Genomic DNA, 140999 nt, shown 5'->3' with positions numbered 1-140999 from the left:
TCTTTATCTTTATCTTTATCTTTATCTTTATCTTTATCTTTATTCTCAAGTAAAATTGCTAATGTTATGTGCACAAACACCGCGAGTCTCAAGCTCATTGAGTTTACATATGAGATTTGTGCGTATGGATACTCTGATTTCGACTATGACCCCGAACTATTACCCCGAATATTTTTTTTTTCATTTTTTCTACAGTCGAACTTCCATGAGTCGATGTTCCTTGACTCGATATCGACTCATGGAGGTAAATTTTTCCATACTGAAAAATAATTTCTGGGTTACTATGATGGTCCCCCCAAATAGCTTCTCAAAGGATTTTTGCTCCACTGCTCGATATTTCCTTGAGTCGATGGTCCCTTCAATATCGACTCATGGAGGTTTTACTGTATTTGCTTAAATGGAGAAAACCAATACCGCGTTAGTCTTGGAATGAACTAGCTTGGTTAATAAAATTTTATTCTGCCTTTTAGAGAACCGTAAGGGTCCCATTAGACATGACAAATATTTGGTCAAACAAGTCCAACAAATGACCAACACAACGTGAATCATGGCAACCTCGGATGAATGTCGGGCTACACACTAAACGCTTTCAGCAATATTTTGCTGAATTTTTCCGAGCTGAAGGGTCCAGCAAACTTTTTTGCTGAACTTTCAGCAAAGTTTGCTGAATTTCAGCAAAACGTTACTGGTGATCAGCAGAGTTTACTGAACAAATCAGCAAAATTTTGCTGAATTTCAGTAAAATTTTTGCTGAAGCCTTCAGCTCGGCAAAATTCAGCAAAATTTTGCTGAAACCCTCAATCGGTTTTTGGTGTGTACAACGGCAAATATTTGTCATAATGACAAACAGTCGAATGGTCCCTTAACACTAGAAAATAAAAGCTATTTTATGTGAGAATGTCTTAGTATATCAAGCTCCTGGGATGCTTTGTAAAATTCTCTGACTTGTACCTATAATCAAAATTCAAAATAACAATCAATAGCAAAAAAAAAAGAAAAAAAAATCTATAGCCGAAAAAAAAATAATGAACCAAAGTTGTTCTTTGTAGATTTAAGAAATAAATATATCTGTCATTAGTTCTCTAAGTGTTCTAAGCGACTTTTGGAGAGCGTACGAGAAGCGAATGGTAGCATCTACACGGTGAACAAGGGCATGATGAGAATCGTTGCGGAAGGATTTACCAAACTGCAGCCCACCTGCAAACCCGATGCGGTCGAAGTGTGGAATGCCGAGCTGATTCCGGAATTGGCAGTAAAACTACTAACAGTAGGTAATATTGTTGATCAAGGCCACACTGCTACTTTTAGGAAGACTGAATGCGAAGTGGTCAATCCTAGCGGCAAAGCCATCGCTACTGGATGGATGTTGTTCGAATGACCAGATCAAGCTCAAAAAACGGACTTGTAATGGGTGTCAGACAACGCGGACGGTGGAGGCTGCAAAGTTTGTGCCGTCGGGGAGCAAGCGAGATTACCATTCGACCACGCGGATACGCGGGCCAAGGATGAACTCGAGCTGGTCCTCTTGGATATATGCGGGTCGATGGAACAACCGTCATTGGGTGGAACCCGTTACTGTGTGGTATTATCAGACAATGATCATATCTCAGTGTATTTAGGGTCTTGTCCCTCAATAAAGCCTGTATCCATAATAATCGGGACACAGAAATACAGCTGTAACTCTGCAATAGATACATTAAAATTGCTCAAATTTGGCCTAAAATATCTTAAGATGTGTTAATTTCACCTACAAAATTTCATGTGGATCGGTGCAGTACTTTTTTTGTAGCAATAAAAGAATAGAATCTGCGCCATTGAATTTTGTACAGCCCCTAGTTTTGCTTGTCAATGCTGTAACTTTTGAATTTGGCAAAGAAAATGGTTGAAATTTTAAACACAAACCTCTCAATCTACATTCGTTACACAGGCAAAATTTCAAAAAAATCGACGCACTATCAACAATTTCATAATCAAAACATGTATTTGGACTGAACGCGATTTTAGCTCCTCAGACAGCAATTAGTCAGCACCCTCTATTGTTTCAATTGTATTGTTGAAGGTACTATACCAATAAATCATCAAATTTTACAGGCATAATATACACATAATCAACTACCATCTGTGAAAATTTCATGAAAGTTGGCAGAGAAATTTAAAAGGCAAACATCGCACATGAAAAACACAAAAAAATTTCAACCAAGCGTCTCTATAAGTATCATAACTGCTAACGAAATTTCATAATTATCATCGCAGCTTTGAACTGTAGCGTAAAAGAACCAAAAGCTGGACATGCTCAGGACGGAAAACGACTGGGAATTGTTACAAGTGTCAGTGTAACGTCCAGTATTGATGTGATTTGTCGCGTGTAGTATTCGTTGAATTTTGTTTAAAAAAAAAAGAAAACGTTTGTAGTTAGGTTAAGTGTAACTTCCCAAAAATCCCACGAACGCAGCCATCACTGCACTGCCCTATACAAGGACGACGGTAGTTCTGCTAGCCACCACCATTCTGCACAGGACTGCACGAATGGGCGGCCATGGGGGTGGCGAAACAGGCGGCCATGAGAGGCGAACTGGGTGGCCATCATGAGGATACACGACGGGTCAATGGCCAAAGGTTCGGGGTCAACGAGCTTGAATCCAATAGATGATTACTGATTAGCCTGGTGATCTTTAGAGCGAATAGTCGAAGTTTTCAAAAGTTAATAGAAGGAAATAGTTATTTGGAGTTGAGTAAAAGTTGAAGGTAGTTATCCAAAGTTAAGGAGCAGAAAAGAAGGAGCGTGAAGGAATACTGGATTTCCAGGTAAACTACTGCCATAAACCCCGAACCTAGCCCATCCGTACAGTGCCTAACCCGCCATTGCGATTCTCCTATTGTGCCCACAGGACCTCGCGGTTTTTATTTTAAACCCGAACTTTTTTTAGGGGCTTTTTAGGGGCAGCTTTTTAGGGGCAGCAGGGACGGATGTCCTGGGGCCTGACGCACCCCCCCGCTTGCGAGTCAGCCGCGTAGTTGCCGGCTAAGAATAGGACTACTAACCCCAATTCAAGGTGTCAAGCGACCCGTGCCGAGGAATGAGTGATCGAGGGGGTGAAAAAGATGCTCGATCTTTAACGGAGCCTGTGGGGCACCTGGGCACCCCCCTCAGTAAGCTGTCCCTTACCGCGTTAATGCAGAGCTCTGGCGTGGTGGACATTATTTCTCGTGCGACTCGTGGGAATCAAATATGAGTAAACAAATTTCTAAAACAAGTGCAACAGGTAGTAGTGGTGCGATCAACCCCTTCGCAAGAAGCGGGTTGATGCGGTCTCCAACAAGGAGAAGCGAGGAGTCAGGTGCTGGAAGCTGCTTACGTAGCTCAAGCGTGGGAGCTCCTGTCCACTCCACGGCAAGCCAGCCGGCGGAGGTTATGGACGGAGCATGGTTGCTGAGGGCCATCAGCCAAGTAGCAGGAAAAGGACGGCCCGCATTGGAGGTAGCTGAGCAGCAGCTTGGCAAAATTATTGACTTCGCGACAACTAAGTCGAATATAAGTAAGGACCTGAAAACGGCCTTGCTTCGGCTTAGAGCGTCAGTCGATGAGGCCAAGCAGGAGCACGCGGTCGCGTTGCTGGCTGCGGCAGCGGCGGAACCCGCAAAGGAGAAAGCGTCTAAGCTTACGCAAACGGAGGCCTTCTCTTTCGCGGGTAGTCCGAAGAGTGTGGATGCGAATGCTCGTGACAAACGTGTCAAGCATTCGCAGAAGCGGGCGAGGCAGCCGTCAGGTGAGGAGCTGTCTGGCGGCGCCCGCAAGGCCAGGCGTATAATAACCCCGAAAGCCGGTGGTTATGCCGGAAAGTCGGACCCCAGCCAGGGTTCCCGGAAAACTGGGAAGGGTGGGCCTGAAAAGGCCGGCCCGTCCCGGATTGATGGGAACAAGGGGTTGCGACCAATGGTGGGCCCTCAGCAGCCACAGAGCAGGGCGGTCCAAGGAGAAGACCCTCCTTGGACAAAGGTAGAGCGGAAGAAGAAGAAGAAGGTGAATCCGCAGGTAGAAGTGAAGGACGCCAAGCCAAGGCGTAGGAAGGCAGGTGCCAGGCGTGAGAAAGGCGACGCTATCGTCATCAAGACGGAACAGTCCAAGTACTCGGACGTCTTGAAGACGATGCGAAGCGACGCCAAGCTTGAGGGTCTTGGAGCCGACGTACGCAGTATTAGACGTACTCGTACGGGCGAAATGATCCTGGAGCTGAAGCGCCAGAAGGAGCACAAGGGCGCCGCCTACAAAAGGCTGGCAGAAGAGGTCCTTGGCGAAGGTGTGCAGGTGAGGGCTCTGACACATGAGGCGACTCTGAAGGTCAAAGACATTGACGAGATCACCGAAGTGGAGGAGCTCGTCACGGCACTGCGGCAACAGTGCGATGTGCAGGTGGCCGCCGCAGCCGTCAAGCTACGGAGAGGGCCAGCAGGGACACAGATAGCTTTGGTTCAGCTACCTGTGGCGGATGTTAAAAAGTCCGTTAAAGTAGGGAGTATTAAGGTGGGCTGGTGTGTATGTCACCTGACATTCCCAAGAAACAATTTTTGCTTTAAGAAATGTTTCTCAAAGCAACGTTATTAAGCTGCAAGTCGTATTATATTTGAATAATTTTGAAATAAAACTGTTCTTCAACTCTTGTTCGCCCAAAAATGAGAATCTATTCAACATCAACTGTTATATAAGCACGATTGAATGAATGTTTATCCAATGATCGTTCATAGGTTGTGAAACTCTTGTTCAACGTTAGAACCATCAGCAATTTACACAAACATCATAAACTTTTCTTCAACGTTTATTAAACAATGTTGTATGACGCCATTTGTTTAATCATTTAAGAATGGTTTTAGAAACCATTATTGTGCATTAGCGGCATAGTGCATAATAACAAGCTTTCTTCGATATTTATTCCACCATAATACAATCAAAACATGCTGGGGCCGTGACACAACTCACGAAATTTATTTCTATTAATAGATATGGTTTAACAATTGCTACAAAAACGATTCTTAAACGTTTCTTCAATATTATTGTAACAATAAAATAGCAAAAATGATTTAACTTTCTACATTTCTGCATTTGTATTGAATCTGGAATATTTCTCTCTGATTATGTACCCCCAACATCTTTATTTTATTACATTTTATGAGACAAATCACATCAATGGAAAGACTCGAACTCTGGACCTTTGGGTTCACACTCGCCTGCATCCGCTCTGCTTCAATCCGAATTACATGAATCGGCAAATTTCAGCAGTATATAAATATTCAATCCCTGAGTCGAATACATATGCTGCTTAAACATTGCTTAACTATTTTATTCAACTAATTATAAACATAAACATTGAAGCTGATCAATGATGGAATAATTGTAACCGCAACGTTTAATCATAAGGCATGCATGCTAATTATTTTGCTAGTCCGTCAGTAATTCACGGTGTTGTGTTGTGAGATTGGTATCTCTTCGAACTTTTGATTAATTTGAACGCCTAAACAAGTGAACTATGTTTCATTTTCACCGCTTCTGTTCTGTGTCGGGAGAAGAATGTGTAACGCTAGTGTATATCTCCAAGCAGCTATAAAATATGAACATAAGGAAGCTGAGCCCGGTTTGACCGGTGCCACCAAAGTGGGTACCAATACCAAACAGAGGAGCCGCCCAGGATCCACCTCAGCCGCATTTTCTGGTGTTTTTGTTGCTGATTTTGCAGTTGTTGGAGCGGGTAGTGTAAAAGGTGAGTTAGAATATTAAATATTTTGTGAAAAGTGAATATTTTGAGCTGCTGCAAGAAGTTTGTTTGATCTTCAAGTTTGTAGCCGCGGATGCTTTTCTTAGGCTCCTAATCAGCAATCGTGTTTATAAAAAGGGGCAGGGCGAACAACGATAATTAAGTGATACAGTACCAATGCTTATCAACGTTACTTGAATAAAAGTGTAACATTTGTATTGAAGAAACATGGTAGCAACTTGTTGTTAAGCTATATCAGTGTGCTTGAATAAAATGATCAAGCAAAAGTTGTTAAACTTTAAATAAGCTACTTGTTCGATTGATGATCATATGTGGAATAACGGCATCTAATACGTCAGAAGCAGCTTGTATTCTATCTTTATTAGAGCACTATTAGACAGATGATGTGAACACCTAAGCAACTGTGTTTCAACTTTTGTACCATTGGTTATTCAATGACCAGAAATATGTTTAATAAACGTGCAGTTTTCACTGCATGAAACATTTAGTTGCCATTTTGTTCAACATTTACTCTTGTACAACTGTCGGCGCCTTTGTAGCACATTTAATGAACTGGCATGTTTATTAATGATTTTGAATTGTTACTTGGGATTCCACGAGCCACCTGAGGTTTGCTTCAGGTGTCTGGAACCAGGACACAAGTCGTGGGACTGCAAAGGCCCCGACAGGCGCAAACTGTGTAGGCGATGCGGCGCTGAAGGTCATAAGGCCCAAAGCTGCACGAGTCCGCCCATCTGCATGATCTGTACCGGGAAAACCTCGAAAAACAGACATGCGATGGGTGGTCCAGGGTGCCCGGCCTTTAAGAAAGCCGCAGTGAGCAACAAATCACAGTGCAGGTAACGCAGCTGAATCTGAACCACTGTGATGCGGCTCAGCAACTGCTTTGTCAGGCGGTTTCTGAGTGGGAGACGGATATCGCCATCATTTCGGACCCATACCGAGTACCCGCCGGCAACGGCAACTGGGCCTCGGATGGGACCAGGAAAATGGCGGCGATATGGACGACGGGTAAATACCCCGTGCAGGAGTTGGTGTCTACTACCTATGAGGGCTTCGTGGTCGCCAAAGTAAACGGGGTCTTCTTCTGTAGCTGTTATGCGCCTCCGCGGTGGCTGATCGAGCGGTTCACGCAAATGCTGGACCGCTTAACGACCGTGCTAACAGGGCGAAGGCCGGTGGTAATAGCGGGTGACTTTAATGCCTGGGCTGTGGAATGGGGAAGCCGTTTCACGAACCAGCGGGGTCAGATCCTGCTAGAAACACTGGCCTTCTTAGATGTCGACTTGGCTAACGTCGGTACCAAGAGTACCTATAGTCGAAACGGAGCGGAGTCAATTATTGACGTGACCTTTTGTAGTCCTGGCCTAACAAGTAGTTCGAACTGGAGAGTAGATGATGGCTACACTCACAGCGACCACCTGGCGGTTCGCTACAGTATCGACTACAACAACAGCAGACAGCGGATAGAAGAAGAGGCGGCTAGGCCAAGGCCAAGCCCTCGTAGGTGGAAGACATCATACTTCGACGAAGAGGTATTTAGGGAAGCGCTCCGCCGTGAGCGAAACTTACTCGGTTTAGACGGCGACGAGCTGGTAGCGGTGCTCTCACGTGCGTGTGATGCGACCATGCCTAGGAGAGTCCACCCTAGAAATGGGAGGCCACCGGCTTACTGGTGGACCGACGCGATTGCGGACCTGCGCCGCGCCTGCCTACGGGCTAGGCGGCGGATGCAGCGAGCACGATCAGAGGAAGAGCGAAACGAACGGCGGGTGGTGTTCGCCGCTGCAAAAGCCGCGCTCAAGACCGAGATAAGAGCAAGCAAAAAGGCCTGCTTTGAGGGTCTCTGTCAGAGTGCCAATACGAACCCGTGGGGTGATGCCTACAGGATCGTTATGGCCAAGATGAGAGGTGTGATGGCTCCTACAGAGCAATCTCCAGAGATGTTGGAGGGGATCATTGGAGGACTTTTTCCGCGTCATGATCCTAGTCCTTGGCCTCCTTTCGTAGGACAGCCGGGGACTGGGGCTGGCGATGAGGAAAGGGTCACCGATGTGGAACTTGCGGGGATAGCTAAGTCCCTTAGCGTAGGTAAGGCCCCAGGTCCGGACGGAGTTCCGAACCTGGCCTTAAAAGTAGCTATTGCAGAAGCTCCCGAGATGTTCAGGTCTGCTATGCAGAAATGCCTGGACGAGGGAGTTTTCCCAGAAGCTTGGAAGAGGCAGAGCCTGGTACTATTGCCAAAGGCGGGGAAACCACCCGGAGACCCGTCGGCATATAGACCAATATGCTTGATTGACACGGCGGGGAAGGTGCTCGAAAAGATCATCCTCAATAGAATGTTGAAGTTCACTGAGGGCGTAAATGGTCTCTCGAGCAACCAGTATGGCTTCCGGAAGGGGAGGTCCACCGTAGACGCTATCTTGTCGGTTACAAAAACCGCCGAGAAAGCACTCGAGCCTAAGAGGAGGGGAATTCGCTTCTGCGGGGTAGTGACTCTGGATGTAAGGAATGCATTTAATAGCGCCAGTTGGGCTGCTATTGCCGATGCGCTCTTGCGTCTGGGGATACCGGAGTACTTGTACAAGATTCTCGGAAGCTACTTCCAGAATCGCGTACTAGTATACGACACGGAGGTGGGTCGGAAGTGCTTTCACATAACCTCAGGAGTCCCGCAAGGTTCCATCCTGGGTCCGGTGTTATGGAATGTCATGTACGACGAGGTGTTGAGGTTAGAGTACCCAGTGGGAGTGGTGATTGTCGGATTTGCCGACGATATTACGCTCGAAGTCTACGGTGAAACGATCGAGGAGGTGAAGTTGACTACCGACCACTCGATCAAGGTTGTGGAGGCGTGGATGCGGTCCAGAAAACTGGAGCTGGCTCACCACAAGACAGAGGTGACGGTTGTTAACAACATGCAGTCGGCGCAGCAGACGGAGATCAGTGTAGGAGAATACACTATCCTGTCGAAGCGCTCTGTCAAGCACTTGGGCGTGATGATCGACGATAAGCTTACCTTCGGTAGCCACGTCGATTATGCCTGTAAAAGAGCCTCCACAGCTATTGCGGCACTGTCCCGGATGATGTCCAATAGCTCAGCGGTGTACGCCAGTAAGCGCAAGCTTCTGGCTAGTGTTGCTACGTCCATACTTAGGTATGGCGGCCCGGCGTGGGGTACCGCGCTAAGTACTGAATGCTACCGACGGAAGCTGGAAAGTACTTACAGGCTTATGTGTCTGAGGGTTGCAAGCGCGTACCGTACCGTGTCACACGACGCTCTCTGTGTCATTACTGGTATGGTGCCTATCAGCATTCTTATCAGTGAGGACATGGAGTGCTTCGAAATGCGCGGCACAAGAGGCATACGCAAAACTGTCAGGATGGCCTCTATGGTCAAATGGCAGCGCGCGTGGGACAGTTCCACCAAAAGGAAGGTGGACCCATAGGTTGATACCGAGGGTAGATAGTTGGATTAATAGGCGCCATGGGGAAGTTTCATTCCACCTGACACAGGTCCTTACAGGTTTAGAGGAAACGGCGGAACACGTGTTATTCGTGTGCCCGCGTTTTCGCACAATGCGTGACCGCATGCTTGCCACATGCGGGGAGGACACAACTCCGGACAACTTGGTCCAGAGAATGTGTAGGGATGAGATTAGCTGGAATGCCGTTTCAACGGCAATCACCCATATCGTCTGGGAGCTACAGAGGAGGTGGCGCGTGGACTCGGAGAATGGCTAGTCCAGATGCAGTACAAGAGGTGGTCCAGGGGTTCGAAGTCGGCTTCGTAGGTCATACCGGTGCCCTGCGGTCGAGATCGACCCTTACAGCGATTAAGTGGCCACGGAGAGGAAGTCCCGGTAGCGGTGCTGTCGTGGCGTCGGTCTACTAGGTTGGATCTGAGCCCGCGGTTGGAAAGGGGTCCCCGGCAAGGGTCGGGGTAGGTGAGACCCTGCTGTCTGCAACCTACGGGTGCATCTGATAGGGCCTGAAGGGTAGTGATACCCTTCCTTTGCGGGCAGGTCAGATCGGGTTGCACGTGGGCATCAGTTCTTGATGTCCGCTCAGCAGTAGGGCGCGGGCGGGGTTGACCCTGCCCGCCTTCCGAGGACAAAGGGAGTGGCGAGGACCACTCGGGAAACTGGCTAAGCGCCAGCATGCTATCGTGATGGACTCTCCAGAGCGAGTCATCGATGTTCGTTGCTGCTAGGCTACGGCAGCTAACCTTGAGGGTGCGATATGCACTAGCCTCTCTCTGAAGCAATACCTTCTTGGTGGTTCCGGAGAGACGTAGGGTTTGGCGACCATAGGAATGTGTTTTAGTGGGTCGAGGAGAGAGTAGTCCTGGCTTCTACCGGCATTGTAGAAGACGGCCTCATCCCCACACTACCCTAACCTTCCTGTTAGGGTGTCTGATGAGCAGATTTATCCCCCTATGGGTTAGAAAAAAAAAAAAAAAAAACCCGAACTTTGCGGTATCGTTAGGAGCCACACCGCAGCGTAGACCCTACCTGCTGATTAGAAGTGTGTCCGCATCAACCCTGTACCCGATACGACAATCAAGTGCGTCAACGAAACCCAGGCTTTTTCCCGTGGATCTACGGAACACTGAAGCCTCGAGTCCGTTACCACACTCGAGGGGCGCACGGGATAGGAGGAAGGTTCGCGAGAGGCTGCAGCCAAAGGAGAAGAAAGATGAAGGAGAAGAAATGCCCGTCCCCTGGCCCGGAAGGAGGAGTGAAGCCAGTGGACAGGCGAAAGGAGCGGAGCGAAGGCGTTGCAGTGCGCGGGATCAGGGAAATTGGAGGGGGGGATCGTCAGAGGATCCAGTGAGCAACCGTCCCATTCGCTGAAGTCATCCGTGTCGGTTAGGGACCGATAACTGCGACCGATCGAGTTTACCAACCATTTCTCTCGTTTGGCGTTGTTTTTTTCTTCCCCGGAACGTTATGTGTAAATAAACAACATATTTTCTCGTTGTCATGGTCACTAGATTGGCGGACTCAATCTTGCTTCGATGAAAATGGGCGGATCAAACTGACATTGAAAGCGTGGCGTCAGAATCGCCAGTATTGGGCGAACTTACTGGGGGAACGACTGGTGTCACAACAAATTCGCCAGTTTCGTATTGATTGTTGCCTGAACGGCGTGGAGAACGTAGGCACGGGAGCCCACGGCAACGGAAGAAACGACGACGCCAGTGCAGCGGAGGACGGAAATGAACCAACTCCCACGCTGAGGGAAGTTAAGGATGCCATTCACCAGCTCAAAACCAACAAAGCAGCTGGTAAGGATGGTATCGCAGCTGAACTCATCAAGATGGACCCAGAAAAGTTGGCCACCTGTCTGCATCGGCTGATAGTCAGGATCTGGGAAACCGAACAGCTACCGGAGGAGTGGAAGGAAGGGGTAATCTGCCCCATTCACAAGAAAGGCGACCATTTGGAATGTGAGAACTTCAGGGCGATCACTATTTTAAATGCTGCCTACAAAGTGCTATCCCAGATCATCTTCTGTCGTCTGTCACCTAAAACGAATGAGTTCGTGGGAAGTTATCTGGCTGGCTTCATCGACGGTCGGTCGACAACGGACCAGATCTTTACCGTACGTCAAATCCTCCAGAAATGCCGCGAATACCAGGTCCCATATAAAGTGTAGAATTAGCTCCTAAGTTAAAATACACATTAATACAAAAAAAAAAACAGGTCCCAACGCATCACCTGTTCATCGACTTCAAAGCGGCATACGACAGTATCGACCGCGCAGAGCTGTGGAGAATCATGGACGAAAACGGCTTTCCTGGGAAGCTGACTAGACTGATTAAAGCAACGATGGACGGTGTGCAAAACTGCGTAAGGGTTTCGAGTGAACTATCCAGTTCATACGAATCTCGCCGGGGACTGCGACAAGGTGACGGACTCTCATGCCTACTATTCAACGTCGCTCTGGAAGGTGTAATGCGACGAGCCGGGCTCAGCAACGATTTTCACAAAATCCGGTCAATTTGTGTGCTTTGCGGACGACATGGACATTATCGCTAGATCATTTGGAACCGTGGCAGATCTGTACACCCTCCTGAAACGCGAAGCAGCAAAGGTTGGACTGGTGGTGAATGCCTCAAAAACAAAGTACATGCTGGTAGGCGGAACCGAACACGACCGGATCAGTCTGGGTAGTAATGTTACGATAGACGGGGATACTTTCGAGGTGGTGGAGGAATTTGTCTACCTCGGATCCTTACTGACGGCTGATAACAACGTGAGCCATGAAATTCGGAGACGCATCATCAGCGGAAGTCGGGCCTACTACGGGCTCCAGAAGAAACTGCGGTCGAAAAAGATTCACCCACGCACCAAATGCACCATGTACAAAACGCTAATAAGACCGGTGATCCTCTACGGGCACGAAACATGGACCATGCTCGAGGAGGACCTACAAGCACTCGGAGTTTTCGAGCGACGCGTGCTAAGAACGATCTTCGGCGGTGTGCAGGAGAACGGTGTGTGGCGGAGAAGAATGAACCACGAGCTCGCTGCACTTTACGGCGAACCCAGCATCCAGAAAATGGCCAAAGCCGGAAGGATACGGTGGGCAGTGCAACTGATCCGGTTGGCACAAGAAGTCGTGGAGCGCAGAGAGCACGATGGGCGGATCAGGTGGAGCGTGACTTGGCGAGCATTGGACGCGACCGAGGATGGAGAGCGGCAGCCACAAACCGAGTATTGTGGCGTACTATTGTTGATTATGTCTTGTCTTAATGGTGTGGAACAAATAAATGTATGTATGTATGTATGTAGATTATAGCCGAACTTCTAACATTCTATGAAGAAAAATCCGAGGTACATGAAAGTTCGATAATAATCAAAATTTTGACACCGTGTGTCGTCCATTGTTGAGGGCGGACGCCAGAAAGCTAGAGGAAAGTGGTAGAAAAGTAGGACGTCAAGAGGCAGTAGGAATAAAAGTGCACGAGATCAAGAATACAGAAGGAGTTTATTTAGCCGATCTAAAAGTGTTTTTTTTTCGCGGATTGTCACGAGCGTCTTGCCGACCCTGAGGCTTGAAGACGGGGGTTTCATCCTTGCCGAGAGTAACACGGCTCTTGCTCAGTTACAGAATTCAAGAGCAGAAGCTTTCAAAACGTTTTAAAGCAGTTGGGAATTCATCACTGAACATCAGCTGAATACACTCCCAAACAAAACGGTCTTGCCGAACGTGTCAACCGGATGGCGCAGCGATGGGATGCGAGGAGGTTGATGCTCTGCGATAGGGGGTTCTGTCCCAAGGCAAGTATTCCAATGGTGTTGTTCCGTGTTCAGATATTGGAGCCGATTTTCAACAGCTTGAGCTGGACTATCTAACCACGCACCAGGAAGCACTATCTCGTGATGATGTGGAATGTTGGCAACAAGCGATGCAGGAGGAATACGACGCCCTCATCTCCAACGGTACCTCCAATGGTACCTCTACGGCATGAAGCAATCCAGCCACGTCTAGAATACGAAGCTAAACGCCGCGCTCCGAAAAATGGGACGGGAGAGTACCGTGTATGGGGCTGTCCATAAACCACGTGGTCATTTTATTGGGACTTTTTAACCCCCCCCCCCACGTGGTCGTTAGTCCATACAAAAATTTTTATTTGTCCATACAAAATGGTCATTGGCCGAACCCCCCCCCCCCTTATGACCACGTGGTTTATGGACAGCCCCTATGACCCCTGCGTACATTTACTAAAGTATTAGCGACGTCAAGGTGCTTTGTAAGCGCTGGAAGAAATAAATAAAGGCAAAGCTAAATCGAGAGTTTAAGAAGAAGGACATTGGATCCGCTAAGCATGCTTTAGAAATCAGGATCACGAAGACATATCTGATCATATCTGATGATCACATTAGCAGCTAGAATGCCAAAAAGTTCCTTAATATAAAGGCAAGAATGCTCAAAGGAGAACAATCATTGTTGAAAATATTTCCATCCACTTAGCGCACCGTTAATTACCCAGGTTGAGTCTTCAGATGGGCTTGTGGATACATCATTCGGGGTAATGAAAATCGGGCTAATATCCTAAAGCTGCATTTTTTCTAGCTGAAATTTTGCAGCCGTTGTACCGCGCTGTTATCCGCCCATCTACTAATCGTGTGCTTGCCAATCGTTTAAAGAAAAACACGTCGTCGGCATATACAAATAGGCCCAATGTGTGTGTCGTCAAACTTATGAAACGATCAATGAAAAAAAAAAATCCAAATAATCCATTGATAATTTTGAAATGGCTGGAACGATCCCTAGAGTGATATATAAAAAAATTGGAAACGATCAATAAAAAATTGAAAATGATCCAAATAAAATAAGAAAACGATCGATATAAAATAAGAAAACGATACATAAAATATGAAAAATGATTTTTTGTAAATTAGAGAACGATCCATAAAATATAGGAAATGGTCCACAAAATTTTTGAAACGATTCATGATTTTTTTTGAAATGATCCCATAAACCTACAGCGTAAATTTCACGGAAAAGTCGTCCATGGTTTAAAAGGATCCATATCATTATGGATCTCTTTTCTAATTTTATGAATCATTTAAAAGAATCATGGATCATTTCAAAACATTTATGTATTATTTCCTATATTTTATGGATCGTTCTCTAATTTACTAAGGCTCATTTTTCATATTTTATATATTGTTTACATATTTTGTATCGATCGTTTTCTTATTTTCAATGGATCATTTTCTATTTTTTTCATTAATCGTTTCCTATTTTTATGGACCATTCTAAGGATTGGTTCAACCATTTTATGGAGCAGTAAATGAAATTATGAAGAATTCCATAATCCATGCTAAATTTTACGAAAAGAAAGGACAATTCGACAATTTTTCATGGATCCAAAATTAAAAAAAAAAACACAGAACGTCAATTTCGTGGCTGTTTGTGTGACTAACATTTTGTTTGCCACGTCCTAACAGCGTTAGTAAGGGTACTAGAAGTGTCAAATCATTTTTTTCGGCCAAAACAAAACATTTCCTACAACATGTGTATGTCAGAACAATGGGTAAATACATCTAAAGTATGAAATAAATTCAATTAATTTGTTGGCTTCAGCGCCATTAGCGATCAAATTTCTCATTCATCTATTGATCCAAATGACTACTTTATGGTTTTCTGATATGCTTCTATGAAATATTAGGGGGATTCACTAAACAGCGTGAGCCGCAGATTAAATATTAACCTGATTAACGTCGCGTCGGTCTAATAAAATCCTAACCGCTTAACGGAGCCTGTGGAGTACTAGGGCGCCCTCCACAGTATTCTGCTCTTACTGCACTAACCGGAGCAATGGTGCAGTTGACCTTGTGTTTCTCCTAGATAAGTAAAGTATGTTTATTAGCTTTAATTATAACCTATATGGCTCTTCGCATTATGCGTTCTTCACAGTGTCCTCTGTGTATCTTCGTCTCTGGCGTTCTTCATCTTCTTTTTCTTCTTCTTCTTTATGGCTCGAAGTCTCTACTGGGACTTGGCCTGCCTTGCTTCAACTTAGTGTTCTTTGAGCACTTCCATAGTTGAAGGACTTTCTTTGCCTGCCATTTCATGAATTTGTATATTGTGAGGCAAGTACAATGATACACTATGCCCAAGGGGTCGAGAAAATTTTCCCGACTGGAACGGGAATCGAACCCGCCGTCTCTGGATTGGCGATCCATAGCCTTAACTACTAGGCTAACTGGAGACCCTTATTCAAGGCTGGAGGCGTTCTTCAATCGATAACGAATTGGTTTTTATCGCTGCTCTTTTTTCCTGTGTTATGATTGTAAGAGTTTGATCGTGCCTAGTTTGGGTAGTGGCTATGGTTATGACAGCTCAGATCAATCTTGACCTTGAGCATAAAAGAACAGCTTTTGTCCAAGAACCTTTACTTTCATAGAAGGGATTTCTATGTAGATGTAATGCTTTAATTAACACCTATGTGGTTCCGCATTTTGCGTTTGACCCGATGTTTGCTACTTTCAGTAAAATTGAAATGGCAATCTCGCGTGTCATGCCTCGAGCCCCAAAATGTTTTGATAAAACTGCTTGTTTGCAGCCTTGCTATTCTCAATTCTTGGTGAGATTATATTGTCATCGTATGAAGATCATACCTATCAATTTGACCTCTTTTTTCTGAAATGATTAGAACACTTTGTCGAGCATCACACCCGCGATGTTTTTATGGCAAACATGCATCGCCTCTCCATGGGAACCAACATGCTTACCAAAATGGAAAGTCCACTATGATTTGTTTACACAATGTTGTTTACGATATCGGAAAAGTATTCATTCAAAAACAATTTTGTTTGGGTGTTTTCTTGGATTTCCAGGATACTTTTGTACACTTACCTTTCGATTCCATATTGGAAGCCGCATTGATTGTCCTATTTATCTTTCAATCATTTCCAATTGGATTTACCAAATGCTCAAAAACCAACATCTCTTCTCGGCATAATGTCAAGCAGCGATTAGGAAATTGAGTATTTTCCGGGAGTCTTGCCATCACTTTTGAGGAATCTCGTGGCAGATTAAGATAAATCAATGTGGTTTTCCTACTTATGATTTTGTCCATCACAAGCCTCAACGGGCTACTCCATTTGTATATCTTAGATGAGAATCCAGCTGTGGAACTTTGAATCATTGATATGTAACTACCCAGTTTTTACGCAACTGCGTTTCCAAGTACTCGATAAACACTTGATCAAGTGAAACTGACCTAAGAAACCTGAATCTTCAGGATGTTCTGTTGTTCTGATCCCGTTGTGGCAAGTAGCTATAGGCTTACTTTACGCTTTATGCGTTTTTACAGTGCCCTTTCAGGGCGCTGTTTGAACCCGTTGTGGTACGCTTATACGATTATGTCGACCTTATTCCCTTACCTTCCCTTTCCCTATCCCATCCCATCATTATTTCTCCCTTCCCTCTCCCTCAGGTAAATCATGAATAGGCTCGTATTTATGGCGATGGCACAAATTTCCCAAATAGAGGAGAACGTGCCTCTGGAGCCGACCTACTGATACTCCTACATGATGTTTGATATTCCATTACAGGTACAATGCTTCATCCCAATCAAGCGCTTGAATGTGGTCAACTTGGAAACGCAAAGCATTTTCCCTGTCAAAAGATGCAGCTACGTGTTCAGTCACCGTATGGTGGAAGATATTCGGGATGGTTATGTAGAGCTTGTCCCCGGTAAGGACAAATTCGATAACATCCACAGGAAGCTGGTCGACTCCGCCATTCAAACTGGCCCACCGAAAATTCACCAATACCAACAAACGGATCCCACATTTCCGACTAATGCATGGTCTCAGTACTTGTACGAAATCAGTCAGGAAGAAACGGAAGCCGCCAATAAATCTGCCATAGCAGGAGTAGATAATGATCAGACTCCCAAACCCAATAGCTACGCACAGGAGCTGCTGAACACCCTGGAGTTCAATCAGGTCGACATGTACAAAAATGATTATCCCTTTATATCGAAGCGGAAGGTTCACAAATATCAGACTCCTGTCGTTGATGAATGCCTTAGCTTCGTCGATAGGGCCAAGTGTGAGAATCGCTACGTTTCTGCCATGGATTGGCATCCAAAGTACTCAGGGATTTTCGTTGCAGCGTACAATTTCAACACATCATGCACGGTAGTGGATGTTGACGATCGAGAAGCGAATTCGGTAGATCCCGTCAACCGCATTGTCTTTGACAAATGTCCAGTTCTGATGTGGAGCTTCGACGAGACCTTAACCCAGAAGCTGGAACTGAGATCCAGTCGAGAGGTGACCTCACTATCCTTCTGCCCTTACGACGGGAACTTACTTTTAGCTGGTTTGGCATCTGGTCAAATACTTATTTGGGACTTGAAGGGAGAATTGGAAAGAGTGGAACGGGTCGAGAATATATCTCCAAAACAGCAAATGTATCGTCAGGAAATCAGGAAACTCATGGGCTGGTCCAAAGTGGATGAGGTTGATCAAACCGTTGAGCCTGTTGCTATCAGCGCTATGGATAAATCGCCAAGGAAACCGATAACGGTTATCAAATGGTTGCCTCGTAATTACTATTGTGCTACAACAGGACAGATCCGGGTTCATGCTGACAGGCTGCATCGTTTCATTTTGACCACCTCTATTGATGGTTCGGTATGTTTCTGGGATCTCGATTTTACCGTTCCTGCTTTAAAGAAGGCACCTCCTACTTCCAAAACGGTTGCAGATGGAGAAGCGTCTCCCTATCAGTCACTGGACAACGTGTTCTATCCGATATTTAGGATCAAGTGTGACACACCTATTACATCCATCTCTATCGACGAAGCTTTGTACGAGTTCCGACCGATAGATAATGATTACAAGAAAGCCGATATTACCACCAGGATTGAACATAAGGCTCATCCGATATCGATGGAGTATCGTATGAAAATGGTGATTGGGAGCCTGTTGGGAGATGTCATCAAAGGCCAATGGGAAGGGCATGACTTCGACCAGGGAGCGGCCACAAATGAGGAAACTATGAAACAGAAGGACAAATTTGCAGCAATTCACGACGGACCTGTACTAGTGGTGGAGAGGAACCCGTTTTGTTCGGATATATTTTTGTCTATCGGCGGAAATATACTGGCTCTGTGGAGTGAGGGTTGTCTCAGCTCGCCAATATTTTGGAGGCGACGTAATACCAGGCTAACTACCGGTCGATGGAGTTTGGATCGAGCATGTGTGTTCTTCATTGCCAACGCTAATGGCGATCTGGAAGTTTGGGACACGAATGGTGAGTTGATCGTAATATTTGGCGTTGGAAAACCAATTGAAAAGGTTTTTATTGCACATTTCAGTGAGAATCGATACTCCTAGCCTAGTTGTGAGCCTGGGTGGAAATATATTAACGTATCTCTCGCAACACAAGCTATCAGCAGCCAAGAAGTTCCTGGCCGTGGCAGACTACAATAGCAATATTCGAATAATGACCATTCCGAGTAGCTTTTCCGAGCCCATTCCATTCGAAGTGGAGGTAAGTTGACCTTATTTCTGTTTCAAGTTAGATCCATTCTATCTTAAGTATCTAAAGGGTGACTTTCATAAGACAATCCAATAATTGGATTGTTTGAAATGTGATCAGTTCTGACAAGAAAATCTTAATTGTCATTGCAGAAATTTGAAAAATTCATCCAGTACGAACTAACTCGCAAGAAATCACAAGATGACTGGATACAGTCGTACTATGAAGCACACAGAGAAATCATCGAAGCGCAGGTCAAGGCAAAGCGTGAAGCGAAGGAGCTAGCCGAACGTATGGAAGTGGAACAGAAAGAGCACAATGAATACATGAAGCGGCAAGCGGTCGAGGAAGCCAAGAAGAAAGCCATGAGGGACGCCGAGAAACGGGTTGATTTGGCTAAGCGGCTGGACGTGAAGTGGAGACAGAAGAGCTATAAGCGATTGTTGCACAGTATGATGGAGAGAAGAAATATAAGCCCTGATCAATTGGCCAAACAGATGAAACCGGAAAAGGAGAGGCGGAGGTATAATGAAGAGAAGCGCACAGCAATTGCAGAGGATCTGGCTAGAGTTGAAGAAGATTACAAGGAAGTTAAGGCACAACTGATACCAGTAGAAAAGGTCGTTGTGACCCGAGCAGAGCAGTTGAAAGGTCGTATGGTCAAATTTCGGGAAGAAATGCTCGACTATCATCGCGTTGAGGAGGAAGCAAGGGAGGTCCTTGAACATTTTCAGCTGCCACCGATTGCAGACTTTTCTGAAGTGCTCATCAAAGGCCGCCAGCGGAGGGAAGTGATTAATCGCGAATTGGGAGCAAACATCGAACACTTGGAGAGCTACGAACGGAAAAAGATACAGCGCCGTTTGGTTGCTAATGAGGCACGTGGTGACACAGATAGCAATGCCAGCGCGACCAGTCCAGACGCTTTGCTGCGCGCACGGTCAGTCACCTTCATCGACGATATTCCGGAGGAACTGCGCCGGCAAATGTCGCAAGAGCAAGAACTAGAATCGGCTCGAAAAAACACACCGGTTAACGACGAATAGAAAAACGGTTTGCAACACGCAGACCGAATATCCAATTGCTTACCTTTTGTCATTTGTAGTACAATGTGAACTCTGCAAAATGTGACTGGTCCGTTGGTTGTCGGCCGGTCGTTTCTTTTCCTGATGACCGACAAAACCAAATTGGGAATTCGGAACACGCTGCAAGTCCAGTTTTTTTTTGTTAATGCTAAGCAAACGAGTGGGTTGGATTGATTGGACCTTTTTTGATCGTTTATCGCGTGGCACAATTTCACGATACCTTTTGACTTTGATTTGGCGTTATATAAATAGATACATACGTGTGTAAGCAGCACTGCTCTATGATACTACCTTGAAGATAAAAATATGTAATAAATGATATCATATGCGTAATTCTTAGTGTGTGGTTTTCTTCTATGAGTATCCCCTTGGCAATATATGTCAACTGGATTGTTTGAGGATACCCAGGTTATTGCATAATCTGAATCATCAATAACGATGAATCGAAATCTAAAATTTCATCATTTTTGATGCTTTGAAACTTGTTTTTCAAGGCATTTAAATTCTTTTTTTTTCTCCCCTATTGGGGAAATTTAGCCACTGCGTCCAATAAGCTGAACTTTTGAGGCATAAATTGAAATTTTAGCATGTATGAGTATGAGATGTTTTTCTTATTAGGGGTGTGTATGGCAAGCACAAAGATACTCCATGCCCAAAGAAGCCAAAAAAAAAACTTTACGAAAAGTGTCTGTAACCGAGCGAGAATCTAACCCGTCGCCTTCGACAAGGTCTTGCTGAATACCCGTGTGCTTACCGCGGCACGATGAAAGCACATTTGTCATACACAGCGTAAGTGTGGTGTTGCTGAGGGTGTCCGTAGACGCGACTACTGGAGGGTCAAATTCCGCTTTGAAAAGCTTAGTCTTGCAGACATTTTCCAGTTCAGAAATAGTAGTTTACGCAACAAGGTGCAGAATGAAGATCTTTACAGCACGAGTCGTACATTTATCCAACGAGGCTTGCCGAGTTGGATAATTACGACGAGTGCTGTACAAATCGAGTTCTGAACCGAGTTGCGTACAACGTTTTTTGCACCTTCATAAATTACCACTTGAGGATAGTTTTTAACTAAACTTTTTCATCAGACTGCACACTGATGTTCATAGCCATGATTAAGGAAGTCTGATCATAGTATAACCTGCTATGCAGTTGTCACAATTTTTCAAACCTGCGTCCAGAAAGCATCAATAAGTTGATCAAAACTGAAAACAGTGCTGTAATGGTTCATTACGCAACGCAAATCAGTGCTGTAATGAGCCATTACAGCACTGTTAATTTGGTGTGGGAAAGTAGGCCTTTTCCTGAGAGAGAAGTTGCAAAAAAGTCTATACGCGAACCTGTTTGAGCTCTAATAAATGAAATCAGAACTTTGAGTAAAATTCATTAGTGCTTAACAACGCATACATGGAACGGTGATAAGGCGTTCCATCGATCGTTGTGTTTGAGCTGAACAGCGTCCCTCACAGCGGCACAAGTGTACTTTTGGTGAACTCAAGTTCGGTTACTTACATTAAAAGTGAGTCGTACAGAATGCCTTTTATCCCTTCATCCTTCTTCAAATAGGTGATTAAGCTTGAACATGCTGTTTTATCCATACTTTTGGTAGCTTGGGTCCCTAAGATATGCGTCTGAAAACCCTGCAAAGCCCGCTGAGCTTTCCTGGCACGACTCTGAAACTTCTTGAACGCTTCTGAAATACCCCAAGATCCCAAAAAATGTCCATGGATCAGCAAAACCTCAAAACCCCCGTAAAATTCCCTGTGATCCCCTGAAACTCCATTGAAGAGTATATTAAACCCCCTAAAACCTTTCTTTTATTTCTCTTGCATGCTGAAAAAAAACCCTGAAATTTCACAACCCCTGTAGTCTCTTTGAAATACCCCTGGACCCCACCCCTAAGCCCCCCGAAACGTCCATGCATGTTCTATGAAACTTACAGTAAACCTTTTGAAACTCTCATGGGGATTCACATGAGATCCCGGGAACCCATTTTCAAACCTCCCTGAGATTCCTTATTTTCCCCTTCTGAGATCCCCTAGTTCACCCATTTACCCCATTTAGATCTTCCCCTAAAACTCCAGAAGCTCCTTGAAGTCATTTTAAAATCTCCCTGTAACCATTCTGAGCTCCTTGTAACACCTCTGATACCTCCTGAAACGTCCATGATTGTTAAGCGTACTAGCCCGGCTCTCCCCCACAAAACCCTTTGAAACCCCTTACTCTCGCTTTGCTCTCATTACCGTCATAAAAAAGTTGCCTTAATTAAATCTGCATAAAGCAAACACGCATAGAAAGAGGTTTTAGTGTATAGCAGATTTCCATAAATTCTTGAAAGAATAGCATCGTTCCGAAGATGTGATCGCCTCTGTTACTTTTACTTAATCGCAACCGGTTTATCTACCTGTCATCAGGATGGATGAGAACGAGACTATTAGTCTCATGGCTACTACCGATCGAAGATAGTGGACGGATGCCAATGACTGGTTGCTATGTAGTAAAAATTTTCCTGCATCCGTGCGCTGTTTTAGTGTGTCGTTGCTGCAGGTCGGGAATGCAGAAAGAGTTCTGTCGTCTGATCCAATTTATTTTGCGATCACTAGAGAGAATGAGAGCATCGCGGTGGCAACCGAGTTGTTGCTCACAACTGATATGCACCACCGCGTGCGTTCCGTGGATATATGACGGGCGTGATCAGTGCTTCATAAATGTCAAGGACAAGTGCTGCATATAACGAGATGCAATTTTTTGGATTTCCGGTAGACATTCTTGTCAGTCTGTAGAGAAGGTGGGGCGATCAAAGCTATAGGGTAATTATTGCGCGCTCTCTTTCGAGTTCTTCTCGAAGGAGTCAGAAATGTGTGAATAGAGTCTTGCATCCTGTCTAGCTGTATCTTCGGTTGATAATGTGAGCTGATTTTTGCTGGCTTATCGTTCATAGCTTTCAGGATATTGAATCAACGGTTAAACTTAATGCTGGTATCTCTCTGTTGAGTGAAAGAACGTGGCAATACGAGGAAGTGATCGTATCTTCATATGTGTAGTTAGTTAACACTAGGAGCACCGAGATCAAAAAAGTTACGCGGAGCACCGGGATCGAAAATTTGTTGTAACTAAATTTTTAATTGGCTATATCTCAGCAATGGCTCAACCGATTTTCAAATTTTTTTTATCAATCTCATGTCCGAATCTTAAAATTTCAGATGTTTGAACAGAAATTGTTCTAGGGATGTTCAAATTCCCTCTAGAACAGTGCAACCGATACAAATTTTGTTTCGTCATGCTTATCTGGCTGTAAACGTTCCAAATATTTCAGAAAACATCATAAATCTGAGGTGTTCAAATGAAAATAGTAGAAGATAACTGGATGCATATCGTTAATCTAACAGAAACATATTTTGAACATCCCTAGCGCTCCCGGCACAGTGGCTAGTTGCAATTAAATTTTCAATTGACTATATCTCAGCAACGGCTCAACCGATTTTCAAAATTCTTTTACCAATCTCTTCTCCGAATCCTAAAGTTTCAGATAATTGAACAGAAATTATTCTAGGGGTGTTCAAATTTACTCTAGAACAGTGCAACCGATATATTTTTTAAAATGTTTACCTAATTGGAAGCGGTCTGAAAATTACTGTACGCATAATGGAGGGCCCATATAGCCGAGGCGGTAAACGCACGGGTATTCAGCATGACCATGCTGAGGGTGACGGGTTCGATTCCCGGTCGGTCCAGGATCTTTTCGTAAAGGAAATTTCCTTGACTTCCTTGGGCATAGAGTATCTTCGTGCCTGCCACACGATATACACATGCAAAATGGTCATTGGCAGAGGAAGCTCTCAGTTAAAAACTGTGGAAGTGCTCATTGAACACTAAGCTGAGAAGCAGGCTTTGTCCCAGTGAGGACGTTACGCCAAGAAGAAGAAGAAGATAATGGATGTGCGTGGTATAGTATAAGATAAAATATTTTGAACATCCCTAGCGCTCCCGGCACGATAATCGAAAATTTGTTGAAACTAAATTTTAAATCAGTTATATCTCAGCGATGGCTTAACCGATTTTCAAAATTATTTTCCTTACATGTTGTCCTAAACTTCTAGTTTCAGATAATTGAATAAAAAATATTCTAGGGGTGGTCCAATTTTCTCTATATCAGTGCAGAAGATACGATATTTTTCAGCCATTTTTTCTTCATTGAGGACGTTCAAAATATTTCCTTGAACTTCATAAACCTACATTATTCAAACGAGAATAGTATAAGATCTATCTGGATGCATGCAGTAAACCTCAATTAAAAAGATGTTGAACATCCCTAGTGCTCCTTGAATTGTGACCGAAGCTTGACTGTAACTAAATTTTCAATCGCTTATATCTCAGCGATGGCTCAACCGATTTTCAAAATTATTTTACCAATCTCTTGTACGAATCTTCAAATTACAAAAGTTTGAATAAAAAAACCCTTCTAGGGGTGTTCAAATTGCCTCTTGAACAGTTCAACTTTTTTCAAAATATCTATATCATTGTAAAAGTTCTAAATATTTCGGTAAACATCATAAATCTTTGTGATTCTAATGAGAATAGCATAAGATCACTTGATACATATTGTGAACTACATAGTAAATTGAACATCCCTAGCACTACTGGCATTGTGATCGAAATTCGGCTGTAATTATATTTCCAAAGGGGTAAATGTCAGCGATGACTTGACCGATTTGCGGTGTTCAAATGAAAATAGTAGAAGTAACTGGATGCATATCGTTAATCTAACAGAAACATATTTTGAACATCCCTAGCGCTCCCGGCACAGTGGCTAGTTGCTATTAAATTTTCAATTGACTATATCTCAGCAATGGCTCAACCGATTTTCAAAATTCTTTTACCAATCTCTTGTCCGAATCCTAAAGTTTCCGAAATTATTATAGGGGTGTTCAAATTTTCTCTAGATCAGTGCAACTGATACACTTTTTTTTCGACATGTTTATCTGGTTGTAAACGTTCCAAATATTTTAGTAAACATCATAAATCTGAGGTGTTCAAATGAAAATAGTATAAGATAACGATACATATCGTTAATCTAACAGAAAAATATTTTGAACATCCCTAGCGCTCCCGGCACAGTGATTAGTTGCAATTGAATTTTCAATTGGTTATATCTCAGCGATGGCTCAACCGATTTTCAAAATTATTTTACCAATCTCTTGTTCGAATATTCAAGCTTCAAACAAATGAACAATAATCATTCTAGGGATGATCAAATTTCTCTAGAATAGTGCAATCGATATAATTTGTTCGACATGTTTACCTAATTGTAAACGATACAAGCGCTTCCGTAGACATGATTAATTTGTATGGTTCAAATGGGAATCGTATTCAATAAAATATTTTGAACATCCCTAGCGCTCCAGGCACGATGGCCGAAAATTAGTTGAAGCTTCATTTTAAATCAGATACATTTCTGCGATTGCTTAACCGATTTTCAATTATTTTTTTACTAATATGTTGTCATAATCTTCTAGTTTCAGATAAATGAATGAAAAATAATCTAGGGCTGGTCAAATTTTCTCCATACCAGTGCAGCAGATACGATTTTTTGCGACCAGTTTTTCTTCATTGTGAACCTTCCAAATATTTCCGTAAATATCAAACATCTATGTGATTCAAATGAGAATAGTATTAGATAACCGAATGCTTATAGTGAATCTCACAGAAAAATATATTGAACATCTCTTGAGCTCCCGAAATTGAGATCAAATTTTAGCTGCAACCAAAATTTGAATCTTACATATCTCAGCGATGGCTCAACCGATTTTCAAAATGCTTTTAGAACTCTCTTATCATAATCTTCAAGGTTCAAACAATTCAACATTATAGGGGTGTTCAAATTTCCTCTGTGCAACCGATATATTTTTTTTCGATATGTTTACCAATTTAAACGTTCTATAAATATCCGTAGGCATAATCTATGTGTGTGGTTTATATTAGAATAGCATAAGAATAAATCTTTTGAACATCCCTAGCGCTCCAGGCACGGTGATCGAATTAGTTTAAACAAAATTTTTAATCAGCTGTATCTCTGTGATGGCTTAACCGATTTTCAAAATTCTTCTAGTAACATGTTCTGCAGTTATTCAAGATTCAAACAATTGAAAAAAATCATTATGAGGGCGTTCAAATTTCCTTCAAACCATTACTACCATTACATTTTTTCAATTTGCTCATTCATTGCAAAAGTTCAAAATTTTACCCCAAAAATCATACATAAATCTACGTGGTTCAAATGAAAATTGTATAAGATTACTGCATGCATATCTCAGCCGGTTTTCAGGGTTTGTTTTAAAAATATGTTGCGCAAACCTTCAATTTTCAGACAGCAAATTGATGATGTTTGAGGATTTTTTTCATAACGCTTACAATGAAGTGAAAATGACTGAAAAAATGTGTGTCGGTTGCACTGTTCTGAAGGAAGTTTGAACACCACTAGAACGTATTTTGTTCATTTGTTTGAAGTTCGAAGACTTGAACAACATATTAGCAAAATAACTTTGAAAATCAGTTGTGCTATTGCTGCGATATTGCAGATTGAAAATTTAGTCATCGTTATAGGAGCGCTAGGGATGTCCCAATATTTTTTTCTGTGACAGTTTCAGAACGTTTACAATTAGGTAAACATGTCGGAAAAAAAATTGTATCGGTTATCTGGTTCAGGGGAAATTTTAACATCTCTAGAATGATTTTTGTTCAATTTTCTGAAACTTGAAGATTCGATAAGTAAAAGAATATAAAAAACCAGTTGAGTTATTTTGCGAAATATAGCCAATTGAAAATTTATTTATAGTTTAATTTCAATCACCGAGTGTGTTTTTATGTGATTCACAATATGTATCCTTTTATGTTATACTGTTCTAATAAGAATCTCGCAGATTTCTCATGCTTGTGAAAATATTTAGAACGTTCACAATGAAGTAAACAAGTCGAAAAAAATACACCGGAGAGCTCTTGAGGAAATTTGAACACAAAACAAAATTCTGACAAGAGATTAGTCAAATAATATGGCAAATCGGTCAAGTCATCGCTGACATATAGCCCATTGAAAATATAGTTACAGCCGCATTTCGATCACAATGCCGGTAGTGCTAGGGATGTTCAATTTACTATGTAGTTCACAATATGTATCAAGTGATCTTATGCTATTCTCATTAGAATCACGAAGATTTATGATGTTTACCGAAATATTTAGAACTTTTACAATGATATAAATATTTTTAAACAAGTTGAACTGTTCAAAAGGCAATTTGAACACCCCTAGAAGGGTTTTTTTCAAACTTCTGTAATTTGAAGATTCGTACAAGAGATTGGTATAATAATTTTGAAAATCGGTTGAGCAATCGCTGAGATATATGCGATTGAAAATTTAATTACAGTCAAGCTTCGGTCATAATTCAAGGAGCACTAGGGATGTTCAACATCTTTTTAATTGAGGTTTACTGCATGTATCCAGATTAATTTTATACTATTCCCGTTTGAATAATGTAGGTTTATGATGTTCAAGGAAATATTTTGAACGTCCTCAATGAAGAAAAAATGGCTGAAAAATATCGTATCTTCTGCACTGATATGGAAAAAAATGGACCACCCCTAGAATATTTTTTATTCAATTATCTGAAACTAGAAGATTAGGACAACATGTAAGGAAAATAATTTTGAAAATCGGTTAAGCCATCGCTGAGATATAGCTGATTTAAAATTTAGTTTCAACAAATTTTCGATCATCGTGCTGGGAGCACTAGGAATGTTCAAAATATTTTATCTTATACTGTCTCCCACACATCCATTATGCGTACAGTAATTTTCAGACCCCTTCCTATTAGGTAAACATTTTGAAAAAAAAAATTATATCGGTTGCACTGTTCTAGAGTAAATTTGAACACCCCTAGAAAAATTTCTGTTCAATTACACTAGTTTGCAAAATAAAACGAAAATCGTGAACTTATGTCAACGACCAAATTTTTTGAAGTACAATTTAGCACTAATTTCGAAACCGTGCTTAAAAAATTTTTAAGTAGAGCAGTTTTTGAGTTATAGCTCAATATCGAAATTTACAACTTTTTAAAATATAAAATTTACTAAGATTTAAATATCTTGCGTTTTGTTCAACCAATTTCAAATCTTTTTCCATAAATTAAAAGCTGAATACAATACCTTTCGATCATCTGAATGCAGGATTTGCGTCAGATTGATGAAATTCAAGACATTGGCGAGTTTTAGGGACGATCTTCTTAAATTTTAGCCAAATTTCCAAAAATATATGAAGAAATGTATTTTTTTCAATAAGAAAAAAACTTTCTAAAAATTCTTTCTCAACGTTTATTTGACCAATCATATGTAGGCGAGTTACAGTAAAAAAATCAGCTCAATCGGAGGATTCATTACGGAGAATGAGATGTGTGGAGTGAGCGACGTTGCTTAAAAATAGAACAAAAAATCGATTTCAAATCATCAACCTTGTATGGGAAGTCGAAAAAATTTCCGCTCTACTGTAATTTGTTTCCCTCGCGTTTTCGAACTCAGGGTATGATTCTACACCAAAAATGATTATCAGTTTACCGAGTTCAAAAATGCTGTAAACTAGTGTTATCTGAAACTTTAGGATTCGGAGAAGAGATTGGTAAAATAATTTTGAAAATCGGTTGAGACGTTGCTGAGATATAGTCAATTGAAAATTTAATTGCAACTAGCCACTGTGCCGGGAGCACTAGGGATGTTCAAAATATTTCATCTTATACTATACCACACACATCCATTATGCGTACAGTAATTTTCAGACCGCTTCCAATTAGGTAAACATTTAAAAATATATATGTCGGTTGCACGGTTCTAGAGGAAATTTGAACACCCCTAAAATAATTTCTGTTCAATTATCTGAAACTTTAGGATTCGGAGAAGAGATTGGTAAAAGAATTTTGAAAATCGGTTGAGACGTTGCTGAGATATAGTCAATTGAAAATTTAATACAACTAGCCACTGCCGAGAGCGCTAGGGATGTTCAAAATATTTTTCGATTGTATTTACGATATGCATCCAGCTATTTTATACTATATTCATTAGACCTGTTCACTTTTTTTGACCTACCCGTGTCACATCAAATTATCAATCCACATGCAAAAACAAGGCTTCAGTCCAAAATTGAGCCAAATTGATAAAGGTTTAGAGGTGTATCAAATCGATTTTGTGTTTTTTCGAGCATTTTCACGAAAATGTACTTCAATATCCAGAAAATTGCACCAAAAAGCTACTGAAAATACCGTTAAAATATAGTTAGAACAATACTCTACAACTTTGCCGAAGACACTACGGTGTTTAAATTGCGTATTTCAAAGTTATTCAACAATTTTCGTTAAAAAATCACCAAAAAATACAATATTTTTACGATTTTTCATGTAAAAGTCATGTAATTTTACATTGTTTTAGGTGACTAATTTTATGAGCTATTGCTCCTATGTGTTACGAACATTTCGTCCATACATCATTTTAGTGTAGAAATTCGTTTTCATTGACTAATTATCAAAAGTTCGTCACGTTGATACTAAAAATTGTACAGAGTTGCCAGCATAAAATAAAACAAAGTTACCCATGATTTGAACGTCATTACACTTCTTTGTCTCATCTGCATCAGTTTAAATTTGGTGCAGTTGGTTGAGCATGAGATTGTGGATTCGAAGATTCAAGATTCGAGTCCTGGAATAGCATTTTTTTTGCGTCTCGATCCTGCTATAAGTTGATGAAACTACGCACTGCATCTCATTGCAATTTGGCATCATAGCACCGTAGAAGCAGTTCCATCATCGTATTGAATTGTTTTATTGCTGTGTGCGTTCAAGATGCAAACGGTGCCCAAATGCGCTTCAAACGCGGTAACACATGTTACCAAAGGCAACGTAGCAACCGTAGCCAATATCACCGCCAACCTAGGATTCGAAAGCTCCCACTGACATCGGGTTACTTGTTAGAAAATCTTACCGCATTTGGTGCTCCCGCATTTGATATTTGCATTTTTAATGCACACAGCAATAGATAAATTGATCATTATCAAACAGATGCTAAATATTTCGCCGAGCTGATATCGTCGAGACGATTTATTGTCAACAAGTATAAACTAAATATCTAGCAAGTCCTAAAATGGGCTTAATTGGCAGCTCCCGATCATTATTCTTTGGGAGATTGCGTGTAAGTCATGGCAGATTCATCATCCTAACTGCTACAAAGAAAGAAAAAAAAAGTTTATCATGTATTTGAGCTTGAACCTGGGACCTTCTGATCCGCAAGCTTGAGCCTTACCATCCGCACCATTTCTGATACTTGAATCAAAAGACATTAGAATACGATGGCATGACGTCTTAATCATGGGTAACTTTGTTTTAATTCGTGCTGGTAACTCTGTGCGATTTTTAGTATCAACGTGACATACTTTTGATAATTAGTCAATGAAAACGAATTCCTACACAAAAACGATGTATGGACGAAATGTTCGTTACACAAAGGAGTAATCGCAAATTAATTTAGTCACCTAAAACAATGTAAAATTACATGACTTTTATATGTAAAATCGTAAAAATATCGTGTTTTGTCGTGATTTTTTAACGAAAATTGTTGAATAACTTCGAAATACGCAATTTAAACACCGTAGTGTCTTCGGCAAAGTTGTAGAGTATTGTTCTAACTATATCTTAACGGTATCTCCGGCATCTTTTCGGAGCAATTTTGTGAATTTCTGAGTAAATTTCTGTGAAAACGGCTAAAAAAACACAAAATCGATTTGATACACCTTTAAATCTTCATCAATTTGGCTCAATTTTGGACTGAAGACTTGGTTTTACATGTGGATTGATAATTTGATGTGTCACGGAGAATCGGAGAAAAAAAGTTTCAAAGTGAACAGGTCTAATATTCATGTGAACCACGCAGATTTATGATGTTTACGGAAATATTTTGCACGTTTACAATTAAATAAGCATGTCGAAAAAAATTTGTATCGGTTGCACTGTTCTAGAGGAAATTTGAGCACCCCTAGAATAATTTCTGTTCAATCATCTGAAATTTTAGGATTCGGACATGAGATTGATAAAAAAAAAATTGAAAATCGGTTGAGCCATTGCTGAGATATAGCCAATTAAAAATTTAGTTACAACAAATTTTTGATCTTGGGGCCGGGAGTGTTAATATGCATTCGCTAGCGCTTAATCAACTTATGAGTCATACATTTAAAGCTAGGACAGAATCAACGAATACGTTATCTACAAATCTAACGAGTCCGACGAAACGTGTATAAAAAAATAAAATATTCAGTCATTAAACTTTTCGTTTGGGTGACTACACAGATTCGATGTTCCAGTTTCAGGTGTCTTTGCTACTGATGGTTGACCACTGAAGCGCACAAGAAATCGGTATATGTGTGCTGAATATTACCGGCATTTGTACGTACAGATACGAACCACGACAATTGCGCTATTGGATTTCAAATTAGGGGCTGTCCATTTATTACGTAAGGGAATTTTGACGATTTTTCGACACTCCCTCCCCCCCTTGTAAGATTTTTTGTATGGGAACCCATATATTTTTGTATGGCGCGTAAGATTTATCAAGCCCCCCCTCCCCCGATAAACCCTTACGTAATTAATGGACAGCCCCTTATAGATCGTTAACGAATTGGGAGTAAGTGATGATGAATTGTGCTGGTGCTGTGCCGTTGTCGTTGGACGATCGTCTTGGGAAAACTTCGCGTTGGGTGTTATCTGCATCGTCGCATCACACATACCGGCCTATGAATGGAACAACGAGCTGCGTAAGAGGAATCAAGATGCACCACACCATTGAATTGCATAGCGCGATGGCACACGGAGTTATTTAAACAATTAACCAGCTTAACGTCCCGTAAATTGATCTTTACGTGTCTATCGTTCGCTTGCTGTCATTGCACCGTGCGCTGCAACCATTTTCGGCGGTGTTCGTTAGCATAAGGTGTATTTTTACATAGTGCATCGTAAAGAAACAACATATATGCAAACCACCTCGTTTAGCTAGGGTTGATGCCTAGTTTTTGTACAACATGGGAATAGTTTTGCAAGTCTGTTTTTTTCGATTGGTGGGTAAAATAAAATGAATCAAGGAATGATTTACGAATGAATGATAATGACCTGTAGTTGTTGTAAACTTCCGATAGAAATCATTCCTTGGTTTATTATCAGGGGTCGAAGGATGACCGTGAAATAGTAGTTTATGCAACAAGGTGCAGAATGAAGATTTTTACAGCACGAGTCGTAAATTAACGACTAACGTAATTAATAATTACGACGAGTGCTGTAAAAATCGAATTTTGCACTGAGTTGCGTACAAAGTTTTTTTTGCAGTTTCATAAATTAACACTTGAGGATCAGAACATTGGCTCAGACGGCAAGTTCCCCTTCAATTTGGGGGATTTGTGCCTCACTTGAGGATAGTTTTCACAAAACTTTCTCATCGAACTGCACACTGATGTTCATAGCCATGTTTAAAAAAGTCTGATCATAGTAGGTTATACTGTGCAGTTGTCACAACCTGTGTGCAGAAAACATCAAGAAGTTGATCAACACTGAAAACAGCGCTGTAATGGTTCATTCGTAACGCAAATCAGTGCTGGAATGAACCATTACAGCACTGCTAATTTGGTGTGGGAAAGTAGGCCTTTTCCTGGCAGATTTGCGTGAGGTAAAACAGCCTATTACGATGAGAAATTGCAAAAACTACTATTTCAATGTAGAGCCTAGGCTGCACTATCAGCAAGGTGCTTCAGAAGAGCCACAGCTGCCAAGTCACAGTAAAGGTAACGCAGCTGAACCTGGACCACTGTCACGCAGTCCAGCAACTACTGTGCCGCTGGGCAGTCATTGGCTCAAATGAGAATCGCATATTATTCAAAAGTTTTTTTCATAATGACGAAAAAGCGAACAAAACTAGCGTGTCCGATTATCATAAGCCTAAATCCAAAAAATTGATAACAATGAAACTGTGATATCATTGCGGTAACATAAAGTACAATACTTTAATAACTAGGGCCAATCATTATTACTTTTATCGAATGTATGCTGGAACTTTTCCGTAGAGCTCATGAAAGTAGAGGTTCTTAAGTAGACAATTTTATAATTTCAGTATTATGCATTTATCACTCTATTAAAAAGTCTTAACCATTCGACATGTATTTGGTTGATTGTGTTCGATTCTGACATAGTTTAAATCAATGTTTATCATAAATTTAGATATCATGCTTTATAATTTGATTTGAATAAGTGTCATTGCATTTGATGTCTTTTTCCACAAAGTATAAAAAGCTGAAAATTTTCAATTAGCCGGAATAATGTTTCTCCTTCCGATCCCTTTGGACGATCTTCTAGTAACCATCCCTATAATATTAATTTAGCTGCGACCGTTTGCGAGCAGATTGGTGGTAGTCATTTAAGTGCCGTAGCTCCAATATACTCAATACTGAAAAAGAATATCGGGTTAAGTACTGTTCGTTTTATTTCCACTAAGAATTTGCATCCTTTGACGAATATGTATTTCGACCTCAACTGTAAGATCGTCTTCAGAGTCTCGTACTTACAGGTATTCCACTAACCATTCCATGTTTTGATATAAAATACACGGCTTCTCCACTTGTGTCTGTACTACTCGGTAATTTTATATTCGTGAACAATATGTGGGTTTTGGTGTTATTCTGGGCACTATCAAAGTTACATCAAAAAGATAATGTGTCTTTCGGTTTCATGAAAAATGATAAACCACCCAAAAATTCAATTTATTCAATCTGACAATTGCAATAGCAACTCACAAAAGGCTGAAATTACAAAAGGCTGAAATAATAATTCGCATATTTTTCAAACGTCTTCAATTCAAAAGAAGCCGTTCTCAAGATCAACCCAAACTACCAAGTTCATGCTATACTTTATTGTTGAGCCACATTGTTCCGATTAAAACCACTGGACTCAACACAACATCCCTGCTGGATTGTGCAACAATGGATCGAACAAACAATACAGCGAGAAAGTTGACTTCTGACAGATGATATAGAGACGTGCAGATAATTACGTAATACTAGAACCAAAACAAAACCGAAATTAAATACTATTGCATAACGTGGAAATTTATTGTGCAGTATAGGTAATTGAAAATCGATTAAATTTATAGTATAAAGTTTCGGAAGAAAATTGAAATCTTTATTAGAACACATAAGCTGATTCTCAAGTATGTTACAATAAAATATATTCTTTTTTTTACTTCAAACTATCTAAATTCTTAATAACTAGGTGCCGTTTGCCAAACAGGTTAGATTTGAATAGAACATCGAGTATCAGAGAAAATTTACACATTTAATCCACTGTAAGTTCAAAATTAGACATAAGATTTCAACTGAATTGATAATCTACAAACCCAAAAATTTCATAAAGCCTACTATATACAATTTGTATCCTTATGATGAATATTAGGAATTCGATCTGTTACCATCAGAATACGAGTGCCATTTGCAAGAGGGGGATGGATTCGAAACCAAAATGTAAGTAGTAGAAACTTAAGTTAAGCATACCAAAACCTAAATATAAAACTATATTTAGCTTTGATCAGCTGTAACGACATACGGTGATTTCAAGGACTAGTTTCTATATTAAATCCGAACACACATAATTCCGATATTTAACCCGTTAACGCCTAAGGTGTTTTACAATTGCCATTTTTATGAAAAAAAAAAAATATTATCAACAGTAAAGTTCCAATAAAATAAACATGATTTCACAAAAAAAAACATGGAAGTATATGGTGTAGTTCCAAAAAATACCTTCAATGTGGGTCCTCGAAATCAGATATTTTTTTCAAGTTCTATTAATAAACTTTATGCATCTATAATTGGTGAAAGGACAAATCCTGAAGGAAAATAAGAAAATGACATCATGCATTACTAAAGATATATATCTAAGAGCATCAAAAAGCATATCTTTCCCTTTTTCTCTTACTCTCCCACTCTCTATCTGTAATTCACGCTCGGAAGGAATCGATGAAAGTCACAAAAGAAATACCGTACAGAATCCCTGATAGGATCCTTGAAGAAATTACGGAAGGAATCCCGGCTGTAAGCTCGGCAGGACTCCCTGAAAGAATAATTGAAGAAATCCCGGGAGGAATTAAAAAAAAACGGGCGAATCTTTAGAGGAACCCCGGCAGGAATCCTGGAACGAATACCTAAAACAATCTCGCAAGATTCTCAAGATTCACAGAAATCTTTGAAAGAATACAAGTTGGAATCCCTGGAGCAATTCTAACAATAACCTCTAAAGGAATACATTACGAAATCCCAGAAGGGATCTTTGAAGGAACTCCAGCAATATTCCTTAAAGAAATTCTGACTAAAACACTTGATAGAAACCTTTCAAGATTTTCCAAAGCAATTCCGGTAGAAATTCCCAAAGGAATCCCAGGAGGATTTCCTGGAGGAAATCTGAGAGGCATATCTGATTCTTTTTTGTTTTTAATCCTTGCCTGTCATAAGCGGCAAAATAACAAGTACCATAACAAAAAAAAAATCCAGGCAGATCAATTTTAAAACATATTTTGTTCGTTTTAATAACAACTTCATAATAATGGATATGAAAAAAATTTCAACAACAAATTTTGAACTTGAGAAGTTATTTATACTAGTCCAAAAACAAAATTTGTTATGGTGTCAAACTAATAACAAAGTATGTTTTTATACTTTATAGATAGATAGCGTTAATGACATATCTATAACATTGTTAGTAATTTTGTAAAATAATGCTTAATAATAACCTAAAAACAAAATAAGATATGATAATAAACCTACAATAAAAAAAAGGTCTGATGATATGTTAATAGCATAACTAGTGTGAATAATAAGCACCGACGAACCGACGTGACAGTGGTGATTCAAAACTGTCCCCCCCCCCCAAATTTAACGGTCGACCAGTGAAGCGAGCGAACGCTTCTGTCAAATCAGCGCAGACGCGAATCTCTTCCTATATGAATACACGGGGGTTTGGAATCATGCTATCAAAACAACGCGAACCGTTATAGAGGAGGCGGTAGTGTTCGGCTATTTTTCATCATGGCGTCGGGGACAACAAATTTGAATTTATTCGTTCTAGCTGTCACGTCGGTTCGTCGGTGTAATAAGTGCATATCATGATATGTTGCAAAATTATCAACTTGTTTGAGCACCGAAAATGTATGTGTACTGAACCATCATCTAGCATCAATCAATCGACCTTTTCAAGCCCCCTCCTCCCCCATAAGTCACACTTTTGGTATATTACCTCACCATTTCTTGTATGGGTTGTCACGTTCTGCAGAACCCCGTCCTCTTCCTTGAAAGCGTGACGTACGCAATTTGTGCACGGCCCTAATCAAAAACATCTCGTAAGTAAAATGGATCATTGGCGATGTTGGGATAGTGACATGATGTTCTTTCGATGCAGTCCGAATTAATTTCTGTTGTTCTATTTATGAGTATAGTTTACTATTCATACTCGTAAATGAATACAAAAATGGGACAAAGAACAGGTCATACAGTAATGAAGAGAATAAAGTTTGGAGCTCTATATTTTCTAAGAGTTAGCTATGTTTTTCTTGAAATGGGAGATTTGCGATACACCCGATTCTTTTTTTTGCACGGGTCGTTATTTTGCTATAACTCAGTCAATTTTGAACCGACCCTCATGAAATTTTGTACACAGAAAGTTTTAACCGTGCCTACATGTGTACAAAATTTCATGAGAATTGGTTAAAAATTGACTGAGTTATGGCAAAAACCAGACCCGTGCGAAAAAAGAATCTGGTGTATTTAAAAAAGTTTGCCTCAGATATATTTCCTTTTGTCACGGATCAAGTTTCAAATTATTATGAACTAGCAGTCCCGGCAAACGTCGTTCTGCCTGCCTACTCTGTTTTTTGACATCCGGTTCCATGAAGAAATGCCCCTCAAAATGGAATTTCATATTTTCCCGTTTTTCTTGCCTTCTAGGTCACTTTTTTAAATTATTTTTTCGTACGAACACGTCGGAGCCCTGGCGGGATGCAACAGTGAAAGAATCATGTCGATCTGTTGACCCGTTCCCGAGACTATTCGTGACATACAAACACCATTCCATTTTTATTTATATAGATGTCCAGATAAAATTTGAGATCAATCGCTGCACTAGAAGCTGAGACTCAACCATGGATTCAACCCTCAGAATATGAACATTATGTATGAAAAACAGTCATGGCACACTTTATTTTGTCCTGTGATGAGTAAATATGCACAAGCGGAATGCTGCAAACAACGTGATTCTCGCAATATGTAGTTTTGATGTCGAAGCTTGTTATTGTTGGTGATCAAATATTTGAACAATCTAAATATGTACTACAATAATAACTTAACATGTGTTACAACAAAACATATTATTAAAATGTTATTTAATGAATGTATACCAATACCATGCTAATAACAAAATGAGATTTTCTAACAAAAGTTGTTATGGAGAAGCAATGCCTGGATAAGTTAATAATAACAAAACAAGATAAAAAAACAGGTTATGTTATTTCGTAGTTATAATTTTGCTATTCTTCTCTGCTCGGGTGGGAGGCATCTCAGCTGAAGGCTTGGTAAGAATCTCTGAAACAATCACAGAAGAAATCCCGGAAGAAATTACTGTCATGCCTGTCACGAATGCCTGAAAAAACTCCCGAGAAGCCAGCAAGGATCCCGGCACGTATACCTGAAAGAATTCCACTAGGATTCTCTGAATATCTTTCGATAGAACATTCTGAAAGTATACTTGAATGAAACTGTGAAGTATTTTCAGAAGAAATCGATGAAAGAATGCTGGCTAGAGTTTCTGAAAGAATCCTTTCGCTCTATGATAACCCTCAACCCTACCATCTGCCCTACCCTCTACTATATCCTCTACCATAACCACTGCCTTATCCTTTACCGTACCTTCGACCGTACCGTCTACTGTAACCCTTCACCATACTCTCTATGTTGTGCTTAACCTTACCGGCTACCCTCAACCCTGCTCACCATCCTACTCACATCCCTACCGTCTACCCTACCCTCATATATCGTCATTTATCGATTTTTGACTTCTACTCATCAAGCCTGATCGATACTGGCAACAAAACTGGAGCTCATCCATATGGCATTTTTCTTCCGTTTCGTCGGAGATAGTGCTTCCTGAGTAGCAAACGTGTTCTACAAAAGTATATGCAACTCTTGTATGACTGAGTTCGGTCATATAAGAGTTACGCAAGATTTTCTAGAACACATGTGCTACTAAAGTTCTAGGTACATTTATTGAGTTTATTGGCAGTCATACTGCTTTCTGTAGGGTAACGTGGGGTAATACGCACACCCGGGGCAAAACGCCCTCACGCTATTTCATCTATATATATAAAAATGCAATGGCATACGTGGGACCGCGCATAACTTGCGAACGGAAGGTCCGGTTTTGATCGTCTTTCTTTTGTTCCGTTAGTTTTCACCCAAGGAAGGTTTATGAGGCAAAAAAGATGAAAAAATTAAGAGTTTTTGAAAATTGATCTTCCATACACTTTGTGAGTGGGGACTTGGTCTTGGATAGAAACTTGAAACGTCAAAAAACGCAGTAGGCAAGACAAAGTTTGCCGGGTACAGCTAGTTATATATATGAAGTTCTGTTGGATCCAAGCAAACTAGATGTAAAGCTGAGCAGGTCAAACCCAAGAATGCCAAGAAGATTGGAATGAAAAGCGTAGAAAACGATGATTTTCCACATTTGGAAAGATTGTCTAATTTGAAGCGCACGCAACTTAAGCGATTGCGCGCTGATTATATGGAATCTACCTATTAACTTCCATCCGCCTCCGACACCTTCCATTTGCTGCCGTAAATAGTAAATGGAGCCACCTGGTGTTTTAGTATTCAAAGCGGGAAATGTCAGTTGTTGTTTTGCCCCACCTCAAAATGCGTTTTGCCCGTAAATTTTTTTAATTGGTTAATTTGATTCGGTAAAATTGATATTACGTGGACCAAAAGTTGGCGTCTCTTAGTGAAATAAGTAAACTAATTATCAAAACGTAAGACACCCCCCCCCCCGACTAAAGATTGAAGCCAGGCGAATCGGATTAGTCATTAATGTGTCGAAAACAAAGTACATGATGGCAAAGGGCTCCAGGGAGGAATCACCGCGCCCGCCACCCCGAATTCATATCGACGGTGATGAAATCGAGGCGGTTGAAGAATTCGTGTACTTGGGCTCACTGGTGACCGACGACAACGACACCAGCAGAGAAATTCAGAGGCGCATTGTGGCAGGAAATCGTTCTTACTTTGGACTCCGCAGAACTCTACGATCGAATAAAGTTCGCCGTAACACGAAGTTAACCATCTACAAAACGCTGATTAGACCGGTCGTCCTCTATGGGCACGAAACATGGACCCTACGTGCAGAGGACCAACGCGCCCTTGGAGTTTTCGAACGGAAGGTGTTGCGCACCATCTACGGCGGAGTGCAGATGGAAGACGGGACTTGGAGAAGGCGAATGAACCACGAGCTGCATCAGCTGCTGAGAGAACCAACCATCGTCCATACCGCGAAAATCGGGAGGCTACGGTGGGCGGGTCACGTCATCAGGATGTCGGATGGCAACCCGACTAAAATGGTTCTCGAGAGTCATCCGACCGGTACAAGAAGACGTGGAGCGCAGCGAGCTAGGTGGGTCGACCAAGTGGAGGACGATCTGCGGACCCTACGCAGAGTGCGGAACTGGAGACAAACAGCCATGGGCCGAGTGGAATGGAGGCGGCTACTATGTACAGCAGAGGCCACCCCGGCCTTAGCCTGACCGGTAAGGTAAGTAAGACACCCATAAAATCATCTTAATCTTGGTTGAAGGGCCACGTATGCTTAGGGGGTGCATATTACCCCACATTCCCCTATAGGAGAATTGCCCTATTTTTATTAATAGGTTGTTCTTTCTAATTACATCTTGAATGGCGAAACAATTGTTTAATTACCAAACTGTAAATTTCACCCTTAGATATTTTTCTTCTACTACCAACAGGCTGTTCTTTCAAGGCCTCCAGTAAACCCCAGAATATTAGTTTGCTATACTTATACTTATACCATATACTTATCGAGATATTGAAAGCAGAAGGAGACCATTGACAATTTTTAGTAATCTGAATGAGTTGTTCGTCTTCGCAAATCTACTTAAATATAAAATGTTGAACTTTCAAAGTACTTTAACTTACTTTGAGAACTTTAAGAAACAGCTTACTTATAAACCTTTCGAATAACTTGACACCCTATTGCCCATTACATACCTCTGAAGAAACATTTTTTTTAAACATCTAAAAGTATGCAATGCCCTTATAATTTAATGCTGTTGAAATGTTTATTTAAATTTCCAAAACCCCTCAATCAATGAGATCAGTGTTTTCCGGCTCGAAATGGCATATAGGATATTTCAATATTCTTCTATCAGATGAAATGGAAAGATTGCAAATTCATTACGATTTTGATGGTGTAAACCCAAAGAGCAGATTTTTCATGTTCTCAGTACGGACAAGCCTGCTTGTAGATACAAAGGCTTATATTTCGAGGAGTTCTTAGAATGGAAGATCTGTACCATCTATACAGTTCAATGTAATACTTCAGTTACTTGTTAGAGAGGTCATTATTGGTCTGAGTCGTATAGAGTAATAGTTCGTAGAACACTAGTTTCGCTTGTTAATTCTGTACGTACATTTGATGAAGTTTTGGGACAACCTAGATCATCCGTGGAACTCCAAATAGTAAAACTGTTGTGAGTATCTTCAAAACTTATGCCTGAACAAAAATAACATCAATAGATCACAATTACTGTACGTGTATATCGAGACAACTTTTATAGATATGGTAGGATTGAGTTCCAAGGAGTTTGGATACCTTAAAAGACGTGTTTTCATATATTTAAGGCATAATCCCTACGAATAGAGGCAAGACATTTTAAAAAATAATTTCGCACAATACGTAATCACACGTAACTAGCTGAATAGGAATATCCGGTGAGTTCGTCTCTTGTTGTCGCAAACATCCAAATTTTCTACTCAAACGGTAAATCTCTTCTGTACGCCAATGAAACCTGGTGTGTATCAGTGGAGAACAATCAACGGCTGCAGCTCTTCATCAATAGATGGCCTCAAAATTGGATCTTCAACGCGGAACTCAATCGTCAATGTTATCAAAAGCCGATAGAGACATAATGTTGGGAGTGATGCAAAATTTTAAAACATAACATTGCGTATGAAGTATCTTAGAAATTAACTCCTACTTCTACACATAAGGTTATCATACAATCTTCACATAAATTGAAATGTGCGAAATCTTTAATAATCACGAATGTTGTAGAACAAGGAATATAAATTATTCTGAAAAGTTTCATATCAGAAAATCAAGAATTTTAAGAAATATGTACTGAAACAGTAAGATACTTCCAAAAGTAGTAAAATAAAGTGATTAAGCATTAGTTGATTGTCCACAACGTCCCAACTGATTGCTATCCACCCTTTTATGATCGAACTCAACGCAACAACCCTATCCACACATGCGGTGCTTAACCCATCCGAAGGCGCGTCGTCGTCGTCGGCGGCATCCAGCTTGGCGCGACTGGGCCGCAAAATGTGCGACTTCGGCCTCACCTCGGTTGGGATATCAAGATACGGTTGTTTTCCACCTAACAACCGCGCAGCCACAAACGAGACTCCCTGCCCCGCCGCCAACTCCAACCCCATCCGGCACCGAAACGTGGCCCATCGTCGTCGTCGTCGTCGTCGTCATCGTCCCGGCCCGGTTGTTCCCCGCGCGGTTCGGTAGAGGGATTCATCAAAAGTAAGAGTATTATCACTTCAGCTCGCTAGTTCATTCAAGCCTTTTGAAGTGTTTGGTGGTGTGTCGAGAGCATTGTTCAGCAGCAGCAGCAGCAGCGGTTCAGAAGAGATCCATCCGTGCCATAGTGTTACGCGAAGCAGATTCTGCACATCCGTTGGACTCGAGTGAAGTGTGGTGAAGTGTCGTGCGATCTAGATAGAACTTAAGCCAATCAGAATGAATCGGTTCGTCGCCGTTTGTCTATTGCTGTCGGCAAGCGCATGTGAGTATCAGATGAAATCTATGTGCGAAAATATTAGAATTTTATTGATAGTGTTGCCATTAGTGCTGGTTTGGTTATTATTGCATAATTTTGCTGAAAACCTTAAAGGTTTTATCGCTGAACTGTGAGAAGTTCAAGGTTGTTGACCTTCCATTAGTAATTTGTTTCATACTATCTCATTGTTTAGCCGCATATCTAGTTCTTGACCCTAATTGGCTTTCATTGTTCTCATGGCTTGGTAGTACCTTGAGAATATCAATCAGTGATTTAATGTGACTGAATTTGAAGTATTCGAAGAAGTTTGAAGGAGAAGATAGTTACCGCATGAGGGTCATTTCTCTAAGATCTAGGGAACATACATTTGGCCGGCTCTTGCAACGATTACATGATTGCACCGCACATGGTAGAAAGAAAACCATACGAAATGGAGGTTGCATGAATGGGGACGCCAGTGCATCTGGGTTTGGAAATGGTTTTACTTTCCGCCAATCATCATGAATTGCAAGCCTTTTACGCTTCTTCTTTTTATTTTATAAGTAGCGAAACGGTGTCGATGATTTGTGCACGGTTGTTTGTAAGTAAGGCTGCAATCGAGCGCAGACATTACTTTTACTTTCGTTCTCGTATGCTGCACCGACGAGACCGGTGTCTGGACGTTTCTTGCGCCTAGGAAACGTATTGGTCACTGGGTTTAGATGTTAGGTTAACTTGAGCAGCAAATTTACGTTAGTGGTTCAGATGAAGATTAGGACGCTGGATGAAGCAACCAGCGTATGTCTTATTTCAACAAATAGTATAATCGATTCAACAAAATTTAAAGTAAAAAAATGAAATTTCATGTACACTCCCGTTCAAAAGTTTGGGGTCACCCCCTCAAAAACATGTCATTTTTTTAGGCCAATATCTCCGCCAATTTGTGTCCGATTTTAAAACCCTAGGTTTCATTCAAAAGATAATAAGTCAAAGAAACTTTGAACATGATTTAAAAGAAACTTTTTCAAAAAATTGTGTATGTAAACTTAACCCAAAGTTGCCAAATTTTCTTAAAATTGAATATAAACTTACGGCAGTGTCGCTGGAAGTTGGGTCGACCAAATTTTAAGATGAGAGCGGAAATATGACCCATTTTCTATTAGCTTTCAACTGCTTGTTACAGAACTTAGCTAAAAAATCTAGAAAAAAAGTTATTAAGTAAATTAATTCTTGATGTCATCGACCAAAAGTTTGGGGTCACCCCTCAAAATGCTGTATCGGCCAAAAGTTTGGGGTCACTATCGTAAAACATGGAAAAGTGATTTGTTGATATCTTTGTCATCTTTCATTCAATTTTAATTCTTCTTGGCTTATTTGAAACAAAATGAATGATACTTACTGCATAGACATTGAATCACACATATTTGTTGAAATTTACATACTAAAACTTAACGTAAAGTTGCCTCATTTTTTGAAGCGTGGGAAAATGTGCTAACTTTATATAACATTTTTATATACAAAAATCGTTAAATACGTTAAGTTGAAGACATCAAACGTAAATTTAGTTAATTATCTTTGAAATGAGCCAAAAATAATTAAAATTGAACAATAGATGACGAAGATATCACCAAATCACTTTTCTATGTTTTACGAAAGTGACCCCAAACTTTTGGCCGATACATCATATTGAGGGGTGACCCCAAACTTTTGGTCGATGACATCAAGGATTAATTTACTTAATAACTTTTTTTCTAGATTTTTTAGCTAAGTTCTGTAAAAAGCAGTTCAAAGCTAATAGAAAATGGGTCATATTACCGCTCTCATCCTAAAATTTGGTCGACCCAATTTCCAGCGACACTGCCGTAAGTTTATATTAAATTTTAAGAAAATTTGTCAATTTTGGGTTAAGTTTAAATACATAAAAATTTGAAAAAGTTTCTTTTAAATCATGTTCAAAGTTTCTTTGACTTATTTTCTTTTGAATGAAACCTAGGGTTTTGAAATCGGACACAAATTGGCGGAGATATGGGCCTAAAAAAATGACATGTTTTTGAGGGGGTGACCCCAAACTTTTGAACGGGAGTGTATGATCAGGAATTTTTGCAAAAATTGTAGTCAAACATTGCAACTAGTCAGTAAAAATCCAACTATCAACAATTTTCAATACTGGAAATTTTTCAATGTTGGAAAAATTTGGAGAATTTCTTTGACTTTTGCTATGCATTTCTTATTCAAATTCCTTTAAAAAACTACATTCCTAATCTGGATGAGATTATCATTTTTTCTGAAAATATATCCAGGATTGTCTTAAGAATTCCTCTATAATATCCACTTCAAACTTTTACATTAATTCTAGCCAAACATATTTGGTTGAGGTTTACAAAAAAATGCGCCTAGACTTCAAAAGAGAATGGCTCAAGAACAGCTACCGGAAATATCTTTTCGGTATCGCCTAGAAACATTCCAGAGATAACATAATAAATATTTGCACGAGTTCTGCTAGAAATGATGATAATTTTCTTGAATGCTAAGCCTAATGTTTTTGTGAATGTTTCCTAAAATATTTATACTAGAGAGTTTCGGCCAGATCAAATTGTGAAATTTGATAATAATAATTATTTGATAATAATAATTTAACGAAGTCCATTACAACTCCTGTTTTTCATTACTGTAGGTACCGAACTTCATCTCTTTTTACTTTTATTACACCCATAAAAAAGGTATAAATACCGCTTGGAAAACCGACTTTGGATTCAAGGTCCAGAGGGTCAAATCTCATATACTAGCTCGACGAACGGAGTTAATGTCTTTTCTTCTTCTAAGCAAAGGGGGTAATCATCAACAGAAACCTGAACAGGGAGATCCTGATAGCGTTAGGACATGAACCGTCCTCTACAATCAAAGTAGAAGCCAAGAATATCCTTTTCCCGACCCCCTGAAAAAGTTTCCCGAGTGGTCCTTATCACTGCCTTTGTCCTCGTAAGGCCAGGCAGGGTCGACATTACGCCTGCTTCCAACTGCATGGCAAGGACTCTACTTTGGTTCAAGAGGCGTCCTTCCCCTAATCCACCCTATCTTTTGGCTGCTGAGGACCAATCAGTGGTTGCGGCCCCTCCTTCCCTTCGATCTGGGACGGGCTGGCCTTTTCAGGCCCACCCTCCCGTCTTTCAGGGACGTCTGGCTGGGGCCCGACTTGCCAGCTTTACTATCGATCTTCGGGGTTAAACGCCACCTAGCCTTGCGAGCGTCACTTGATAGCTCCTCATCTGACGGCTGCCTCACACGCTTCTGCGATTGCTTGTCGTAATCAATAGCATCCGCCACACTTTTGGGGCAACCCGCGAAGTCTAAAAGGACCAGCTGGAGGTCCTTGCTAATATTAGTCGCGGACGCAAAGTAAATCAATGGAGTCAAGCTACAGCCACCTCCAGCGCAGAGAGTTGATTATCCCGAGGAGTAAGGTCCGCCAAACCCCTGCATTAACGCGGTAAAACACTACGTATTGTGCATGGGGGTGCTCATATACCCTACAGGCTCCGTTAAAGATCCAGCATCTCTTTCACCCTCTCATTCCTCGGCACGAGCCCCTGGACTACCGTCTCTGCTGCCCCATGGAGCAAATGTCTGTATGTGTGTGTGCGTTAAAAAAAGTCACTCGCGTTTCTCAACCGTCTGTCAACTTGTTACCGTTGCGATGATCTGCGTTTGTTTATTTGTATTTTTTAGAATATTGTTATATTTGATGTTAGTAATGTTAGTAATTGTTAGTTAAAAATATAATAAAATCTATGACTATTGGTTAGTTGTTCTTGTTAATTGCTAGTAAAATTGTTATTTATTTGTTAATAATTGTTAAATATTGTTAGTAATGTATAATCACTCCGATAGAGCTAGGGACAAAAATTGTTAAAACACGAAAACACCTTGAACACGCCTAACAATCTAAAAGCACGGAGGGTTCGAAAAAGAGGGGATAAGAGAGTTGCCAGATGAATGCCACGTCAAAAAGAGAATAAATAAAGGTTGATGAGGGAAAAGGAAGGAAAAGGGGGAGCAGGCTACTGGGTCGAATAGCGCTAAAGCTAAAGCCTATTCAAATCTTGAGCTCAAAGCGAACAGACACGGAAATCTTACCACCGTATTAAAGTGACCGTTGCAGTTTAGAAGTTAGTACTTGAAAAAGTTTTAGTAAACCACCTGAGTGGAATTCAAAGTTGGAATCAGGTATGGTAACCGGAAGATAACTGTTATAAGGACATCCAACAGCACCCAGTAGCCCTCTAACGTTAAATGCTTTCCTGACCTCATTATTAGGACCCATTAGCGTTGGCCTGCTAAAGGTCTCCCACGAGCCGCCAAATTCCGTGGTGAACCACTGAGAGCAGCCTAGAAGGTCCGCTTTAGGGCCTCCGTCTACCCAGTGCCCCGCACGTCGATCCGTTCGAGAGTCCGCAACGTTTCGGAACCCTGGTGTAACCCCGGAAGACCCCGGTACACCGCAAACATTGGCCTCGTCCGTCAACGCACCTCCCGGACGACCGTCTGGAGCCCTCCGAAGACCTCCGGAATCCTACTAGGACGTCCTGGACCCGTGGACAGCCCGAAACCTCGCCAGATCATCAAGAACCCCTCCACGTGCTGCACTTCCGCCGGCCGGCCTCATCGAGACGAGATACACGCCACACCTCCCACACTCACACACCTCGTAAGTCCAATAAACCAATTATAGAAAGAAGAGTGCGTTTTCTTGAACCCTTGACGAGCTCACGCCGACCCTAAGAGTCTCTCGTGCTAGGGCAGGTCCATCCGACCCGCCGGGTAACAATTGACGCCCAACTGAAAAAGCTCTGATCAAGGATTCAAGCGACCACTCTCCCGGAGTGAACAGAAAATTAGGTTATCAAACTATAGTGTTCTATAGAATCAGATTTGCAAAAGCAGTGAAATCGAGCCGGTAGCACCAAATAGTTCTTGCCCGTAAAGTGAAAATTTTCTAAATAGCATACTACTAGTGCGCGTACCCTCACAAAAGCTCGCAGTGTGGCTGTGTATGCACCAAATAGCGAAATATTAGGAAATGAATTGAATTGGTTGAAGTTTTTTTTTGTTAATGGGTCTTGATTCGCCTAAAAATCCTTAATAGTGAATTTTTCAATTGAAAGTATTTTTTCGATCGGATATTGTGTATGAATAAAACGAACATCGTCACAATAGCCTGCATTCATTACTTGAATAGCGCCATTCAGCAGAACAATGGACATGCAAACAATGTACGCGTCCATGGATGTCTCTCATCTTTCGGTCGATGAGGTTGAATACGAGTTATTGATTCGGAACATTTTGTTCCACTTCGATGAGCATGAAAGTATCAAGAGAAGAAAACTCAAGGACAAATTGAAAAGTGAGAAAGAAACGAAGTCGTTTGCTTTTTCACAGCCGTGGCGAAATTTGGATGAAGAGTTAGTCACTATAAGTTCAAAGCTTAAGGTCATTGGTGGTTTACTCGAGAATCCTAAAACCGATGCTAGGCAACGTCAGAAGTTAAAAACGCGTTTAGTTCACTACCGTGTTCGAAACTACATTTTATCCAAAGCTAAAGGCGCAGACAAGTTCAGAAACGAAATAGTTAAAGTGGGACGTCAAGCGACGGAACTGTTCGGGCGATTTTTCCCCGAAGTGAATGAAGCGGGCGTCCATTCAGAAGATTCCGAACGGCTAGAAACAGACTTGAATAATGTGCTAGAAGAAGTTAGAAGTGAAATAGAAGTTCTGAACGAAACAACCGCGTCGGGAAAAGAGATAGAGGAAGAGTTAGAACAGGCAGCAGCGACGAGCCAGGTATTAGAGTTGAAGAAGAAGGAAATGAATGACTCCCTTAAGCGGGCAGAAGATATTTTGAAAGTGTTGTCAGAGTATGAGGAAGGAAAGAAAGAAAATCCGATGGAGCTCATCGCGGTTTTCAAAACGTTTGTGCGACAAACCACCGAGCAGCAAAGGCAGATGAGAGAAAAGCAAATCGTAGAAGAGGAAAGAAAAATGAAGGAAGCAAAAGATAGCATGGAACGGAAAAGGAGATTAGAAAAAGTGCTGATCAGTTTGAATGATCGTCTCAAAAAAGAGCCAGATGGTTCTGATGAGAAAAGCCCAATGAAAAGTATAGAGCAGGAGAAACCAAAGGTTCAGTTAGAGGATAGAAAGCAGGGGGAGAAAATGATTAGTTTCAAACACGATTCAGATGATGGCGGACAGGACAGTTCCGATGAGAGTAGAGAGAAGTCGAAACATAGGAAAGAGCGTAAATCAGTCAAGAAGGGAAATAGCTCGTCGAAACGAGGAAAGAAGAAGCGACATCGTAAACCGAGCTATTCGTCGACTTCTAGCACAACGTCCGTAACAGAAAGCTCCGAGTTTTCTAGTTCGGGAAGTAGTTCAGGTTCAGGTACGGATACCGATTCAGAGCACAGGAGAAAGGGAAGAGGAAGGAGGGAAAGTAGGAGAAATAGAGAGCTGAAGAGAATGCCTGTTGCTGAGTGGAGATTGAAGTACGATGGGAAGGATCAGGGTCGAAAGTTGTCCGAATTTTTGAAGGAGATTAAAATGAGATGTATTTCCGAGGACATCTCAGAGAAAGAGTTATTTAGGAGTGCCATTCATCTCTTCTCAGGTCGCGCGAAAGACTGGTTCATTGAGGGAGTTGAAAATAAAGATTTTCGGAACTGGCATGAGCTAAAAAGGGAACTAAAACGGGAATTTTTGCCTCCCGATTTGGATTTCCAGCTTGAGGTACAAGCCACAGAAAGACGTCAGGCCAGGGGTGAGAAATTTACTGATTATCTTCATGATATGATGAAAATTTTCCACTCGATGACCCGGCCAATCTCAGATCGTAGGAAGTTCGACATCATTTGGCGTAATCTCCGCTTCGATTATAAAAACGCCATGACCGGTGCAGGAGTTAGATCGTTATCCAAGCTGAAAAAGTACGGACGCATTATTGATGAGAATTTTTGGTCGATGTTCCATAAATCTCACGACAATATGACCCGGGGTAGAAATGCTCAGGTCAATGAAGTTTCTGCATCGGATCCGTCTAAGTCCAAAGCTTTTCCTCAAAATTCGAGCACTGCAACACGTGTCGTTACTCGCAGCAAGCCTAGAAATGAACCCACAGAGAAAACCAAACCATTATCGGAGACGAAGAATGTAGGAGAGAAGAAGGGAGAAAAGCCTGCGGACCCGATGGAGGGTTCGTCGAAAGGGACTCTGATAGCGATGGCTGAAAATTATCGACGGTCGCCTCTCGGGGTGTGCTATAACTGCAGATTGAGTGGGCATCATTATGCAGATTGCCCCAAACCAAAGGGCAAATTTTGTAGAATTTGTGGGTTTGCGGATGTAATTACTCCCGCTTGTCCAGTGTGCCAAAAAAAACGAGGCGGATTCAGCTTGAGGAGGCAAGCTGAAGTTGGTCGCCAAAACCCTCCACAATATGATCGTGTCACTGAGGAGCTTGCAGTCAATGGATTTGAACCCGTCTCTGAGAACGATTACTCTCCCGTCTCCAGCGTGGAAGAGCTTTTCGTTCGGGTCGATGGAGACACTCGGCCGTTTGTAAAAGTGAGTGTGCTTGGAAGGGAAATTATCGGTCTTTTAGACAGTGGAGCTCATCGCTCAGTCTTAGGAGCAGGGTGCAAAAAGCTCATCAATTTGCTAAAATTGAAAATTTTTCCTTCTGATGTACAGGTACAGACTGCATCAGGCTCCTCAATTGAAGTTGAAGGTTTTGTGTATTTGCCCATCACTTTCAACAATGAAAACCGCATTATTAAGACTCTCGTGGCGCCCAAACTCAAACGTAGATTGATTTTAGGATTTAATGATTTCTGGAGAGCTTTTAAAATACAACCCGTTGTCTTAAGTCGAGAGTCTCGAAGAAGGGAAAAAGAGTTGGTTGAAAACTTGAAAGTGGAGGAGTTGGAGTGGAATGAGAAAGGGGAAAAGGAGGGAGATCTAAGCGAGACGCAAAAAGCCCAGTTAGAGGAGGTCAAGCTCCAATTTAAAATTGCAATAGAGGGGCAAATTTAAGATGTTACTCCTCTCGCGACTCATAAAATAGAGCTCAAGGATGAGTTTAAAAATGCACCCCCTATCAGGATAAATCCATATCCGACATCCCCTGAGATGCAAAAACGCATCAATTTAGAACTCGACAACATGTTAAAACAACAAGTCATAGAGCCCAGCAAAAGTGAGTGGTCTCAGAGCACCGTCCCAGTCATTAAACCGACTGGGGACGTACGGTTGTGTCTAGATGCGAGACGGCTCAATGAAAGAACCAAACGCGACGCTTATCCACTCCCACACCAGGACAGAATATTGAGCCGATTGGGTGCCAGCAAGTATTTAACCACTATTGATTTGACGAAGGCCTTTTTACAAATACCGCTGCACCAAAACTCCCGCAAATATACTGCCTTTTCGGTGTTAGGGAGAGGATTGTTCCAGTTCACCAGGCTTCCATTTGGATTGGTCAATAGTCCAGCCACATTGGCTAGACTGATGGATGACGTCCTGGGCCATGGTGAACTGGAACCAAATGTGTTCGTGTACCTCGACGACATTGTCGTGGTAAACGACACATTTGAAGCCCACATTCAAACCCTAACTGAAGTCGCTCGTCGGTTGAAGACAGCTAATCTGTCCATCAACCTCGACAAATCTCGATTTTGTTTGAGAGAATTGCCCTATCTTGGGTATATACTCTCTCCCGAAGGCCTGAAACCCAACCCCGATCGTATCGAAGCGATCGTTAATTACGAAAGACCGGCGTCTCTCAAATCACTGCGCCGATTTCTGGGGATGGCCAATTATTATAGGCGATTCATCCCAGGATTCAGTGAGCTCTCAGTGCCTCTCACGGATCTCCTGAAGAAAAAGCCCAAAACCCTAATTTGGAACCCGAAAGCAGAACAGGCTTTCTTGAATCTCAAAGAAAGTTTGATTGCTTCACCCGTACTGGCAAACCCCAATTTCGACCTTCCCTTTCAAATTCAGTCAGATGCAAGCGATAGCGCCATCGCAGCAATACTGACCCAACAGCACGATGAGGGCGAGAAAATAATTGCTTATTTTTCTCAGAAGCTCTCACCTGCCCAAAAAGCCTACGCAGCTTCTGAAAAAGAAGGGTTGGCAGTCCTCTGTGCCATTGAAAAATTCCGGCCATACATAGAAGGATCACATTTTACTGTGGTCACAGATGCCTCAGCTCTGACTCATATCATGAAGGGTAAATGGCGCACATCCTCCAGATTGAGCAGTTGGAGCATCGAATTACAAGGATACGACATGGAAATACGACATAGGCGGGGGAAGGACAATGTCATTCCCGATGCCCTGTCCCGTTCCATAGAATTAGCCGAGGTTCTCACCGATCAGAATGCGTGGTATGCCGATCTATTTAAAAAGGTGGAAAGTTCACCAGAAGCTTTTTTAGACTACAAAATCGAGAACCAGCAATTGCTTAAATTAGTTCCGAATAAAACCGAAGTTCTCGATTATCGGCATGAATGGAAGCTGTGTATTCCTGAGAGCGATCGAGAGCGTATTCTCCAGCAGGAGCACGATGAGTCGTTGCATATCGGCTACGACAAGCTGCTCGATAAACTGCGGTCGCGATACTTCTGGCCCAAAATGGCAGAGTGTGCAAAAAAGTATGTAGGTAGATGCCAGGTGTGCAAAGAATGCAAGCCCAGTTCGGTATCCCAGCACCCAGCTATGGGGAATCCGCGGCTAGCATCAAAACCGTTTCAAATATTGGCGGTAGACTTCATTCAATCGTTACCGCGATCAAAATCCGGTAATATGCACTTATTCGTTCTGCTCGATCTGTTTTCTAAATGGACAGTGGTAGTCCCTGTCAAGAAAATTTCAACGGAGCTTATTGTTAAGATCCTCGAGGAACAGTGGTTCAGGCGCTACTCAGTTCCCGAGATCATTATCACAGATAATGCCACAAGTTTCTTGAGTCATGATTTCAAGAACTTTTTGACAAAATATGGGGTGAAACATTGGGCTAATTCGCGTCATCACTCACAGGCGAATCCTGTTGAGCGATTGAATCGGAGCATAAATGCGTGTATACGCACTTATGTGAAAACCGATCAGCGTCAATGGGACACCAAGATTTCTTCGATCGAACATACGATCAACAACACTATGCACTCTTCCACAAGTTTCACTCCATATCGCGTCCTATTCGGCCATGAAATTATCACCACTGGCGACGATCATCGAAGAGATCCAGATACGACCGACATTTCTGAAAAAGAACGAAATGAACAACGGTTAAAAGTCGATAGTACTGTTTATGACCTAGTGCGCAAAAATTTAGAGAAGGCCCACGATCGAAGTGCTAGAGCGTATAACCTTCGTTTCAATAAACCCGCTCCTGTATACCAAATTGGTCAACAGGTTTATAAAAGAAATTTTGCCCAATCGTCTGCTGTAGACAATTATAATGCCAAACTTGGTCCCGCGTATGTGCCATGCACCATTGTCTCAAGGAGAGGTGCTAGCTCATACGAGCTTGCCGACGCAACCGGCAAAAATCTGGGCATTTTCTCAGCTGCCGACATTAAGCCCGGTATTGTAGAATAATGAACAGAGAAATCTCCACTGTTTAGTCCTATTTCAGGTAATTAGGGAACCAGAAATCACTAGTTTCGAGAGCTTATCAACCCGACCGTACTTAACGTGTCCGCGTCCCTCGATAGTAATGTAGAAGATCATGATCGTATTGTTTGTGAAGAGCAAAATTTGTTAGAGTGAGCGAAGTTGATGTAAATGAATGTAGGTACGTTTTTTCTGTAGTCAATCTATCTCTGTCCAACAAAAGTAGAACTTCCAATTTTCAATAGAATGTTGTTTTGAGGAATCGTAGCTTGCGAGTGAAGAATACCACCGACCAATGTAATACGACTTGTAGTGACCAAAATTCTTCATCGTGATAATGTAGATTATTAACCGGTTTAATCTGCACTATGGTTCAAAATAATGACATCCGTTACATCAAATCATACTCGTCCATCCAAATAACTCAAAAGTCCATCTAAAATAGCCAGAATGCAGGAAAAAGTATCCATCCATTCGATCGATTTGCATCAAGTAATTTCGCTAGACTTGTTTTTGTTTTGGTTCATCTTTCGCGAAGCATCGCTGTTTTGGTATTTTGGAAGATGAGAAGGCCAATTAGCAGAATCGGGAATTTGAGGCGGTACAAATAGCATTCCGTGCATGTAAGGAATGAACTATTTGGTGATTACACGCAACAATGTCGGTTTTTGAGAAATTCGAATGCATGAAAGGTGCATCTCAACCCTGGTATGATATTTCGTTAAGTAAACTTTATTAAAATTAATTGATAATAAATTATCCAATTAATTTTGGGGGGAGATAGAAGGTGGTGTTACCGTTGCGATGATCTGCGTTTGTTTATTTGTATTTTTTAGAATATTGTTATATTTGATGTTAGTAATGTTAGTAATTGTTAGTTAAAAATATAATAAAATCTATGACTATTGGTTAGTTGTTCTTGTTAATTGCTAGTAAAATTGTTATTTATTTGTTAATAATTGTTAAATATTGTTAGTAATGTATAATCACTCCGATAGAGCTAGGGACAAAAATTGTTAAAACACGAAAACACCTTGAACACGCCTAACAATCTAAAAGCACAGAGGGTTCGAAAAAGAGGGGATAAGAGAGTTGCCAGATGAATGCCACGTCAAAAAGAGAATAAATAAAGGTTGATGAGGGAAAAGGAAGGAAAAGGGGGAGCAGGCTACTGGGTCGAATAGCGCTAAAGCTAAAGCCTATTCAAATCTTGAGCTCAAAGCGAACAGACACGGAAATCTTACCACCGTATTAAAGTGACCGTTGCAGTTTAGAAGTTAGTACTTGAAAAAGTTTTAGTAAACCACCTGAGTGGAATTCAAAATTGGAATCAGGTATGGTAACCGGAAGATAACTGTTATAAGGACATCCAACAGCACCCAGTAGCCCTCTAACGTTAAATGCTTTCCTGACCTCATTATTAGGACCCATTAGCGTTGGCCTGCTAAAGGTCTCCCACGAGCCGCCAAATTCCGTGGTGAACCACTGAGAGCAGCCTAGAAGGTCCGCTTTAGGGCCTCCGTCTACCCAGTGCCCCGCACGTCGATCCGTTCGAGAGTCCGCAACGTTTCGGAACCCTGGTGTAACCCCGGAAGACCCCGGTACACCGCAAACATTGGCCTCGTCCGTCAACGCACCTCCCGGACGACCGTCTGGAGCCCTCCGAAGACCTCCGGAATCCTACTAGGACGTCCTGGACCCGTGGACAGCCCGAAACCTCGCCAGATCATCAAGAACCCCTCCACGTGCTGCACTTCCGCCGGCCGGCCTCATCGAGACGAGATACACGCCACACCTCCCACACTCACACACCTCGTAAGTCCAATAAACCAATTATAGAAAGAAGAGTGCGTTTTCTTGAACCCTTGACGAGCTCACGCCGACCCTAAGAGTCTCTCGTGCTAGGGCAGGTCCATCCGACCCGCCGGGTAACAAACTGGTTTGGGTGCTCTTAACACGGAATGAAAGCTTCAACATCGGTGACTACATCAACACCATATGACTATTTCAGAGACATTTTACGCAGTGTATCTCAACCAAATTATTAGCCGCTTGTCAACTGATTTGAAATTGAAACTACAACATTCTTGTAGGACGCATTAGATTGGACAGTTCGTTATCGAGATATTCTAAGGGGATATCAGTAGGCGAACGGCCTACCACCCTCTAACATTCCGTTCCCTTCCCAGCTAACTATAACGACATGGCAGGCACCGTTTTTGATAAAAAAAAAATGTTTGAGCTGCTTAAATTGCACTTTGAGAATAAATGGAGTGTCCCAAAGCTTATTCATTTGAATCTCAGTGCAAACGGTACCAGCTCAAATCAATCACGGAGGAGCAACCATTGACAGTCAGATTTGTTTCCTTTTTTTAATCGGTTTGATCGTTAAGGATGAAAAAGTAGTAATAATACTTAGTTACTTACTTTCAGTCCTGAGCACCCATGGAAGATCAACATCCTGGGCGATTCAAATTTCGGTCGACTTGCTTTATTTCGTTGTTGAAGTTGCGCCGCCATGAGTCTCTGGCCCTGCATCTGCTGCGTTGTCCTGCTGGGTTTGGAACCCAATGCTTGTTTGCAGATTTCGTTTCCGCCCCTGCGTAGAGTGTGGCCGACCCACCTCCACTTCTACTCTCGAATTTCTGTCGCTTTCGGCTTTTGATGACATCGACGACGGAGCTCCACGTTGGAGATCCAATTGTGATGCCACCATGCACGACTCATATACCGCAGGCATCTATGCATTGATGCAGACCTGCAGCCGTTGAGTGTTCTCCACCGATACACACCAAGTTTCACTGGTGTACAGCAACACAGATTTCACGTTTGAGTTGATAATTCGGATTTTGGTGCGTCGACTAATCTGATTGTTTTTCCATACAGCCCTTTTTTTTTCTTCTAAATCATACGGGGATAATCTGCTCAACAGACACCCTAACAAAAGGTTAGGGTAGTGTAGGTCTGAGGCCGTCTTCTACAACAAAAGTAAAAGCCAGGACTACTCTCTCCTCGTACCCACTAAACCATTCCTATGGTCGCCAAACCCTACGTCTCTCCGGAACCACCAAGAAGGTATTGCTTCAGAGAGGGGCTAGTGCACATCGCACCCACAAGGTTAGCTGCGTAGCCTGCAGCAACGAACATCGATGACTCGCTTTGGAGGGTCCATCACGGTAGCATGCTGGCGCTTAGCCAGTTTCCCGAGTGGCCCTCGCCACTCCCTTTGTCCTCGGAAGGCGGGCAGGGTCAACCCCGCCCGCGCCCTACTGCTGAGCGGACATCAAGAACTGATGCCCACATGCAACCCGATCTGACCTGCCCGCAAAGGAAGGGTATCACTACCCTTCAGGCCCTATCAGATGCATCCGTAGGTAGCAGATAGCAGGGTCTCACCTACCCCGACCCTTGCCGGGGACCCCTTTCCAACCGCGGGCTCAGATCCAACCTAGTAGACTGACGCCACGACAGCACCGCTACCGGGACTTCCTCTCCGCGGCCACTTAATCGCTGTAAGGGTCGATCTCGACCGCAGGGCACCGGTATGACCTACGAAGCCGACTCCGAACCCCTGGACCACCTCTTGTACTGCATCTGGACTAGCCACTCTCCGAGTCCACGCGCCACCTCCTCTGTAGCTCCCAGACGATATGGGTGATAGCCGTTGAAACGGCGTTCCAGCCAAACTCATCCCTACACATCCTCTGGACCAAGTTGTCCGGGATTGTGTCCTCCCCGCATGTGGCAAGCATGCGGTCACGCATTGTGCGAAAACGCGGGCACAAAAACAAAACGTGTTCCGCCGTTTCCTCTAAACCATTGCACACTGGGCATTCGGGAGAATGTCGGAAGCAACCATGACCTGTAAGGACCTGTGTCAGGTGGAATGTAACTTCCCCATGGCGCCTATTAATCCAACTATCTACCCTCGGTATCAACCTATGGATCCACCTTCCTTTGGTGGAACTGTCCCACGCGCGCTGTCATTTGACCATAGAGGCCATCCTGACAGTGCTGCGTATGCCTCTTGTGCCGCGCATTTCGAAGCACTCCATGTCCTCACTGATAAGAATGCTGATAGGCACCATACCAGTAATGACGCAGAGAGCGTCGTGTGACACGGTACGGTACGCGCTCGCAACCCTCAGGCACATAAGCCTGTAAGTACTTTCCAGCTTCCGTCGGTAGGATTTAGTACTTAGCGCGGTGCCCCACGCCGGGCCGCCATACCTAAGTATGGACGTAGCAACACTAGCCAGAAGCTTGCGCTTACTGGCGTACACCGCAGAGATATTGGACATCATCCGGGACAGTGCCGCAATAGCTGTGGAGGCTCTTTTACAGACATAATCGACGTGGCTACCGAAGGTAAGCTTATCGTCGATCATCACGCCCAAGTGTTTGACGGAGCGCTTTGACAGGATAGTACACTCTCCTACACTGATCTCCGTCTGCTGCTCCGACTTCAGGTTGTTAACAACCGTCACCTCTGTCTTGTTGTGAGCCAGCTCCAGTTTCCTGGACCGCATCCACGCCTCCACAACCTTGATCGAGTGGTTGGTAGTCAACTTTACCTCCTCGATCGTTTCACCGTAGACTTCGCGCGTAATGTCGTCGGCAAATCCGACAATCACCACTCCCACTGGGTACTCTAACCTCAACACCTCGTCGTACATGACATTCCATAACACCGGACCCAGGATGGAACCTTGCGGGACTCCTGAGGTTATGTGAAAGCACTTCCGACCCACCTCCGTGTCGTAGACTAGTACACGATTCTGAAAGTAACTCTCGAGAATCTTGTACAGGTACTCCGGTATCCCCAGACGCAAGAGCGCATCGGCAATAGCAGACCATCTGGCGCTATTAAACGCATTCCTAACATCCAGAGTCACTACTGCGCAAAAGCGAATTCCCCTCCTCTTAGGCTCGAGTGCTTTCTCGGCGGTTTTTGTAACCGACAAGATAGCGTCTACGGTGGACTTCCCCTTCCGGAAGCCGTACTGGTTACTCGAAAGACCATTTTCGCCCTCGGTGAACCTCAACATTCTATTGAGGATGATCTTTTCGAGCACCTTCCCCGCCGTGTCAATCAAGCATATTGGTCTATATGCCAACGGGTCTCCGGGTGGTTTCCCCGCCTTTGGCAATAGTACCAGGCTCTGCCTCTTCCAAGCTTCTGGGAAAACTCCCTCGTCCAGGCATTTCTGCATAGCAGACCGGAACATCTCGGGAGCCTCTGCAATAGCTACTTTTAAGGCCAGGTTCGGAACTCCGTCCAGACCTGGGGCCTTACCTACGCTAAGGGACTTAGCTATCCCCGCAAGTTCCACATCGGTGACCCTCTCCTCATCGCCAGCCCTAGTCCCCGGCTGTCCTACGAAAGGAGGCCAAGGACTAGGATCATGACGCGGAAAAAGTCCTCCAATGATCCCCTCCAACATCTCCGGAGATTGCTCTGTAGGAGCCATCACACCTCTCGTCTTGGCCATAACGACCCTGTAGGCGTCACCCCACGGGTTCGTATTGGCACTCTGACAGAGACCCTCAAAGCAGGCCTTTTTGCTTGCTCTTATCTCGGTCTTAAGCGCGGCTTTTGCAGCGGCGAACACCACCCGCCGTTCGTTTCGCTCTTCCTCTGATCGTGCTCGCTGCATCCGCCGCCTAGCCCGTAGGCAGGCGCGGCGCAGGTCCGCAATCGCGTTGGTCCACCAGTAAGCTGGTGGCCTCCCATTTCTAGGGTGGACTCGCCTAGGCATGGTCGCATCACACGCACGTGAGAGCACCGCTACCAGCTCGTCGCCGTCTAAAACCGATTAAGTTTCGCTCACATCTTTCACGGCTCACGGCTTTCTCGCTTTCGTCGGCTAGGGAGTCCGTCCACGCTCCTTTATCCCGTCTACATGAGTGTTTCACTTTCTCTTCGAGAGCCGAATAGTGATGACGGGCTACAGCTTTGGCTCCTCGTGTTTTTGCTCGTTCTATCCTTCTTCGCTTCTCTACCCAAGCAACCAAAAGTTCAGATTCCACTTGAAGAACGAACTCAGAGGTTCAAGTTTGGTTCAATTCCGGTTTCGTTGAACTTAATTCTCCAAAAAGTTACTCATGTATTGTTTATGGACTTGGAAGTACATGTACAAGCTTTTAACATCTCTTCAAAACGACATTAAAGTCTGAAAAAGGTTCAGAAAGAACTTATGTTGAACTTTAAAACAGAGTTCAATCAAATATTAACCGAACTCATGTTGAACTTTTACGTGCCTTTAAAACTCAAATATATAGTTCATTTGGACATATTCCAACAACTTGAAATCATCCGTTCTGAACTTGTTTTGAACTTACTACTCAAAGTTCGGATAAATATTAACCGTACCAAAAGTGAACTTCACGGCGACAGCGGGGCCGGGGAGAAGTTCTCATTCAATTAAATCACTCGGAAATCGGCTGCGCTCGCAGCTTGTGTTAATTTCACAAGTACACTTTGTTTCACTATAATATTTCAACGTACTTACTTGTAATCAACGCAAATCATCCGTATTGTGTGGCTCAAAGGCTGCTCCGCAGCAGACAACTTGTTACTTGCGTGACACGGCAACAAAGAAAAGACGTTGGATGCTTCCAAATTCGTAGCGGCCTTTATTCGTCCGAAGTTCAGGTCCGTTTTAAATTCCTGTGCACATATAGTTTTATGGTTTAGGGCATGTTTTAGGTTAAGTTTTAGAAATACAAATATCTTACGTTTAGTGCATATATAGTGTCTTCTCTACGTCCTTCGGCACTAGTTGCTGTGGCCTGCTGCATTCAATCGTTCCTTAAGGGTTTATAGTTAATTGCATGAATAAAGCACTTTTGATAAGTTCAACAATTTCTCACCTGTTACTGGCAAAATTCCAATAACTAACCGTCTCCTCTGTACCGTACTATTAGGATATTCTGTATATAGTATCTAAGCATAATAGAAGCATTATTTTAGGCAAAATATATTAATCACTAGTTTGAATACCTTCGAATTCACTTTGTTTGTACGTAAATATTAATAATGAGAAATGATTTGCAAATTTTAGACCTCAAAGACATTACTTGTTGATTGCACATGCATTTCTCCTTCTAGATTCATCTATCCCAAGCTCTGACAGTTTCCCATTCCCTTTATTCTATTGTCCACCACTGTCACGCAGACAGCTCAGTCGGTCTGCAAGGTTATTGTAGAAGAGGTACTATCTTCACCAGGGGGCTTCGGTGACAGTCCCCCCCAGTTTGGGAACTCCGCCTCTGAGTTCACCAACTTCTCTTGCCCCTTGACGTCAAGTACCGCAACGTTCACAGCCGGTCTCTCGTAGACACCTTTCATCGTTTGAATAGTTACCTTACGTACCTGCCCGTCCCGATTGACTGTACCTATGACGCGTCCCTTTGGCCAGCAGCTTCTCGGGAGTTCCGGATCGACGATCAGCACGATATCACCTTCCTCGATCGGCGTGGCCTTCTTGTGCCATTTGCTGCGCCTTGTTATCTCCGGCAGGTACTCACGTAGCCATCTCTCCCAGAAGTGGTTGGCGAGTACTTGGGATTGATGCCAGCCACGTCTCAGCGCGATCGAGTCATTCTCCAGCAAAGACCAAGGTTTGGTTCCATCGGAGCTTCCTAGTAGCCAGTGGTTTGGTGTAAGCGCAGGAGCTGCTTCGTCTTCGATGGGTACATGTGTCAGAGGTCGAGCGTTGAGGATACCTTCGACTTCTATCAACGCGTTCCGCAATTCCTCATCATTTGGCCGGGGAGACGGTTTGAGCTCCGACAGGGTCCGCTTTACGGACTGAACCAGCCTTTCCCAACTTCCCCCCATATGAGGGGCAGCCGGTGGGTTAAAGCTCCAGGATGTCGTTGAGCTGACGAACTCTTGTGCCATCTTGTTCTGATCTACTGCCTTCAAAGTTTGCTTCAGTTCGCGCTCAGAACCAATGAAGTTGGTTCCTCTGTCGCTGTAAAATACAGCTGGAGTTCCACGCCGGGCAATAAAGTTACGCAGTGCCATAATGCAGGAGTTAGTCGTTAATGAGCTAGCTAATTCGATGTGGACTGCGCGTATGGTGAGACATGTTAGTAGGACCCCCCACCTCTTCTCAACCCTTCTCCCAATACATACTTCCATGGGACCAAAATAGTCTACTCCGGTGTGGATAAACGGTCGGACAAAGGCGGCCAGTCGGCAGGGAGGTAGATCTGCCATAGCTGGAGGACGTGGACGTGCATCCCGCAACTTACAACGTTGGCACTGAGACCTTATTTTTGCGTATACGCGGCGCAGTCGACTTATACAAAATTTCTGGCGTACTTCGTTAATCACTGACTCATGATTTTGATGGTGAAACTTGTCGTGATAACTTCGTACTACGAGGTGCGTTACCCGATGGTCACGAGGTAGAATAATGGGATTAATAGTGTCCGGTGATAGGTATTCACACGCCGCGGTTCTGCCTGCCATGCGCAGCAAACCTTGTCCGTCGATGAAGGGGCTCAGCTTGTATAGCGTGCTTCGTTTAGGGATCGCCACTTTGCTATCGTTCCGATGGAGAACAGCCAACACTTCTTGGAAACACTCTTGTTGCGCAGCCCGAAAGTGGAAGGTTTCTGCGTTGCGCATTTCCTCTTTTGTGATACCGCACGTTAGCCGAGGAAACCGTTTCGGCTGAGCGTTCGCGATGAACCGGAAAATATGTGCCGTCGTACGTATCAGCTTTCTCCAGTCACGGAATCTCTCTATCGGGAACTCCGACTTTGCCGTTTCGTAGTGGACGTGAATGGTGGCGCGCAACTCTTCAGTGGTCTCTTCAAGCTTGACGGGAACAGAAGGCCATTCTTCTTCTCGTTGCCAAAGGAATTCAGGCCCTTTGTACCATCTGCTTTCAGCTGTGAGTGAAGGACGTCGCTGCCATTTGGTTCCTTCATCCGCCACGTTCCATTTCGTTGGAACCCATTTCCAGTCAGCAACGTTTGTTAGATCCAAGATCTCGCTAACACGGGCAGCCACAAATTGACTATATCTACGATGATCTGCGCGTATCCACGAGAGCGCGTTCCTGGAATCTGACCAGAAGACACATCGAGAGATTGTAAGGTCCAATCCCTGGACAATGAAATGCGCAAGCCTTGCGCCAATGAGGGCCGCTTGGAGCTCTAATCTAGGAATGGTCAGGTATTTAAGCGGCGCTACACGCGTTTTCGCTGCAACTAACGAGCACTCAACAGTCCCTGCTTCCACGAAACGGAGATACGCAACGGCGGCCATGCCGTTTTCACCGGCGTCAACAAAGGTATGCAATTCGATCTCCGTGTTTTCTCCCGCTGATGTTTGAAGGCGATAGCAGCGTGGAATTTGGAGACCCTCGATTTCTGGAAGAAGCCCTAACCACATCTGCCACTTTTCGAAACACTCTCGATTCACTGTCTCGTCCCAAGTAATACCCGTTCGCCAGATGTCCTGTAGCAGTACCTTTAGGAACATTAGGTAGTGAGCGATTAAGCCCAGTGGATCGTAGATCGTCATCATGGTGCGGAGAACTTCTCGCTTTGTGGGGTAGCGTTCGCCAGTCAGCAAGTCTTCGCCAAGCCTGCTCCAGTTTATCTTGTATGTGAAGCAATCCGTTTGTGTGCACCACCACATGCCTAGCACCTTTTCAGTTGCGAGAGTGGACGATAAGTCGAGACTTTTTTCATGATTCAAGTCGCCATGGAGGGCTGCCAGAACTGTGGGCGAGTTGGACATCCAATTGCGGATTTCAAATCCTCCTTCCTTGTGGACGAACCAGACGGATTTCGCTAGCTCGATTGCTTCTTGCTCTGTTTCAGTACTGGTGAGCATGTCGTCTACGTATGTGCACCGTACGATCGCTGTGACTGCAGCTGGATGTGTTTTGCTGAAGCGTTCTGCGTTCGTGTTCTTTACGAACTGGGCAGTTGTCGGTGAGCAAGAGGCCCCAAAAGTCATCACCTGCATGACGTAAGTGCCGGGTTCAGGCTGGCCTTCCTCGTCACTCAGGAAAAAACGTTGACTGTGCTGATCTTCGTTGCGAATAGCGACTTGGTGAAACATTTCACGTATGTCTCCACAAATTGCGAAACGATTTTGCCGGAATCTGTACAGCACGTGCATTAGCGGTTCCAGCAAGTCTGGTCCGGTCAGGAGCGCAGAGTTCAGCGAGACTCCATTCGTCGTAGCAGCCGCGTCCCAGACGAGTCTAATTTTGCCTGGTTTATTCGGGTTAACAACGGGAAAAACTGGTAAATACCAGACACGTTCGTGGTTTTCTGCCAGTTCTTCTGTGGTTAGTTTACGTGCGTAGCCTTTGGTAACGTATTCTATCAGCTTCTCTTTCACTATCCGAGCTAGTTCAGAGTCCTTCTCCATGCGGCGTTCCAGATGGTTGAAGCGTTTCAATGCCATCGCCTTATTGTTTGGTAAACGTTCGCTGTCTCGCCTCCATAGTAATCCTGATTCGTACCTCACACCGTTGAACTGGGTAAGCTCCCGCAATTGTTTCATAGCGCGCTCATCTTCTTGGGAACGAATTTGTTTGACTGGTGATGTGACGCCAAGGCTTTCGAGTGAAAAGTACTCCTTCACCACTTGACCGAGATTTTCATCAGCTTTTTCGGTATCGTGATCGCAGCAAGAGACGTGATTTGTGTAATGAACCATGTTCACAGATTGTTCTGCCGGAGCGCCGCCGTATATCGTCCAGCCAAGGTTTGTTTTAATAGCGATCGGTTGACCGGGCCTTCCTTCGCGACTCTTCCTCACCAGCGTTGCGTGTGCATGTTGAACTCCGATCAGGAGTCTCGGCCGGACGTCACGATAGGATTCTACGGGAACCCCCTTCAGGTAGTAGTATTCCGACTGTAGCTGCTGAACATCCAGTGTTTGACTGGGTAGCTGCAACTCTGTAACGGTACGAACGTCCTCAAAGCGGAAGCGCTTTCCCTTCAGTCCGGAGATGTCAATTTGAACGCTGCGTGACTCGTCTTCTGATCTATGCAAACCACCAGTCCATTTTAGACAAAGTGGATGGCGTTCTCCGGAAAGGTTCAGTTCCTTGGCCAACTCTTCGTCCATGAGCGTTTTCGAGGATCCGTCATCCAGAAAGGCGTAACAGTGTACAACAATTCCACAGCCGTACACTATGACTGGAACATAACGGAAAAGGATGGGACTTGCCCCCGACTGATGTGTGTTACAGGACTGCTCTTCACGTTGTGGTTTCACTACCGCCGCCGTTTCTGCATTCAGCTCCTTATGCAACAAGGGATGGTGCTTGTAGGTGCATCCGCTCACGCCACATTGCTTCGATTCACAGCCTCCTTTGTGTTGCTTCAGACACTTCCTGCAGACTCTAGCTTCACGAATTGTAGACCACCGTCCGTCATAAGACAGCCCTAGGAACCTTCCACATTTAGCGAGAGTGGCGCAAGTTCCTTTGCAGACGGTGCAGGCCTGAGAGTAGACCTTCTTATGTGTCCCTGTAGATCTGGACATACTTGTTGATGATGCCTGGTGATCCTCCTTCTTCCAGCTTGGCTGATCGGTGTGCGTGTTCAGGAATGCCTTTGACTTTTTGCGCGGTTCCTGACTTTGCTGTACTTCTTGATTCCTGCGCGGCTCGGCAACTAGGCAAGCGTCTTCTGCCATATCGTACATCCACTTGCTGAAGGCCGCCAGGTTGACCTTCCGCAGGCTGCGGGTATGCCTTGCCCATTCCAGCTTCATCGAAGCAGGGAGCTTTCCAATCAGCTCGCCCAGTAACGACGTATCTCGCATCAAGTCCCTCTGTCCGCACGCATCGATCGTTGCTTCGAGATTCTGAACTGCCAGCGCAAAGTCGATCATTCTGTTGATTGAATCTGGCTTCAGCGGCGGCATGGCAATTATCTTGTCCCTCAGCGAATGAATCACGAAACGCGGTTGCCCAAAACGCAGTTTTAGGGCACTTATCGCTCTATCCACAGTTGACGGATGAAGCAAAAAGCTCCTCACTGCGGCGAAGGCGTCTCCTCTCAAGCAGTTTCTCAGCCGAATCATGTTTTCGTCGTTGGTGTAGCCACACATCCGAGTCGTGCTTTCGTAGGTGGAGAAAAAAATCGGCCACTCCTCGGGGTTCCCTGTGAAAGGTGGCAGATCCTTCGCAACAACTTGACGAGCTGCGAGTTGATTACGGTTCAGGCTACAGTTTAACTGGTTGCTGCGTGTAACACTTTTCTGCATGCTCCTAGGGTCCATCCTTGGTGTAGAGCGCCGAATCGGATTGAATTTCGATCCGTTTTCTTGAGGATCGTCATCGATGTCTTCCTCCGATGAACTTCCGATGTCCTCGTCTGCACCTTCGCTTGAGTCCGTGCTCTCGTCATCCGTGTCCGAGTTAACTCCGTCACGCAGCCAATCCTCCACTTTGGAAGCCCCATCTACTTCATCACCGTCTTCTGCGCCTTCGACCTGCTCATCGAGTTCGGCGAGTTCTTGGAGTACACTGTACTGCTGCTCTATTAACTTCTTCTTATCTTCCAGCAGGGTTCGCTCAGCATCTAGTTTTTGCAGTTGCAGTTCCAGCTGTGCTCTGGACGACTTCCGCGAAGTTCCCGATTTCACCGATGCTGCCTTTATACACTTTGCCGGCTGATCCCCCAGGTGCTTCCGTTGTTCCTGTAGATCTGGTTGCTTCGTCCCGGATTCCTTCTTCGCTTTGCCTGTAGCCTTCTTTTTTGGCGCTTCCGTCCTCGTAGTTTTGGAACTGCGACGAACTTTCCGATTATCATCACACTTCACACACCGCCACTGTTTTTTCGCGATACGATCATCGACGCCCACGCAATTGTAATGGTGCCAACCATCACAATCATCGCACTGCACCATCCGGCTGTGATCCGCGAAACGACACGTTTGACAACTGTGACCGATCGTTTCAGACTGTTTGTCCCGCGGGGAAGGGACATTGTGTTCCCGACTTTTCGACGACCTACTTTTGACAGAGGGTGCCTTTTTGTCCCCACCGGGTTTGAGAAGGGTATCTTTATTTGGGTTCATCGTTTGGGGTTCGTTAGGGGGGTCTACATGCGCGTCTTCAGATTGATTAGCTAAGCTCTTACCTTGATTACCAGTAGTGGCAGCAGCATTGGCCGAGTCCGACATCGTTCTTCGGTAAACGAATTTAAAAATTTGTTACTTGCGTGACACGGCAACAAAGAAAAGACGTTGGATGCTTCCAAATTCGTAGCGGCCTTTATTCGTCCGAAGTTCAGGTCCGTTTTAAATTCCTGTGCACATATAGTTTTATGGTTTAGGGCATGTTTTAGGTTAAGTTTTAGAAATACAAATATCTTACGTTTAGTGCATATATAGTGTCTTCTCTACGTCCTTCGGCACTAGTTGCTGTGGCCTGCTGCATTCAATCGTTCCTTAAGGGTTTATAGTTAATTGCATGAATAAAGCACTTTTGATAAGTTCAACAATTTCTCACCTGTTACTGGCAAAATTCCAATAACTAACCGTCTCCTCTGTACCGTACTATTAGGATATTCTGTATATAGTATCTAAGCATAATAGAAGCATTATTTTAGGCAAAATATATTAATCACTAGTTTGAATACCTTCGAATTCACTTTGTTTGTACGTAAATATTAATAATGAGAAATGATTTGCAAATTTTAGACCTCAAAGACATTACTTGTTGATTGCACATGCATTTCTCCTTCTAGATTCATCTATCCCAAGCTCTGACAGTTTCCCATTCCCTTTATTCTATTGTCCACCACTGTCACGCAGACAGCTCAGTCGGTCTGCAAGGTTATTGTAGAAGAGGTACTATCTTCACCAGGGGGCTTCGGTGACACAACTCTTCCACCTCGGATTTCGCCGGAGTTTTTTTTGGCTGTGCATAATTTTTTTCCAGCTTTGCTGGATGTTTCCAACCCCGTCTCACTTGTCGCTGCAGCGCGCCGGTAACCGACGCAATCATAGTAACTGGAAACAAAGCTGAAAACTTATAATCTTTCCTTAATGTCGAAACACTGGCCCTAATTTATTGCTTTGCACTGCGAACCACAACAAACAGAAAATGTCAAACTGTTTAAGTTCACAAGAAGTTCCACGTGAACTTCTTTCGAACTTTCGACTTCAAAAAGTATTCCAAGTTCAGAGAAAGTTCACACACGAACCTGATTGAGGTCTACTATATGATATCAGCACATTGAGTAAAATCCCACAGTGCTTAACAACACATACATGGAGTAGTGGTTAGGCACCGGCTTTCAACGAGGGGAACCCGAGTTCAAATCTCAGTAAGTAAAAAACATCAATAATTATTTCAAGGCATTAGTCAATTTGGATTCCACATGAACTAATGTCTCTTAATAATAAATTACTTTTGAGGACTAAACATATTTTTTTTTGCATTTTTCAAAGCTTATTTTTAAGCTGAATAGCGTTCCTTTCAGCGACACAAGTGTACTTTTTGTGAACTCAAGTTCGGTTAATTACCTAAAAAGTGAGCTGAATAGAATGCAATTCATCTTCCTAGTTATGGGTAGTTTCCACGTCGTACGTACTGTGCAAAAAGATAGGACAAGTAATGGTCAAGTAATGATTCCGCTTCAAAATTACTTGTGCAGTTCGCAGATGGCAAGTAAAGAAAAAAGTGTAACACTCGTAACGCCTCCCGTACGAATCAAATGGAGCTGTCACTTTTCCTTGCGGAAAAATAGTCCGCGCTATTATTCCGTAAGGAAAAGTAACGTTTCTCCCCATACTGGATCAGTTGTCAAAATTACTTTCGGAAAAAGGTGGAATTTTACTTGAGCGCTCTACTTGGCAACAAGAAACTAAGCTTTAAGCCCAAACATGCTATTTTATCCGAACTTTTGGTTGCTTGGGTATTTTCCTTCAGGTATTATCTGTGATCAACTGTCTCCGGGTGTGTAGCTCTTCCAAACTATTCTCGCCGGTTGCGGTGAAGGCGTACTTGATGGAGTTTCATTGATCTTCTACGCTTCCACCTTCCGGAATTTCTGCAGCACGGTTCTCCAGTTCCTCGACCAAAGACCTCTCCATCATTACGTCTTCCAGTCAGCGTGTGTTAAGCCTGCGCCTGATTTCCTCCTCCCGTCGATGGATCCTAACAATGCGCAGCTGGATCTCGCTTAATCGGTGATAATGATCAGATGCAAGGTCGGCCTTACGTTTTTTTCCGCACATCAAGAAGGCTCCGTCTCTATTTCCGGCTGATGCAGATGTGGTCGATTTGATTTTCCGTGATTCCATCACGGAAAACCCATGTAAATTTGTGCACTGGTCTATGAGGAAAGAGTGATTCCCCAATCACCATTGCTGCCACAAAACTCTGCAAACAGCTCTCCGTACTCGCTCATTTCTCCTAGACCATGGCGCCCCATGACGTGCTCTGCTCATAGTACGAGTTTTCGGAACCAATCGTCGCGTAGAAGTCGCCCATGAATATCTTGATATCACCTTTCGGAATCTTGTCCCACGACTGCATTCGGTTGACTCTAAAAGTTCTCTTTGGCTTGCATTTCGGCAGCAGCGGTAGGCGCGTAACATTTGGCCATGGTAAGGTTTCGAACCAGTTTTCTGAATCTGGCTACAATTATCCTCTCAGCCTAAGATTCCCACTTCATGAGCGCAGCGTGGGCATTAGTTCTACGCAGGAAACCAACTCCACGGTGACGAGGAGCGTGTTCGCCTTGTAGGGCAGAGTATAGCAGAATTTGGCCTGACGACGCCAATCTGTGTTCTCCAAAGTTCGGCGAACGGACTTCGCTCAGTCCTAGGATCTCAAGCTTTATACAGCATGCCTCATAGGTTAGTTGTGCCAGTTTACCTTGCTGGCCTAGGGTTAATACATTCCAAGTTCCATTGTTGCACGCTTAAAGCCGTTGTCGTTGAATCAATTCGTACTCTTTCATTTTCGGTTTCTGTAACGGGTTTTGGGTTTCTGAGAGCAGTAGCTTATTAGCCTAAGATCCCCTTAATTAGCACACATTTCTCAAATGGAGTAGAACGTGCCTCTGGAGCCAACCTACTGAAGGTCCCCGAACCACCGCGGTGGGATTCTTGGATGTAGCCTCCGGTGGAGGAGCTTTTCTTATTCAGTCGCTGGATATCAGAACAGACGCTCGGGACGTACCTCCTCAATCTAGCTGAAGTCAGAAGGACAACAGTACCCAGGCTGCACTACCAGTTAAGCACACAACTTTTAACTGGCGGTCTTTGTTATCGATTGAAACATGAGATAGGAACTTCCCGACTAGAAAATTATATCAAGATTATATCATATTGTGTTATGATGTTATAATATTTTTCAATAACTTATTGTGTTATAAACTAGATGCAGGATGATGTTAAAATAACTAAAATAGTAACTAAAACCACACTGGTCTTATCAAGATAATAACCTATTTTGTTATAATCAGATCAAAATTATAACAGCATGTGATATGAATATTAGCTGCAGGATTTCTAGTTTCTATCAAAATGTGATACAATTTGGTAACGTTATTGTCGAAATGTCGAAGAATCAAATCTAAATTATATTACAATGAGTTGTCAAACAACATATAAAACATAATGTGTTATAATTGAGTTATAGCATTTCAAAATCACCAAGGATGTTGAACATGATTATATCACAATGAGTTATAAATATCATGATTTGTTATAATTATGTTATGTTTTTGTTAGAACTTTCTAGTCGGGTTGTGAGGGCCAGAGCTATGTGGGACGCTCTCCATATCGAGTCACCGTAATGCAGCCATAATAGTTGTCATTAAAAATTTAAGAGCCGTTTTATGGTTCAAAACTGCAATTTTCGCATATTCGATATTCAACAGTACAGCGCTGCACAATGGTCCGAAGGCTCACTAAGCCTAACTATTAGGTTTAGGTATATGCTGTCATCGGGCAAGTTTCTTCATATTTTTTAACAAAAGGTGTTAACAAAGCGTACAAAGCGTTTAAATTAATTTTGAAAACACGGAATTTTTCATAGGAAAAGGGCTCCACGGACGAAAATATAAGTTACCGTGATTTCGGGTGTAATTGATCAGTGGGGTGAAATTGATCGACATAAGGGTCATTTTTATTTGTCAAAAATAACGCTTTAAACTTAAAACAATTAGTAAAAACTGATTATCATCTGATTCGAGGGTTATTGAATGCTGAGTTTACATGTTTTACAGATAATAAGTCACATATTTCTGTATTGAATTCAATATTTTCCGAAATTGCTTGTTGGGCGAACTTCAAAGACACTTCCAAACTTTTGATACCGTAGCAATATCGCAAATGTAATAAAAATCCGAATGAATGTTTCTAGCTGCCAAGTATTCGCTAACCCTGATTTCGTCTTCAAAAATTCTATAAATATTCAAATTTTTGCATAAAATCATACTTTTCGGAAGTAATCACATATTTAGTATAAAAATTGCATACTTTCAGGCGTTTTATTGGAATTTACTTAACTTTAAACTTTTTTTTTTTTAAAGACACGGACACGTTTAGTACTTCCAGTGAGCTATTCGCTCTTTGAAGAAAGCACGACACTAGACAACGGACTAGCATGCAACGCCCAGTGGCACAGCCGAAAACTTTTCCTGACAGCTGCGGCGGGAATCGAACCCGCGCTCCTAGCATGATGCGACTAAATGCTTGGTGACACTAGCCGCACGACCACGAAGCCATTAATCAAAAATTAAGCAAATTTATAGAAGTTTTGCACAGCTTTTCGCATTCTTGGGTGCCTAATTCAGGTGGAAAAAATATTTTCAGGGCTTGCAAAGGCATTCCACTGACTGATCAATTTCACCCCGAAAGTAATTTTTTTGATTTTTTATTTCAAATGACATTTATTATAATAAAATGATTTGCAGTTAAAGTTCTAACCTCGTTGACTGATGCGAGCCATGGACGTACTTGTTTCAAAGCATTGAGTTTAACCAAATCGATAATTATTCAAAAATAAGGCGCCGAAAACTGCGAAAAGTGATCAATTTCACCCGAAATCACGGTACGAGTTTGTCATCTTCGACAAAAATGTGTGATTTTAAGAGTATAAAAAGTGTTCTGAACAAAGTATTCCGAAAAAAATAACCAATTACATAAAACACATGAAAAAATCTGTGTCTTTTAAGGCAAATCGATCAAAACAAAAACCCTTTAGAAGAAACAGTTTTCCTTCGATATGTTTGTTTGCTTGATATTTTTGGACACTTTGTTACTTTGTTCTGAATACTTTTGCTACTTATCGCACATTTCTGTCGAAGATGGCAAACTAGTTTCTCTTATATTTTCGTACTTAGGGCGTTTTTTTCTATGAAAAATTCCACATTTCCAAAATTAATTGAAACGCTTTAAACGAAAAATAACTTTAAGCGAGAAATCAATCTACAACAAGTTATCGAAAATAAAACCTTTTTGGGTGTCACCCTAATCTTTCTATTGATTTATTAAGTATCTTTGAAACCTAATTAATAAAGCCCAGTTGCTATTTTAAAGCTGATAACGGTATCCTTGAATGCAATTTTAAATATTAGAATCACGATCAATATCTGAATTTGAAGTATGTTTTCCAATTTTGTTGACACTTTCTTTGAAGAAACGATAGGTGAGTAACTCTCGCTGAGACCGGTCCACTATTTACACCTTGTCTTCAAAAGGTGTTCAGCCACAATTTGACCAAAATCGAAGGGTCTGCAAAAGTTGTTGTGGCTCTGACTAACGGGGGTCCATCAATTTGGGTAACCAAATGCATTTTCCTTACTTTTTTGGCGAGGACTTTCCAGAAAATCGTCACTATGAATATGTTTGAAGACAAGGTTTAAATAGTGGGCCGGTATCAGCGAGAATAACTCACGTGTCAGTCCTGTCACGGTCGCCATGTAGTGCTAGGGCTAGTCCACATGACCTTTCGTTCTACAAACCCAACGGTGTTGGTTGCATCGTTGACGGCTGCTTCAGCTATACTTCAGCAGTCTTCTAGAGGGGCTCAATCATCCTCGTCCGGCAACTCTGCCTCGAAATCATGCGCGTATCCGTAAATGCGACATCTAGTTGCTTCCGCCGCTCTAAGGTCGTACCGTAGTGGTCGTGGTTGGGCAGTGCTTGATCATTACCCGGTAGGGGTAAGAGTCCAACATAATGAGCTGTGATAATGGCGGAGAAGTGCCATCCGTCAATCAGAACGTTGTCGATTCGCGATTCCATCTTCGGCTGTGTTGGAATGAGGTGCTACCAATTGCCATGTTCTTGTAGGCGGCGAAATCAATGAGTCGTATTTTTTAAAAACTTTACAAACGACTAAAACAGGCTTCGTAGCAAGGCTGTGGAAAATCCCGTCAGAAAAAAAAACATAGGTGGATAAATAGAAGCCGGTTTTCTTTGCTATCCATGATTAAGCGTGTAAAAGCATGGGCCGGTCAGTCGAACAACCAAACTGCATCATATTACATCAGCCACCAGACAGAAGGTGTCGGCCGGAGAAAAAGAGTCTGCAACCGGCCAACACTAATCGGTACACGAGTGTATTTATCATACACATCCATAGGCCGAACTAGTTCGTAAATGTTCAGAGCAACAAACGGTACGTCGCGTCGTCGGCAATCTGTACCCCGTAAAGGTTTTGAAGTTACATAATTATTTGTTTACGCGTGATGATGGAGAGAGACCACGCTTGCAGACCGCCGCCCCGGCACAATACATTTATGGATATGTGCGGTGTGGTCGATAAGTGTGCCGCACAGATTACACTTTCCATGTTCAAAATTCGTATTGGCGAAATTGATCGGGCGCAATGGCCGGCCCGGCCCGGCCTGGTGTTGTAGATGCTTCTCGTTAGCACCTGACCGGGTCGTGGCTACCGGCACGGCGGTCAGTGGGGCATGTGGAGTAAAGATATTTGGCAATTCGTTGATTGTTAATAAACTTCACATGTTTACTCAGTCGTTTTTTGGTCACCGTGTGGCCTTGAAATGTTTTTGATCACTTGTTGGCATTCGTTTGACAGGGGAGGTTGATCGGTGTTATGCAAATGGTACCTGACCTGGACGAGGAGCACGTCAATGGCACTACACACGGGATTAGGGTATTGAAAGCCTTGAACCGGTTATCCGGGGATGATATGGCAAGACGTGAATAAATTATCTCCCAAACGAGTTTTAATATGTTAAGCTTATTTTGAGTATTTCAGGAATTCCTTTCAAATTAAGAAGGTAAAATGATTAAAAATAGTGTTTTGCATTTGTAGTGAGACGAAAGAACCATGCCTTTTTTAATTCTTGGCGTAACATACCAACTAGGATTAAGCCTAGTTTTCAGAGTGGTCATGGTCATTAAGGTGGTTCAAAAAATCCTTTTTGCTCCACTCCGCTTATTCGATTTGTAGCCAGATTCTATGCCTTTTGTTGCTATGTATCATGGTAGAGGTACCCACCACTAGGGGTAAAACTGAGATCGCTGTGGCTTCAGCTTACTTTCCTGGTAATTTTCCTGAGGTACCACCTCCTGAGATCGCATCATTTGTTCAATTCTGTAAAGAAAACAACTCTGTCTGAAAGTATTATCACTTCCTTTAACAGCAGTTGTCCCACCATAAGATCTTCTGCTACTAGAGACGTGCCATGGTGGCACTTTAAACTGGATTGCCTTAGAAAATTTTCTCGTAAAATGTTCAATAGAGCGAAACAAACGGGAGATTGGACTCAGTATAGGAAAGCCCTGAGTCAGGGCTTTAATTTTTCGTATTTCGTTAATATAAAGAAAATCTTGGGTGCTGACATGTGAAGACATAAACAGTACTCCTGTAGTTGCAAGACTACAAAAAACGCTTGCAAACGATCACGCAAATGAATTGGGAAATCTGAAACGTGACAATGGAGATTTTACCAAAATTCTTCGTGAATCTTTGGATTCAATGAAGGAAATCCGTTTTCCAGGTTCTGTCCTTAGTGTGGACTCCAATGATGCTATATCTCTGGAAGGTGAAGGATGTCCTATTATAAACTCTAAGGAGCCAAATAATACAGTAAACACCGCCTCAGATTTAGCTGATGAAATTTTCACGAAGGACAGAGTGGAAAATGCAGCACTGATTCAAAACGGAGAAGCGGTGTGGGTTCCGTCACTAATTGAGATGTTCTATGCTAGTTTGAGATTGAATTACGTTCAATCAAAATGGAGACTTGTAAAAGTTATTTGTATACCAAAAAAAGGGGAAGCAAGACAAGACGCATCCGAAAACATATAGACGAATCAGTCTTTCTTCAGTTTTTTTAAGACTATGGAAAAGGTTTCGAAGGATTTTATTAATTATTCTTACATAAAAGAGCATCCCCTATCTGACTTCCAGTTTGCTTATCAATCTGGTAAGTCAACGGTTACGGCACTTCATTCGCTAGTAACAAAGGTGAAAAAAACTTTTTCAGCAAAAGAAATAGCTCAATGTGCCTTTTTAGATATAGAAGGAGCATTCGATAATGCATCCTATTCATCTACGAAGCGTTCCATGGAGAATAAAAACTTCGACCAATTATACAGTGCTTGCAAATAGAGAAATCACTTCTGAGCTGGGAAGTTCTTCTATAATAGTAAGGGTAACGAAGGGTTGCCCTCAAATCGGGGTCCTCTCTCCGCTAATGTGGTCCTTAGTTGTAGACGATCTTCTAAGAAGCTTGAAGGAAAGAGGTTTCGAAGTCGTGGGCTTTGCAGACGATATAGTCATAATAGTGAGAGGAAAGTATGACGAAACTGTTTCGGAGAGAATGCAAATTGCCCTAAACTATACACATTCATGGTGTATTGAGGACGGCCTTTGCATCAACCCGTCAAAAGTCGTAATTGCTCTTTCACTAGGAGAAGGAAGTTCAACCTAAAAGCTTTTCGGCTTGGAGGGATACAAATTCATCCTAGTGATCGACTCAAATACTTAGGTTTGATTCTGGATACCAAACTGAACTGGAAAGCTCAAATTGAGTCCGTGATCGGCAAGTGTGTTTTGGTTATGCTCCAAAACTATTGGCAGAAAGTGGGGCTTGAAACCAAAAATGATAATGTGGATTTATATTGCCATAATCCACTCAAAAGTGACGTATGCTTCGTTTGTCTGGTGGCCAAAAACAAAAGAGGCTAGCACGCAATCAAAGCTTGCAAAAATTCAACGTCTTGCGTCCATTGCTGTTACAGGAGCGATGCCCAGCACTCCATCAAAAGCTTTAGATGCGATGCTCAATCTGCTACCTTTGCACGAGTTCACGCAATTAGAAGCAACTAATGAATTGCTGAGACATAAAAGAGTTGAAAAGTTTATGCCAGGTGATCTTGTTGGTGACCTGAGCATTTCACAATACTTCCAAAATAGGCCAGTAATGAAAATGATTAAAGTCTGCATGAAACCTGTGGAGATCCATGATGTTCCCTACCCGGGTAGAGCGAAATGGCAAATAAAGGGTAAATTTTATCAATAAAATAGAATATTAAGTTTGTTTGAAATAGGAATTAAAATAACAAAAATAATAACAAAATTTCTATGGCATAACAACTAAAAAATAACTGATTTTGCAATTGTAACAACAAAATAATAGCAAAACGAATAACATATTTTAACATGTTGTTAAATTATGTTACTGTTTTGATATTACGGCTGTTAGTATGGTAGTAATATTTGTTATTATTATGTTATTATACTGTTTAATAATAACTCACCAATTACAAGTTTTACAATGATAGCATGTTTTGTTATGTATGTGTCATCCTGAGCTATTCATTAAAAACTAAAGAATTGCAAATTTAGATATGATGACAAAATATGATATTCTTTAGTTATTGGTTTGTCATTCACCTCTACCCGGGTATAAGTTGCACGAAACTACTCACGTAGATTGGGAAGTTGGAGGTCCCACTGTTCGTCAAGGATCAATCAAATTCTATACAGATGACTCAAAAGTTGAAAAAAAAACGGGAGCAAGAATCTACGGCCCTGGAAAACAAATTTCAGTGGCGATGGGACACTATCCTACGGTGTTTCAAGCGAAGGTTCTTGCTATTTTGAAATGCGCAAATATCTGCCTTGAGAGAAAATACAGATATGCAAATATTTGTATTTTCTCATACAGTGAAGCTCACTAAAAGCATTGTGCGCTTACAAATGTACTTCAAAGCTTATCTGGAAATGCATTCTTTCACTGCGTAGGTTGTGCCAAGGGAACTCAGTGAACTCATAATGGGTTCCAGGTGATTGTGGCATTGAAGGGAATGAAACGGCAGATGAGCTTGCTGAAAGTGGTTCCAATTTACAGTTTGCTGGCCCAGAACCATTCTGTGGTATATCAAACTGTACAATTAAAATGGATCTGAAATGCTGGGCTGAGCAGAGGGTGATATCCAATTGGATGGATGTCAAAAACTGCAATCAGTCAAAACGATTTATAACACCAAATGCTTCTGAAATCAAAAAGCTCTTAGAGCTCAACAAGAGAGCTCTATGTACATACACTGGCCTAGTAACTGGACACTGCCCGAGCAGGTACCACTTGAAAAAAAAAAATGCCCAGATTCAGAGTGATATCTGTCGTTTCTGTAATATGGAACGTGAAACCTCGGAACATCTGCTTTGCAGTTGTGGTGCTTTATACACGCGCAGGCAAAGATTTCTAAATAGTGGTCGGAACATCTGCTTTGCAGTTGTGGTGCTTTATACACGCGCAGGCAAAGATTTCTAAATAGTGGTTGCTTGCAACCCAGTGAGATCTGGTCTGCAGAACCTGGTAAGGTCTTGGGGTTTATTGGGGGAGATGCGAATATCAAAACGGGACATGCCACAAAAGTTCAACTTATTGGACGCAGTGGCCTAATTTCCCCAACAGGAGAGGAAAAAAACACATTCTATGCCTTCTCCAAAAATTTGAGCTGATTTGGTTGAAAATTGTGAGTGCACAAGCTCTTCAAAGTTTGTATGGGAATTACTATGGGAAATTGACCGTAGCATTTCCCTAAGTGCCCTAGAGTTTTAGATGACCTTTGGTACTCCTAGGCTACTCTATCAGCTATAAATCATGGCTACCCGAGCAGGAGAAAATAACTGAAGAATACCAAACTCCGGTATGGAAAACCGAATACCTACAACCTGAATGAGGTATTAAGAAGCCCTGCATAAGAGGTAAAATACCTAAAATAATAACTAGTGTGCATTATGTGCATAACACGTGAATACTGACATCAGGTATGGCAAATAGTAATAATAATCCGAGATTTTTCCATACAAATAGCGATTTTTCCATAATTGAATAATACCTCAAGAAGACCTCAACACTCAACCAATAGCTCGTTGTGGTATTTTATAAATACCTTCAAAATACCAAAATAAGTTATTTTCAATACCTGTATAACCGAAGATAGATAGCTTAGAATCGTAACGAGAGATCGATTTTTTTTATCTAGTTCATTTATTTGGGGCTCAATCGTGTATAACGCTTTACGGAGCCGACGATATTTTTTGTACTTAATAGTATACATTATGCAGAGTAATAATTTTTTAATTATATCTGTTAGTAATGGGTGGAAGCCAGGGTACTCGTGTCAGCTCGAAGTTAGAAGGTCACATTTTGAGGGATGGACAGGGTAAGGATCGGACCAAAGGTTTCACTGCAGCTCATCCAGGGGTGAATCGCATCTTGCTAGCGTATTCGGTACCTTGTGGGACTTGGTCTTCCGGATGGCCAGGAGCAGCTAGGTAACACAAAGAGGACAAAACGGAGAAAAAAAAACTGGAGAAGAAAACACAAGCGAACTTTTATACCAGCAGAGCGAAGAAAGTCGAAAATACATCCCATGTATGTGACATCGCGGGTCCCCAACACATCTCTCACAGGAACAAAGGTTATCCATAAGTAGTGCTCTGGAGGCGTCATTATCCGGGCATTGCCAAACGTCAAATTTTCTGTGTGAGTAAGGAGGCCAGCATAAATTCGTGCATTGGACCATACTTGAGTCATCTAGTTACCATACTATGTATAATCATTATTCGGCGTGCATATAATCAATGCCCTGTCCTAAATTGGAGCAAACGACATTAACACCAATCAATCGATGGCGATTGGTTGCTGATGGTGATAGGATTAGTCGCTAACGGAATCGTACAAAAACGTGTCATTCGAATGTACTCGTTTGCCATATATTACAGAGCAGTTACCCAGCTCGCCGCAACAATAGAAACGGCCCAGCCAAGTTCAAGCCCACCTCTCACTATTCTCCATGCGCACATTCCTCCATACAAATGAGATTGAGAGCTAATAAAATACCTACAGTAGATGGTGCCATTCGCCAGACAGAACAATCAGAACCACGATCACCGGCGTCTTCTTTTGGGTGGCGATTGTCTTTTACGGTGCGACGTGTGATACCCACTTACGAGCGGACCATGAAACCTTTGCTGTTGAACTCGAAGTAATGAAGTCTGCCATTGATCGGACGTCGGTTGATACTTCGAGCGTATCAGACTGTTGCGGATTTGATGAACTGGCACAGGAGCACGGGTCAGAGACTTTTGGTGTGCTACCATCATCTTTTTCTTCTTCTTTTTGGCTCGACGTTCGCATTGGAACTTGGCCTGCCTCTCTTCAACTTAGTGTTCTTTTGAGCACTTCCACAGTTATTAATTGAAGGGCTTTAGGTAAAGACCTGCCATTGCATGAATTTGTACATTGTGTGGCAAGTACAATGATACGCAATGATGCCCAGGGAGTAGAGAAAATTTCCCTGGCCAGAACGGGAATCGAACCCGCGTCTCCGGATTGGCGATCCACTAGGCTAACTGGAGACCCATCATAAACAATTTGAATGTCATGATACCGTCAAGGCACCATTCACCGTGGATCTAAGAGGATTCGGGGCAAATAAGGGCTGTCATTTGACACCAGTCTTATAAACATTGTTGGTGCCGCTTTTAATTACCTTCATTATAGGTTAAAATTAAAGAAATATCCACAGAAGTAGAAAATTTTTCACAAAATTTGGTGATATAGTACAATTAGTAAAGGGTAGTAGGGTCGCCTAATTCCGTGGTAGGTCTCCATTCACCGTGGTAGTAGGGACCCATTCACCGTGTATGAGAAATTTTATTTTACTTTGTTTAAAAATTATCAAAACAACCCAGCCAAGGGAATTTTCTTCGTTTAAATTCATTTCAAGTAATAACTTGCAAGATTTTATTAGAAAAACAAATGTTCAAATTTTCGATTTTTTCTAGATATACAGTGATAGACATTCGTTTAGCCGAGGCTAAAAAATTTCAAAAAAGTGTCAGGAAACTCATACAAAAGATTTTATGATAAAACTTTTTTATCGTAGTGATAGTATATCTAGTACTGTTTTATAAAAATGTGATACATCACACTTACATATAGACTGAAACAAAAACGAGGGTAAAAACCCTTCAAATGTCATTTTTTGCCTAGACATTCGTTTAGCCGAATTGTACAATTTTTCGAATTCCATAATTAAAATCTATGAAATTTCGAAAAATATCCAACAAAGCCATTTTGTATGGTGATCTGCATTATAGATCAACTTTAAAACCATGAATTAGATCGTTTTTGGAAGTGTTGTCATATTAATTTTGCATGCATCTCTTATAAATATGTCATAATATTGTAAATGTTTCCAAATTGAGATTTGGTGTAGTTATTTTTATCGGAAGTGTTTCAAAAGAATCTAATGAAAGTTTCATGACCAAAGCAGGTTGAAAAATTACGAAAAACAATGTTTTTAACAGAAAAAAATAACGCAAACCATCAAAAAATAACGTATTTAAGTATTGTTTTGATGAAATATGATGGTTTCACTTGCATAAATCACAGCGTTTACTACTATTACGTCTTCTAATAGCTCCCAATATCTTCTAGACTGTTTTCTGGCTGAAATAATATACATTGGACGGCTCATATTTCGAGAAATGGCACCGAAAGTATTCAAATTTTAAGCATGAACTACTTGTTTCATAATTTAGACATTCTTTTCAAATAAATCATGTTAAAAATGAATGTGGTTCACAACTAAGACTCATTTATAATATATTTCTTCAGATTGAACAATATAAGCGAATTGTTTGACCATATCTTGCATTTTTGTATGAGCATCTGCTTTTGAATAAACAGGGTACAAAAAATCTGACATTTCTGCGCCAAATCGGTGTGAATTGCTACCACTAGTCTTTTTTAAAATCAAATCCAAGAACCAGCATCAATCCAACTATTCTGGTACCGGAAAATTTCTAGAACACCATATGCTGCCAAAGAATTCTAAGAATATTGCTGGAATCCTTTTCATAATTCCAGCAAGAATTCCTCAAGAACTTTCTTCAGGACTATTTTTGCATTTTTCCAGCAATTCCTCTCGATTTTTTTCCTAAAATTCTTCAGGATATGCCTCCATTTTCACCCAACCAAAAAAAAAATCGATTTCTGCAGAAATTCATAAACAGATGCTAAAGGAGCTCCTCTAGTAAATCCTTCAGAAATTTCATCAAAGATTACTCAATTTTTTTAAAACTAATTCCTCAAGAGATTAATGTAGGAAATTCTGCAGAGGGTCATCCGAGTATTCATCCCTAAATCTTTTAGAAATTTAGATTTGTTTTTTGCAGGATGCTTTTTGAAACGTTACCTTTCTGGAATTCCCCCGAAGATTCTCTAAGACATTGCTTCAGAAATTCCTCTAGAAAGCTTTCAAGAAATTCTTTTTGGTATTTCTCCAGGAGGTTTCTCAGAATTTTCTCAAATATGCCTCCAAGGGTTGCACCATACACTTCTATTGGGATTCAGTCAGACCTTTCTCCAGGGATTCCATCAGACTTTTTTCCGGGAACTCTTCAGGAATTTCTTTAGAGGTTCTTTCAGTGATTTTTTTTTGGAAATAGCTTCCAAATTTATTTCTTGATGTTTCTCCGGAAATGTATGCAGAGCATTCTTCAGGTATCCAGGCATTCCTTTAGAGATTCCTTCAAAAAATCCATTTCTTTAGAAAAATACGGATTTTAGTGATTTCTTCAACAATTCTAGAGATGTTTCAAATTTCTGCTGGGTTTCCTCCAAAAACCACTCTGGCGGATATTTAATAAAATGTTTCAAGAAATTTTGCCCACTTATACCTTCCAATATTTTGCCTGAAATTCTTGTTGGAATTCCTCCACAAGTATCTCCAACGATCTTAAGGATTACTCCAATATCTTTGTCTGCTCAAATGCCTGCAGAAATCATCTCAAGGATTCTTCCATAAATTTTTACTAGGTTTACTTCAGCAATTCCTTAAGAATGTCCTTGAGATTTTTTCAAACTCCTGCAGGAATTTTTCTTTGAATTCCTCATTAAAATCTTCTAAGAATTTATCCAAAGCTATCTCAAGAGGTTCCTCCAGATATTCCCCAGTGATTCCACCAGGAGCTTCTCCTCCTGAGCCATCCGTGAAGGAATATCCGAAAAAAATCCTGGAGGAATCTCTGAATGAATCTCAGGAGATATTTATGTATGAACTACACTGCCCCCACTCGCATAACAGTCCCATATTTGCTGAGTTTCCTATCCATATGGGATTGTTATGCGAGTGGCGACAGTACAGGAACATCAAGAAAAAGAAAACTTTTAGCGCAGACAAACAGACATATCCCTTGAAACAAAGTGCGATTAATATCATCGTAACAAAAAAAAATCGCCCGATGATAATTACGCTGTGTTTCGCAAACCCACTGACTAGATGGCGGTTGTGAGCAAACGTCAAACAGGAGCAAAAACGATGCGAGCGCCATGAACGAGAAATTGGCGAACTACAGAATATTTGAATAGTCCGTTGAAAAGGGAAACGATGGGAAGTGGATAGATTGAAAAGTCTGTTTGCCTGCGTTTCTAGAAATTTCTTCAGTAACCCCCGACAACATTTTCCATGGGATTCCTGAAGGAGCCCTTGGAATAATTTTCGAATCATTCGTTGAAGATATTTTTAGACAGCTCTCTAGATTAATTTCTGAAAAAAATCCAAAGCTTTTTTTATGAAATCATTTGCTAACGTTTATGGAAAATCCTTAAATTATTGGAGGGATCTGTGAAGACATATTTCAGTGGCAATTCCCTGTAGAAGTTTCAGAAACAATCTGTGGAGGATCTTCTGAAATAATCCTTGAAAGATCTTTTGAACAAATCTTGTTTCATGTCTGTAGAAATCTCTGTAGATATTCTTTAAAAAAATGCTGAAGAAATATCTGAAAGATTCCCAAGTAAATTCCCGAAAAAATCATAGAAGGTATTGCTGGATTTATCCTTGAGTAATACCTGGAACAACTGCTTGAGAAACCGTTGTTGAATCCTTTTAGAAATTTATAAAGAAATATTTATAGGATTCCTGGAGGAATCCTTTATCAAAATTAATGGGTTTTCAGAAATAATACCCGGAGGAAGTTGTGAACTTTTTTTTAAAGGAAATCCTGGAAAATGTATAGAGAACACTTGAACTTCTGTAAAGTATAATAGAAAAAAAAACATGACAAACTTAAAAAAAAATCTGTTGTAATTTCTAGAGAAGATTTCTAGAGTGAAGGTATCTTTGGAAGAAATCCCGGAAGAATTTACGAGAAAATATAAGGACGAATCCTTGATGGAATCTCTGTATGAATTTCTGCAGGAATCTCTGGTGGTATACCTGCTTGGATCCGTGGAGCAAATTATTGAAAAATTCCTGAATGAATTTATGTAGGTATTCCAAAAAGAATCCTTGGGCTACTGCATGAAGGAATTCGTGGAGATATTTCTGCAGGCGAGATATCTACGTCACTTTGTTTTAAGTGTGTACATGTATGTAAAATATATCCAGGTAACATTTTTAGTTTTATTATGCTTTATAAGCAGTTTTCGTGATAAATTTAATAAAACTGTTTCTGAAGAAAAATATTTAATCGAATCCCTCTGGCAATCGCTATCACAACATCTTTCGACCAAGTGAATCATAGCACAATGGTCCGAATCCACGTTTAAGCAGGAAAAAATCCATGTCTCTGTTATCATCAGTTTTAGGTGTTTGGCGTCTTCAGAGAATTTGTTTGCATTTGTTTGCTGCATCTTAACTCAAATCTGGAATGCAACTTTTGTATTTTAAGTTATATGCGAAAAAGTTCTTCAGCAAAGTTGTAGGCAATGCTATTTTGGGTAACTTTTTCGAATACACCTTTTATCTAGCGCTTAATGTGAACGTAGTAGCTAGCAGGTCAATTTTAAGTTTTGACTTAGGGTAATCCTTCCCCCCCAAAAACGGGTTTGCCATAATAACTTTTGTATTTGATTTTTTTTTCGAAGATGTGAGATTCGAAGCATTTGGAAAGTATTTAGGTACTGACGCATATTTGTTCTGAATATTTCATGTTGCCAGGACAATCGGGCGTAGAACGGCATCATAGTTGCTGAGTATTAGTGACGCCTCTTCCTCCTACTGTGCATGGTTCCCCTGCTTGTACTGTGTTAATCGACCAATCTTGGTCCTCAATGTAGCGATCCGGTTCTCCAAACTGAAACGATTCTCTTCGAGCCAGGTACTTATCCTCGGTCCCAGACGGGGACCTGCCAAAGCCCCAAGCTGCTGGTCTTGAGCCGACGGCTGCTTCCGGAGTGGGCGCTCAAGGCCTCTTTTCTTTACCTGGATATCAGGGTCGTTGAGGTGGTCTTGGAGAATTCCTAGGGGGTTGGTGTGGTGAAGAGGCGGACAATACAAAGTGGAACGGACAATGGAAAACAAGATTTCTAACAAAATTACTTAAATACAACTTCACTGTGGTTCAGAGGGCCATACACAATTTATTGGAGAAATCAAAACTTACAACTTTTGGTATTTAACTTAAAGGGGGGGGGGGGGGGGGGGGGTTTACAATTGGTTCGAGCTCACCGGTACGTTGCGGCCGTTGCTGCTACTGCTGTCGGGTGCTGTGGACGCTGCGGATTTCTGGCATCTTGCTTCTTCACGGTCATCACCTTCTTCTTCAGGCATTTTGGATCTTCTCTTCACGCTTCTTCTTCTTCTTCCTTATGCTCCTTCTACTCATTTTCACTATTCCCACCGTTTTCGTGGGAGCTGTCGGTAAGGCCATATAGTATAGGCCATTGTTCCACGTCCGGGGAGTGGTACACACGCGCGGTTTTCTTCCAGTGATCCATCAAGCGAGCCGGCGCCTTCGTTCAGCGGGACAACCACAGTCTTGACGTAACATCATTATCACCGTTATACTTTGTCCGCTTGACCACTACACTACACTATAGTCTTACACCACGGGCTCGCTTGGTTATTTTGAGCACATAAATGACCACAGTGAGACTAGCGCGGCTAGAACTTACGTTTTAATGCCATGTGGTGCCGAATTATTTCTTAACCGTTTGTGGTGTTGCTCACTGCGATCGGTGCTATTTTAATGCTCGTAATTTTAAGTTTTAATGATGTTTAAGCTGTGGGTTTTCATTTTAAACTGTTAAAATGATTTAATTTGTAAGTTTTAAGTAGTTTTAGGATTTAGTCACTACTCACTTACGGGGAACTTAGGTGGTTAGATGATGTAACGACTAACGCACCTCCCGACAAGACCTTCACTCCTCCGGACTGCCCAAATTCAACCACTTCACCCTTCTTAAGTTCCTTCCTTTTTTCTCTTACTCTTCTCCCGAATGATCCAGGAGTCCCTTCTTTTCTTCAACGAAAAAGGTGACGTGGAACTTGATGTCATCTGAGTGGCAGTCTTCATAACGATGAGTTCCTTACACTCTAAACATACATTGAACAAGTATAAAAGGTGTCTTGTGACTTTAATTTAAATCCCAATTGAGGCTACATGCGAAGCCTTGACAAAACCTAACAGACACTTCTTTTCCTTTTTTTGTAAATAAATAGTCTGGTAATTGTTTATAAATAAATCTGAATAAATATGTAAATAAAGTATCTAATAGTGAATAGTGGCTAAATAAAGGATGTGAATAAATAAATAAATAAATAGAAATAAATAAATAAAGCATCTGAATAATAAACAAATCTACAATCGGAATATGTAAACAGAACGAAATAATCAAATAAATAAATAAATTAATACATGAATGAAAAGACACCTTAAGCTACTAAGTGTAAAATAAACATAACTCAAACACACAACAGTGGAGACCAACATTTATGATACACTTAGACATTTAAATAAATAATATAAAGATACAATATCCAATAAAAAAAAACAATAACAATAACATGCTCTGAACCAACAGCTAGCCTTTCCACCATACAAGACATTGTTACCCAAACGGTTGGTAACAAAACGTCGCATCCACGCGGGTTTTTGTGTGCTGGGGCGTGTGCGACCTTCACCGTCTCCTTGCAGGCGCGTTCGTAATCTCAGCGTCTTGACAACAGCCACCGCAGCTGAATACACCGTAAACTGCAGATCCTCGAGGTTCTGTACGGCCTCCAAGTACTGTGGCAAAATATCCAGGTTTAGGATGCTTACTGAACTTATTAACCGATAGGAATTCCGCAGCTTTGGTATTCGGTGCCGGGACATGGGGTCTGTCCCACGGAACTGCGTAACTGCTGTGGCCATGTGGAGCGCTAGTTCGCCTCGTAGTTGCTGTCGTTGTATATCCGCTGTTGGTCCTGAAGCAGTGGGTGCAGTCGAATCACGACTCTCACTCGCGCTTCCAGCTTGATACACTCCACTTCTGCAGTTGTGAGCATATTATGAGACATAATTGCTTGCTGTCGTGTGTACAGCTTGTTCAAGTCAAGCTAGTTTGCAAAGCGAGGGAATCTCTCGTTGAACATTTCCAGCATCCCTGATCTGCCGGACATGTCCGTCTCCATCCTCGTGCAGACAAAATAGCAGCGAATCACGTACATATTCATCTCCCTCGTCCAAATGATCCGCTGCCGTCGGCCGCCTGCTAACGTGAGTGACTGACGTCGATCAGCCACAGCAACATTGCCAGGTGCAGCATGTCCTTGGCGATTGCTATTGCTGCCGTTTCTGCTCTGCGTTCGTGGTACGGGCTGTGCCCGTTGACTGGAAGGCCGCTCTTGCACCACTTCCTCTTCCAGCCGCTGGTCGCTCGCTCTGTCCCCCGTTCCAGGATCAGTTCCAGTAGGGGCTCCCTCCTTGGGCGATCTCATTCTTCTATTTAGTCTTGCTCGTGTCTCCATTATTGGTGTGCTTTCATTCCCGGAAGCTACGGGTTCTGCATTGGCATTTACTCCAAGTACAGTGCTAAATACATAGCTTGGCTCAAGCGCCGCTGCTCGCCGAGGGTGGTTTTTCATGGACGCCCAGGAGTTATTTTATTTGAGCTCCCACCTACAACAGCAGAATAACCTCTTCGAATGAGTGTTATCAGCTTTTTATCTTTTAATTCCGCCTTCTTCGATGCTTATCCTTTGACAGATATACGTATTTCGACTACCACTTGTAATCTCCCACAGAGTCAGTTATCCCTGAAATCCCCTCGAAACATTTCTAAAAACCTCCCTGAGACTCCCTATTGTCCCTCATAAGATCCCCTACATCACCCATTTGAAATTCTAAAGACTTCCTTTTATTCTCCTCCATAAGCGCCCACCTAGGCGCCATTGCCATAGTTACCATTATTATTACATTTTCATATGTACAACAGTGGTACTAAATAATTCTTCCTCTTGTTATATTCTAGATTTTAAGAAGTTCATATAAATATATGTTTATAGTAAAAGCAACTAATTTTATGACGGTAGTTCCTTGTAGTAGATCTCAATATCTGCTCCTTGGAGTAGTTTGGTTGGTATGGATTATCCCAAAAGAATTTTGGAATAGTTCGTACGAGGGGCACAGATCATAGTTGGATATGAGATGTTGCAGTTAATGGCGCTAATACAGTACGGCTATCAAGGTCTAAACTCCAGGATAGTTTGGACATCCCTGAATGTTCCAACAGTATATAATATTATCTACCAATCTTTAAGTTAGTCCAGTAATCATAGTTAATCATGCAATGTTACAATTTATAACGGATATTACTACCGTAAAATGCATTTGCAAACCTAAAATTCTGAACTCCACGTTAATTTGGACAACCTGGAATATCCTAATAATGTCTTTGTACTGCATTCAAGCTCCTGAGAGTTTACGGACACCAGCATATTATGCAATGTTACTATCTGTTGCCAAAACGAACAAAGTACTCCAGTAAACTTAAAGGGCTTTATTTCAGTTAAGACTTTAGTCAGCTTAGAGCATCCCAAAACATGTAAAAGCGGTGCAATTTGGTAACTCAATAAACACTTCAGTAGTAAAGTTCGGTAGATCAACATATTTTTAAAAGATGGCATCTTTGATGCAGTAGTAGCTAGGACTAATGACTACCTTTGGCCTAACGACTACAGGTTGAACAATACCGAATAACTTCTCTGAAGAAGCTTAAAGGCTAAATTTAACGACACAGAGAAAAAACCTTAATATACTATACTCTAGATTCAGACCGTAGTACATACTTACACTGCGGTTGAATTCCCACAAAGCCCCTCGCAGAAAGCATGATCTACCTGCACTCAATGGGATGATAATTTCCCATGATCCATTTATTTTCGTCCGAAATATCGATGATGATGATGATGGGGAACGGAGATTGCATCATCTCAATCATTGTCTCGTTTCGATCGATCGTGATCGAGCATACCTTTTCCTATACTGGTCGTCATTATGTGGTGCAGTTCAACCGGTTGGCCTTGCACGTGCGCATGTCCTGTATTTGCCCGTCCGTAAGTACCACCGGCGACGTCGATCGATGGCGGCGGCGGCGGCGACGACGAACTCGACCAAGTTCCGAAAAGTGGTCGATAACACTCAAGTTGGTACTAATAGTACAGTGCGCCTTGGTCGTTGCTTTCGATAATTTGTGTCTCCAAGGTGTGGTAGACGCCTTTTTCGAAAGTTGTTTCCTAGATATTGCCCTCTGTCTGTGGCGAGAAAAACACAATATAAAAATAAGGAGGAAAACCAGCTTGGTGGTGATTTTAGCAACGGTTTGGATCTAGTCTAGTGTAGATGAGGCAGTTGGACCTGTATGAACGTCCTGTGGACTGAACGATTTTAGAAATGCGTGCGAGGTCATCGAAAAAAGAAGTGCTGGAACATAATCATGTTAACATCGACATTCGATGTATTGAATATAGCATGTACACAGGTACTTAGTGCACATGGTAAACCTCTTATAGATGATTCAAAAGGAAATTTGTGCCCCAAGGATGTTTTGATTCATCTAACGAGACTTTGACCCACTTAGCTATAATTGATCAATGAGACTTACAGTTCTCACCAAGGAGAAAATGTTCTAAATTCAATTTTTATATATTTTCATATGATTACATCTGATCCAATCACCGTTTGTTTAATTTGCTGTAAGGATGTAAGGAACGCGTTGAATAGCGCCAGTTGATTGGCTATTGCGCTCCTGCGTCGGGAGATACCCGGGTACATGTATAAGACTCTCGGAAGTTACTTCCAGAATCGAGTACTAGTTTACGACACAGAGGTGGGTCGGAAGAGCTTTTACATAACCTCAGGAGTCCTGCAGAGTTCCATTCTGGGTCTGGTGTTATGGAATGGCATGTACGACGAGGTGTTGAGGTTAGAGTTCCCAGTTGGGGTGGAGATCTTCGGCTTTGCTGGCGACATAACGCTGGAAGTCTACGGTGAATCTATCGAAGAAGTGGAGTTGACTACTGCCCATTCGATCAAGGTTATGGATGCGTGAATGAGATCCAGGAAACTGGAGTTGGTTCCCCACAAAACTGAAGTAGTGGTTGTGAACAACCGGAAGTCGGAGCAGCAAGCGGTGATCAGTGTAGGCGATTGCACTATTACGTCGAAGCGCTCCGTCAAACACTTACCTTCGGTAGCCACGTTGATTACGCCTGTAAAAGAGCCTCCACAGCTATAGTGGCACTGTCCCGGATGATGTCCGATAACTCTGCGGTGTACGCCAGTAAGCGCAAGCTTCTGGATAGTGTTGCTACGTCCATACTAAGGCATGGCGGCCCGGCGTGGGGCACTGCGCTAAGGGGAGATTTCTTCACCCTGGCTTAAGCGTTAAACCAGGTTTAACTATATGGGTAAGCCTGGCTTACCAGTTAAGCCGAGGTGAAGAAATCGGCCCTAAGTACCGAAAACTACCGTGATAAGCTAAGTTTCGTGGTGCCAAGTAGAACGCTCAAGTAAAATTCCCTCTTTTTCCGCAAGTAATTTTGACAACTGATTCAGTATGGGGAGAAACGTTACTTTTCCTTACGGAATAATAGCGCGGACATTTTTTCCGCAAGGAAAAGTGACAGCTCCATTTGATTCGCACGGGAGGCGTTATGAGTGTTACACTTTTATCCTTACTTGCCATCTGCAAACCGCTTAAGTAATTTTGAAGCGGGATCATTACTTGACCATTACTTGTCCTATCTTTTTGCACAGTACGTACGAAGTGGAAACTAGCCAATAAGCTGAATAGTACTTATAGGCTGATATGCGTGAGGGTTGCGAGCGCGTACCGTTCGATTAACAGGCCCCATGCGGAAGTAACATTCCACCTGACACAGGTCATTTACGGCAATGGCTGCTTCTGACATGCGGGTTCTCCCGATTTTCCGGTTTATGCTGGTTTAGAAAATACGGCGGAACACGTTTTGTTCGTGTGCCCACGTTTTCGCACAATGCGTGGTCACATGCGGGGAGGCCACAACTCCGGACAATCTTGTCCAGAGGATGTGTAGGAATGAGTTTAGCTGGAATGCTTTTTCAACCGCATTTGAAACACCTCTGTCACGTCGGTTCGTCGGTGCTACTGGATTGAATCCGAGCCCGCGGTTGGATAGGGGTTCTCGGTGAGGGCCGGGGCATATGGAGACCCTACTGTCAGCAACCTTCTGGTGCAGCTGATAGGGCCTGAAGGGCAGAGATACCGTTGCCTTCAGCAGGTCAGATCGGGTTGCACGTAGGCAACAGTTCTTGATGCTTGCAAAACAGTTGGGGGCGGGCGTGGGGTTGGCCCTGCTGGTATATAGAGAGTGGTGAGGACCACACAGGAATCTGGCTAAGCGCCAATATCTTACCGTGGTGGATTCTCCAAAGCGAGTCATCGATGTTCGTACTAGCCCCTCTCTGAAGCAATGCCTTCTTGGTGGTTCCGGAGAGACGAAGGGCTTGGCGACCATGGGAATGTGCTTAGTGGGCCGAGAAGTGAATAAACCTGGCTTTTCCTTTCATTGTAGCAGACGAAAGAACCCACACTATCCGGACCTTCCTGTTCGTGTGTTTGTTGAGCAGATTTTCCCCTATGCTTTAGGAGAAAAAAAAAGGTACCGGTCCTAGGATTGACCCCTGAGGTAACCCCGTGGTGATATTGTAGCTCTTATTTCGTTCCTCATTATGGTGGAGCAGTTCTCTTGGATCTGGCATAGGCTTTCTGGGCCTTCTAAGTACAGTGGCGTTTCGGTTTTATCACTAGTCATTTTAATCACTACTCGCCCAAATTCACGGTTTTCTATTCGATTTTATCACGATTTTCGTTTCGTTTTTATCACAATTGTTCTGAAACATTCCGAAATCAATATAAAACCAATACAGCTTTGCCCAGTCCACCAAAACTGCTAAAAAATGTGAACTACGACTCATACATTTTGCAGCTGAACGATTTTGAATAAAAAATTAACATTTTTTTTCTCGTTTCACTAAATTCACGGTTTCGTTTATATCACGGTAAAATTTTTTTTGATCGTGATAAAACCGAAAAACTACTGTAATTGTTTGTTTATTTGTTCATTTTCGACATTTACACCACACGTCTAACGTGACAATCAGATTCTCCCCAAGAGACACACTGGTTACAGAAGAATCACGGCAACGCAGGATTTTGTTGCATAAAAGTCACTGCGACTTACTTCTAACAAACAAATGCTTGTTTGTTGGAAGTAAGTCTCATTGTATTATGTACAACAAAACCTGCACCGCCGTGACTCTTCTGTGTCAAATGTGTTGCTTGGGTCCCAAGCTTTTTTTGGAGCGCTATCTCGACCATTTAGTTTATTTACTGACCTGATAGCATCCACTGTTGATCTCCTTCCGGGATTTCAAGCTGGTTATCCGAGAGCCCAGAATCATGTGCTCTTTCGTCCGCTTCGACAGCATAATTCACTCCAACAGCTTAAGGAGAAACTTCAGAGAATATAAATATGGCTACCACAATGACCGACATGGACCCCTACTCACGTTTTCAAAAGCACCAATCTTAAAAATTCGGGAACAAATGTGCTCGATTTGGAAAAGCTGCCTCTTTTTGCAAGTGAGCAAAGCCAGGATAAACAAGTGCGGCTTGATTTGATGCTTCGTTCGTCAGATGTGTGCTTCTAAAGCTTGTATGCAAAATGGGATTTCTTGATGTTTCACTTTAACGCCGCTATGCAGTAGACAGATTAATCTGTACACCGACAACGTTTCAGAATGCGCGGAGCCCCGCTATATCCGGGCATTACCAGTGTCCACCCAGACATCCAGTAATCGTATAAGATATGGCATAAGATGATAAAGTGGAGGCCATATGCGTGCATGCCTCTATTTAGGCGCATGTAAAATGTACGCATATCGCCTCCACTTTAACATCTTATGCAACATCTTATACGATCACTGGTTGACTGGGCACCTGGTTGTGCTTGGAAATGACGGGGCTCCGCGCATCCTGTGACCTTGTCGGCGTACAGACTGTCTTCTATGTTTTATCAAGATGATACTTCTTAGACAGTATGAGGATCACCATGATTTCTCCTTGATATTTATATGATGTTGAATCTACTTAATAGATCATGCGGATTGATCATAGTTAACCTCATGATCAGGATTCCGTTGGAGCATTGAAAACTACACCAGGAATTTCTCCATAAATTTCTTTTGAGATTCCTTTCTTATGTAATCTCTTGTAAACCCACCAGAAGTACTTTTAGGTTTACTAAAGGCAAATCCTTTTGGGATTCCTCTAAGTAATCCTGTACGATTCCGCTTGACTATTTTTTGGAGTTCTATGAGTAGGTTTCGTTACCTAAGAGTTCCTGACCTCTGGGATTTCTTCAGGAGTTTTTTTTTTCTGAAATTACCTCCATGTACCATTTTCAATTTCTCCTAGAGTTTTTACGGAGATTTCTTCTGGAGTTACACCAAGAATAGGAATTCCTTTAGGAATTTCTTCAGGATGTTATCCAAAGCATCCTCAGGATTAAAAACTCTTGCAGGAGTTCCTTTTGTTGCTTCTGAAATTTCGCCAGGAGTTTCTCCGATGTTTTCTTCAGGGGTTCTCTCTGATGCTTTTCTTGTGACCCATCAAAAAGTTTTTCTGGGCTTCCAACGTGGATTGCTACTGGGGTTAATCAAAAAATAATTTCTAGTATTCTTCCATAAAATCCTTCTGGGAATCGTCCAGGAGTTTTCCACAAGGTACTTCTGGGATTTTTTAAGGTAGTTTCTTCTAGGATTTCAGCAGGAGATCTTTTTGTGGTTCCTACAGAAGCTCAGTCTGAAGCTCATTCATAACTTCATTCTTAGGCTTCTTCAAGAGTTTCTGCTGGATTCCCTCCAAAATCTTCTTTAGAATTTCTACAGGATTTTCTACTTGGATTTCTTTAAGAGTTCTTCCTAGGAATCCTTCAGGAGTTTCTTCTGGAAATCCTCTAGGACTTCTTTCCGGGGATGATCTAGTAGTTCGTTTCAGGATTCCTCCAGGAGCTCCTTCAGGAAATCATCTTGCAATTGCTTCTGAGAATTCTCCGGAGATCGCATCTGAAAATAATTTAAAAGTTTCTTGTAAGAGCCATTCTGGAGTTCCCAAGATCCTTGAGGAATTGATGTGTCAGTTTCAAAAGAATCAAACAGAGAATTGTCTTTAAAATAGTTTTACAATTAATGCATTACAATTTCACCAATAACATTTCTTTTTATTTGTCTTCATATTCTTGCAGATGCCCAGCAGTTCAAATGCCCTCCCAAGGACGGCCAGTATGAGGATTCCATCCAGTGCGACAAATACTACGAATGCTACGATGGACGTGCCACCGAAAGGTTATGCCCGGATGGTTTAGTGTTCGATCCCACAATCCGGAAAATCAACAAGTGTGATCAACCCTTCAACGTGGACTGCGGAGACCGAGTAGAATTACGTGAGTGCAGATTTTTTTTTCGTCTATCTAATGTGTATGAAAAGTTTTACGCCAACTTTAACTCATAACATCATTTCAGAGCAACCAAGAAGTAATTCGCTGTGCCCACGAAGGAACGGTTTCTTCGCCCATCCAGATCCAGCTGTCTGCAACGTGTTCTACAACTGTATCGAGGGCGAGGCCAACGAAATCACCTGCACTGCTGGTCTGCACTTTGACGAATACAGCGGAACTTGCGTGTGGCCAAACGATGCCGGACGTCAGGGATGCAACCCAGGAGCCAACAGTAATTCAATCGCCACTCTGAACCTCCTTAGTCAGCATTCTAATACTTCTGAATTGTCTTACAGAGCAACTCAAGGACGGATTCACCTGCCCGAAGGAACAGAAGACCGACGAAGCCGGCCAAACCGTGGCTCATCCCAAGTTCGCTCACCCAACTGACTGCCAACGGTTCTACGTTTGCCTGAATGGCGTGGAACCACGTGACTTGGGATGCCAAGCTGGAGAGGTCTACAACGAGGAAACGGAACGTTGCGACGCACCGGAGAATGTTCCTGGATGGTGAGTTCCACTACTGTCATAACCTTTCTGTTAGCCCCATTCTGATGCACGTTTTACTATTTTAGCGAGGACTGGTACAAAGACAGTGATGAGAAGAAACATTAAATAGACTGCTGTGTAGGTAGGAGTAGGTCATCGAGAATTTTCATTTTTGATCATCCATAAGACTACATCAACCGATTTAGTTAAGATAATAAATAATCATTTTTACGTAAATATTCGTAGCTTTTTTGTATTTATGAATATGACAGAACCTTTCTGCTGCAGTGACTAACCACGAACAACCTTTAGCGACCTGTAGGATAGAGCCCTCGGTTAAAAGGTCTACATAATCGTTTTCAATCTTAGACCCTTTCTATATTCGGCCCAACAAGCAGTAGTTTTGACTGTGGATTTTTCTCCTGATAGGTTACAGCTTTCTGATAGTCAAAGTTTCGAAGGCATTGTCAACATCAGAATGTGTTTCCAATGAACCATAAATAAAAGGCTATCGATGCATACAAGTATCCCAGTCAGCTCTACATATAATATCTGAAACAATTAAGAATTCCTTTATGAGAAATGTGAAATATGACAGGAAAATAATCAGAATTGAAGTCAGCATGAGTTGCCAATTGACTACAATGGTGGCTTGAGTTAGTTGAGACAAGAAGTAGAACAGTTTTTGAATTATAGCTTGAAATCGAGTTAGCCAAGGGCTGAAAGTCTCGTTAATAAAGACAATAATAATGATAATGTAATCGAGTTAAACATTGTTTAAAAATTATTGATATCTTGCGTTGAAGTAAACCATTTTCAATTATTTTAGCATTATAATGGACTGAATTTGAGCATGAGCTGAGCATGCATTGGTGACCGTACACTTCGTAGTTGCTACTCCGTGATTGACCTGAGCTAGCGAAATTGCACAGAGAATCAAAGGGCTTAGGGCTTGGGATTTGCCACCATCCTCAATGTACACGTTTCGAGAACTCAAACTTGATTGGGTCAACAACGGCGCTGGCCACGTCCTTACGGTCTACCGGGGAAGGGAAGGAATGTTAGTTCGACAACTGTTACTACTAGAGATTGTATGTACTGCTGGACCCTCCACAGTTGTCACGGGAAGGAGTTTTGTTAGTAGGGAGGGATTTATAGTTGCATAGGTCAAGGATACACTTTGGTAAGCGATGCGATCATTAAAAAGGACTGAATTCGTTAGTATAAACACAGCTTTTGCGTCAGATTGACGAAAGTCGAGTTTTTAGCTTATTGAACAAACTCCTAGAATTAATACAAAATTTCCAAAAAATGTAAAGTTCTTTTTTTTCAATAAGTAAAACCATTTTTATTTAGATGTTTCCGGGTCATTTGGCCGAATGCCGTTTAACCGAACAGTATTGTTTGTTGGTCGTTTGGCCGAATGCCGTTTGGTTGAAATATGAATGAGGGACTCAAGTGATCATGCCACAATTCTCGACATCACTATAACTCGAATGAACAGCCTTATAGAAGCATTTTTTTTTGTAATAAAATATTGGCAGGTTTAGCCTCAACTTGTCCCAGATAGATAAAATTAGAAAAAAATAGCCTATGATCAAAGAAAGGAAATATTTCTGACACATTGGTAGCTAGAATATTGAAATATTGGCAGCTAGAATATCTAAAATTTCCTCTGAATTCTTTTGATAATAATTCGATTCGGCCAAACGGTATTCGGCCAAATGACATTTGGCCAAATGACATCCCACCAAACGACATTCGGCCAAATAGATGGACACATTAACATTGGAAGCAATAACATTGATAATAAAATCTCCCTTTTTGGTTTCAATTACCAAGGATATAATTCTGTCCACAAATTTCGATCATTTTACGGTCTTAAACAAAGTTTTTCGGCTATTTCCTAATCTCTGATCGGGACATAAACCACTGCGGTCAATAGGGTATTGGAATGCTTCGTTATCCTGGCTAATCCCGCAAGTAAACTAAAATGCAAACAAATACGCATAACTGGAGATCGAAAAATGTATACGTCAAACCCAGCTAACACAAAGTCTTATAAGATGTTGAATAGGATGCTAAAGTGGAGGCCATATGCGTACATGCTCCCATTTACCCGCGTGTAAAGTGTCCGTATCCACCTCCACACTGCGGGGGGATGGAGGTGATAGCCGGCCAGTTTGTTTATGCTGCAGAACGCTACAGAAGCGTTGCTACGCCGCATCGGCAACAACATTCTCAACACGGATAACCAATGTTGACATATTTCCATGGCACTCATAAAATGAGTAATGTTCCCCCAGGTTTAAAATTTGCTCGTGCCCCCGCATTTTTGTTAATTATGAATACAATGGTGATTTCTTAACCAAAAGAGATTGCTCTGCCGAAAATATTGCAAAATATTTGCTTAAGTGGGTGTACGAGCTAATTTGCAATCCGTGTAAGTAGGAAACACTCGATGAGTGTCATGGAGTTTGTCCAACTTTAGTGCTGAGAAAGTTAAGCGTGAATGGTTTTTGTGGGGTTGCTACGATGCTAGGGCTGAAAGTTTTTGTTTGTCATCTCACTAGTGAAAAAAATTAAACACAAACTTACCAGCTGTCGTTAGGTTTTCCAATATGGCGGATTGTACAATCTGACATATTGGATTACCTTCCTTTTACTTACCTTGACCCCACCTTCCCACCAGTGGTTTCTATTTTGGGTTTAGGGACTTCAAAAACATATTGATTTTCCACCGTGCGTTGCTAAAAGTGGTCCATACTTTTTATCGGACGTAGTACAAACTAAAACATTAAATATATCTAAACTTTTAATGAATCCTGCATAAAATGGCATAAAGGGTCACAAGACAAGCACACGTAACACTTCTAACATTTCGTCACAGACAAGCAGACGTCTCCGGTCTCCCTCTAGTCATCTCTTGTCGTTTTATTTTTTAAAGAAAATTTAAACCAAATATTCCGTAGTTTGCAAATTGTAGTCACATAATTTTTGCTCCTGCTTGACGTTCGCTCACTACCGCCACCTACTGTGCGTTTTGTGAAATAGCGTGTTTGGCATTGGGTATTATGTTTACATGACGATGATTTTAATAGCAATTTCTTTCAAGTGATACGTTTGCTATTAAAAATCATAGTCGTGGAAACATATTCACCCAACCTAAAAGGACTGAGTTTGGCCAATAGAGTGGCCAACCATAAACTAGGTGACAATAGTGAGCGAATGTAAAACTTGAACAAAAATGCTGCGAACGTCACAGATGGGCAGTTGGCCAACTATTAAATTTTAAATAAACGTGAATCGGTGTACGTGGGAATTGCGTCTTTTTATTTGTGATAGGGTTCTGGAAAACATCTAGTCACGTAAGACAAAGTAAAGTATACATCAATATTCACCGCTTGCTTTATTTATCCACTGCTGTTCATTTTCCACACCACTGCTCAGCTCACTTCACCACAAAATGTAAATAAAGAAAGTGACGTCACACAAACCATCGGAATAGCAACTCAGTGCAAGATTTGAGTGTAAAAATCTTTACATTTCTTTATAACGACCTTTAAAGACGTTCATACCGAAAATCGATAGCGATCGACATCGTTTCATAAAGAAATTTAAATAATAACCAAGTTACTTCGATATCGATTGATAAATATTTTTGACGACACATCGATATTAAAAATAGTGGGTTCTACTTTACCGACCTGTCATAATCATTCAAAAATGATAAAAAAAGCCACCTCACCCACCACCCACTCTTCCTGTTCATGTTTATTATGATTTTTTTGTAATCATTTCCTAAATTGGGAATTGAACTTACATTTATAGGAACTGGGAGATGTTATGTTTATATAGTTACTTACTGAGTCACACGGTATTACAGTGATTATGGGTGGCCAAATGCATTCAAATACCCAACAAATTGCTAGCCTTTAGCAGTTTCCAAAGCCACAACAGAATTATTAAAAAATTTATCCGGCTTTGACGAACTGAATAAACATCATATTGAGAAACCATAATTAATCGAATAAAACATTATTTATTAATCAAATAAAGTTCTGATCTTTCACAGGGTTCCCGAACGGAGTGAGTTTTGCCAGTGAACGGAAATAACGCAACACGGCGGTGGCTTCCTACTGCCAATAAAATGTCCAGAATACCTACCAATACGTATTTCTGCTGATGTTGCTGCCCCGAGGAGCAATCCGGTGAGCTGAGGCCTAATCCGGACCTAGGAAGCATTTTCCAATGAATTTTCGTGCTCGGAGAAATCCAAGGAGTAACCGTCTTGATTTATCCTTGGTTTCATTTTATTTTTTTCTAATTCGAGCAAAACCAAAACATTGCTCCTGTCATATGAGATATCAGAACACCTTTACTCAGCTTCACCCAACGATACCAAACAGAACGGTAAAGGAGTGTCGTGACTAATCTTTGTTCTTCGATATCAATATGCAAAGTTACGTTGATATCGGAAATTGAATATGTTCCGATAAATATTCACGAAGAAAACCAAAGTTCAAGCGACAACATGAAATTTAACGAAATTATGTTACGTTTCGGTAATAGTAGTTTACGCAACAAGGTGCAGAATGACGATTTTTACAGCACGAGTCGTACATTTATCCAACGAGGCTTGCCGAGTTGGATAATTACAACGAGTGTTGTAAAAATCGAGTTCTGCACCGAGTTGTGTACAACATTTTTTGCAAGTTCATAAATTACAGCTTGAGGATAGTTTTTAACAAAACTTTTTTCAGTAAACTGCACACTGATGATCATAGCCATGTTTAAGAAAATCTGATCATAGCAGGTTATACTGTGCAGTTGTCACAATTTTTCAAACCTGCGTCCAGAAAGCATAAATAAGTTGATCAAAACTGAAAATAGTGCTGTAATGGTTCATTACGCAACGCAAATCAGTGCTGTAATGAACCATTACAGCACCGTTTCTTTGGTGTTATTCTTTATATTTTGGTAAAGAACTTTAACGAAATTTGTGAAATGGTTGAATTATGTTTTTATTCCGCCAAATTCGTTTAAATCGCAATTCAAGGTTCAGGATACTGTCTTACTCAGTGTAGGTGATAAAAATGGAAGAGAGATACGGGTTGTAGTAGCCAGAGGTGTCAGCTTATGAGTTGTATATTTTGAGAGTTTGGACAATTTGAAAGTCTTATCATACCGTGTGCGATTATCATTATTTTAGCGTGCACGAATGAATGCTTGTGAACGTGCTCTCGAAACGCTAACGTTAACTTGACACCTTGCGTGCGAGATGTAACAGAAACGTCAATCATGCGTAAGCATGTGCTGGATGGAAATTTAGATGTACTTCAGTTTAGTGAACGTTGTTGTGACGGACGGACGTCCGTGTTGGTTTGTAGTAAAAGTAGTGGAAAAAAAATCGGCTGATGGCGGATCAGCCGAAAAAGAGAGCTCGGATACCACACGGGTTTATCGTTAGGTTTTCTAACACATGTATCCCATATTATACTACTAGGTGAAAACAGTGGGTTGTAGCTAAGCCCTTTCTATAGATTAATGGAGACCACTTTAATGTTATGCCATACATTACCCGTGTGATTGAACGCGGAAATTACAAAGGAGCCCCAGCCGGATAGTACCACATCAACCAGTCAAAATTTATCGACCTTGTCCACGCTACCACTGCTTCTCGGTAGGACAGCTACTGTTGAATTCCTCTCTCCGAAACAACTTTTAGTTTCCTTTATCCGGATCACAAAACAAAAAAAAATACCCCACGATGGGCATGTCACTCTTGTTTCGCGACAATCTTTGCAAATGAAACTGGTTTTAGCATATAGAACTGAAGCCAGAATCACCTTGTATAGTTAGTCGTCAAACTGAAGCTTTTAGCAACGCATTTGCTATTTGTGTGTACTCTACATAGCAGGAAATTGTACGGTTGAGCACAATAGCTTCAAGTTTCAACCCGTCGTCGTCGGTTTACTATCATGGTTCTGGCCGAACGGGTCCATTGTACGTGTTTCCCAAACATCAAGCTTTGGCCCATGTTCGTATTTAAAGGAAATCCGTATATAGATAAAATTTGCGAATGAAAACAATTGAATAACACACAATATCCTAATGTTTGCTGGAATATATTGAGGTGATAAATCCATAATGACATATACATATTGATATTTAGACAAAATTTAGATATACATAAAGAGAAAATAAATCTATGTAAATAATGAAAAAAGAGGAATTAGAATGAAACGAGCTCACCAATTTATCTAGAAACTGACTTTCTTGCAGAACTGGTCTAGCCGCACAAGTTTTTCGTATACCATATTCTCAGGTTCAGCGTCTAAAATCATATATCTATATATATAAAAATGCAGTGGCATACGTGGGACCGCGCATAACTTGCGAACGGGTGATCCGATTTGGGTCGTCTAAGTTTTGTTCGGTTAGTTTTCACCCAAGGAAGGTTTGTGAGGCCTAAAACATGGGAAAATTGAGAGTTTTTGAAAATCGGGTTTTCATACATTTTGAACGGGGACTTGGGCGCTTGGCTCCCTTGAAACGTCAAAAAACGCAGTAGGCAAGACAATGTTTACCGGGTACAGCTAGTTTAAATATATTTAAATACCGACTCTACGGCAGCCTACCCAAGGGAACAAGGAAAAAAGGACCCCTGGGGATGGGAACAGAATATTTAAAAAAAAATGGATAACTGACACTGAGGAAGATTACAAGTGTAGTCGAAATACGCGTATCTGTCAAAGGATAAGCAATTAGGGCGGAATTACAAGGTACGAAACTGATTACCCTCATTCGAAAAATAAATTGGATTGAGTACCTTCTAAGAGAAAACGAGTGGATGAGCAACTAGGTTTTGTGTTGTACAACTCCTCATCACATTGGAAACCACTGGTTTAAAGCGGCATATAGATATTCTGTTTTAAGAATAGACACCAAGTCATAGACACCGAGTCACTATTTATTGCTCAAGTAGTAGCACGCTTTCGTTGAGCATTTTTTTTACCAATTTTAACCTATTAGTCTGTTGGCTAGGCCAAACCAGACAATTCAATCAATTTCGCATGGTTTCAGAACAAACCGGGCGCCACACATCATCGGTCTAAAATATGCACATATATATCACGCATCTATGCCACCACCGTGCGTGCCCTTGAAGCAGGAACAGCTTCGCTCCAAAAAGAAGCAGAAAATTGGTTGCCCAATCCTTGAACTCAATATCCCAGTCGCCGAAACTGATTATGTAACACGGTGTGCATGCGGGTGGACCAAGCGCAGTCAGTTGGCGATGTGGAGGAATGCTCAAATATTGGGGCGCTACCTTAGATGGATTGATTGATTGTAGGGCAGTGCAAAATTATACCATCACTAACTAGGCGTCTGAAGGTTGTTAGTACACAATATTCATTCTATGAGGGTGGTTTGGACGAAATTTAGGCTAAAATGAGGTCATGTTCAAAGCAGGGCGCTGTTCAGACAAAGTTTTCGTTTTCTCAGACTCCATTGCCTCTTTCTACTTTGAAAGATTTTGGGTTCAGAAAAATAGGATCGGAAAACCCCTGGTCCTTTTAGAAATAAGGTAGGTAACTCAAGGAATAAAAAATAATTGAATGAAATACCGGGTAAATTTATTGGCAGAGGGTTAAAATATTAAAAAACATACATGCATACATTTATCTGCTCAATATTTTAAGATCAGACATAATCAACAATAGTACGCCAAAATGCTCGGTCACGTCCAATGCTCGCCAGATCATGCTCCACCTGGACCACCCATCGTGCTCTCTGCGCTCCACGCCTTCTTGTGCTAACCTGATCAGTAGCGAGCACATGCTTTGCAGGGCTGTTAACCGGCATTCTTGCAACATGCCCTGCCACCGTATCCTTCCGGCTTTGGCCACCTTCTGGATGCTGGGTTCGCCGTAAAGTACAACAAGCTAGTGGTTCATCCTTCTCCGCCACACACTGTTCTCCTGCACGACGATTGTCCTTAGCGCGTCGCTTGAAAAGTCCGATTGCTTGCAGGTCCTCCTCGAGCATTGTCTGAAGCCCGTAGTACGCCAGACTTCCACTGATGATGCACCTTAGAATTCACGGCTCACATTGTTGTCAGCAGTCCGTAATGATTCGAGGTAGACATAACATAACTACCCAGAAGGATCCGAACGAGTTCGGTTCCGCCTATTAGCATGTACTTTGTTTTTTAGGCATTCACCACCAGTCCGACCTTTGTTGCTTCGCGCATGTGCAGGTCTGCCACCGATCCAAATATTCTGGTGATAATTTCCATGTCGTCCGCAAAGCACACAAATTGACCAGATTTGGTGAAAATCGTTCCCCGGCTCGTCGCATCACACCTTCCAGAGCGATGTTGAAGAGTAGGCGTGAACTATGTGTCACCTTGAGTAGGCGTGAACTATGCTGTCACCTTGTCGCAGTCCCCGGCGAGATCCGAATGAACTGGATAGTTCACCTAAAACCCTTACACAGTTTTATACACCGTCCATCGATGCTTTAATCAGTCTAATCAGATTCTCAGGAAAGCCGTTTTCGTCCATGATTTTCCATACTCTCTGCTGTCGATACTGTCGTATGCCGTTTTGAAGTCGATGAACAGGTAATGCGTTGGGATCTGATATTCACGGCATTTCTGGAAGATTTGCCGTACGGTGAAGATATGGTCCGTTGTCGATCGGCCGTCGATGAAGCCGTTTTGACAACTTCCCACGAACTCATTCGTTTTCGGTGACAGACGACGGAAGATTATCTGGGATAGCAGCATTCGAAATAGTGATCGCTCTGAAGTTCTCACATTCCAAATGGTCTCCTTTCTCGTGAATGGGGCAGATAACTCCTTCCTTCCACTCCTCTGGTAGCTGTTTGGTTTCCCAGATCCTGACTATCAACCAGTGCAGACAGGTGGCCAACTTTTCTGGGCTCACTTAAAGAAACTTAAAAATCATTATTTTCAAAACAAAAAAAAAAGTGTAAAAAATCCAAAAAAGAAAGTTTGGAAAGAACTGCTGGAAGAAATATCAAGACGACGTACGCAGTATTAGATTCGTAGAAGCGGAATGATTCTCAAGCTCAAGCGCGAAAAACACCAGGTGGTCACCGCAGCCACTCGGCTACAGAAAAGCCCGGTAAGGCAACAGGTTGCCCTTGTGCAGCTAGGTTCCCGGCCTTCGAATATCTACAGCTGACATGTCACAGTCACATTGCAGGTAACACATCTGAACCAGAACCATTGCAAAGCAGCCCAGCAGCTGCTGTATCAGGTAGTTGCTAAGTGGGGGACGGATATCGCCATCATAGCAGTCCAATGGTATGTATACCGAGTACCTGTATGTAACGGCAATTGGATCGTGGATGGATCTGAAAAAATTGTTACAATATACATAGACAATGGGTAAATACCCTATCCAGGAGTTGGTGTGTAGTTCTTACGAGCGCTTCGTGGTCGCCAAGGTAGACGGGGTGCTCACCTATGACGACAGAGTAGTTCACGCAGATGATGGACTGTATGACGACCGTCCTGACAGGGCGATTCGAACGAAGACTGGTGGTAATAACGGGTGTTTTCAATGTGTGGGCCGTGGAATGGGAAAGCTGTTCTATGAACCAGCGGGATCAGATCTGGCTAATGTCGGTACCAAAAGTCAGAACGGAGCGGAGTCGATTATCAACGTTACTTTACATGTCGTCCTGGCCTAACTAGTAGTTCGAACTGGACGATAGCTACACTCACAGCGATCACCTGGCGGTTCGCTACAGTATCGACTACAACATCAGCAGGCAGCGGGTAGAGGAGGAGGCGGCTAGGCCAAGGCCAAGCCCTCATAGGTGGTAGACATCATTCTTCAAAGGACGAGGTATTTAGGGAGGCGCTCCACCGTGAGCGAAACCTACATGGTTTAGACGGTGACGAGCTGGCAGCGGTGCTCTCGCGTGCGTGTGATGCTACCATGCCTAGGCGAGTCCACCTTGGGAATGGGAGGCTATCGGCTTACTGGTGGACCGACGTGATTGCAGACCTACGCGAGATAGGCGACGGATGCAGCGAGCACGATCTGAGGAAGAGCGAAATGAACGGCGGGTGCTGTTCGCCGCTGCCAAAGTCGCGCTGAAAATTTTTACAGCTCTTTTGTTCACTAGGGCACTGCGTGAGCGATTCCAATTGGAAGCTGTACTTACACTTTGTGCAGTGCCTAAATGTATACTATTTTAATTGTACTATATCGAACTGGTTACCGTTGCGCTGCTTTCACTTTCTACCCTATCGTGGTAGAATGATAAGCACGAGGATGTTGATGTGCGGCTGTTGGTTGTTGTTCCTTTTTCCAGTTCGATTGGGGGTCCATTATGGGGTGCCGTTCGCCGATGTCCATGTATCCGGGTCCGTTTGAGCCATGGGCTCAGAAAAGGGTCAGTGTCACCTGCTCTCAGGGAGAAAGAGCAACTGACGAAAGCGCCGGGGCTGGGATTGAACCCATGACCATCTACTTATGAAGCAAACGTGTGACCAATTGCGCCACGGGCCCCGGCAATCGCGCTGAAGATAAGGGCAAGCAAAAAGTGCTGCTTTGAGGTTCTCTGTCAGAATGCCAATGTGAATCCGTGGGGTGATGCCTACAGGATCGTGATAGCCAAGACAAGAGGCTCCTACAGTGCAATCTTCTGAGATGATGGAAGGGATCATCGAGGGGCTTTTTCCACGTCATGATCTTAGTCCTTGGCATCCTTTTGTAGGACTGCTGAGGATTGGAGCTGGCGATGAGAAGAGGGTCACCGATGAGGAACTTGCGGTGATAGCGAAGCCCCTTAGCGCAGGTAAGGCCCCGGGTGCAGACGGAGTTCCGAACATGGCCTTCAAAGTAGCTATTGCAAAGGCTCCCGAGACGTTCAGGCCTGCCATGCAGAAAGGACTGAACGATGAAGTTTTTCCAGAGGATTACTTCTACAATTGACTACTAGTTAACGACACACAGCTGGGTCGGATGTGCTTTCACATAACCTCAGGAGTCCCACAAGGTTACATTATGGGTCCGGTGTTGTGGAATGTCATGTACGACGAGGTGTTGAGGTTGAAGTTCCAGGTGGGTGTGGCAATCATTGGCTTCGCTAAGGTCTTCGCTGGAGGTCTACGGTGAATCGACCGAAGAAGTGGAATTGACTGCAGCTAACTCAATCGACATGGGGTACGGCACTAAATACCGAAAGCTACCGTGGTAAGCTCTCAAGTGACACACTTGTTACAGAAGAGTCACGGCAGCGCAGGTTTTTGTTGCGCAGAAGTCACTGTAACTAACTTTTTGACAAGTGTGTAACTTGAGCAGGAAAGTACTTATAGTAGTAGATAGTTGGGTTAACAGGTGCCATGGGGAAGTGATATTCCACCTGACCCACGTCCTTTTGGACAATGGTTGCTTAGAGTTGTTGGATTAGAGGAAACGGCGAATCACGTTTTGTTCGTGTGTCCGTGGTTTCACACAATGCGAGACCGTATTGTTGGCACATGCGGGGAGGGCACAACTCAGAACAATCTTCCAATCTTGTCCAGAGGATGTGTAATGATGAGTTTGGCTGGAATGCTGTGTCAACGGCTATCACCCACATGGTCTTGGATCTACAGATGTGCATGGACTCGTGGGATGGCTAGTTCAGTCGCTATACAAGAGGTGGTCCAAGGGTTCGAAGTCGGCTACGTAGGTCATACCGGGCAATGTGGTCGAAATCGACCATTTACAGTGATTAAGTGGCCACAAGGAGAACATTCTGATAGCGTTGCTATCGTGGCATCGGTCTGTTGGGTTAGATCCGAGTCCGTGGTTGGAAAGGGGTCCTGGCAAGGTTGGAGTAGGATAGAACCTTACTTGCGGGAAGGTCAAAATTGCTGTGAAGTTGGTGGCAGGTGTGGTATCGACCCTGCCTGCCTCCCGAGGACTGGATGGTCGCTCCCGGGGATGTGGTAATGATCACTCGGGAAACCGACTAAGTGCCAGCATGCTTGGTAGAACAAGTCATCGATGTTCGTTGCTGCAGGCTGCTACGCAGCTAACCTCGAGGCTTCGATGTGCCCTAGCCCCTCTCTGGAGCAATGCCTTCTTGGTGGTTCCGGAGAGACGATCGGTTTGGCGATCATTGGAATTTTGTTTAGTGGGTCGAGGAAAACGCAGTCCTGGCCTTTACTTTTGTTATAGAAGATGATCCTTAACTCCACTCTACCTTGACTTCCCTGTTCGGATGTCTGTTGAGCAGATTATCCCCCCATGGTTCAGAAGAAAAAAAAATTATCACCATTACGAATACTGCTACAAAGTACTATCGCAGAATATTTTTCGTCGTATATCACTTAAACTGCCGTGTGCAGCATAGTTGTCCTATTGTTCTGTGGGAAACCCTATTGGCATGGGATAACTATGCTGCACACGGCAGTAAAGGTAACACAAGTTTACAAAATAAAACGAAAGTCGTGAACTTCTGTCAACGACCAAAATTTTTGAAGCACAATTTAGCGCTGATTTCGAAATCGTGCTCCAAAAAAATTTAAGTAGAACAGTTTTCGAGCTTTAGCTCAATATCGAGTTTTACAACTTTTTAAAATATGGAATTTACTAAAATTCAAATATCTTATGTTTTGTTCAACCAATTTTAAATCTTTTTCCATAAATAAAAAGCTGAATATAATACCTTTCGATCATCTGAAGGCAGGCTTTGCGTCAGATTGATGACATTCAAGATAGTGGCTAGATTGAGGGGCGATCTCCTTAAATTTTAGCAAAATTTCCAAAAAATTAAGAAAAAATGTATTTTTTTCAATAAGAAAAAAACAATTTAAAAATTCTTTCTCGACGTTTATTTGACATACCATATGTAGGCGAGTTGCAGTAAAAAAATCAGCTCAATCGAAACATTGAATACTGAGAATGAGATGTGTGAAGTGAGCGACTTTGCTTAAAAATAGAACAAAAATCGATTTCAAATCATCACCCTTGTATGGAAAGTCGAAAAAATTTCCGCTCTACTGTAATTTTTTTCCTTCGCGTTTTCAAACTCAGGGCATGATTCTACACCAAAAATGATCATCAGCTTACCGAGTTCAAAAATGCTGTAAACTAGTGTAATGAGTTTGTGGGAAGTTATCAAGTTGGTTACATCGACGGATGGTCGACAATGCATCTGATCTTCACTGTACAGCAGGAAAGGCGTTAAGGCGGTGTTTCAAAGCATCACTTGTTCATCGATTTTAAGCCGGCATGCGCCAGTACTATATCGGCCGCTGCTCAGGGCATAGGAAAATCATGAACTGGGAAGCAACGATCGACAAAACTGCGTAAAGGTTTCGAATTAATCGTCCAGTTTATTCAAATCTCGAAGGGACAATGGTACGATGATAGATATTTCTGCAAATGTATATTAATGTGTGGTGCCTATAAGCAAGCATACAGAAAAACATATTTTGGTATCAGTTATAAGTCAAGATACAAATAACAAAATTATCACTATACCACTAATGAAGCCAATTGAATTCCAAATTTTTTCTGTCACTGACCGACATAGGTAATCAAATTTTTTTTTCGTCACAGAAGTCGCGTCGTAGCTGTCTCAACTGGGTCCAAAACTCGTGCGACATTCATCAACCATGCAAACATTTCATTCGCAACAATTTGTGAGTGAACCACAAACAATGTGCCAGCAACAATCTTGACGACGACGGATGGGGCAATATGATGCCGGTCGTTCTTCGCCTTAATTGGGTTGCAGCACAGTAGTGGGTATGCATGACAGAATCGGAATTATGCCAAGTCGCGAAAGTGTGCTGGCTGGTGGGCACGCAAGCTTCTAGCTGTCCGAAAGAGGTGTCCAAAATTAAGGCAGGTAGATTGATTATGTCATGTGCAAGCGTGAATGCCACACGTGAGTTTTCTATAGCTAGAGGTAACAATTCACTCAAAACTGTGAATTGGTGCAATCTATTCAAAGATTTAACGTTACTCCAACTTACAACTTACGATTTATGTGAAACTAAAAGTGATGCTAGAAGTTTTCATTTGGCTCGTTTAATACTTGGAAGGCATTCACTCACTTCAATGTACATTCTCACTCATGTTTCAGGTCTTGATTCGAAAATTGAAAAGTCATGACCACATTCCCAAAATTCAAGTGCAGCACAAACTTGATATGGTGTACGCGCTGAAACGCTATGTTCATGGCCAATTTAATTACTTGATGCTGATGCTGATGGCTTTGACCTCAAGCGAATACCCATTGATATACACCATTTCTACTCAACTGAATGTCGATGGAACGCATTCATTTCGGAATCTGCATCAGTTTCCGAAACATTATGTCATAATCAAATCAAAAGAGTCAATTTTTGGTGTTCATATTGCCAAGCACTCAAATTGGCTGAGATTTCATAGCCGTTAGATCAACATTGACCGTTACCCGATGACATGTCAAATAGCGGCGCATGCCATAATGCCATGTGGCGTCTGTGTGTCGAATCAACCAACACTCACGACAAGCCCTGTTTGGCTGGCTGGCTGGGTGGGTATCGAAGTGCATTGTGTGGCCTATGCATTGACAGAATAAGCAATCTCTATGAAAAGCATGCTGCGTACATATCTAGTTTTGCACACCATCGGATGGTATTCATCCACCTTAAAGCTGAAGCATACTTTTTCATACGGAAATCAAACTGTCAGTACCCGAGCTGGAACGAATAACTGACACATAACTGCAGCATACCAAAGTCAGGTATCATACCAAGACAAGGTATCCCGAGCAGGAATGAATAACTGCCACATAACTGGAGCATACCAAAGTCAGGTATCATACCAAGACAAGGTATTGGTCGGTTATCCAGGTATTGGAAATAACTTATTTTGGTATTTTGTAGATATTGATGAAATACCTCAACGAGTTATTGGTTTGGTGTTGAGGACTGCTTGAGGTATTGTTGAATTATGGAAAATCGCTATTTGTATGGAAAAATCGCCGATTACACAAGTTTACAAAATAAAACGAAAGTCGTGAACTTCTGTCAACGACTAAAATTTTTGAAGCACAATTTAGTGCTGATTTCGAAACCGACCTTCAAAAAATTTTAAGTAGAACAGTTTTTGAGTTTTAGCTCAATATCGAGTTTTGCAACTTTTCAAAATATGTAATTTATTAAAATTCAAATATATTGCGTTTTGTTCAACCAATTTTAAATCTTTTTCCATAAATTAAAAGCTGAATACAATACCATTTGATCATCTGATTACAGGTTTTGCGTCAGATTGATGAAATTCAAGATATTGGCTAGTTTTAGGGACGATCTTCTTAAATTTTAGCTAAATTCCCAAATTTTTTTGAAGAAATGTATTTTTTTCAATAAGAAAAAACCGACTAAAAAATTCTTTCTCGACGTTTATTTGACATATCATATGTAGGCGAGTTACAGTAAAAATTTCAGCTCAATCGGAGCATTGATTACGGAGAATGAGATGTGTGAATTGAGCGACGTTGCTTAAAAATAGAACAAAAATCGATTTCAAATCATCAACCTTGTATGGAAAGTCGAAAAAAATTCCGCTCTACTGTAATTTTTTTCCTTCGCGTTTTCGAACTCAGGGCATGATTTTACACCAAAAATGATCATCAGCTTACCGAGTTCAAAAATGCTGTAAACTAGTGTTATTATTCAGGTATTGCCATACCTGAAGTCATTATTCACGCGTTATGCACAGAATACACACCAGTTATTATTTTAGGTATTTTACCTCTTATGCAGGGCTACTTAATACCTCATTCAGGTTGTAGGTATTCGGTTTTCCATACCTGAGTTTGTTATTCTTCAGCTATTTTCTCCTGCTCGGGATTGGTTGGTTACCCAGGTATTGAAAATAACTTACTTTGGTATTTTGTAGGTATTAATAAAATACCTCAACGAGTTATTGGTTTGATATTGAGGACTGCTTGAGGTATTATTCAATTATTTAGATGCTGCTAGTTAGAACGAAGATTTTTCGTGATTGCTAACGCATAAAATTGCGCAAATTGTTGAAGAAGTTTGTGTCGTATGCAATCTCTCGATTGTGCATAGTGTTGTAACGCTCGACCGACGACAAAAGTGTTAAAATCGTCCGCAAATCATCTCGTCGGGAACATTGATACAATGCAGTGCAACAAATGTCTTCACTCCATCGACCGAAAAAAAGAACGCTATACCATATGCGAAGGCAAATGCGCCAAGCGATACCATGCCGCTTGTGTTGAGCTGTCCGACGCAACTGTGTGTGCATTATTTTCGAAGAATGTTTTGTGGATGTGCGATGAATGTCTGCAACACTACTGCGCTACACGTGATGCTAACGACGACATTGAAGCACAAGATCATTCTACTACTTTGGAAGCCGAGGTTACGATGCTGAAAACTCAAGTAGCTGAAATAGTAGAAACGTTGTCTACGATAGTTTCCGAAAACACACCACATGAAAACCAAAATCGACTGGTACACTCCACTCCTTCATCGTCACCTGACCGAGGATGCCTATTAGATGGAACCAAAGCTGATCATGCCGATGTGTTTGATGCACCGAATACTACAAGTGATGGTGCTGCGTGCTCTTCCCAATCCGTGTGTGCAGATACCGTGCCAGACAGTTTTTCTTTGTTTATAACAAATCTCGATGTACACACTACTGCAGATGATATCAACCGCCTTGTGCGTGAATGCCTTGCAATTGATGATTCTTGCAAAAAAAAAGTCAGGAAGCTAGTTTCAAAACAGAAGAACTTGAATGAACTAGATTTTATTTCGTATAAAGTGACTATGGATAGCCTACTGAAGAAGTTAGCGATGAATCCCTCTACATGGCCCAAAGGTGTGAAGTTCAGGGAGTTCATTAATAAAAGTTTTGTGTGGAAAGCAAGTACTGGATAAGATGATTGTTTGTGGCCAGATATGAGAAGACTATGTGTGTTTGTGATTACTGAATGTATTGCAATTGATAATGTGATGTGTATGTCAGATTTTGCGTTATTTCAAGCCATGGTGTATAATGATTGATTCTGTAAGCGAAATTTTTGTCTGTTATCAGTTAGATCATAAGTTTTCAATGAGATCGAAAAAATCAGTTGAAAAAAACCAATAAATAAATAAATAAATTATGAAAAAAATGCTATTTGTATCGAAATATCTCCGATTATTATTTAGGTATTGCAATACCTGATGTCATTATTCACTAGTTATGCACAGAATACACTCTAGTTATTATTTGAGGTATTTTACCTCTTATGCAGGGCTAATTAATAACTCATTCAGGTTGTATGTATTGGGTTTTCCATACCTGAGTTTTTTATTCTTCAGCTATTTTCTCCTGCTCGGGTAACTGATCTATGTTTAAAAAACAGCAACTAGTATCTTTGGCCTAATGTCCATAAAACCATGCTTGCCCCCCCCCTAAGTTGGCGCCTATGGTCCTTACGTATCAGCTTTTTCGGGCTGTAAAATGGTGAGTGGCAAGGAGCGTGCAACATAGCTCTGGCCCCCACAAGTTCCTATCTCATGCTTCCATGGGTTAATCGATGACAAAGACCGCCAGCCAGGACCGTGCACAGAAAAGGAAACAAGGAAGGGGTTTTTCCTAATTCTGGCATAGGGTGGAGGGACACCTAGTGTATGGAACATCGGTTATGGGAGGAGTTGAACCCCCAAAACTCCTCCTTTGTGCACGGACTAACTGCAGCTAAGAGTTATGTGCATAACTGGTAATGCAGCCTAGGCACTGTTTTACTCATATTTACTTCTCGAATATCAAAATGATAAGAAGTTAAGTTATCATTGAGTTCAAGTTGATAACTAATTGTGTTATACAAAATTTTGTTCAATATTTCGTTTAGTTATCAACATGAAAAAATACATCTGACTGATAACTGGTTTTGTTATCACTTAGTTATCATTTAGAGCTATTTTTTCGACCAAAATAGTAAAAATCTACTTTACCAACATCGTCACCTATTGAAAAATTACAACCAATGTTTTCAACTATTGCGCCCAGGCGGGTCTCGAACCCTGATCGAGTGATTGTCGGTCGCAGCCGATAGCCCCTATACCAAAGGGACTCATTGAGTGTGAGAGTAATAAAAGGCTACGCTTTCGTACTGCGGTCGCATTGTATGTGGAAAGCGGAATCTATTTTTAGATTCGAGGTTCATCAGACTCTCAGTTTTGGGAAAGCTTTGAAATGTGCGTTTGGAAACACATAACATATTTTGTTATCATTTAGTATTTTTATGTTATCGCGATAGACCAAAATTATCGATAACTAAATTTGTTATCAACTGGTTATCATCAATTGAAAAAGATGATAACAAAAATAACAAAATGATAACACAGTTTATTATCAAAGTTATATCACTTTGTTATTCGCCTTTGCTCGGGTATCGTTACACCCAGAGATTGTTGAGTGTGCAACCGACCACGCGTTGCCCTTAGCAACCTAACTAGATATAAGTTGTATTAGATCGTAGTAGGCTAAGAAATTTCAAATAAAATTCTTTCTCTTTTGTCGACGTTGTCACCCAGTAAAGACGTGTTCACGTGTAGCTCTGTCTGTTTTATTAGGTTATGAGCCCAGCGCGGAAGTAAAATCTAGTTCGTTCCGAAAAGTAGTGCACGCGGTCGCGGAAATGGGTGAAGAAAAGTTGTGGCTGTTCGACGGAACCAATTTCGGAAACTGGAAATTCCGAATTGAGGTTCTGATGGAGGACAAAAATTTGCTCGACTGTCTGGAGAACGCCATCGAGGACGAGGAGTACGCGGAGGATCTCCCGGAAGACACAGCTGCTGTCAGAGCGGAGAAGAAGAAGAAACTCGACGAGCGGATGGCCAGAGACCGGAAGTGCAAAAATTTGCTCATCCACCGAATAGCAGAGGACCAACTGGATTACGTCAAGGACAAACGGACGGCGAAAGATGCGTGGGCGCCTTGAAAAACGCATTCGAGCGCGTCGGAATCGCCGGGAAGCTGTTCCTGAAGAAGCAGTTCCAGGAGTTGCGGCTAAGAGAAGGCGAAAATGTGAAGGCATACCTGCTGCAGTTCGAGAAAGTGCTCCGAGAAATGAAGGCCGCCGGAGTGAAAATCGAAGAGGAGGACGTCGTATGCCAGCTTTTGCTTTCGTTGCCGAAATCGTACGATGCGCTAATCACGGCACTGGAAACCATCCAACCGGACCAGTTGACTCTGGAGTACGTCAAGAAACGGCTGATGGATGAGTCGGCAAAACGTGCGAACCAAACGTGCCACGCGGATGATCACACAGGTGAGTCGGCCTTTGCGGGGAAGAAAAGCGGGTTCAAATGCTTCGAGTGTGGCCGCCTCGGGCACAAGCGTGCGAAATGCCCCGATTTCCGTCCGGCAAGTGGCAAGGGACACGAGAAAAGCACCAAGTCGACAGCGAAAACGAACCGAAAATTCAAAAGCAGCGGTGCGCACACTACGCGTGAAAATGAAATTTCTTTCGTTGCAACCACGGGCGACGGCGCACTTTCGGCGCCTACTGCGATGTCGAGCGAGCGCATCGAGTGGTTTTTGGATTCGGGTGCGACGGACCACATGGTTCGCGATAAGCTGCTGTTCGAAGAAATGCATCCACTCAAGCGAAAGGTGTCCATTTCGGTGGCCAAGTCAGGACAAGTCATCGTGGCGCAATCTGCCGGCACAATCCGTGTCGATATGGTGATCGATGGTAGAAGGCATCCGTCGGTGGTGAAAAACGTTTTGTACGTGCCCGAGTTACAATGCAATTTGTTCTCTGTGCGTAGGCTCGAAGACATCGGGATGACGGTGAAGATTGCTGGAGGCAAAGTGGCCATCCAGAAGGACGGGCACACTGTGTGCGTTGGCCAACGGACAGGTCAACTATACGCCCTCGACATCTACCGTCGTGGTGATGAGGAATCAGCGAGCGCGAGTGCCATGACAACGAACAATGACAGTTTTGAGCTGTGGCATCGAAGGTATGGTCATCTTGGCGGCACGAACCTGAAGAACCTCTGGAAGCATGGGATGATTGAGACGGCAGCGAAGATTCGGGACTGGCCAAATCGATGTTTGTGCGAGGTGTGCTTGGCAGGTAAGCAAACAAGACAGCCGTTCGACAGTGCTGTGGAGCGCCGTTCTTCCCGACCGTTGGAGCTCATTCACTCCGATGTGTGTGGGCCGTTCACTCCAACCACGTGGAACGGAAAGCGCTATTATGTGTCGTTCATGGACGATTATAGCCACTTCACGACGGTGTATCTGCTCGCATCAAAAGATGAGGTCCAGGAAAAGTTCGAGCAGTACTGTGCACTGGTGACGTCATTCTTCGGCACAAGGGTGTCGAGGCTCCGGTGCGACAACGGCGGGGAGTATATTAGCCAATCGTTCAAGAAATATTGTCGCACTGAAGGAATCCGTATGGAGACAACCGTCCCGTACAGTCCGCAGCAGAACGGGGTAGCGGAACGATTAAATCACACATTGCTGGACAAATCTCGTTCAATGCTGCAAGACGCTGACCTACCAAAGTCGATGTGGGGTGAAGCTGTCCTCATTGCTGCTTACATCCTGAATAGAAGCCCGACGTCTGCTCTGGAAGAAAGAAAAAACGCCATATGAAATGTGGTACGGTAGAAAACCGAACATAGACAAAATGCGAGTGTTTGGTTCTACTGCTTTCACGTGGGTGCCGAAACAAAAGCGTGGCAAATTGGACCCGAGAAGCGAGAAGAACTTCATGATCGGATACACCACCAACGGCTATCGGATTTGGGATCCGAGGAAGAAGGCAATTTTCACATCCCGTGATATCGTTTTCGATGAGACCAAGAAGGTGACGCAGAGGCAAGAACCGGTGAGATTGATGTACGAATCCGACGACGATGATGAACCTGTAGCAGTGAATGAAGTTCCTGAAGCGCACGAGCCGATCGAAAATGATTCGGCTGACGACGAGGAATACGAGGATCCGACCGGCGCGCTCCCTTCGCAAACAAATAGTGGAGACTGTCCTGCAGAGGCGTCCACGAGGCACAGCGGACGGGAGCGCAGAATCCCCGGTAAGTTTCTTGATTTTATTACTGGCTTTAAAGCAAATACTGGCAGTGGATGTTTCGCAGGTTCCGATGGCAGCTCCGAGACGACTGACAACGTGGTGATGGCTTTCGCACTGAATGCGGAGGCGTTCGTCGAGGACCTACCGTCAACCATCGACGGTCTGTGGAAGCGAGACGATTGGCGTCACTGGGAGGCCGCCATCAACAGCGAGCTCGAGTCGCTCGAGAAGAACAAAACGTGGGACCTAGTACCGAAACCGGCGGGAAAACACCTTGTGGACTGCAAGTGGGTGTTTAAGGTGAAACGAGACGCAGCTGGAAACGAGGATCGCTACAAAGCGCGGCTAGTTGCGAAAGGCTACTCGCAACGGAAGGGGTTTGACTTCGACGAGACGTACGCGCCGGTGGCCAAAATTGCCACTGTCAGGACGCTTCTGGCGGTAGCGAACAAGAAGGGGTACCATATCCACCAGATGGACGTAAGAACCGCCTTCCTCAACGGCATACTGAAGGAGGAGATATATATGCGACTACCTGAGGGCCTCCAGAGCACAAACCCAGGTTTAGTGTGTCGTCTCCGAAAAGCGTTGTACGGCCTTAAGCAGGCCCCGAGGAGCTGGAATGATCGATTCCATTCGTTCGTAACGAACCTAGGGTTCAAGCGGTCGAATGTAGACAGTTGCCTGTACCATTTGGAGTCGAATGGATCCGTCGTCTACCTGCTATTGTACGTGGACGACATCGTCATTGTTTCGGACCGGATGGAACTGGTGGACCGGATCAAACACCAACTATCACACCAGTTTGAGATGTCCGATATGGGGGAGTTAAAACTCTTCCTTGGTTTGAAAGTGGATCGAGATTTGAGCGGAGGAAGCATGAAAATGAGCCAGCCCAAATATATCGCTGACCTCCTACAGAGATTCGGCATGGTCGATTGCAAGCCGGTAGCGACCCCGATGGAACCGAACCTGAAATTGGAAAAGAAGAAGCAAGAAGAAGGATTAACTACGAAGCCGTACAGGGAGCTCATCGGATGTTTGACGTACCTGGCACTGGCATCAAGACCGGACATCAGTGCGGTGAGTTTCTTCAGCAAGTTCCAGGCCGCACCAACCGATCTCCACTGGTGCCAGCTGAAGCGCATACTGCGATACCTGAAGGGGACCATCTTGGTCTGGTTTATAACCAACGTGGAGAAGATCAGCCGCTTATTGGATACGCCGATGCCGACTGGGGCAACGACCAAGAAGACCGCCGATCAATATTCGGCAACGTCTTCCAAGTTTATGGAGCTACTGTTTCGTGGATGACTCGAAAGCAAGCAACAGTATCACTTTCATCAACGGAGGCCGAGTACATCTCTCTGAGTCAAGCTGCCTGTGACGCGATTTGGCTAAAGAATCTGCTTGACGAACTTGGAGTTGCTCTACATCACCCGATCCCGTTGTTCGAAGACAACCAATCATGTATCCGCATCGCTGAGGAGCCAAGAGACCATAAGCGGATGAAGCATATCGACATTCGGTACAACTTTATCCGAGAGAAGATCCAGGACGGCGTTTTCAAGATCGTCTATAAGCCAACATCCGAGCAAGTTGCGGACATCTTCACCAAAGGACTAGCACGAGGATCGTTCGAACGGTTGCGGAAGAAGCTGGGGCTGTTCGGTTGAGCGGAGGTGTTGAGTGTGCAACCGACCACGCTTTGCCCTTAGCAACCTAACTAGATATAAGTTGTATTAGATCGTAGTAGGCTAAGAAATTTCAAATAAAATTCTTTCTCTTTTGTCGACGTTGTCACCCAGTAAAGACGTGTTCACGTGTAGCTCTGCCTATTTTATTAGAGATCACCACATCAAACGGAATCGCAAATCCACCACGTTCTGATTGATGGACGGCACTTCTCCGACATTATCGACGTCAGGACCTATCGTGGCGCTAATATCGACTCTGATCATTTCCTGGTGATGGTTAAACTGCGCCCAAAACTCTCCGTTATTAACAATGTACATTACCGACGGCCACCCCGGTACGATCTAGAGCGATTGATGCAACCGGATGTCGCCACCGCATACGCGCAGAATCTCGAGGCAGCGTTGCCGGACGAGGGTGTGCTCGATGTGGCCCCTCTAGAGGACTGCTGGAGTACAGTCATTGCAGCCATCAACAACGCAGCCGAGAGCACTATCAGGTACGTAGAACGGAGTCGACGAAACGATTGGTACGACGAGGAGTGCAGAGCGGTTCTGGAGGAGAAGGATGCAGCGCGGGCGGTAATGCTGCAGCATGGAACCCGAACAAAATGTGGAGCGATACAGAAGGAAGCGGAAGCAGCAGACCCGTCTCTTCCGGGAGAAAAGGCGCCGCCTGGAAGGTGGAAGCAGCACTTCGACGAGCACCTGAATGGCGAAGAGAATGTAGGCACGGAGGACCAAGGCAGCGGAGGAAATGACTATGTTGGTGCAGCAGAGGACGGGAACGAACCAACTCCCACGCTGAGGGAAGTTAAGGATGCCATCCACTAGCTCAAAAACAACAAAGTGGCTGGTAAGGACGGTATCGCAGCTGAACTCATCAAGATGGGCCCGGAAGAGTTGGCCACCACCTGTCTGCACCAGTTAGTAGTCAAGATCTGGGAAACCGAACAGCTACCGGAGGAGTGCAAGCAAGGGATAATCTGTCCCATCCACAAGAAAGGCGACAAGTTAATGTGTGAGAACTTTCGAGCGATCACCATTTTGAATGCCGCCTACAAAGTGCTATCCCAGATCATCTTCCGTCGCCTTTTACCTAAAGTAAATGAGTTCGTGGGAAGTTACCAAGCCGGTTTCATAGACGGCCGGTCGACAACGGACCAGATCTTCACCGTACGGCAAATCCTCCAGAAATGCCGTGATTACCAGGTCCCAACGCATCACCTGTTCATCGACTTCAAAGCGGCATACGACAGTATCGACCGCACAGTGCTATAGAAAATTATGGACGAGAACAGCTTTCCCAGGAAGCTGACTAGACTGATAAGAGCAACGATGGACGGTGTGCAGAACAGCGCGCTGCAGCGTAAGGATCTCGGGTGAACTATCCAGTTCATTCGAATCTCGACGGGGACTACGACAAGGTAATGGACTTTCCTGCCTACTATTCAACATCGCCCTGGAAGGTGTTATGCGACGAACCGGGTTCAACAGCCGGGGTACGAAATCCAGCCAATTTGTCTGTTTTGCGGATGACATGGATATTATTGCTAGAACATTTGGAACGGTGGCAGAACAGTACACCCGCCTGAAACGTGAAGAAGCAAAGGTCGGACTGATGGTGAATGCGGTTAAGACAAAGTACATGCTGGTAGGTGGGACTGAGCGAGACATGGCAAGCCTTGGCAGCAATGTTACGATAGACGGGGATACTTTTGAGGTGGTACAGTCATGACCCGCTGGTTGGGGGTTTAATAGTTGGGTGGCTTTTTAGTTGTGGACAACATTTCAACTTGATTGCTTCATTACTTTTAGGAACTCAGCCTTTTGAAAAAAAAATGTAGTTTTATAAATGGGCATGTATTAAAATTGCCATATCGTCCAAAATGGTTGACCAATCGTGTTCAAATCCACACATGTAGCTCATGAATATTGGGGCAATAACTTATCAAAAAATCAGCATGATTAATGAACGCATCACAAAATAACATTTTAAACTTTGTTGACAAAAAGTTGATATTTAGACCATTTTTTTTTCATACAAAATCGACCATCGATTTTTTTGAAAATAAAATCGTTTTTGTTCATTACACCACATGTACTAGGGTATGTGTGCCATCAGTAATCTCATGCTCCCATTTTCATCCTATTCGAAAACAAGCGATTACGGCACCGATTGACTCCGTTCTTTTTGTTTTCATGGGTGCTCACTTCTAACAAAAAATACAAAAATAAGAAACAAAACAAACAGCGCTTCAATCCTTTGTTTTTCGTGGGATGAAAATGGGAGCCATGCTTAATAAGGGAACCAATACCCTATATATTCCAATGTAGAACGAGTGGATTCCGTGCCTGGTTTTCTCGGCCTTATAAAGGGTTAAATAAGGACAAATCAATCAATCAATCAATTGACGGTATTATGGTAGCAAACTGTTGACTCAATTATTGATGTAGAACTAAATAAAAATACTAAGTGGCAAATATTATATGGCGAATGGACTTGAGTGCAAACTTATGCTTCAAATCGGTTCATTTTTGAGCAGATGGTCGTGAACATCATTGATTCAAATCGATCTCAATACTTTTCGATTCAAATACTGCAGTATACAATAAAGCGCAATTTTAATAATAGTGAGAGAAGGAAATAATCCATTTCTTTCCTCCCTCTCGAGCACACTTGTAGAGACACTTATTGCTTTATAGTTTTTCTGGTTCGATTTCTTCTTTTTCCTAGTAGTGAGCTCTCCGCCGACCGAAGCCAGCCAGTCTCCTTCTTGCCCAACCCAGTACACAACACACAACGCCAACTTCGATCACGGAAGGGAGTCGACAAAAGTGAGAGTCTCATCACCTTAGCGCCGTAGTTTACCGTCAACTTTTGGGCTGTCTGGGCGTCTAGAGTCTAAAAACTGAACCTCAATCGAAGGTTCTTATCAGTATAGAACGGACCGCGGCCTCGAACGGGAGGACCACTCGAAATAATATTTTTTTAAGTAGTGTAGTAGTGTAGTGTCTCTATAAGAACATAAAATGCTGAAATCGATAGTTCTAATTGCCGTGTTTGCGGTTGCCGCTACACGTAAGTTCCATGAAACTCTATGCACTCCAGCTAACAAACAACGGTCGATTGACATTTTACGGCGCGGCCAAGGCGGCTTGCAGGCGAACCAGTTTTTCCCGTGTGCAATTTTAACTCTCACTTTCAATCCCACATCATCTGGGGGTCTTATTGCACGCGATCTTGTAATTCAACTCTCGCTTTCAATGCGAAGAAACCAACCAGCCAGTGTTGCCCATGCTAAGAAAAAAAACCGACTCAACCATTCCCAAAAAAGGAGGTCACTTGCGAATGCATAATACTCTGCGACGAATAAACATACAGAAAACGAGTGCCCCGCAGTGTGGAACACGCCGCGCCATCTCAGCAGGCTGGGGGCCAACAACTAAAAGGTGTGCAATGGCTACTACGACGGTTTCGTTCGTTGAATTCAGCCGCCGCCATGGTGAAGTGTGTCAACGTGAACGTGAAGGCCCATGTGGCCGGCTTGAAAGTGAGAGTGCAGAGCGCAAAAAGCTATAAAAGAAGGTGACTTCGGGCGGTTTGCTTCTCACTTGACCAGTCACAGCCTACTAAGTATGTTAGATTTCTGTGTGCCCCCTCAGAAGAGTTTCAGAGTTGAGTTGGTTCCAATTAATTAGTGCAATGTTTTTTTTTTTTGGTTGGTGAAGCAGGGTTCGTCGCTTGGCGACACGGCGCAATTACCAAAGTGAGTCTTTTGTTCGGTAACCTTTTTTTTCTGTTGATTCTCGGGCCAGATCAGTGTGAACGTTCGAAACCGTGCGCTTGCAGCCGCACTGCGATCGGTATGGGTCCCAAAACGAGTTTCCATGTAGCGCCTCCATAACCGCGAGCGCGCAAAAGGTTAACCAGTGCACGGAGAAAAACTTTGTAACAGTTTTGGGCCCACCAAGCCTAGCCAAGCCAAGCCACGAAAGAACGTGTTTTGAAATTCAAATTACCTATCTGCATTGACGACGACATCGATCTCGATGGATTGGTTTCTGTTTCGTAAGGGCACACGGTGTTCCTTGCCTCGGCCATTGTTTGGCAAATGAAAGTTAATGTTGCAGTTTGCCTTCGTGAGTGGAAGTATGATCTTTGGAAAGTTTTTTTCTGATTATCTATTCATTGATGCTGAACTTAAATATGAGGATCGTTGATCTTAAAACTATTTAACGATAAACAATTGTGCCATTTCGTAGAAGTTTTCTGTTTCAAAATTTAAAAATGAGTTCTTTGGCCTTAAATGCATAAGATATTTGTGATATATTTGGTTCGACACAAAATATTCAAATGTTACAAATTCTGTAGCATAAACAATGGATTGATTTTACGCTTTCGAAGAGACTGTTGAACAAGCAATTATTCTCGTTATAGATTTTAACAGATCATGACGACTTTTTTTTAATAATATAAACTTATTTTGGGCTTTAGGTCTTGCTTTAGGTGCTCGAAAATAAACAGCACAGCTGAAGATATCATTGTATGGAATGCCCTCCTAAGTATATTAGAAATTATTTGAAACTTCTTACAAAATATGAAAGGAAGACAAGTAAACGGCTTAGCAATTGCATCATATCTTTGGGATATGGTATTTTGGAACGTAGTGTATAAAACCATTAGATTTTTTATTTGTATTTACTAGCTTGGGGCTAGTTCATGTCGGGACCCACGGCTTCACTTCTTTTGCGAAGGAAGAATGCACATGTTTGTGAGTATTTATGTCGGGAGTGGGATTCGAGCCCAGATCCTCGGCGTGATAGTCACAGGCTTCAACGTTACATCATGTCTGCTCTAAATCATTAGATTATTTCCTAGTGAAACTTGATGCTTGAAATTTCAGTAGGTTTGCAACAGGTGCAACTTATGCAATTAGATATGTTACATAGCTGAAAATTCATGAAAAATAATGAAGAATCTAATAATTTCGTATGGTAAATAGTTTTTTTTAACATTTTTTGACATTCCAAGTATAAGTACTCGTTTTTTATTGCCTCACAAACCTTTCTTAGGTGAAAATTAATAGGACAAAACAAAGACGAGTCAAATCGATTGTTTCATTTGCGAGTTATGCACGTTATCACGTGTGTGTATGTGTATTTGATTTTTAGAGGGACTTTATAGCCCATATAGCCGAGGCGGTAAGCGCACGGGTATTCAGCATGACCATGCTGAGGGTGACGGGTTCGATTCCCGGTCGGTCCAGGATCTTTTCGTAAAGGAAATTTCCTTGACTTCCTTGGGCATAGAGTATCTTCGTGCCTGCCACACGATATACACATGCAAAATGGCCATTGGCAGAGGAAGCTCTCAGTTAATAACTGTGGAAGTGCTCATAGAACACTAAGCTGAGAAGCAGGCTTTGTCCCAGTGAGGATGTTACGCCAAGAAGAAGAAGAAGAAGGGACTTTATTACACGTTATCACGTTAGCTATACAAATCAATAAAATCTAGAAAAATGACCACTTGGATTAATCGGCAATGATTTGAAATGCAAAAATTACGAAAAAAAAAGCCCACTAGACTTAAACGTAAAATACGAAAAGGCAGCTGTTTTTCATAACCACGCGATATGGCTTCTTTTGATTCGTAACATTATTGTACACCGCTATCTTTTTATAACTACCATCTCGAACTTTGAGCCGCCATTTTGAATTTTGGGTCTCCATCTTGTATATTCGGGTGGCCTTTTTTTAGTCTTCGGACATCTTCTCTATGTCAAATATACCCACATTGCGTGGTTTTAGATCATAAAACTCCTTTTGTGCCGCCATCTTGTACATTCTGGACGCCAGTTTTGGACTTCGGACATCTCCATATCATACCAAATATACCCATATTGCATGGCTTAGGAGCCTAGAACTTCTTAAAACAACCTCCATCTTCGATTTTGTGCCGCCATATTGGATATTCTGGTTCCCATTTTTGGACTCGGGACATCTTCCCCATACCAAACATACCCATATTACATGGTTTTAGAGCCTTATACTCTTTAAAACAACCGCTTTTTCTAGTTGTGGGCCACCATCTTGGATTTTTGGTCGCCATCTTGATTTTTTGGCCGACATCGTGGTATTGTGGTTTTCATTGATGATTTCCACATAAAATTCGGCAACCATGCTAAAATTTGATGTGCCGCATGATAGAATTTGGTTAAGTTTTATATATGACCAGTTCGCCGGTGCTGGATTGTTTCACTCAAATGGCCATAACTCCGGTAACTCAGGTAACTCCGGAACACCTTGATCAATCCGCATCATTTTGTATAGCAAACTATGTGGTAAACTTCCAGTTCGATTCGAACTATAAACCGCAAATTCGCCCAATGGGAAGAGCCTTAAAAGTGAACGAACTTTTTTGCACACATTCATACATACATACATACATTAGGGTGGTTCAAAAAATCGTTTTTGCACCACACCGCTTATTCGACGCATAACCAGATTCTATGCCTTCTCCCAAAATTTGAGCTGAATTGGTTGAAAATTGAGAGTGCACAAGCCCTTCAAAGTTTGTATGGGAATTACTATGAGAATAGAACGTTTTTCATTCAGTTGATCTTAGCATTTGCCCAAGTGTCCTAGAGTGTTAGTTGACCATCAATACTCCTAGGCTACTCTATCAGCTACAACTTTGCCGAAGACCACATTCAAATCGGATGCACCATTAATAAGTTATCGATTTTTATCCAACTGCAGAAACTTTAATAGTGATCATTCAGCTTCCAAGCAGGCAACATTGCTGCACTTGGCGCCAAAGATAGCGCACATAAATCATGGCTACTATGTTTCAAGGCAAATTGCAGTGATGCCCATCGAATATGTAGTGCTATCATCTTGATCAAAGATTTTCATTCTGGATAAAAATAGATAACAAATTAATGAGGCGTTCGATTTGAATGTGGTCTTCGGCAAAGTTGTAGCTGATAGAGTAGCCTAGTAGTACCAAGGGTCAACTAACACTCTAGGGAACTTGAGGAAATGCTACTGTCAATTCAATGAAAAACGTCGTTTTCCCATAGTAATTCCCATACAAACTTTGAAGGGCTTGTGCACTCTCAATTTTCAACCAAATTTGCTCATTTTTTGGGAGAAGACTTATAATCTGGTTTCAAATCGAATAAGCAGTGTGGAGCAAAAACGATTTTTTGAACCACGCTAACATACATACATACATACACACATACAGACATCATCTCTATTCGTCGAACTGAGTTGATTGGTATATGTGACTCGACTCTCCGAGCCTTCTATAAGGTCGATGCAATATTTTGTTCCATGGGTTCTCAAACTTTTTCAGCTTGCGACCCACTTTTGATTTTCAAAGAATTTGGCGACCCACCAGTACGAAAATTTATAAAATTAGTCATTATTTTCAAATTTTAACTTCCCTTTTAAATAAAAATATTTATCACTTTCATAGGTTGTTTTTTTTTTTCATTTTTATTTATGTGTATTTTAACTTAAATGCTAATTCTACACTGTTTCATAGGTTGTGATAAACTTACGTTACACAGCCCTCGAACCTAAAAAAAGTTTTTTTGTTTATTTATAGTGCTCTTGAAGTTTTTTGAAAAAATCTAAGTAAAGTAGTCTTACAAATTTGAGATAAGATTCCAAGTATCTAATATATTCAACCAGGTTCCAGATATAGTGGTAATTTGATGCTCCTACAGAACTTTGAAATCTACTTTAAAATTAAATATCGAGTGAAAATGCTATGTATATTCACAGCATCAAAAAGATTTTAAAATTTTAGTACTGCTGAATGGTCAGATGAGCCCTTTTGAAATTTTTAAAGATCCCAACAAACATTTTTGCTGTACAAGAGTGGAACAAACTACTCTTTAGCAAACTTTGGCTTAAGAAACTGTTTTTCAGCTAGTTCTGTTACTTGGGATATCCTCCATACACACTTTTTATTTCCAATTTTATTAAAATCCCTTTTTAGTTGTTCTGTTGAAGTTCAGATTATCGACTTTCATCTGAATTTCACAGAAGTTGAGCTTTACTGATGTTCGGGAATTGTTAGGTTTCTTGTTGAAGTTTGGTATATTTTTTTCTGATTTTTGTTTTTTTTTATATTTTAATTGCTGAAACTGGCGTGTAAGTCTAACAGAAAATGCTAACTGCAAGCAACAACTTGAACTCATTTTTTTTAGAACATGCGCAAAATCTAAAATGTTACCCTAATCTTAAAACTTCCGATTGAAAACTCATAATTTTTTAATCGATTTCAGAATGCAAACAGTAGTTTCAATATTCAATAGACAAGGTTTATGATACAAAATGTTGGGTAGAATTAATGACAGACTTGTTAGAAGCTCAAAATGGCCGCCACAATGGCCGACTTTTGCACCTAGTCAAGATTTTAAGCGCACAAATCTCATGAAAAACATAACGAATATTGCTTTTAAGGGAACGACTGTTACTTTAACTGGAAACTTTTAGTGGCTACGCAGTCTTTATTCTTAAAACGGATTTATTGTTTACCCTAAGTGCCGAAACGTTGGGTAAACAATAAACCCGTTTTGAGACTAAAGACTGCGTAGCCACTAAAAGTTTCCAGAAAAACATAACTAGCGCAACTTATCTTCTTATTTTAAGCTTCTTACAAGTAAGCAAGAGCAAAATAAAAATTACACTGTTGTTCGAAGCTTGCTTCGTGAGTTTTATGCATTTGAAGTTCTGGTGCACTGGTGAACCTGGATTTCAAGACGTTTGTCCTTAAGAAAAACCGAAATTTTATAAAAAAAAAACTCTTCTAGAAATGGATTCTCTAAGGGGGTATTTGAAAATTAGAAAATGGTTAGCAATTACTTTCGACATAAGTTAATAGAGACATCGCGACCCACCAAAAATCAGCCAGCGACCCACCAGTGGGTCGCAACCCATAGTTTGAGAAACGCTGTTTTATTTGCTTTATGTTAACCCCCCCCCCCCCTCTTCAAAAATAACAAAATATTGAAAGGGCGAATGAAAAACATGGCGGCCAATGACTCTATATTCATTAGAAAAATATGTTTTCAAATAAAAAAAATTCAATAGTTGACAAATATATTGTTTTCAATAGTGCTTATGATTTTTAATTTTTCAAAAGTTTTTTGTTTTTTGCCCCCACCCCCCTCCCCCTCGTACCCGATGAGAGGTCTCGGGCATAAAAGAAAAATAATATTTGCATCGGCCTAGTCCTTTTGCAAAATTACAGCAATTCTTCCAACAATTAATGCGAGTTTTTATTACAAAGGAATTTAGCCAAAAGTGTGTCTGAAAAATAAAAATTTAATGAGATCGAAGAACAAGCGGAGGAACTCAAAAGTTTTCCAATCCACCTTCCTAAGATATTACGGTAGGCACATTACGCTGGCGTGTATTCATATTTTGAAGAATAATTTGGCACCATCTACATTTTCTAAGGAAACAAACTTAGATTTGGAATGATATGTTCACCACTCAAAAGTGTAAAATATGAGTTTGGAGGAATCCAACAGAATCCTAAAATTCCGATAGTTTGTCGGCGTTTCCAAATCTTTTATTAGGAATTCCTACTCTAAATTAGTCTATTAGTTCACTTTAACTCCTACAAAACAAAATCTACAATATCAATTTTGACTAGCTTGTTGTTATTTTGGCCACAATTTCAAAAATTGCATACATAGTGTATTCAACAAGAAGAATATTGGATGATTGTAAAGTATGGCCCATAAAAAATGCGAAAGTTTTCGAAGCCATTGTTGACCTGCTTCCAATCGGTTAACCATGCTTTTATATATATATATATGCTTTTATATATATATATATATATATATATATATATATATATATATATATATATATATATATATATATATATATATATATATATATATTGGATTCGGAAAGTCGTGACACTAATTCAACAATGACATAAGAACATTGAAACTGTTTTGATGATTTCAACCACCTTTTCACATATTGTGACCCATATTTTTGTATGTATTACCTTTCAATTGTCATGATAAATATTTTGAAGAACAGTCGAGTTCTTTAACAATTATCTTCATTCCTTAAATTTGCATTTGCACAAAGGTGTTTTTTATGGTTTCAACATGATTTCCCAACTAACAATTGCAAGCCACAAACAAGCATGCATGCTGAACAGTTGCTTTATAATAGTAATGATTGCTGAACTAAAATCATACTGTGCACATGACTGTTCCAAAGCTTTTTCAATTGAAAATGTAGCCAATGTTCAACCTTTCGTATCGGTATCAACAATGATAATTTAAAACACCCTGCAAGCGTTTAATAAAATGTTTGTTCGACTCCAGTGATTCCTTTACAAAATAGCTTAACAAGACTTTTTTTCTGCTTCTTGTTAAGTTTGTGTACAAATTAGCACATGTATTTGTATAATGTGTTTTCACAAGTCGAATAAGCGCTTCCGTTTCATCATAATTCGACTCGGAGTACAGGATAAGAAAAACGTGTTTTTTACTTAACAGCAGCTGAATTAATGTGTTGTTCAGTTGCTAACCATAATGTTCTGTTCTAATTCACCACTGCTGAATAGGAGTCGAAGTGTGATCATTATCAAACCACGGGAAGTTTATGTTTTAGTTTGAGTGATCCATTCATTATCTCTAGGATGGTGCAGATAGGAAGGCATGTGGCTGGATATTGACGGGTCCTGAGTACAAATCTTGATTTAGGTTAAATTATGTGTAGTTATTATTTCATTATAGTTGTTCATAGCATAGGTGCCAATCATAAGCTCTTGTAAAAATTGATTTTTTTTTCATTTCATCAATTTTTAATCATTTTTGCTCATGCTGAATAACAGCATTACTATATATTTGTTAAATGCTTTTAACAACAAACAGTTCCATTGGTGCACAACATTATGCTTTGAAATTTCTCCAAATTTGTGTGAACAAAACCCGAACGAAAGTTGTACCTGAAAATTATCCAAATGTTATTCAGCATCATGCTGAGTTGATTCTTCATGAAGGTGCTTGTTAAATGAGTGACTGTTACTTGGGTTATCACCAATTACCAAATTTCATCTAACTTTTTATCATATTCGCTTACTCAACGAGTTGTCTAAGAAATCCCTTCATCAAAACCTGGGAATAAGCGATAAAGACATTCGGACAGATTTTTTTCTGACATCATGTTTCTTATTTTTTAAGAAACTTCAATTAAACTACCGCACAGTTTCTTAGCTTTTCTATTTGAAACTAATTATTTTTTTCAGCTCATTCGATCCTTCAGGTGGCAGAGCTTGTCATACCATATAAACGAATGCAGTAAGCAGTAATTAAGATATTCGTTTGCTTACCGTTTGTTACTGCATGTGTTGTTGAGAAATTTGAAACAAACGTGGGCATTTCCAAGAGTACATATTTTTGCATGTTTTTCATTTGTTTAAAAAATGTCATCCATATTCGTTAGGCCCAAAAAAATTAAGGAAAAATTGATTTATTTTTGAAATTGTTGGCAGTTATGAGGCATCGCGTAAAGGTGAATATAATGAATAAAATGAATATTTTGAAACATATTTGAGATATCCTGTATAATAACCACCTCCTCTAAAAAAAAGAAAAAAAAAACTTTTGCATATTTTAAGAGTATACTGTACATACAGTTTTAAGGCATGCTTTCCAGAATACCAATAGTGCCACTCTTCGTGGCAGTAGGGTCTTGTACCATTTGGGCAGGTGTACCTATTTTGGGTACTTGCCGCTATAACTAAGTCAATTTCAAACCGATTGATTTGAGTTTTTGTATAGAGTTAGATACTGCACGTGCCTAGCTCTATACAAAAAATCAAATCAATCCGTTTGAAATTGACTTAGTTATAACGGCAACTGTCCAAAATAGGTACACCTGCCCAAATGGTACAAGACCCTACTTGGTAATTATCTTTTTAAGGGTTTGCTTGCATGTTGCCTACAGTTAAAATAAAACTGTCAGGTAGATTAATGTTACTGGTTGACAAAAATAAAAGAAAAAAAAGCCCCTTTATATTATTTTGAGTATGTCATGCCAAAATCAACAAAGGTTTCTCACGGAATTCTGATGCTTACTTTTAATGTGTTTCTTTGGGAATTTTAATAAAAATATGAAGGAATAAAATGGTTGAAAAAAAAAAACAAAAAAATATCCAGTTTTTTTATTCCTCTATAGATTGTCAATATATTGAGGGAATGGTAAAGCAAGAAACACCGTGACCTGCAAGGGCAAGACTGGTTCATCTTCAAGCAATCGCTAGATAGAAAAAAAAGCTCACACGATATGTTAATTGATGAAACATATGTCGCTTACCATGAGCTGCATCGCCCGCCGCCGCCGGATGCCGCAATTTATCCAATCGACCCACATAAATAACACAAACATATTTCATAACACGATGACACGATGCGACATTTCTGATGCCAACAGCTGTTTGCTAATTTTCGGTTTCGTTTCTTCTTTCACCCCCCCACAGATGCACAATTCAAGTGCCCGAAGAACCGGGGCCAGTTCGAGCATCCGGAGCAGTGCGACAAGTACTACGTGTGCGATGAGGGCGTAGCCACGGAGAAGATCTGCCCGGATGGGCTCGTGTTCGACCAGACGATCCGATTGGCCAACAAGTGCGACCAGCCCTTCAACGTGGACTGCGGCGATCGGTTGGAATTGCGTAAGTACCTACAGTCTACTCAAATGCGCTAACTATTTAGATGGCCTCCGGGGTGCCCTATTAGTGACAAGCATGACGGCGATTATAAGTAGTTTTCATTGTGCAACTAGGTTTTACGACGGGAATTTGCCACAAAGATAGCAATTACGTGACCCAACTAGTGCATATTTCAGAAAAAATATAAGTCGATCGAATTGTGCTATTTTATCAACTAAAATGTGTGCATTTATATGTGTATAAAGTGCTTGAAAAAGTCGTTATTGGACCAGTTGACAAATACTTCGGATTATACGACATCGATTATAACATAGCTGTGCAAAGCGAAATCCTTCGTAAAATTTTTAGTTATCATTCTTGTGTTGCATTATCATTTTGTCATACATTTCTTTATCGAATAGCGGTGATTGGCAACACTGACAATGTAGATTCAAAAACAACATAATATCTCAAATTCAGTAAGAAATAGTAAATCGAATGTAAAGCAAAGTTATTGAATGGCTCATGTTTATTATATAACTGTGTGGAATGAACATTTATTTGAATGCTGGCAACACTGATCTCGCATTATCAAAAAGTTGTTTCGCGAATTCTTCTCAGAATTTCGTCAAAAAGTCCTACGTGATTTTTTTCAGGAATGCTTCCCGAATTTCTTCCAATAAGTCCCATTTTTTTTCCTCAAAGGATTTCTTCAGGTATTCTTGTAAGGTTTCTTTCATTAATTTCTCCAATAACTGTTACGAGAATGCCTCCAAGAATTCCCTAAGGAATCCATTTAAGCACCAAAGATTCCTTCACGTGTTTAGAAAATCGAAGTAATTTATAGCAAATTTTCTCCAAGATCCGTTCAAAATGCCTCCAGAGATCCCTACAGAGATTTATTCAACAACTTCTCCAAAGAAATATTAAGAAATTCTTCCAACGAACTCATCAGGAATTGTTACAAGGGTTCTCGCAAGAAATTTTTCCAGTAATGATTGGGAAATTAACAGTTCCTCAAGGAATATCATCATGAATTTCTCCATGAATTCTTTTAGTCATTTGCTGAAAGATACTTCAACAATATCTTCATAGATCCTTTGAAATATTTGTCGCAGTATACAATCAACAATTAATTTAAGAATGTCTTAAGATTTTCCATCCAATGATTAATAAGGGAACCATTCCAATGATTCCTTCAGAAATTTCTCCTGATTTCTGCAGAAGTATCTACAAGGATTCGTTTAGGATTTTTTTTAAGAATGTCGCCAAAATTTAATCCAAAGATTGATTTTCAGGCCAGTTTAAAAATTTCAGGAATTTCCCCAATGAATTTTTTATGGATGTCATCGAAGTTTCCTTCAGGAATTTGCCCCAGAATATCTCCAAGGAACCCAACAGAAACACCCTCCAGAATCTTTCAGAGATCCATTCAGAGATTTATCCAAAGAAATATATAGAAATTCACCCAATGAATCCATCAGGAATTTCTCAACACTCTCAACAATTTCTCCACTACTTCTTCTTCATAGCCCACTGGAACTTGGCCTGCCTCTCTTCAACTTGGTGTGCTTTGAGCAATTCCACAGTTATTAATTGAGGAGCCTTCTTTGCCTGCCATTGCATAAATTTGTATATTGTGAGACTAGAACAATGATACACTATGCCCAGGGAGTCGAGAACATTTTTCCGACCGAATCTCCGGATTGGCGATCCATAGCCTTAACCACTAGGCCAGCTAGAGACCAATTTCTCTAGTAATGCTTGGTAAATTTACAACTGATCCTTAAGGCATATTTTCAGGAATTTCTCCAAGAATTCTTTTAGCCATTTTCTGAAAGATACTTTAAGAATATATTCAAGGATTGTTTGAAATATTTGTCCAAGTATTCATAATTAAATTTATCTATAAAATTCTACTACATTTTCTTCAATGATTCTTCTAGGAATTCATCCAAGGACTTCTTCAGAAATTTCACAAAAGATTTCTGCAGAAATACCTCCAAGGATTTGTTGAGGAGTTTCTCCGAAAATTTTCTGGAAGTTCCTCCGAAGATTCCTTTAAGAATTCCACCAAAAACCAACTGCAGTGTCAGGAGTTTATCTCAGGATTGTTTGAAAAATTCCTCCAAGTGATCTGACAGGAATTCCTAGGAAAAATATTTCAAAAGTTCTTACAAAAAAATAATTCAGAAATTTTCAATTAGTCCTGCTGGGAACCAAAATGTTTCTGCAATTTCAACAAGGTGTTTTACAGATTTGCAGGATTTGCTCAGGAATTCCTCCACGAAATCTATCAAAAATTCCTCCAAGAATTTCTTCATGATTTTTTCCAAAAAATCCTGCATGTATTACCCCCATGTATGCTCAAACCTTCGCAGAAAAAATATGTAATTAAAATTCAGCGAGAAATCATGCACATAAAGGGAATGCTAGAGTTAGTGCACTTTTACATGAGATATAATGGAAAATTACATTACCATCGTTTAAATTTCCGCCAACCATCGCGTAAACCATCATGGACACCAAACGGTTACGCGATTATTAGCGGAAATTTATACAAACGTAACGCAGTTTTACATGATATCTCATGTAAATATGCACTAGCTCTAGCATTCCCTTTATGTGCATGATTTTTCGCTGAATTTTACATGAATATTTTTTTCTGTGTTGGAGAAATTTCTCAAAAGATTTCTTAAGTATTTTCTCCATTTTTTATAGAATGCTACTAAGGGTTGCTTCTTGTAGAGAATCCTTATGAAAACAAAATAATATTTTAGTAGTTAAGGAATTCCTCAAAGCATTCCTTAACAAATTCCTTAAACGATTTAAGCAGTAAATCTTTCAAGCTTTCCTTCAGAAACACCTGCAATTCTTTCAAGGATTTCTGCAGGCCTTCCTCCAAGGATTCCTTCAGAAGTTTATTCAATGATTTCTTTGGGAATTTGTCGAAGGGTTTTTTTTTTCTTGAACTCCTGCATGAATTTCTTCAAGAACTACTTCAAAAACTTATGTCGGAATTCATTGTATTAGTTTTACAGCAATTTCTATAAGGATTCCTCATAAGATTAAGCACAGAAACCTCCAAAGATTCCTGAAGGAATTCCTTAAGGCATGATTTCCCAAACTGTGGGTCGCGACCCCCCAGGGGGGTCGCCGGCCTTCATCCAGGGGGTCACGAGGGACAGTAAAATACTTTACTGTAACAGACAACAAATGAGAGAATTTCTATGGGGGGTCGCGAAAACTACGTCTGCTGGCAAAAGGGAGTCGCGCGACCTGAAAGTTTGGGAACCTATGCCTTAAGGAATTCCTCCAAGGTTTCCATTATAAATTTCTTCAATGATTACTATAAGAATTACTACAAGGCTAATTCAAAAAAAACTTCATACTTTATAATCTTTCGTCCCCGAATTCCTTCAAGGCATTCATCAGAAATCACTTCAAGTTTTTTTCCCAGATTTGATCAAAAGATTCCTCCAAAGATTTCTTCAGAGATTTTTCCAAGAAATTCTTAAAAAAAATCCAAATAAATCCATCAGGAATTCCTCCAAAGATTCGCCCAACATTCTCTTCAAAGATTGCTCCAAATTTGCAATCATTCGCTAAGAAATATCTCCAGAAACTTCTTCAAAAATACCATTAGGGTTTTATTCCAAACTATTTTAGGAATATATTCATGGATCCTTTGAAATATTTCTCCTAATATTCAATAAGAAATTCATCGAACAATTCCTTCAAAAAAATATCAATGGAAGCACTATAGAGTTACATCAGATATTTCTAAAAGGCTCTGCAAAAACTCCTCCAAGAATTCGTTTTTGAATTTCTCCAAAGATTTTTGAGACATTCTACCAAGGATATTTTGAATTTTTTTTTTAATTATACAAAACTACAATGATTTATTCTGAAATTTCTTCAATGGTTCTAGAAGAAATCCTTGTGTGAATTCCATCTGCAGTTCCTAGTTTCCTTGGGGAGTTCTTCCAAATAATTTTATGGAAATTCCTTCGAGGATCTCTGTAGAAAATCGTACAAAAATAAATTCAAGAATTTCTCCAAAGATACACACAAAAATTTCAGGAATTCTTTCTGGAATTTCTCTCGGGAAACCTACAGAAACTCATCCAAGAACTTCCTTTTGAAATTTTCTCATGCATCCTTCCCGGAATTCCTTTAATGATTGTTTCAGCAGATTTTTCAAGACCTTTTTCAGAAGCTCCTCCACGGAATCCCTGAGTTATTCATCCAAGGTTTTCCTCAGGAACTGTAGCAAGAATTTCGTCAGGAATTATTCTTTCACACTCCGGATCAAAAGTTTGGGGTCACCCCCTCAAAACATGGCGGAGATATGGGCCTAAAAAATGACATGTTTTTGAGGGGGTGACCCCAAACTTTTGATCGGGAGTGTATGTCTCCAAGGGCTTGTTTAGAATTTTCTCCAAGAACTACTTAAATAATTCCACAATTTTTTTTCGCAAGGATTAAATAAGGAAAAACTTCAAAGATATTTTAAGAAATTCCTTTAAGGACAAATTTCTTGATATACCGCTTCAACAGTGCATCAAAACTTCAGAAGCGCAAATCTCAAGAAGCAAGCTTCAAACAACAATGCATATTATTATTCCGTTCTTGCTCACTTGTAATTTGCTTAAAATGAGATGCGCAGCTGCGCTGGTTTTGTTTATGAAAGAATTGGTGCCCCTAAAATCGTGAGTAGGTGCCAAAGTCGGCCATTATGGCGGCCATTTTGGGATTCTAACAAGTCTGTCCTCAAATATTCCTTTGAAAATTTCTTAATGGATTGGAGCAGTAATTCTTTAATACTTTCCTTCAGAAATTCCCTGAAGGATTCGCTTAGGAAGTCCCCTAAGGGTTCCTTCAGGACATCTATATACCACAGCAGATGATTTTCGGACGCTGGAACAAAAACCAGTTTCACAGCATTGTTTTTCAAGAAAGGCCCGAAATTATAATTTATTTTTATCAAATAAGACATAAAATAACATATATAAATTAACTTAAACTTTTTGTTTCGTCTTGACGTCAACAAATTACGGAAACAAGGGCAATAATCATCTACATACAACATATACGATTTGACGTTTCACTACAGATTTCGTATACAACTTGTACAAGAACTTGTATGCAAGTCATACAACTTATTTATATGCACAATATGCACAGTGCAGTTCATAAGTGTTGGCATGGGCGAACACCTTCTATTAGCTTATTTTCACATAGTTTACTCAGTTATATCCGGCTTGCTTGTTGTTTTCTTCTAACAAACGTATTTAACCTTCTAAACCTCCAAAGTAATCAATATTCAATCCCCATCCAACAATTTCAGAGGAACCCCAGGGCACCAGCGACTACTGTCCACGCAAGAATGGTTTCTTCAGCCACCCCGATCCGGCCATCTGCAACGTGTTCTACAGCTGCATCAACGGCGAAGAGCTGGAGATGAGCTGCACGGGAAATCTGCACTTTGACGAAAAGTCCGGAACGTGCGTTTGGCCCGATGTGGCCGCCCGTACCGGCTGTGCTACCAACGCGTACAGTAAGTATTCCCGCAGTTACCAGTTTAACCGACCACCTCTAACCATTTGACGTTTATCGCAGAGAAACTCAGCGACGGTTTCGAGTGCCCCAAGGAAGTCCGTCATGACAAGAATGGCCTCACCATCCTGCATCCGAACTACCCACACCCAACGGACTGCTCCCGCTTCTACTACTGCCTGAATGGCATCGAGCCCCGCCAGGGACAGTGCGACGCCGGACTCGTCTACAACGAGGACATTCAGCGTTGTGACAACCCGGACAATGTTCCGGAATGGTATGTGTTTGAGATTTTGAAACAGCGTGATGAGAAGACGAACAACGTGTCAAATGAGTTACCCGTCCTCTGATACGCCGTTTTCGTTAGGGATGAACACCTGATTACAACTATTTTTTCTTCTAAATTACAGCAAAGACTGGTATAAGGATGAGGATGACAAGAAGTCGAACTAAGTGAGTGATTCTGACGAAACTGCCATGAGTGTCCTCGTTCTGACGTGTGCTGCGAGATATGAGTGTGAATGAGAGTGCAATGTGCGAGTGCCAGATGAGCGGGGTATCATCGAAACGAAACGGAACGTACCCAAACGCCTGTTTCACTACAAACTTGCCCTTTTAGAATGAAACAAAAGAAAAAGAAAACACTATTTAGCTTATAGACCTCGAGATTAATTGTAGCGTGTAACGATTTGTGATTTCAAAAGTAGACGTTTTGTAAAACGATCCTCGAACAAATACTATGTACTCGTAGAAGAAAAATGTATTAACAATCAAAACTCTTTCGAAACTTTTAACCCACACTCTTTCTTTTTTATTGTCTAACCCTATCTGCCTATCTTTCTCGCCATTCCATTTGTTGAAAATCGCTCTCGGTGCATGCTAAAACCAGCCAAGTTCCTTCGAAACCTCCTTTTCCACCCGTTTGCATTATAACCATCTGCCACACATCCCGTCGTTGCTTGTTCTGTCACATCTACTGACCTCTACCTCTAATAGAAAACTTCACAGGACTTGAAGTACTGCAACTTTTGGCATCACACACTGGGCTGTTGCGTTCGACTGCATTGCACTCTGACTTCATATTTTCGAACTTTCTTCAGTTTCTTCTCCTCGTAATCTATCTATTTACTGTGCTATTGGAGTCATATTTTTTGGTAATATTGGTGAGCTCTAGTCGCATTAAAACTTTCTCAACTAACATATATAAAAAACATCTTGTCAATTCGTGTTTATTTTATTCACTCAAACTTTTCAAAATATTTTCAAATTTTCTAAACCTTCTATTTTGTATTTATGTTATTTCTAACTGGAACTATTTACTTTTACAGCTCATATAAATTCCCCTAATGTGTTAATTCTAGTTTGTCTTAAAAAAATAAGCAGACTACTGATACTTTTTACGAACAATTTTTGAAATTTTATTTCTTTTCCGTGGTGCCCTATATGAAATATTCTGAAGATCAGGTTGTATAATCTGTTATATGAACATGATATAATATTTTTTTTCAAAAGGTTTGCGAGCAGTTTCACTTAGTCAAAGTACAATCCAGTGTTGATTTGGTAATTTTCGGACAAATCGAAGTTCTCAATACTTGACATCTTACAGCTTTTGCGAGTTATTGTAGGACTTGTAGTTATTGTGAGAACTTTAGTATTCAAACTCCACATAGGTACTTCAGAATGGAACAAACCAGTGAACTGAACGCATAAAGGTTTTTGATAAAGAGCATTATTGATGATTTACTTGAATCAAGTTCCGTTATTTTTTTCTTCTTTTTTTATTCTTTTTTATAGATATGTTATATTTGTATCTATGATCATTCTATATTCTATTCCATCACCTATTATCTTCTTTTTTTGTAGTACTTTCTCCTTGTTCCTTGTATTTTTTTATTTCCTCCTATCTATTCTTCAGTTCCCTTTTCTATTCTTTGATTCTCATCTATTTTTTTTTCTAATTTTTAACTTTCACTGAGTTCTTCATTGCTCTATTTCTTCTTTTCGTTTTTATTTCTTTCTATGTTCTTATATTCTCTTTTTTTAAATTCTCTTATTCTGTATTACTATTTTAGAACTATTTTCCTTCAATAACTATCATTTATTTTCTTTTTTACATACTATAGTCTACTTTTAGTAAAGCTTAGTAAAATTATGTTCATAAACTGATGCACATTATTTTTATTTGTAGTTTTAAAATTTAAAAGCAATACCAATTCTTTTAGTAACGTTCTAACATATCTATTCTATCCTGCTACTTGTTTTATATAATTTTTCTCTTTTTATTTCACGCTCAATTGTTTTTATCGAACTTCATCGAACTTCAACTTAAGAAGTCTGTTCAAATTATTTCTGTTTATTATACGATGCAATTTTCTTCGAACCATTAATTTCTGTAATCTTCTTTTCTATTCCCTAAACCTTTGTTCTACTTATTTATTTACTTCAGTTTCACTATAATATTAACTTTTTCTTCACTATGTTACTCTATCCTATTTTTTGTAACTGTAAAAATGAGTTATATTCTGTTTTAAACCATTCAAACTGTTCTTCTCTGTTCTGTTTTCTTTTAATTTGTTCGATTATGTTTAGATATTTTCATTGCAGTTCTAATGGCTGTTCCAATTGCATATTATGTTCTGTGCATGTATATTCTGTTTTATTATCACTTTCACTCTCTTATCTTTTATATTATTTGCTTTTATTATTAAATTATAATATTTTTTATTCCCTCCTATCTTTTCCTGTTCTTCTTTCAACTTGTCTCTTATTCTGTCTTGAATTATTTTTTCAACGTCTCTACTTTCCTATCTTTTTTTTATTCCCTAATTTTCTTATTCATTTTTCTCTCTCCTGTTCTCTCTCTCTCTCATTCTCCCTTCTCTTTTCTTCTTTTCACTCCTATTCTCTTCTACTGGTTTCTGTTCTTGTTTTCTCTTCTCATTTTTATATTAATTTTTTCCTCACTTTTCTTATCCCTGTCTTCTCTTCTCATCTCTACTTTCTTGTCTAGTCTCTTTTTTTATTCATCTTGTCTGCTTTCCTCTTTTCTATTTATTCTTCATTTTTCGTCTATTCTATATTTTATGCTCTTTTTCTCTTTTCTCGTTTCTTTCACTCTTTTGTATTCTGTTCTATCAGTTTATTTCTCCTCTTTTATTATGCCCAACACTTCAAGACTGGTGGCATTGTGAACCGTACAGTATACCTCGCTAGTGCTATAATATATTATGACGAGCGGTACTTTTATGCTGGAATAGTTTTTTTTTTTAAACGGAGCGGTTCTCGGGCAATGACCTACCATATTTTCTTTTTTATTCTTATCAATGCCATTATTGACCATTATTACGTTTATCTTAAATTGACCTTTTTCTTTTCAATTCAACCTTTCATACCAATTAATATTGGAGTAGAGCTTGTTTTCAAGTGGTTTCTCTGTTATTCCTTTCTCATATTTTATATTTGTTTTCTATTATAGTCACTTCTATTCTATTCTCTTACTCCTATGCTCTTCTATTCTGTTTATGTCATCTCCGTTTCAATTTACATTAAATCTATTCATGAAAACACTCCTTTTTTATATTGTTTTGCTCTTTCTCTTTCGTTTCATATAGTTTGTTTTTCTCTTAATGTTTTAATTTATTCTCTTCTCTTTTCTCTTCGAGATGACCTTGTTTAAGGCCAAGTATTATGAATAAATTTATAAATTTCGGCTTATGCTGAAAATCTCGTTGATACTGATTGAAAAGTTTCGCTTCTCTTCTCTTCTATTTTCTTCTAGTTTTTTCTCTTGACAACTTTTGTATTCTATTCTCATCTCTTCTTCACTTTTCTTTTACCATCCCTCCCCTTCTCTTTTCCTCTCTTCCCTTCTCTTCTCTTCTCTTATCCTCTCTTCTCTTCTATTCTTTTCTCTTCTTTTCTTTTCTATTCTTCTCTCTTCTTTTCTCTTCTGTTCTCCTCTCGGCTTTCTTATCTTCTCTCTTATTACTTTCTTTCCCCATATCCTCTATTGTCTTCTCTTTATTTCCTTCTCTCTTTGTTGCATTCCTATTCATTCATTTTTTTCTCTTCACGTCTCTTGTCTTATTTTTTCTCCTCTTCTTTTATCTTTTCAATTATTTACTTTTCTTTTCTTATTTCCTTTCTTCTCTTCTCTTCTCATTTTTTTCTTTTCTTTCCAATGCTATTTTTCCTTCTCTTCTCGTCCCTCATTTTCTGTAATCTACTCTTGTTATTTTTTTCTTTTCCTTTCTGGTCTCTTCACATCTCTTTTCTACACTTCTCACCTTCGCTGCCTTATCTTCTCTTTTTTCTTCTATACTATCATCTCTGATATTCTCATCGAATCTCTTCTCCCTCATCTTATTTGTGCTCTTCTCTTTCCTTATATTCTCGTTCTATATGTGTTCTACCCACATCTTATTTGTGCTCTTCTCTTTCCTTATATTCTCGTTCTATATGTGTTCTACCCACATTTTTACCTTTTTAATTACAGCAAAACCTCCATGAGTCGATATTGAAGGGACCATCGACTCAAGGAAATATCGAGTAGTGGAACAAAAATACTTTGGGAAGCTTTTTGAGGGGACCATCATAGTAACCCAGAAATTATTTTTCAGTATGGAAAAAATTACCCTCCAAGAGTCGATATCGAGTCAAGGAACATCGACTCATGGAGGTTCGACTGTACTATCAACTCTTTCGACACATACAAGCCTCAGCATCGCAGCTCGATGAGTACACTCACAGTAACATCCATGCGCAATACTTCATCTTTCTACTTTCTTCGTCGTATCGACGATGTTTCGCGACATATTAACATCAATGGGATTGCAAGAAAAAGTTCAATTAACCAAGAATGCATATTTGTCAAAGTTAACTCTCAAATTTGCGAGTGCTTTTCCTAGTGTTGTTCTTTTTGCAACGGCGCTTGTTTCAGAAGATGACTTATCATAAGTTTCTCCTCTTTTCTCATCTCTTCTCTTATCTTGTCCTCTTTTATCTTCTTTCTTCCTCTCCTTTCTTCCCGTCTGTAATTCACATTTATCTTTATACTCTTCTCTTTACTTCTTCTTTCTTCCTCTCTTTCCTTCTTTTCTCTTGTTTTATGTTTATTCAATTTTCCTCTTTTCGCTTCTCTTTTCACTTTTTTTTTTCACTACTCTTTTCTTATTTCCTTCTTTACCTTTTATTCGTCTTTCTTCTTTTCTCTTCTCTCTCTCTCTCTCTGTATTATCATACTGTCATATCTATACTGTTCTTCACTTAAAAGTTCTGTTCACTTCCCTCTCTTCTATTTTCTGCTCTTCTCATTGTCTCGTGTCTTCTAATTTTTATCATTTCGATCGATACACTTTTGGTCTCCTCTTTGATTTTCACAAGCCCACAACCGTTTAATTGTAAACTAAAAAAAATCACCTCTTTTGTGCGGTATACGACAAACAGAGGTTTAAGGACAAGGTATTTGGAGTACATTGCTCAAAATTTCTAGAGCACCGTTTTTTAGAACCGTTGAACGGATTGGGATTAAAATGCATCACGCTGTTGACAACCACTGAACAATTAGCGTGATGTATTTTCATCCAAATCCGTTCAACGGTTCTAAAAAACGGTGCTCTAGAAATTTTGAGCTATGTACTCCAAATACCTTGTCCTTAACTACGTCAAAACAAAAACCACACAATACTGCAAAACTTTGTCGCATCGAGCCAGTTTCGAGTCATCTTAACATCGATCGGATTTTGAACGAATGTTTCAAAAAGCCTAAAATGCAGGTTTATCACATTTATTATGGTTAAGTGGCCAAAATAGGAGTACATGCATAAAATACATATCAGGATCTAACGACAAGCGAGACTTTTTGCTAGTGTTCTAGTTTTCACTTATCTTCAATTATATTATGCTTTCTCCTCTTATCTAAACGTTTTTACCCTTCTTACACCCATAAGAAGGGTATAAATATCGCTCGAAAAACCGACTTTCGATCCGAGGCCCGGAGGGCCGAGTCTCATATACCAATGAACTCAGCTCGACGAACTGAGCAAATGTCTGTATGTGTGTGTGTGTGTATGTGTGTATGTGTGTATGTGTGTGTGTGTGTGTGTATGTGCGTTACAAAAAAAAAGTCACGCACGTTTCTCAGCCGTCTGTCAACCGATATGAGTTCTCTTGGAAGCAAATGAAAGCTACTACATCCTAGTAGAACGCTATTGAATTTTTTTTCGATTGGACGTTTGGTTACCGAGATATCTCTCGAAGAGTTCTTATAAGTCATACTTCTAAACTCTTTAAGATTTTTCACCAAGTGTATCATAATAAATATTTCGGCCGTTTGTCAATCGATTTAAGTTCTCTTGCCACCAAATGAAAGCTACAGCATCCTAGTAGATCACCCAGAAATTTTATTTCGATTGGACATTTGGTTACAGA

The 140999-nt window shown here is 41.4% G+C and overlaps 4 protein-coding genes across 5 annotated transcripts in view; 3 read left to right on the top strand and 1 right to left on the bottom strand.

Moving 5' to 3' along the window:
• Nucleotides 1–20182, top strand: part of LOC109412170 (dynein axonemal intermediate chain 3) — a 23342-nt gene extending 3160 nt beyond the window's left edge. The window contains exons 2-4 of the mRNA XM_019685827.3: nt 16847–18557; nt 18622–18797; nt 18938–20182. Coding sequence (XP_019541372.3) covers nt 16847–18557; nt 18622–18797; nt 18938–19831 — 2781 coding nt within the window. The 3' untranslated portion in view covers nt 19832–20182. The remainder of the gene's footprint in view (nt 1–16846; nt 18558–18621; nt 18798–18937) is intronic.
• A 21633-nt stretch (nt 20183–41815) lies between these two features.
• Nucleotides 41816–93751, top strand: LOC109431560 (protein obstructor-E). Its single transcript, XM_019707793.3, has 5 exons — nt 41816–42058; nt 92772–92969; nt 93049–93255; nt 93320–93533; nt 93599–93751. Exons 1-5 carry the CDS (start codon nt 42013–42015, stop codon nt 93636–93638), a joined length of 705 nt encoding a protein of 234 aa, XP_019563338.2. The 5' UTR covers nt 41816–42012; the 3' UTR covers nt 93639–93751.
• Nucleotides 59871–65898, bottom strand: LOC134285262 (uncharacterized). Its single transcript, XM_062845758.1, has 2 exons — nt 60078–65898; nt 59871–59990 (listed from the first exon to the last, which is right to left on the bottom strand). The coding sequence occupies exons 1-2, from the start codon at nt 65877–65879 to the stop codon at nt 59886–59888; spliced, it is 5907 nt and encodes a 1968-aa protein (XP_062701742.1). The 5' UTR covers nt 65880–65898; the 3' UTR covers nt 59871–59885.
• A 25416-nt stretch (nt 93752–119167) lies between the features above and the next one.
• Nucleotides 119168–140999, top strand: part of LOC109431569 (protein obstructor-E) — a 44107-nt gene continuing 22275 nt past the window's right edge. Inside the window, exons 1-5 of one of the 2 annotated variants that reach the window (XM_029862201.2) lie at nt 119168–119390; nt 128841–129035; nt 134362–134571; nt 134634–134847; nt 134981–135364. In XM_029862201.2, the coding sequence (XP_029718061.1) occupies nt 119342–119390; nt 128841–129035; nt 134362–134571; nt 134634–134847; nt 134981–135023 (711 nt within the window). In that variant the 5' untranslated portion in view covers nt 119168–119341 and the 3' untranslated portion in view covers nt 135024–135364. Of the gene's footprint in view, nt 119391–128840; nt 129036–134361; nt 134572–134633; nt 134848–134980; nt 135365–140999 lie in introns of those variants that run through there. The other variant, XM_062845757.1, reaches the window with a different exon arrangement.

Source organism: Aedes albopictus, chromosome 1 (assembly GCF_035046485.1).
Source record: "Aedes albopictus strain Foshan chromosome 1, AalbF5, whole genome shotgun sequence".
NCBI lineage: Eukaryota > Metazoa > Arthropoda > Insecta > Diptera > Culicidae > Aedes > Aedes albopictus.
This window is presented reverse-complemented; position numbering and strand designations above follow the sequence as displayed.

What these genes read in the sequence shown, in the direction of transcription:
- LOC109431560 (XM_019707793.3), top strand. Translation starts at nt 42,013, where the DNA reads ATGAATCGGTTCGTCGCCGTTTGTCTATTGCTGTCGGCAAGCGCAT. An exon ending in ATTGCTGTCGGCAAGCGCAT is followed by an intron (nt 42,059 to 92,771) that starts GTGAGTATCAGA and finishes ATATTCTTGCAG; the next exon opens with ATGCCCAGCAGTTCAAATGC. An exon ending in CGGAGACCGAGTAGAATTAC is followed by an intron (nt 92,970 to 93,048) that starts GTGAGTGCAGAT and finishes ACATCATTTCAG; the next exon opens with AGCAACCAAGAAGTAATTCG.
- LOC134285262 (XM_062845758.1), bottom strand. Translation starts at nt 65,879, where the DNA reads ATGTCGGACTCGGCCAATGCTGCTGCCACTACTGGTAATCAAGGTAAG. An exon ending in CAGTCAATCGGGACGGGCAG is followed by an intron (nt 59,991 to 60,077) that starts GTACGTAAGGTA and finishes AAGGGGCAAGAG; the next exon opens with AAGTTGGTGAACTCAGAGGC.